The following is a 144179-nucleotide window of genomic DNA, read 5'->3' as shown; positions in this document are numbered from 1 at the left end:
TCATGTTCAATTTGGTTTAAAAATGACATTATTAAGTTGATGAAGGTAGGGTGGGAATTACTTCATTCATGCAATATAGGCTTCAGAAAAAAAATCTCATTGTTCATATTTTTGACAATAGAATCATGCAAACATCAATCATGGAGACGTTTTCATGGAATGCCGGCATACTGGTACTTTAAAAGCTTCTCACGCCCAGATCATTTGTTACGAGAAGGTGCTATGGACTGAATTGTTTCCACTTGCCCAAACTCAAGTGTCGAAGCTACAACTGCCGATGGGACTGTTTTTAGAGATAGGGGAAACTAATTCAGATTAAATAAGGTCATAAGGGTAGGGCCCTGGTCTGATAGGGTGAGTGTCTTTGTAAGAAGAAGAAAAGAGACCAGAACTCTCTCCCACCTTCTCACGCACTCAGGGAAGGCTGTATGAGGACATGGCATGAAGACGGCATTCTTCAAGCCGAGAAGAGAGCTCTGAACAAAAACTGAATCATGCCGGCACCTTGATCTTGTACTTCCAGGCTCCAGAACTGTGAGAAAATGAATTCGTGTTAAGTCCTCTGTCTGTGGTGTTTTGTGGTGGCAGCCCACGCCAGCTAAGACAGATGGCATTTCAATAAATAAGAATTTCCAGTTTAAGGCTAGTCTGTAATCGATCTAATGATTCAGAAAACTACCTCCTTCATAGGGCTGTTCTGCCCAAGTATACCGTGCTGTATTGTTAACATATATCTATTTCTACTTACATCCTTTTTAGTTCTGAACAGAACATAAGAAGCTAGTCTTTTCACGTGCAGAAAATAGAAAACCCTTTTTTTAAAAAAAATAAGGAATAATTTGTAGAACTAAAGGATCAGGTTCCATAGGTTGATCTTAGAATTCCGGGCACTTTGGGGAGGGGGGTGGGGGTGGAAATCCTTTCATTTAGCGGTTTCTGCATCACTTATCTGGACCAGATCTCCGGAGTGTCATCGGCAGAGCTCTCCAGAGCATAAATCACACCAAACGGGTAGTAAAAAATGATAGAAGGCATTAGGCTGATCTGTGCCATTCTTCTTTTGGACACTTCACTGTGGTATCTGCACTGGGATGGCTGTACGTTGGAGTCCTGGTCGACCCAGCAGTGCTTTGTGCCTACATCTCTGGGTGTGCAAAAGGGCACATCAGACCCCCCCCCCCCCCCCGAGAAGGCAGACAACGCGGTCAATGGGGCGCAATGGAAGAATGAGCCTTGGCTCCTCTCCGTGTGAGCCCCTCCAAAGTACTGCTTGAGCATCTTCAAGGCTGGGGCATTGGTTCCCCACAGAGAGCGTGCAAGAGAGTCAAGGCACAAGCGTCAGTGCCTGTTACCACTAGTCTCGGAAGTCACACGCTGTCGCTGTCACCTACCTGATTGGACCATGGAGCATCCCTGAGTCACACTAGAGTATAAATGTCAGGAAGTGTCGGTCATCAGGGTCCGTACTGGAGCCCGGCTCGCCCTCATGGTACAACCTTATGCTACTTTCTACTGGGGTCTCGCTGGAGCTGCCCTACTATTTCCCTCCGCCTCCTGCCCGGGGGAATCTCTTTAGGCTGCGGCAGGGCAAGTAGGGAAGTCCCGCGTTTCCTGCTCTTTCTATTACACCGTGTTTCTATGACACAACTGTCTATTGCACCAGAATACTGACTCGTAAGCACTCCAGATTCCTCTGAGGCATTGGTTTTCAATGTTGGCTGTTATTTAGAATCACCTGAGGAGCGTATGCATGCGTGTGTGTGTTTTATATATACATTTTATAATGTATACATATTTTATACTCTCTATATTTTATATTTGCATATTCCATCCATAATATACAGTAAAACCTTGGTGTGTGAGCGTAATTCGTTCCGGAAACATGCTTGCCATCTGAAGCCCTCATATAGCAAGGGGAATTTCAAGAACCATTGGCTCAGTTGTGATCACGTGATGTTCAGCGTCTCGTACTACTCGCATTGCAGGACATCGCTCGCTCATCAAGTTAAAATTTACTAGAAATATTTGCTCGTCTTGCAAAACCCTTGCAGAACAAGTTCCTCACCATCCAAGGTTTTACTGTGTATATAAGATACACACACATAATATTCTAACATCAATTTTACCCCATCAGAAATGAATGCTTCAACTCCACCCCTTTCCTATAGGTTCTCTTTTTAAATGTTTATTTATTTTGAGAGAGAGAAAGAGAGAGGGAGGGAGAGAGAGGGATCAAGCATGAATGGGGGAGGGGCACAGAGAGGGAGAGAGAAAATCCCAAGCAGTCTCCATGCTATCGGCACGGAGCCCAACGTGGGGCTCGATCTGACCTACCCTGAGATCATGACCTGAGCTGAAATCAAGAGTCGGTTGCTTAACCGACTGAGTCACCCAGGAAGCACCCCCCCACCCCATTCCTATAGGTTCTGATTTAATTGGTTTGGAAAGGATCCAGATCCAGTCAACAGTAATTTTTTAAAGTGTGCCTCAAGGATCTTCACACGCAGGTTAAAAACCACTGCTGATATTTTTCTAACACAAAATGCAGAGACTGGCCCAGGTGAAGGACACAAAAATCTTTGCATTTACTGCTCAAGTTCAGCCTCTGCCCTCCATCCAAAGAAGGAAAAGACAGTCAGAGTAAATATTGCAGATGGCCAGAACTTTGAGAACCCTTAGACATCACAGCCCAACCAAAGTTTGTATATCACCGCAGAGGAGGCAGATGTCACTCACCTGGTGACATACGTAGTTAGTGGCAGGGCCATGATTTGATCCCAGGACTCCCGCCTTCCTGTTCACAGACCCTTCCTCTATCTCAAAGCCTCCTGGAAAACCCCGAGGGCTACTTTTGAAGAATCCACATGAGTCTCCACTCTTAGATTACTTCAGTGTTGGCTCAACCTGTAAGCAAAAGACTTTCACGGTTCTTATTATTTCTCTCTGCCCAGTTACCAAGAGCCAATTGGCGAGAAACGAAAACATCGTAAACTTGGGGGTGGGCCAGGGTCGGGGCAGGTGCTGAAGAAACTGAGAGGCATAAAAAAAATATTAACCCAGGATGACATTGCCTTCACCTCCAGGCTTGAGCCTGATCAGTGTAAATTTGGAAAGGGCCTCTGGTTCCTTGCAGGCGTTCTGTGTTAGCTCACACTGGTTTCCTCTGCTCCCCCTTCCTTCAGGCACAGGTAACTGAGATCCATGAATACCACTGATTACTGCCTCACTTGCTTTGTCTTTCCTTCCGGCAAAAGCATTTATTTAGACCAGAGGTTTCAACTTGGCAGCCTGTGGGCTGGATGAGGCCTGGAGATGGGGTCATATGTATATTTCTTTTAAAGTTTCAATTGAAGAAAAGGAAAAAAACAAAAACTAAAACCACCAGAGCCTCTAGCTCTCTTGAGGAATCAGGATAAACAACAATCTTGGGTTTGCGTTTCAGTTTGGCAACATCTTATCATTTCCTTCTCCCTTCTAGGGCTTTCATTCATTTACATGGCTGCCTGTTCTCTGTGGGCAATTGATTGGGGGGCCCTTACTTAAACAATGACATGACTTAGGTCATAATAGTTTCTGCTTACAAACACAATATGCCCTGAAACTTAAAACAAACTTTAAAATTATATATATGTGTGTGTATGTGTGTGTATGCATACATATATACATACAGTCAAACCTTGGTTTGCGAGCATAATTCGTTCTGGAAACATGCTTGTAATCCAAAGCACTTGTCTATCAAAGCGCATTTCCCCAGAAGAACTGATGGAAACTCAGATGATTTGTTCCATAACCCAAGTGTTCATATAAAAATGATTACACTATGAATATAATATGTAATATAATATGAATATAATATATATGTAATATGAAATAATAAAGAAAATACATACTATAAAGGAAAATAAACAAATTCACCTGCACTTACTTTCAAAACCTTCGTGGCTGGTATGAGGGAGACGAGAGAGAGGAGGGTTACTGCGTAGGACGACTTTCACTATCACTAACGGAAGTTGACTACAGTACGGTATTAATGAACTCTTGTCTTATACTGTATTTAGTGTAACTGGCCATAAAGCAGCAGAGGAAAGGGTCTCTATCTGCAGGCAGCCCGACCTAGAGTGGAGCACAGCATTCCTAGGCTCGCTCTTGGATGGAAAAGCAAAGGACTGTCCAGGGGGTGCTGTGAAGTGACAAAAAATACACTCATGCCAGTTGTGGGCACCTTCCAATGTTCTGAAAAATCACTGATTTCTGCCAAACACCTCAGCCTGAGATGGAGCATCCGAGCATGGGAGATGATCACCCACAATCCCAGGGAGAGAAAGAGAGAGAGAAGAACCATTGGCTCAGTTGTGATCACGTGACATTCAGCATCACATACTAGGATTGCGAGACATGGCTCGTTTATCAAGTTAAAATTTATTAGCCATGTGTGCTTGTCTTGTGGAACACTCACAGGGCAAGTTACTTGCGATCCAAGGTTTTACTGTATGTATGTATGTGTGTATATATACATACGTACACGCACACGCACATACGCATATATATGCATATATGCATATGCATGTATATATGCACACATGCACACACACACATGCACATACATACCACCGGTTAGATCCTTTTAGCTCCCTTTCAATTGCATTTGGGCATCACAGATCCTGGAGCATTTCCGCCTCTAGTCAGTTGCTAGTCAGTTTCAGCCTCTAGTCAGTGGAATACAGGTATTCAATACCTCTTGGGCATCTCCCTGCTACTTTTTCTGAGCCCTAAATACCTTCAGGGGGATTTAAGAGGACGTTGGCATAACCTTCACTCTAAAGGAGCCCGTGGCTCCGTGAATGTCACACTCAGCCTCTATTTGAATCAGGATTTAGCTTTGACATTTACCACCGATTTCCGGGAGGGATTGAGAAGACTCTTCAAGGGGGTCTGTGTCCTAGTGCCATCTCAACCTCACTTGTCCCCCCTTCCTCCTCTCTGCTCAGTAAGCTTCGCCGAGAAGACGGTCCACCTTGGGTAAAACAACTCCAACCAAAGTGAAGATCTCACTCTTTCACCACAATGTAAAACAATACACATGCCTTTACAGCCCTTTATTTGGATGGTTCTGAAATTTCACGATTATTAGAAAACAAACAAATATAGGTTTCTTTTAAGAGAAAACAAAAGTGACCTAATGGTTTTATATGCACTCTCGCTCTGGAGGGGAAACACATTGTTGGAGAGTTTTTCCTTTTTTTGAGCTCATTCCAGGGATTCAAGGAACGAGGCTGGATTTTGCGGCCGTATTTCATGAAGTGTCATTCTTCCTCTGCCAGAGCAAACTAATGGATGGCTGGGAGGAAAGATACAATTTGGAGGCAATTAATTCTGCTTCAAGTCCCAATCCACCCAACGCTAAATAGCACTTGAATCCTGATTCAAGATTTAGAGCCCAGCAGCCTGTGGAAGTCAGCCGGGGCTGAGCAGCTTCCTGGCTCCCTTCTGCAAGGGGCCAGCCCTTTGTTTCACTTCCTCTTGGCCCTGTGCTTGCGGGCAATTAGATCAGTGATGGGACTGGTCCTTGTTCAGTTTTCTGGGGCCTCAGGCTGCTTTCTGCCCTGATTTACGGCATGAGGGGGAGCCCCGGGTAAGCTGGTACTTGCTACTTTGCCCGATGCGTCCCGGCCACAGCAGGACCCGTGCTGCCATCTGCTTGCGACACTGTGACAAAAAAAAAAACAAAAAACAAAAAACAAAAAACCAACAACAACACCCGAGGTGGGAGCCTGGTGTTGTCTCCCTCAGTGATGCTGCCTGATCTGCTCGGCACTGAAAACGGAATAAGTGAGCCAGAGGTGCTTCATGCAAATCTGGAATCGTCCTCACCGGGAGGCATGGCCAGCGGCTGTTCCACAGATCGGCTGCCCGGCTTGCAAAAACCTCACTTTCCGTTTATGATTTATAAACACAGGGGGAAGTGGCTGTTAAGCAAATACTGCTAAGAGATCAGCCCTTCAGCCCACCCTCTCCTTTTTTCTTCTATCAGGAGAAAAGCGGCTGCAGGTTGCCCTCTGGGAGCAGCAGAGTTTGCTGACAAGAAAGCAACCCCGGGTCAACGGGCCTCACTTTCCATCAGCACCTTCTAAAACACTTGGCTCAGCAAACCTCTGCTGGTTCTGCCTTCCTGGTCTCACGTCAGGCTTGGCCATTTCCTAGCCGCCCAGGGCCACTGAGTCAGCATCTCGCTGCCTCCGGGTTCTCATTCTCACGCTTGGGAGGCTGTGAGCATTTTGATGAAAAGGCTTTAAGTTTATTTACTTATTTGAGAGAGAGAGAGAGAGAGAGAGAGGCAGAGAATCCCACGCAGGCTCCATGCTGTCAGCACAGAACCTGATGTGGGGCTCGAACTCACGAGCCATGAGATCATGGCCTGAGCCAAACTCAAGAGTCAGATGCTTAACCAACCGAGCCACCCAGCCGCTCCTTGATGGAAACGATTAAACGGGACCTGGTGCCTCGTAAACCCTCAGTAAATGTTAATTATCATTACCGTTGTGGTGTTTCAACTCCCACCACAGCTAGTGAGCCAAACGAGAAGCAGGGAATCGAGCAAATACAGGGGGCACAGCCCTGCCTTGGGGCGTAAATCCTGACATGCTTGCTTTCCAGCCTCCGAACCGAGATCAGTGTGAGCTGGGCGGTCTTCACCTTGCAGGGCTGATGGCCGACTCTAGTGCTGGACTTGGTACCTAGGCTTACCTGTATTAACTCTTCCCAGGTGCCACACATCTCTGGGTGGCTTGCAACTACGTGTGTCATTATCTCCATTTCACTAATGAGTCACCTAAGACTGAGTAACTTCCCCTGTGCCCATGGCTAAGGGCCAGGATTCCAAGGCTGATAGACCGGTCCCCAGTGCCTGCTCTTGACTACATCTGTAGCCACGTCTCAGAACTGTATGGCCCCGGGACCAGAGATGGTCTGATTTGACCTTCTGGAGCTCCCAGCACCCAACTCCCTCATTTTGCAAACGAGGTAAGTGAAGGCGGAGTGGAGATCCTCAGATAAGGCAGTGCAATAGGGCAGCCTGGAGTCAGAGAGATTGCGAGTCCCAGGCTGCGTCACTAAGCGGCTCATGTGGCCTTTCGAGGTCGCATCTTGGCATGATCCCACACCCTGGTGTCCAACCAAGTGCCTGCTTCACAAGGCTATGGGCGGGACCGCCTGGGATGACAGGCGTGGGCGCGGTGAGCGCCCTCTGAACGGCGCGGTGGGATGGCTGTTGGGGGCCGACCCAGTGGCTGCCCCCAGCTCCAGGATTCGTCCCACTGCCGCCTGAAGAACCTCAGAAGCCCAGAAACAAAAATGAAACCAGAGCCATCCTACACGGCTCCCAAAAATTCCGAGCCATGGGTCGCGGGAAGAGAAGCACCACCAGTAGGAACAACCCTCTCCTGCGGGAAGAGAGCCCAGTCCTAAGTCCAAGTCCTGCCCCCTCGCCACCTGTCGTGCCTGCGATTGGCAGTCAGAGAAGTCAGTGAAGTTCCGGGTATTCACTGACCTGCCTTTCCCAGATCCAGGGCTCAGGCTAAATTGGTCCTGTTAATTACCAGATGTCCATTCTCTAAAAGCTCAGTCCATCTCAGAGTTCATTGCCAGATGCCTTGCTGGAGATACACAGACACGCCAAGGGAATTTAGAGAGAAATGGGGAAGCTGGCAGGCCTAGGATGATCACTCATGGCAGAGGGTGGGGAAGTTCAAGCCCAGGGATGGGGGAATTCAGAGAACGGTGTGGTTAACACGGTTAGGGGAAGGGGGACTGACCTCCATGGGATCTCATGTACTTCTGAAACCATTCCCGAAGGGATAAATACAGTCCAATTAATTTCACAGATGGAGCTTAAACGATTAAAGTCATATACGCAAAAGGGTCAGGGCTAGAAATGGAACCTGAGTTTCTTTTTTTTTTTTTTTTTTTTTTTTTTTTTAATTTTTTTTCAACGTTTATTTATTTTTGGGACAGAGAGAGACACAGAGCATGAACGGGGGAGGGGCAGAGAGAGAGGGAGACACAGAATCGGAAACAGGCTCCGAGCCATCAGCCCAGAGCCTGACGCGGGGCTCGAACTCACGGACCGCGAGATCGTGACCTGGCTGAAGTCGGACGCTTAACCGACTGCGCCACCCAGGCGCCCCGGAACCTGAGTTTCTACTGAAGCGAAAATCCAAAACCCTTGCTACTGTTTTCACATTGCTGCTGAACATTTATAAAGCACCAACTTGTACCAGGTACTCTGTGATGCATGTTGCACACATTACCGTATTTACTCCTCAGTCTTTTTGCAATAAATGTTATTAGTCCCGACTTCTTGTGAAAGGAGGCTTCTTCAGTAGATTACCCAAGATCATGCAATAAAGTAAAAGGGCAAGACTTGAACCTGACTTTGTGTAGCTCTAAACCTAGGCTCCTTTCATTGAACCCTGATTGTTCTGTTCCTATAATTTTTTAACAGAACATTTCCAAATCTGATCAGGGATTTCCTGATGCATTGCTATCTATGCAAATTAGCACGTTCCTCACAGTCCTTACCAGACTTTTCCTCCTTGGGGACCAAATACTCCCTCTCTCAGCCTGTACAGATGCCTAATCCCATCACTTCCTGGGATGGAAGACTTCTAGGTCAAGTAGCTCAGCAATGGCGATGCTGTGACCTTTGCATGCCTTTCCCGTCAGCACCCCCTCCAGCCCCACGTGAGACTAACCTCCCCTCCACCTGTGTCCTACATCCCCATTAACTAACAGATCCCTGACTTTCCAAGGCAACTCATCACTTCCCACATCCTATCTCAGATTCAGGAACTCCCCTGAACTTTATCTCTGTCTCCCATCTCTCCTTTGACCTTGAGATCCATATATATAACTTCCTACTAGAGCAGCACAGGAGATAAATCTGGACCAAAAAAAAAAAAAAAAGTACAGAGCCCTAGCTGAAACATGGAGAATGTTAGTGGAGACGGAAAGACTTAACTGGCCTAGCGATTTTCCGCTGAGGTTAGAGAAAGGTGACAAAAGATTGTGCCTTCTCCTCCTGGGTCTGCGAAGAAGCCTCTGAGCTTTTTCTCTAAAGGCAGACAACATTTATTTGTCAAAGGAGACGTTTTTCATACAAAATCCATGGGATTTTCCATCCTGGGAAAACGCCACGATCCCGGATCCCGGGTGGCTGGCCACCCTCTCTTGCGGAGATGAGAATAAACAAGGATCTGGTTGTAAGATGAACGTAAAACCCAAAAGCCATTTGCCTCCATTTCCTTCTCTTTGGAATGAGGAGAACACCAGAACGCCTTGGAAGGTGTTTTAAAGGCGCAGATGACTGAGCCCACGCCGCAGCTCTGATTCAGGAGGTCAGGGTAGCAAGTTGTCATACGATGCTGCTGCTGCTGGTCTGGGCATCATCCTCTGAGAACGGCCGCTCTCCGGTTTACAGAACTTCCCTGCAGAAAAATACAGGATTCCTCCAACTGTGATTACACCGGAACCATCTTGCCACTAAGCCTGACCTTGTACATGCCCACTGAGCCATTTTATTCTTGCTAAAGTCTTTATTGTTCAGAGACAGAGAGCGAGAGGTAGACCAGCAACATGGCCACCATTGATTAATGAGTCCCCTGCCGCCCTTGTGGGAGACTCAGGCATGCAGCTTTTGCCCTCAGAGCCCTGCATTTTGGGGGGGGGGGAGGGAGGAGGAAGAAATAAGAGGTCTCTTTAGAAAGGCTTGAGGGTGAAGGCTGGAGGGGCTGGGCAAGGCTACAGCTCACTGGAGAAATACCAACCTGACCCTCTCCAAACCCGAGACAAAACCTTTTCTTGAGTGATTAGCCCCGGAGAAAGGTGATTTGTTAAAGCCCTGGGTTCACTGCTTTTGTGTCCTGGGCCTAGGACATCTGGCAGGAGCCAGAGAGCTCTCTGATACCGGGCTTGAGCCCCATTCTCATCCACTGGACTGTGCATCATTGAAACACTGGCTACTCATTCTCATGGTAATCCGTGAACTCGGAGAGCAGATGTGAAACATTTCGTTCTGTTCCTGCTCACTTGTAAAGAACTAATGCCACTTTTTTTAAAGGGAAGGGCCGAATTGGGCTGGGAGAGGGGTGAAGGTGAAAGGGGAGAGAGAAAGGAGGGGAATGGGGTGAATTCCAGAAGGACAGAAAAGTTTTCTTTAATGACGTTCTCTCCTGGGGGGGGGGGGGGCCCAGCCTCTGCAGTTTACATGAACCTGGGGGCCAGATCAATATCAGACAGGAAGTGCAAATTCCTACTAAAATAGTAGGTACCTCCAACTTGCAAAGCGGACAACGTTTACGGCGTACAAAGGCAGAAAGATCTCGAAGGTTCTCCCCAGTGAGCCCTGCCCAAAAGCTTTATCTTCTGGGGGCATGGAGACTTCGTTGCAGTCCCCAAAGATTTGCTTGACGAATTATTGGCACTCTTCAATTATTTTATATTCAGAGTGCCATCGGAGGACGGAGGTAAGTTTAAAGTGGAAGCTGGTAGCTGTTCCAAGGAATATATCGATACTTCGATGCGTATTTCCTTTCCTCTACTGATGGAAAAAAATAGATATAGATTTAGAGAGAGAGGCACAGATAAATAACTTCTTAAGCTGTCGGGCATTTAATACCGTTATTCCTGTGCGCTTTGTTTGACCAGAGTGCCTGTATTATTGATTAAATTGTAAATCTGTTAATGACAACATTGATTCAGTGGAATATCTAGATTTGTTTCCTACACTGTCATCAGAAAAATTCTCAGGGAGAAAGACTTATGATACATTTGCTGATGGCAGACTGTCCCTCCCGCCCAGGATTTGTGGCCTGTTTAATGCATGCCACAGACACAGGTTGACGTCTGCAGAACATGCCAACTCGGAATTGTTTACAGCGCTCACCCCAATGTCCTCTGTGCACCACTGGCCTGCATTACTCACTGGAACAGATCCGCTGTGTCAGTACCCCCTTGCATGCTAAGTGGCCGGACCTCCTTCCACCCTGGCACCCTGGCACCTTTCTAGAAGTCCCTTAAATCAGGTGGTCCAAACATGCCCTGGGGATAAAAGGAACCCGGAGTGCTTGTTAAAGACCCTCCAGGGTCCTCTGATAGAGGTTATGGCTCCGTAGATGTGGGCGAGCTGGGGTTCTACTGGCTCACCAGTGTCCCAGGGGAGTCTGATCAACAGAAGATTCTGTGGCCTACCGCCCACACTCTTGTACTGCATTTGTGAAAGCCTCTGGCACGAGCAGGGGTCTAACATACAACCCAGGTTGCCCACTTCTCTCATGAAGTCTTTGCAGCGCAGATGCTCTGGGGGATCGCCTTTGACCTTGGATACCATGGGATGCCTCCGCTGACTGTAGGGCTGTGGCCTGAAATTCTTGGCTACTTGTCTCCACGTTGAAGAGGAGAGACACAGGGACGTTTGGTGATTACGTCTGGTCTTGGAATCTGAAGATTTGCTTTTGTTTGCTTTGCTTCGTTCAGCTCACGAAAGGCCTCAGGTGTTTTAAGTTGATTCTGTTCTGGTTGTGTCTGTTCTAGAGAAGACCTCAAGAACGCTAAAGGTTTATGTAATAAATCCTGAACTTGTTTTTTTCTCCGTGTCTATTGTCTTCTTTCTCATATTTTATTTTATTTTTTATTTTTATTTTTTTATTTTCATTTTTGAAAATTTATTGTCAAGTTAGCTAACACATAGCGGATACAGTGTGCTCTTGGTTTGGGGGGCAGATTCCCGTGATTCATCACTTACATACGACACCCAGTGCTCATCCCAACAAGTGCCCTCCTCCATGTCCATCATCCAATTCCCACTCCCCACCCCCCCACCAACCCTCGGTTTGTTTTCCACCTTCAAGAGTCTCTTACAGTTTTCTCCCTCTCTGTTTGTAACTATCTTTCCCCTCGCCTTCCCCCGCGGTCCTGTTAAGTTTCCCGAGTTCCACATATGAGTGAAAACGTATGATATCTGTCTTTCTCTGACCGACTTATTTCGCTTAGCATAATACCCTCCAGTTCCATCCACGTTGTTGCAAATGGCAGGGTTTCATTCTTTCTCATTGCCAAGTAGTATTCCATTGTAGATATAAACCACATCTTCTTTATCCATTCATCAGTTGATGGACATTTGGGCTGTTTCCATGATTTGGCTATTTTTGAAAGCGCTGCTATAAACATTGGGGTACATGTGCCCCTGTGAATCAGCACTCCTGTATCCTTTGGATAAATTCCTAGTAGCCTTATTGCTGGGTCGTAGGGTAGTTCTATTTTCCAGAGAGGCTGTGCCACTTTGCATTCTTACCTTCTTTCTCGTTTTTAAAATTACCTTTTTTTTTTTTTCTTCTTGCCACCCTGGCCTAGCTTCTTTTTTTTTTTTTAAGTTAATTTTTTATTTTGAGAGAGAGAGCATGAGCAGGGAAGAGGCAGAGAGAGGGAGAGAGAGAATCCAAGGCAGGCTCTGGACTGTCAGCGCTGAACCCGATGTGGGGCTCGACCTCACAAACCGTGAGATCACGACCTGAGTAGAAATCAGGAGTCAGATGCTTAACTGACTGCGCCACCCAGGCGCCCCACGAAATAGCTTCTTTAGGGGCGCCTGGGTGGCGCAGTCGGTTAAGCGTCCGACTTCAGCCAGGTCACAATCTCATGGTCCGTGAGTTTGAGCCCCGCGTCAGGCTCTGGGCTGATGGCTCGGAGCCTGGAGCCTGTTTCCGATTCTGTGTCTCCCTCTCTCTCTGCCCCTCCCCCGTTCATGCTCTGTCTCTGTCTGTCCCATAAATAAATAAAAACGTTGAAAAAAAAATTAAAAAAAAAAAAAAAGAAATAGCTTCTTTACTCTCGATTTTGTAATTCGATCTTCTTGAGAGTAAATTTTGTTTTTAAGGCTTCTAATGAATTTTAGACATTTTTTTTTTAAATCACATCTGGGAAGAAATGTCCCTAGGAGAGCAACTTGGGATCCTGGTGAAAGGGCTGTTTTTAGTTTCACCACCTGGAGAGACCCTGAAAAGGGGGCAATTGGATCACAATATGACGCTGATATTGGAATCACCACCTCATGACTGCTCTGTCCCCAATTGGGCCTGTGCATCCCTCCCTATTGTCCATATCTGTAAACTAGACACACACACACACACACACACACACACACACACACACACCTTCCAAATCTCCAAAATCTAGCCCTACCTCTGGAACAGGTGCATGTTACTTCTCAGAGGGCTGTTGGGCTCATCCAAATGAGAGGATATAATCAGGCACCTGTTTGGGGGAACCCCAAGCATCCATACATCGATAAGGAGGCTCCCTCTCCATCCTGAATTCAAAGAAGATCTCAGAAAAGGGTGTCCACAGGGGCATCTGGGTGACTTAGTCGGTTAAGCATCCCACTCTCGGTCCAACTCTCAGGTCATGATCTCACGATTTGTGGGATCGAGCCCCATGTCAGGCTCCATGCTGACAACACGGAGCCTGCTTGGGATTCTCTCTCTCCCTTTCTCTCTGCCCCTCCCCTGCTTTCTCTCTCTCTCTCTCTGTCTCAAAATAAATAAATAAATAAATACTTAAAAAAAAAAAAGGTGTCCACAAACTTTACCCATTGATATACTCAACTCAGCCAAGATACCCTGTGCCACACCCATTAAAAAAGTTGTCATTTCTTCCTGGACCCTATTTGTCAATGATCTCTACCCATATTTACTCCTACCTGGAGGCCATTACTTATGTCATTTCCCTTGCTTGGAAGGCCTCTCTTTTTCTTTCCACCTATCCAAACCCCAAGCATTAAAAAAAATCTATTCAGCCTTCTGCTTCTTCCAACCATCAGAAAGTTCCTTCTTCTCTGAATTCCTAATCCTGCATTATTTTTATCACATAGCCTTCATTTAATTATAAGTCATTTGTATCGTACAATGTCAGTTCCAGTATATGTTTTCATTAGATTCATGAACACTGAAAATTCCATTTTGACACCTCTTTGTCCAAATTCTATTTCTTCAATGGGCATGTATTTTCTTCCTTTTGTTGTTCTGTATTTTTTTCAGTAACCTCTACACCCAGCACGGGGCTCGAACTCACAACACCTAGAGCAAGAGTCGCACGCTCAACCAACTGACCCAGCCAGGCACCCTCTTACTTTTATGGTAAACGAGCTTTTCAAGTGGCTGTCTTCGGTCCCTAACTACATTGCAAATTAGTACATCAGGCAGCGAAACTTACCAAACACCCGCCATGTGCTTGCGGTTAGCAAGACAGATTCATTTTCACTGCCATGGAGCTCACAGTCTTCCAGTTTTCTCCAACGAAAAACCATTATTTCCTCCAAGGGACTTGCACGCTTTAAAGCCTTTCATTCCTGTTGCTAAGATAGCTTTGAAACAGGATATAAAACACACATGCCGTAAGTTTGGCTACCGGGTTTTGCCATTGCTGTGTCTAAAGAGTTAAGTGCGGTGAGATGATGGTAATTACAAGATGTAGCATTTATTGAGCACTTTCTATGAGTCAGGTGCTTTATGAAGCTCTTTACAGGTATGAGCTCATTTACTGCTCACAATGACTCACTCAGCTCTTAACACACGGACACATCAAGAGTTCTCATTCTTTCCTTGCCTCTAGACAGATATTTTAGAACTTCAGAGCTTTGATAGGGTTCCCCAGTAAAATGGTTTGATTATTTTCCTCATTATAAGAATGTGCTCTCACTCATCTTTTAGGGGTTCAGGGCATTGATTTAAAAGAAATATCTTTTGGGCGCCTGAATCGTGAAGCATCTGCCTTCCACTCCAGCCATGAACTCACGGTTCATGAGTTCAAGTCCCACATTGGGTGAGCCCCACTTCTCTCCCTCTGCCTCTCTCTCTTTCTCTCTCTCTGCCCCTTCCTCACTAGTGCCCAATAAATAAATAAATAAATAAATAAATAAATACTTTTCCCCTCCAAGGAAATATCAAAAATGTCATCTCAAAGAACAAAAAGGTGTCTACGTTCCAAAAATACTTCGGGGGGAAAGAAAGTAAAGAGATTTTCCAGTTTGGCTGTATTGCAATTTCTCCCATTTTTTCCCTTCCTCGTTTAGAAGAGGGGCATACACAAGTCAGTGTAGGGTCAATGGCAGGAAGGAGAAAAAAGAGGAAAGAAGGGGTGAAGAGCTCAGTGAGTTGCATTCCCTCCAACGTGAATGGTTACTTCCACTTTGCAGGCGTGTAGAGGGCAGTGCAATGTCATGCAGTGTTTAGGGGCATGGACCCCAGACCCAGACCGTGGGGTTCAAATCCTGACCACTTCCACATCATTTAACCACATCAAATACCTCGGTTATCCCATCTCAACACGGACGATCATTATTTCATCAAATACCTCAGTTATCCCTACTCAACATGGGAACGATCATTATTTCACAGCGTTGAAATCAAATGAAAATCAAAATAGTTGCTATGTGTGAAGACTCTAGAACAGCCCTATAGAAATGTTAGTTACTCTTTCCTATAATCCCTCAGTTTCTCATCTGTAAAATGGGGATGTTGGATTCAATCTGATAGCTCCAAGTTTATTTCTACCATGGGCATATGATGAGAAATTCACCTGTACACAAGTTCCAAGGAATAACAAAAAAAAATGTTTGTTTATTCATTTTGGGAGAAAGAGAAGACTGGGGGGAGAGGGGAAGGAAGAGAGGGAGAGGGAGAGTCCCAAGCAGGCTCCAAGCTGTCAGCCTAGAGCTTGACGCAGGACTTGATCTCATGAACCATGAGATCATGACCTGAGCGAAAATCGAGAGTCGGAAGCTTAACCGACAGAGCCACCCAGATGCTCCTGTCCCAAGCACTTTTAAAAAATGATAACTTTACTGAATTAAGAGTGTCTACAGTTGGTGATCGAGTATTAGATACGGCTCAACCATGATTCAAGTGCACAGGAAGCTATACTTTGTATCTATTTTCCTTCTGTTGGCAATCCTTCATTGTGTCAGTTTGGTGATGTAAATTGAATGGAGTTCTACTTCAGCAGCTTACAATTGTTTGAGGAATGACATTGCACTTCAGTTATAACTACTACTTGATCCAAGTACGCGAGACATACACCTGGCAAGGCTAGTTATGCAGCAGGAGCCGTGGGCTGGTGGCACACGTTTGCTGCCCTGTGAAGTCGCGTGCGGTAGCCAAACAGATAGAGGCCATTTGCTAATGAGACTTCTGGGGCACACCTTTGGCCCTCAGACCACTGCAAGTGCAGTAGAGGGGAAAGAGAACAGGCAGAAAGATCTGGAATGCATTCCACCCTACCTCGGTTCCACTTTCTGAGCCTGGTCTAGCGTTTCTAAGATCCTGTAGCTGTAAGGTTGAGCGTTGCTACAGGTAGAGAATCTCACATACAACTAATACCCACTGCATGTTCAGTAAGGTAGTACCAGTATGTGTTACAGTTAAGTGTAATTGTGAATAGATGTTAACAACACACAAGGCAGTAATCTCGTAGCCTTGAGGTTGAGAGTTCTACAACCTGAGGTATGTATCCAGATCCGCCATTTTCTAGGTCGGTGACTTTGGACAGGTTATGCTAGATAGCTGACCCTCGGTATTCTCATCTGAAAACTGGGTGTGATACCTGGAGGGGTGATGGTGACACAAAGTAGGAAATAATTTACGTAACCTGGTTGACTGAATGTGTGACGTAATAAATGCTCAGTAGAAGGAGATGGCCTTTCTTGACTCTTCTTCCATTGACCTTTCCCCTCCAACCTCTGCAAATCACACATCTATATTATTTGTATTCATAGCCCTCATTCAGTGTTGGAACTTACTGATTTCTTGTCTTTGTTTCTATCTTTCGTCATACCGCCTCTTGGGTGAGGGTCAGAATTGCCCTCCTTATTCAATACTACTCCACCTTTGGGACCACACGCATGGAAGGCACATGATAAATGTTCGCTAAATCAATAAAATAAAAACAAATAATAATAATAGCAACTGTTGTGGTTGATATGGAGACACAGGACTAAAGGACTCCCTCGGATTTTCATATATTTTAGATGTTTTTTTGTATTAAAATAATTTTTTGACATTTCCACAAGGCTTATCATCCCGAGTATCTCACACTCTAGCACAATGCTGACATGCCCTTTTGGCTAAAACTCAACAATTCATAACGTATGCATTCTTCTGGAAGTGGGACTTTTTAACACAAAATGTGTCTTAAACATCTGTTCTTATTCTCTGTACTTTAATAATAATGATCTGTTTTTCATAACTGAGTGTTCATGACAAAGGGATTCATGTAGGGGGACTTAATCATGGTCATAGGTAGATTTTGGATCAAATAGAAAGACGTAGCTTTGCTTCAAGAGTTTCTTGGATCCACTGTTATCCATACCAAGAAATTTAAGTGGAACTCTTCCTTAAAAGTCTCCTGCCTTCTGACTTCAGCAGACTCACTACAAGGCAGAGGACCATAAGTAGAAGAAAATGTACAAAGAAATGGAAGACATTTCAGGTTTAAAGTTATTCCCTGGGGGAGAAAATACTATTCGGCATTGGATAGTGTCAATTCAGTGACAGTTTGTTTCACTGACCCTGTTTTGGTCTTATTATGCCCCAAATTTCTATAATCTCATATTAAGTTTGATTAACAGCCCAATTGGAACCAGTTTACCCAATTGATCCTCCTTTTATTTTCTAAATGTTTTAAAGTTTATTTATTTACTTTTAGAGAGAGAGAGTACAATGGAGGGGTAGGGAGAGAGAGAGAGATTCCCAAGCATGCTCCGCACTGTAGCTCAGAGCCCGATGTGAGGCTTGAATTCACAAACCATGAGATCATGACCTGACACGAAATCAAGATTCAGCGGCTTGCGGGGCGCCTGGGTGGCGCAGTCGGTTAAGCGTCCGACTTCAGCCAGGTCACGATCTCGCGGTCCGTGAGTTCGAGCCCCGTGTCGGGCTCTGGGCTGATGGCTCAGAGCCTGGAGCCTGTTTCCGATTCTCTGTCTCCCTCTCTCTCTGACCCTCCCCCGTTCATGCTCTGTCTCTCCCTGTCCCAAAAATAAATAAACGTTGAAAAAAAAAAAATTAAAAAAAAAAAAAAAAGATTCAGCGGCTTAACTGACTGAGCCACCTAGCTCCGCCCGCCCCCCACCCCAATGATCCTTCTTAAAACAAGTTCTTCCTCCACATTATCATTTTCCTCCAACCCTACTGGCTGTTTCTTCTCACATTTCTTTTCTGACCACCTCCCCCCTTTTTCCAGTCTTTATTGGGACGCACTACATGGAACGTCTAACGTCTCAGAGCTTGGGTTTCTTCATTTTTTAATTTACGTTCTTCCCTTGGGCCATGATTGAACATACTTCCGTGGTTTTAAGTACATTCAACGAGCTGGTGGCTTCCATATTTATATGTTTGGTTCCAACTTCTCCATTGAGCTCCAGATTTGTATCTGTTTGACATCTCCATGTGGATGTCCAATGAGCATCTCAAACTTCGCGAGACCAAAACTCTACTCTTGATTCCTGCTTCTAAGCCATTATCTAATCTGTGTCCCCCCATTTATGTAAGTGTAATAATCATTCTCTGAGTTGCTTGGGCCAAAGACCTAGAAGCCAGTCTTGATTCTTCTCTTTCCCTTATGCTCCACATCTAATCCATCAGCGGATCCCATTGACTCTGCCTCTAAAGTGCATTTCAATATCTTATTGGTACCTTCACCAGTAACACCCAACTCCACAGAAGATGATTTCTGTACTGGAAAACTGTGATCGTCTCCTCTTTGGTATTCTTGTGCTTTCTCTTGTCCCCTTGGACCTTGCTCACCATGCATCACTAGAGTAATCTTTTAGATATGAAAATAGTACTGTATTACTTTTACTGAAACTCCCTCAATGGTTTTCCTACCGCAACTAGAATGACCTCCATACTCTTTTTCCCTGTCTTAAGAGACGCTAAATGATCTAACCCATACCTCTTCGATGTCGTAAGTGTTCAATGAATAAGTGGTTAGATAAATAAATAAATGAACAAATAAAGGCAACAGAATTTATGGTTCTAAGTGTGGGCTCTGGTATTAGATTACCTGTGGTCATATTTCAGATCCACCAACTAATAGTTATGGGATCTGTCAGGTTTAACTCTCTAAGGACTGTTTTGATTTTAAGAGATAGAAAATGACCTCGGGGCACCTGGGTGGTTCAGTTGGCTAAGTGTCCGACTCTTGATTTCAGCTCAGGTCACGATCTCACGGTTCGTGAGTTTGAGCCCCGGGTTGGGCTCTGCGCTGGCAGTGTGGAGCCCGCTTGGGATTATCTGTCTCCCTCTCCCTCTGCCTCTGCCTCTCCCTCTCTCAAAAATAAATAAACATTAAAAAAAAAAAAAAGGCAAAGAAAATCACCTCACCTAGCTGAAATCCAAAAAGAGAATGTATCAGCTTATTAAATCAAGAAATTCTAGGGGCGCCTGGGTGGCGCAGTCGGTTAAGCGTCCGACTTCAGCCAGGTCACGATCTCGCGGTCCGTGAGTTCGAGCCCCGCGTCGGGCTCTGGGCTGATGGCTCAGAGCCTGGAGCCTGTTTCCGATTTTGTGTCTCCCTCTCTCTCTGCCCCTCGCCCGTTCATGCTCTGTCTCTCCCTGTCCCAAAAATAAATAAACGTTGAAAAAAAAAATTTAAAAAACAAAATAAAAAAAAAAATCAAGAAATTCTAGTTCTTTTGGCTTCAGGTATATTTGGCTATAGGTGCTCAGACGCGATCACTAAGAATTTGCCTCTTATTCTCCGTAAACCACCACAGGCACCTTGTGATTGTGTTCAAACTGAGGCAAACTCTATCCACAATGGGGCAAAGATATCTCTGTTTTCATTTCGTCATGTAGCTGAAGATCCCACAGGAAAGAACATTTATTATTTTCTGAGCGTTTTAGCAAAAGTCCCAAGAAAAGCTCTAATTGGGTCTGGGTCATTTGCTTTGTCCTCAATCAATGACTCTGGCCACGGAATGACTCATACCAGCTCATGTGCCCCCCCCCCCTCAAAGTCAGGGTGCACCCATGCTTCCTAAACCACATGGGCTAAGGATAAGGGAGTACCAGTTCCCCAGAGACACGTTTTGGGTCCTTCACACCTAAAACAAAGCAAGAGTTCCTACCACATATGTGACACGTGGTAGGACTTAGGTAGGACACCTAACACAATGCCCAGCATATAGCCAGGAACCCATCAGATGCAAATAGCACACAGAAATGCTTTGGGATGTGGGCAAAGATCTACTGAGATAAGAAGTCATAACCCCCAAAACTTGTACCACTGAGCAAGAAGGAAGGAAAATGAATAAAATATGATCGTTGCCTGCTCAGGATTCTAGAATGCCACGACAAACACGCATCTGAGGAAAGAAGAAAGGAAATAATAAAGTTAGGAGCAAAAATCAATGAATCAGGTATGTGCAGCACAAGGGCCTTACATAAGAATTAGAATTATAGGGGCGCCTGGGTGGCGCAGTCGGTTAGGCGTCCGACTTCAGCCAGGTCACGATCTCGCGGTCCGTGAGTTCGAGCCCCGCGTCAGGCTCTGGGCTGATGGCTCGGAGCCTGGAGCCTGTTTCCGACTCTGTGTCTCCCTCTCTCTCTGCCCCTCCCCCGTTCGTGCTCTGTCTCTCTGTCCCAAAAATAAATAAACGTTGAAAAAAAAAAAAAAAAGAATTAGAATTATAAAGAGATGTCCTGTTTTTAAAAAATATCTTTAAAAAAAAAATTTTTTTTTTAATGTTTATTTATTTTTTGAGACAGAGAGAGACAGAGCATGAACGGGGGAGGGTCAGAGAGAGGGAGACACAGAATCTGAAACAGGCTCCAGGCTCCGAGCTGTCAGCACAGAGCCTGACGCGGGGCTCGAACTCACGGACCGCGAGATCATGACCTGAGCCGAAGTCGGCCGCTTAATCGACTGAGCCACCCAGGCGCCCCCAAAAATATCTTTGAATACATACACAATCTGAATGACTTGACAAACAGAATCACTTTTAGCATACTTATCATGTTTATTGCACAAATAGTATACAAATGAAGCATGAATAGATTATCACAAAAAGCAATTAAAGATAGCAAGAAAAAGAATGCCTCTTTTTCACATTTCTTTGCTTGCATTGTTTTTAAAAATAACCACTCAAGACTTGGGGATTCATTCTTTCCCCCCCATTGGTGCCTTTACATATGTATGTATTTGTGCCTTCTGTGTTATATGGAAAAATCCACATGTGAGTTAATATTATCCATACTGCTCCGAAACGTACTTTTTCGCTTAAGCAAATGAGTTGATGATAAATCTGGTGTTGACATATGGGTCTATCTCATCCAATTTTACAGCCTCAGAGTGCCCCTCAGGAAGGCTTGCCTTTTAAATTACTTAGCCACTTCTCTGTTGATGGACATTTAGGATGTTAACAATTTTGTTATTACAAACAACATGGAAACTGAGCATCTCTGTGTATGCAGCTTTGGATACAAGTGCAAGCATTTATTTAGCATAAATTCCTGGAAGGATTTATCATTTCTATTTTGATAGATGGTGGCAACTTGCCTTCATAAAAGTCAACACCAATAAACTTTCCGTATAGCTGTTTTAGATTTTCTCTGTTCTGCTCATCTCGACAACATTTTCTATCACCGATGTTTTTACTCTGCTAATTGGATGAGGCCACCCCGTAATTCATTCCATGCATTTCCTCATTGATCAGGAGAGTCAAAAAGATAAATCTGCCCCCGCAGTTTTATTCCCTCCTGATTTGGGAATATTAGTAAAAGTTCTCAGGATTGTGTCCGTTCACTGGAACGGTCTCTGGGGGTTGAAAGGCAGCTATAGGGCAGAATCAAGCCTTATCCCCCTGCCCTGCTCTGATTGAATCAGGATTCCTCCATCTTTCTTTCTTTTTTTAAAATTTAATTGATGAATTTTGAAATGCGGAAGAGGTATGTTGTTTCTTCATTGTTACTCATCTCTTTAGGTATTGGGAAAGAGACTCTCTGTGAAGACGTTTCCATTTTAAGGCAGAAATTGAGTTGCTTTTTTTCTATGAATGCAATATTCTCTTGATCCTTACCGGTAATCTTCATTTTGCTTTTCGAAAAGGGTTTTTAGAGTTGTCTCCTGTGTTAACCATTTTTCCTCCAATATTGTTTCTTCTTTTCTTTAAGTTTATTTATTTCTTTTGAGAGAGAGAGAGAGAGAGCACGTGCGCGAGCGAGCAGGAGTGGGGGAGGAGCAGAGAGAGAGGGAGAAAGAGAATCCCAAGGAGGCTCTACACTGTCAGCACAGAACCCAGCGCGGGGCTCACAAAGACCAAACCGTAAGATCGTGACCTGAGCAGAAATCAAGAGTGGGACGCTTAACTGACTGAGCCATCCAGGCGCCCCTGTTTCTCCTTTGAGTGCAACTAGGTATCGATCTGTCTTGGTTCAAATCAGGTTAAACCAAATGTCATTACTGATACTTGCTGTGGTGTAACCTACAAAAAGGGCAGTTTCGTATCTGGCAAAGCTTTAAGAATCTCTTGTTTTTCCACCTCCGCTTTTCTCTGTAGTGTGGCCACTGATGGGGGGTTAGGTGCTGTTGCCAGGTGAGGTGGGCTGACCCCTTTGTGAACCGGAGCCTCTGAGGGTTTCCCACCGCTGGGCCACACAGCAAGTGGCTGTGGGTGGAAGGGGAGGAGGGAGAGGGTTGAGCGTCATTTCCCATTTCATCATCCTGAGGAGCTGCCCTTCGCTTTTTGAGCCCACGTGTCGACCGTGACATTGGGACCACATGGGACCACTCTCATCTCTGAATCAGTGTCTCCTACAGTATTTTGGACAGCACTCGGCTCCATATAACTAATCTGTTTTTCTATTCTGCTTGCCTGCATTCTGCAACATTTCTGGTCTCCTTGTTACATTATTCCCCCCCCCCCCCCCCCCCCGCCTTACGGTAATTGATTCACTTTGAGTGGGTGAAAAAACGGATGGGTGTCCTCTTTGCCATCTGGACCTCATTCCTTGCGAATGACTTTAAGGAATCATTACTGATTCCAAAAAAGGCTAGAAGTTCTTAATATAACAACAGCGAAAACATTTTTCATTGTCTCTATTAGGGCCCCAGATCTGAATTGCTGTGTGGATAATTTTGATATTACTCTCAAGAAATAGTTAACCCATCGGTTATGTTTGCTCTTGGAGAGCCCTCAAAAGTACAGAAAGTTTTCATGTCATTTTAGAAAGCCAGCTTAATCATACTAAAACACCTGACAAAAATTGAACACAGCAAAAGGTGGCCTTTTAAATGACTGTAGATGTAAGCAAATAAAACCTTAGCAGAAAACATACAATAGCAAAATAACATAATAACAATACCACATTACCAAAGAAGTGAATGTGAGTGCATTAAAGTGCGTTAACGTGATTACCATAAAATAATGCATAAAGCATTAAAGTGATGCACTGTAAAATGTTACTAGATCACAAAAAAAAAAAAAACAAATACACAAAACAACCCCCCCAAACCTCAAGTATCTAAGCATCTGTAAAAGGTCCTACACAAAATCCAAACCATTTAGGGGTGCCTGGGTGGCTCAGTCAGTTAAGGGTTCATGATCTCACAGTTTGTGAGTTTGAGCCCCACATCGGGCTCTCTGCTGTCAGCCTTCTGTCCCCCTCTCTCTCAGCCCCTCCCCTGCTTGTGCACGTGCCTTCTCCCTCTCTCTCTCCCTCTCAAAAACAAACATTAAAAAAATTAAAAAAAAATTTTATCAATGAGAAATTAGGTAACTGTCTACTGGAACATTAAAAGTAATAGGCGTGGCCAAAAAAGGTGCCAGTTCCTAAAAATATATGGAAAAGCTCATAGCCTGCTTAGATTCAGGGGGAAAAATCATGAAGATATCACGGGGGAAAGATTCATTCACAGAGCAATCATTTATCTAAATGGTTTAGGAACAACCACAGCAAAAAAAAAAAAAAAAAAAGCAGGAATTGTACGAAGGCAATGAAAAATTTTCCCACGTCATACAATATAATAAGGCATTCCATGTTCTTTGAAGGGGTGATAATGTATTATATTATAAATATGTGAATTCCCTCCCCCGCAACAATCCATAAGAGTAATGAAAGTCCAATAAAAATGTAAACAGCATGTTTTGACGGTGACTGACCTAATAAGCCTAAAATCTGGGGGAGAATAACCATGTGAGAATAACCAAGACGTTTTGAAATGATAGCATTTGGAGTCTTTGAGTGAAAGCATGTAATAAATACTATGACGACAACGTGAGGTTCTGATGACAATGACCGATCGATGGACCAAAATAAGACGTCCCAAGAGAGATTCAAGTATGTATCAATTTAAATACAAGATAAATGTGTGGATTCACATCAGCGAGAAAAGAATAGGTATTAGGAAAACTAGTTCATCATTTGGAAAGAAAAAAAGTTAGATGGTTCCTTCATTACAAACAGAGAAATTGATCAGGTAAGAAGCTCACTGGGAGGATCTCTTGCTTGGTCACTCTCCCTAGTTGTACTCTTGCTCCCTGTTTATAAAGGAGAACAAAGAGACCTAATCATATCCAAGCAAAGAAGGAGCCGTTCTTAAACTCACTAGATAACCGTGTTGAAAAACATTATTTTGTCCTGTGTAATGGGTCTTGAAAAGTCACATTCGTACGTAGCGATGTGAGTTTTTCTAAGTCCTTTACAAGACTGCACCTGTGTCAGAGGTCAAGCTGTAAAAAGCATAGAGGTGACCTTGGGCGTCCAGTGTTTCGTTAGTAAAAATAAGCAGTTTCTTTGCAGCCTCAGCTAATATTATTTCAACAGTTAAAGGGCAGAATGCTAAAGAGAAGAGACGATCAGATGGATAAAATGGTCCTCTACCCGCAGAGAAGTGACATTTGCAAAATCGGTCTGTTTCTCTCTCTCTTTCTCTTCCTCTCTCTACTGCCTCTCTTTCTTTCTCCTTCTCTCTTTCTCTATCTCTCCCCTTTCTTTCCTGGAAAGCCTGCAAGAATTATGGAGGCAATCAGGGATGTAAGAGAATCAACTTCCGGTCTTTCCCAGGAAATGAGAATAAGAAGGAGCAGAAGCTTCCAGAGCAGAAATCTCCTGGGAGTTCTACCACCTGAGGACATTTCTGGGACACCTACAGGTATGAACAAGATACAGCAACGTGCTTCTGAGCTGCACAACTCAGGGCACGCTGCCTAGTCTTTGGGCCTCAACTTCTCCATCTGTCAAATAGGGGTAATAAAACCTACTCTCAGGGGTCCACGTGAGGATCGAGTGAGAGCCTGGTTGAAACGCACTTAACGCTGGGTGGGAGCTCATCAGTGTTAGCTGTTATTATTAAACTAACCGCATTGACACATTTGTTGTGCTTTGAATTGTGTCCTCCCAAAAGGTGTATGTTCGATTCCTAGTCCTTAATACCTGTGAACGTGATCTCGTTTAAAAATACGGTCTTCACGGCTGCAATTAACATTTACGTTAAAACGAAGTCATGCTGGATTAAGGTGGGCTCCCAGACTGATCACTGGCCTCCTGATAAGAAGAAACAGAGACGGACACACTGAGGGGAGATGACCTTGGGATATGATAGAGACAGAAACTGGAGCTAAGCATCTACGCGCCAAGAAACTCCAAGAATTAGTGCAACCACCAGAAGCCGGAAAGAGGCAAGGAAGGATCGATCCTTCCCTAGGGCTGACGGAGGGAGTATGGCTCTGCAGACACCTTGTTTCAGACTTTCCGTCTCCAGAACTACGAGAAAGTAATTTTCTGTCGTCTAAAACCACCCCGTTGGTGGTAAATCGTTATGGCGGCCTTGGAAAAATAATACAGCGCGGACTAACGAATCTTGCACTTTTAGGTGCTTAATGATATGACCGAAAAAACTATATTATTACGCAGAACATAATAGGCGGAACTAAAAAGAAAAATAAAAACCATCTACAGAAAGATGTGCCATCCATGGGTGTTTGAAGGCACGCCTTCTAGGTTCTCATGAGAAAACCAAGCATAAGCGTCTATGCCTACGTCAGGGAGTGCCACAGACACAAAAATGTCTGGCTGCGAGATCGGGTGGGCAAAAAAGGACTCTCTTGCTTGCGTCTTTGAAAACTGAACTGCGTTTCCATTCAAATGCCCATCTTCCTAAGCGGTAGAGATGTAATCTCAGAACATTCTGGGTCATCTCAGGGGCACTCCCTGATCCTCTCCCCCCTGTACCCTTATCCTGTACCTCTGCTCCCACCCAGTATCTCCTGGTTGGTCTTAGAGAGTGCCAAGACATCACAGGGAATCTGGGCTTTGGCCATTGTTACCCAGCCACGGGGCAAATGATGAGCTGCCCTTTTGCCCTACCCATCTTCCGTCACTAGTCCGTGACTGTCACAGTTGTGTGTGTGTGTGTTTGTTTTTAAATTTATTGATTTATTTTTGAGAGAGACAGAGACAGCGTGAGCAGGGGAGGGACAGAGAGAGAATCCCAAGCGGGCTCTGAGCCATCAGCACAGAGCCCGACGTGGGGCTCGAACTCACAAAACCGTGAGATCATGACCTGAGCTGAGATCAAGAGTCAGTCACTTATGGCCACCTGGGAGGCTCCATCACTTAAGCGTGGACTTCAGCTCAGGTCATGATCTCACGGTTCATGAGATCGAGCCCCACGTTGGGCTCTGCGCTAACAGCTCGGAGCCTGGGGCTTGCTTCAGAATGTGTGTCTCCCTCTCTCTCTCTGCCCCTCCCCCACTCATGCTCTGTATCTCTCTATCTCTCAAGAACAAATAAACATTAAAAAAAAATTTAAAACCAAAAGAAGAGTCAGATTCTGAACCCACTGAGCCACCCAGGCGCCCCTGTTTTTCTTTTTTTTTAAACCGTTGTGTTTTATGCCTTGTTCCAGATTGCCAGGCTTCTCCAGATGTCACTCCCTTATCTTGCCCCTGCTCCCTCTCTGTTATTTTCAGACCCTTCTCCATGCCTCCAGAGCTTTGAGGGACCCCTAAAGAGGTGTTGTGGGTCCTTTGTGCTAAGGAGCACCACAGCCCTTCTTTTCTGCTCTTGGAGACTTGCCCCTTCCCTGAACCCTCCTTGGGGACTGAGGTACAAGCCTCCTTTGCTCTGAGATTCCCTCAGGTTTAGTCTACGTCTCTCCTCCAGCTCCTGACGAACATATGCCTTGGAGTAGAAGTGACAGGAGATTGGCTTCTGCTCAGAAAGCATCAGCATATCACTCTTTCCCCTTCCCTCTGATTTATCCCCCTCTCTTACAACACAAAGAAAAAAAATTTAATCTCTCATAGAGGTGGGGACCCAAGGAAACTCCCCCAGAGTCCCCTTACGTTTCAGATTTATTATTTACATCCTACATCCTTTAAAGTTCACTTAAAAGATTAACGTAATTTTTATCTACTATGAAAAGTGTAGGATATATTTAAAATAAGAGAAAGTAGCTAAATTACATTAAAACAAACAAACAAAGCTGTGGACTGTCTTCTATGTTCAGAAAAGAAGCAGAACAGGGGCACCTGGGTGGCTCAGTCGGGTAAGCGTCTGACTTCGGCTCAGGTCATGATCTCACAGCTCTTGAGTTCGAGCCCCGCGTCAGGCTCTGTGCTGACAGCTCAGAGCCTGGAGCCTGCTTCTGCGTCTCCCTTTCTCTCTGCCTCTCCCCCACTCAACACTCTGTCTGTCTGTCTCTCTCTCAAAAATAAATAAACATTAAAAAAAATTTTAAAAAAAGCAGAACATGACCCTCGATGAATCGACTTTTATCTCTCCTTTACTTATCTAAACAGGACCCGTTTTTCAACGAACAGTTGTTTCTTCTGATGTTCTTTTATTATCATTATTATTGCACCCAAGAGATTTTGAAAGCTGAGATGGTTAGTCTCCTGAAAAAAAAAAAAAAAGGTCTCCACACTTTTGCATGCTAATTCAGTTTTTGATAGGGTGTCTTTCAAAACCTGCACCCCTTCCTTTCATATGTGAAATAATTGACCCAGACCAGAGGCAGGAAGCATGAGGAAATCTTTATGCAATTATCAATCTTTCCAATGATTTTTGGCCAAATCAATAATTCATGAAAATTGCCATTTGTCAAGTCCTTAGTTAAAACCCTATCCCTTGGGGGCGGTGGGCCTCTGGGGAAATAACAGAACAAAGAAAACCCCAGATACTTGGTGACTTGTCCTCCACCTGGTCTCAGAGTAAACCAAGCCCTTGCTGTATGCAGCTGAGGCCCCGGAACGTTCACAAAACACGTGTCCTCTGGGGTTCCTGACAATAACAAGTCCTGTACAGTTTAGGATTATGTTTCTTGACCCGTGTTCCTCAGAACAGTGACCGTTACTAGCTAGGGCACGGGTAAAGAGAGCCCGTGGTCCAAAAGGCTTGAAAACATCGGATCAAGCAAATTTCCTTTCTGTCTTCTTTACTGAAAAGTCGTTTCAGAGACTAGATTATGCTACTACTGAACAGGAATGCTCGAGACTTCTTACTATTGCCTTGCCCTAATTTTTATTTGTTTCCCAATCTGGAACAACCACCCCTCGCTCATCCCCATCTGCAAAAAATCGTACTCCTTCTTCAACAAGGTCTTTCTAAATTCCACTTACTTCGGAAATTCCTGGTCACCTCTCCATTGGATCTGAATTCTCAGTAACTCACAGCTCGATAATAATAAATTGTTCGCCATCAAGTCACTTGCGATCGAGGAAGCAATTTTTACCCTGGCGTGAGATTAGCGAGAACCATAGAGGATTTGGATAAAGGTCAGCAGAGTCCCTGCGGCCTCGTTGCAAGCCTGCCTCCACGTCTGGGGGGAACTGACTCGACACCAAGATGCTACCTTCAGTTCTGAATGGCACTTGACCCTCCTTCCATGTGGAGTGGGTCCCGACTTCTGCTATTCCTTCCTCTGTTGTATCGACTCTATCGAGTTCCTTGCTCTGGGAGATATTTTAGATTTTCTCTTCCTGTTTGTACCCTCTACAGACATTGCAGTTTGGGATACTACGATTCTATGGCTGGCATCTAACTATAGCCTCTTTACCAGGTTGTCGGCTGCAAGCTTTTCTCACTTGTCCCGAATTCGGTTCTCAGCGTCTTCTTCTAAAATGCTACCTTTATTATGCCTGGGGCTGAGGACCAGAAATTGGGCATTTGCGTTTGAGGTCTGAAGATCCTGGACCTCCTTGTTGCCTCTTTGTTTTTGTCTGTGCGGATTTATAAATAAGTCCAAGTCTGTGGGACCACGTAGGTCTATACCCCAAGCAAGGATGTACCAACCTTCTATTCTCTTCATGTTGTTGTGATTGAAGGAAGTTCTGAGAAGCAAAAGGTTTCCATTCATGAATGATAAAGCTTTTACAAACTGTATGGGAATGTTGCACATGTAGAATTCAAAGCAACAGGTATATCTGTTGTGTAAGAGTCGTCAGTTGGATTTCAAGGGCTAACGTTCTTATATGATGGTAAAAAAAAGAAAATTAGCAATGTGTTAAACCTCTCATCAGGTAAATACAATTTATTTTATGTTTAAAAATTTTTTTAATGTTTATTTTTGAAAGAGAGAGAGAGAGCATAAGCAGGGGAGGGCCAGGGAGAGAGGGAGACACAGAATCTGAAACAGGCTCCAGGCTCCGAGCTGTCAGCACAGAGCCCGACACGGGGCTCAAACCCACGAACTGTGAATCATGACCTGAGCCGAAGTCGGACGCTTAACTGATGAACCACCCAGGTGCCTCAATACAGAGATAACTTAAAATGTCAAAATGAGGGTCACCCCAGTGGCTCAGTCGGTTAAGCATCTGACTCTCGGTTTTGGCTCAGGTCATGATCTCACGGTTTCGTGAGTTCGAGTCCCGCACTGGGCTCTGTGCTGGCATCATGGAGCCTGCTTGGGATTCTCTCTCTCCCTCTTTCTCTGCTCCCACCCCGCTCACGCCATCTCCGTCTCTCTCAAAATAAATAAATAGACCTTAAAAATAAAATGTCGGAATTAGTTTACTGTGTTTGGGCTACACTTTCTGGAGTCAGGCTAGGTAGGTGGTGAGCGGTTCAGGCCTGGCTGGTGGATGCGCACAAAAGGGCAGGTACGATCAGTCAGGTGCATGGGGTAACACCTGGTCGGTCTCAATGGTGAGCACGCCCCATATAGGCTGGGGTCATTAATAACATCACTGGTGGGACGGTCTGGTCGGCTGGCGAGAGAGTCTGTGTGGTGGAATACGAAACCAGATCTGATGACACAGAGACAGGCATGCTTTCCTAAATCTCAAAGAACGTTGGAAAGAGCAGATTTTACTCCGCGGTGGAGATGAATCAGGGTCTCAGAGCAAGTTTCCTGGAATCGCTCTCTCTCCCTGGCTCACCTTCGTATTCCTGTGTTGACTTCAACCTCAGGCATGTTCCCCCTCAGTGAGGAAATGTAACCGCCTGGAAACCTAGGGCAAGGGCATGGATCCTCCAGCAGTCACCCCGCCCGGCAAAGCCCTGTCGTTGAAGGATTCTGCGTCTTGCTTATTTCCCCGAAGTCTGGCAAAGCAGATGCTACAGACTGGCAGATAGATTACTCTGACATCGAAAGCCAAGGGTGAGTTTAGCTGTACTGAGATTTCACGGCATGAGCGTAAGAAGGAGTTTTTGCCTAGAGGAAGCCTTGGGAGCTGTTTTTAGAAAAAAGGGCAGACAGACATTATAGACATCCATTGCAACAGCCACCCATCTCTGGTCTGAATTGTCAACACTTGGGGCAGAAAGCACCTCTTCCCAGGACCCCACACAGGTCATAAGCAAACTTCATCCTGGAGGCATTCAGCGCCCGTATGAGTGCCGTTGACAATGATCAAGGTGTTTCATCCCCAAAACACTGTGCTGCCATCGGGCAGGAAGCTGTCACAAGGAATTGTACCCCTGCAGTGATTACCATGTGGACGTGTCTCCTGGCATTCATGAAGGAAGGGACAGCCTGTACGTCGAAAGTCTGGCCCACGGTAGATATTCCTTTGGTCCTTGCCTCCCGCCTTCTGATGAACAAGGGCTTTTTCGAGGCTGTTTCTGACCGAAGTTGATCTTTTTGGGTCTTTAGGAAAATTCCTAGATGCAAAATGTCTGATGCAGGTCTTGAGAGGGAGAGAGTTGATGATAACAGAAGCGTTAGGTGAGAACATCAAGAAAAAAACGAAAATGGCATCTTATCTGGTAACTTCGTTCTCAGAAATAGGGAGTCCCCTAAAGAAAAGACAGGGGTACGTGGTTAAATAGAGACTAAAGCGGGGCGCCTGGGTGGCGCAGTCGGTTAAGCGTCCGACTTCAGCCAGGTCACGATCTCGCGGTCCGTGAGTTCGAGCCCCGCGTCGGGCTCTGGGCTGATGGCTCAGAGCCTGGAGCCTGTTTCCGATTCTGTGTCTCCCTCTCTCTCTGCCCCTCCCCCGTTCATGCTCTGTCTCTCTCTGTCCCAAAAATAAATAAACGTTGAAAAAAAAAAATTAAAAAATAAATAAATAAATAGAGACTAAAGCAATACAGGAGCCTAAGGCAAGTTCTGAGGCTACTAAAATCACACTCCGGCTTCTAGAAAACTTCCTTAAGTTCATGGATTAGGGGCGCCTGGGTGGCTCAGTCGGTTAAGCAGTTGAGTGTCTGACTTCGGCTCAGGTCACCATCTCACAGTTTGTGAGTTCGAGCCCCGCGCCGGGCTCTGTGCTGACAGCTTAGAGCCTGGAGCCTGCTTCCGGTTCTGTGTTCTGTGTCTCCCTCTCTTTCTCTGCCCCTCCCCTTCTCATGCTCTCTCTCAAAAAAGAAATAAACATTAAAAATAAGTTAGTTGATTAAGAGAAACACTTTCATGGGGGCTAAAACAAGTATAAATAAAGATTTGGTCACAGTTACGTATTCAACATTTATTGGCTGCCCGTTGTGACCGCCACACTGGGAATTTCCCCTGTGATCCAACCTATCAGGCCCCTGCCCCCATTCAATTCCTCAGGACCCACTTCAAAATCCACCCTCCCCCTAATTTGTAGCTGATTATTTATTGCCACAATGGCTCTGTGCTAACAGGAATCGGTCACTGAGCTGGAATCCCGCCCTCCAGTCTTGACGCTGCTGAGAAATCCTTCTCTTGGAGAAATCTTCCTTAAAAAGCCAAGCATTTGCCCGTTGATCTCCACAGATGTCCGATAAAAGTACAAACTCTCAAGAAAAATCACACGAGACCCTTGGGATCTGGCTCCTGGCTTTCATCTCTGTCGTCATTTCTTGTGTTCCTTCTAGCTCCCCTCCAGTGACTTCCCCAGGCCAAGCCCATGCTTCATTCAGGCTGAAACACGAGCAGTTTACAACACACAGTGCCCTCTCTTGACTCAGCCTTTTTGTGAGGTGCTCTCTGACGGGAATGCCCAGGTCCATTCTTCCCTGGGTCCTTTAGCTCGTCAACACGTCTTTACTGGACATCTCCTTGCACCAAGTGATATGCTAGATGTCCACGGGCACTACTGAGCGATGGCCTTGGGCTCTTCGGAGTGCTTATAGTCTAAGGGGGGGGGGGGGGCAGAGCATAAGCTCATACCTTTAATGTTACAAACCCTCATAGAGTCTGTAAGGAAGATAGCTGGGGACTCCAGAGAATCTGTGCCAGGAGACTTGATCAAAATAGGGGTGGGGGAGGGACACAGAAGGCATCCTTAAGATGTGTTCCAGCTGATAGCTGAAGGGTGAAGGGGATGCGTATTATAGGTAGAGACACCAGGGATGCTGAGACAGGAAGGCGAACGCATAGCCAAGAACTGAAAATGAATCTGGTGAACGTGTAGCAAAATATCTGCTACTTCAGTAGAACACAATGCAAATTTGCATGCTCAAGAGTGTGTGCGTGTCTCGTCTCATTAAGATTATAAGCTCCTAAGGCTAACGTTTCCCCATTTGCAGGACAGACTCTGCTCTGCCAGATCCATGTTACCCCCTGTTCCAGCCCCAGGAGGAGATGACTTTCATCTGTTGTATCAATGGGCTCCTGAACTCTCTGGCTTCCATGTTGGTGTGGCCAGTGGGGTTGGAAAGACCTGGAAGGAGGGCCGGGAGCGTAGGACGGACGGTAAAGGAATGGGGCAATGGAGCGCTATATGCATGTTTTCTGGGGTAAGGGAGGTAACACAGGTCCAGTGAAGCATGCAGGTTCTTTGAGCAGGACCATTTGTGGGTTCATACACATCAATTGGGCTCATTACTACAGATGTCCAAAGGATGCTCTCTGTATTCTCCACACTGCTAGAAAGTCTTAGTATTTTTAAAGAATTATCTAGCTCTATCATCTATCTGTCATCTATATCTACCTACCATCTATCTATTACCTATATATATATATATATATCTTTATCTATCATCTATCTCATCTATCTTTTTATCTATCTGTCTCATATATACCTACGTCCACCTGTCTATATGTATTTATGTATACTTATGTATATAACATTCTATATCTTATATATACTTATGTATATATATAGCACATATATATATACAAGTTATATATATATGTTATATATATATACTATGATTAGTATATATAAGCATATAGAACTATAAGCTATATATATACTACTGTAAGTAGTATATATATACTATAAGTTATATATATATACTACTTATATATATAACTTACATATACTTATGTATATAACATTATACAGAAATATATATAATGTATAATATATATAAATAACTGGCCAGTATATTAATCATGGTCATTTCTGGGCCAAAAAAAATTTGAAATTTTGGGTATGATTTGTTTTATTCTTTATGCTTTATTGTGTTTTCCATTTTTTAAAGTTTCTTTTTATGTATTTTGAGAGAAAGAGAGAGGGAGAGAGCACATGCGGGGGAGGGGCAGAGAGAGAGGGAGAGAGAGAGAGAATCCCAAGTAGGCCCGGCACTGTCAGCACAGAGTCCTGTGCCGGGCTCAAACTCATGAACTATGAGATCATGAGCCGAAATCAAGAATGGGACGCTTAACTGACTGGGCCACCCAGGCGCCCCTGGGTGCTGCATTTTTAAAAATAGCTTAAAGGATTGCTTTTGGGGCAGGTAGGAGAAAGTCATTCTTAAAGGGATTCCTCACCCTAAAATGTAAATCCACTGTGGGTGCCACGTGAGAGAAGGTAAGCAAGTGCCTCTACAGCAGAGTGAACGGGTTTTTGAGATCCAGGGCTGGGAAAGGTCTGAGGGTAAAGACACCAGACGAGGACGCCAGAGGAGGAGTGAGTGCTCACTAGGGAAAATGAAAGAAGCTGGAAGTCGCCAAACATCAACCTCATCTATGTCACTCCCCCTCCCCCACCAGTAGGAGACCAGATTCTATGACAGCAGACCCTTTCCCTGGCACAACCTGATCATTTTCAAGGAGTGGCTATGTGCTCTGCCATGGAAGGACAGGGGAAAGGGAGAAACAAGAAGAAATTGCAACTAAGTCCATTGTACTTGTTTTCATGGCCATTTTTTCTCTCTCAAAGAGTCCCGATAATGATTAGCTGCAATTGCTTTCCATTCTAACAAATGCATCTGAGTGGATCAAAGAAAAAGCATTTTCTAAGGAGTTGTGGAGTGGGACTCTCACAAATGTTATCCAGAAACTTTAATCAGGTTTCTGCATGTTTTTCCCCCCCCATGAGACAAAATGCCACAGTCTTCCCTCCTGCTGTTTTGTCAAAGATCTTTCTTTCCCCAACTGTTTCCCTGAGCTATTCATTGCCTTAGGTGGTCTGGGTCCCAGCAATGAAGCTTGCTTCCTCTGTGAAGGGTTTCCTCCAAAGGACTTTTTCCTTCCAGATTTTTTTATTTCTAATGTACAGAGCTGCCCTAGGTATTGTGAGTGATCCTGAAACTATGTCTCCTAAGTAGGGGAGGTCTTCAATATCCACATAAAGAAAATACCTATGTTTGAAATGTGAAAGCAGAAATGCACGACATTGTAACCTGTTGGAGCCAGAAGGGAATTTGGAGACCATCATTTCCCCAAGGAGGAAACCAAGGCCTGTTTGTCAGCATTTGTGAGACAGCATATGCTTTCAGACTAACTTTAAAATGGTGTTTGATTTTTTAAAATCTTCCCCCCACCCCGCAAATCGGACTGAAACGTCTAGAGAAAAAGTTCAAAATATATTACAGCTCAAAATAGTATTAAAACTGAACTGGTTTGTCGATATCCAATTTTAGGACACAAGGAGACCTCAGACCTTGGTGTTCGTCCTTGTAAAAGTTCATTGCTTTAAGGCATCAGAAGCTAATAAGCTCTTGGCTCGTTTGTAGAATAGGTTGGGATTGGTACTTCTCAACACAAAAACGTGTCTAGCAAGCCACAAGTACCCCCCAAACTCCACCCAAGCATAGAGTTAGAATCACCAGCTCTTCTTTGGAAGGTCTAGGCGGTCTTCGCTGACTTGCACTTCCAGGGTCAAATAGAGCACGCAGCGCAGGAAGGCGGTCAAGAGGAAGGCTGGAAAGTCCCAGCAGTGGGCAGCAGAATTCCCTGGAAGGCACAGGACGCCGTGCCTGCTGCGGGGCCAGGTTAGCAGGCCCAGAGAGCTGCCTCTGTAATTTACACGGGCTGGTGCCCAGCTGCCAGGCTACCGCCCACACTGCCGGGCGTCCCGCTGAGACCAGGAAGCTAGGAAATCAGCAACAAATCAGAATGGAATAAAAAAAAACCACCCCTACCTCATGCAGATTCCACGGGCCACCTCCCTCCATTACACAGCAAGGTGATTTGTATCCCTTCCTGACCTACTCTCAGCGGAACGCGCGAAGAGGATATAGGGTCAGGGGAGGCAAGAGAAAGAGGAAACCGCTGTTTATGGAAGGCAACTGAACTCCTTTACCGAAACGCGTGCGCACACGCGCGCGCGCGCGCACACACACACACACACGCACACGCAGCAATGCAAACAACATAAAAAAAATTCCTTCGTCAAAAGCTGGGCATATGGATTTGGAATCGGAGCTGATTTTTTTTTTTTTTTTTTTTTTATAAACCTCTTCATTTCTCTCCTTGATTCTACTGGCTCATTTCCCAAGAGGTGGTTCCTTTCTCGGTCCTGGGGAACTCTCGATCATCCTAGACGAACACAAGCCAAAAACAACCAAAAGCAAAGACGAAATACCGCCCTCGGGAGAAAAGGCTTCGCTCGCCCTTGGCCCGCGGCGGACCAACTCTTGTAGGTGCAAGTCAAGTAGGAGCTGCTGGGAGGAATTCGGGTCGCCCGAGACAAACGGGGGCGTGGCGAGCAGCGCGGTACGCGCAACTGAAGCCAACAAAACTTCTAGAGGGCCGGGGAGGTGGCAGGGGGCGGGGCGGGGTAGGGGAGAATGTAGGGACACAGGCGGGAGCGGGGACTCGGAGGAGGTCAGTGCTGCGATGGGCTGAGCCGAGTCTGAGAGGTGGCTCGCCGGGTGGAAGTCAGGCCCCCGGGGATCCGGCCGGTCCTAGCTGTCAGTCAGACTCCCCCGGAGCCCCCAGCTCGCCGGAAAGGGGGCGAGGCTGCGGCGGTGCGGGGAGGGGAGGGAGGGCGGAGTGGGGAAGGGGCGTCGCCCCGATCGCCCCCGCCCTCTCCAATGTCATTGGGCCAACGCTGCGGGGTCCGCGCCACCTTTTCTCCATCCCACCGGGTCCGCCCGGCTGCGCTCGTCAGGCGGCTGGTGCGGCCCGGGACGTTGACGTCACCGCCAAGTTTGCTGCCCTCGGCGCCCCACGTGTGGCGGCGGCGGCGACCGCCCGGAGGCGGCGGGGGAGCGTCTGCGAGCGCTGTGGCCGCGGCCGCTGACAGGTCCTGCGCCGCCGGGCTCCGGCACGCCGCACCCAGGTGGGGACCGAGAGCAGTTTGGAGCAGCCGGGAGCGCACAGAAAGGGGCGCACGGCTTGGCGCGGGCCTCGGGCTCCCGCTCGGGCAGCGGGACTCGGCGGGACCTCGCAGCGGGGCGCTGAGGGCGCGCCCCGGCGGCCACGGTCACGAAGGAAGAGGCACTGTCGCACGCTGTCGTCTGCAGCGCACGGAGCTCCGCGGCCCCGGGGCCTGGAGTCTCTTCCCCGCGACCGAGCGAGGGATGCGCGATCGCTGAGCAGGGATCCAGGCCGGGAGGCCGCTCGGGCCCGGGGCTGAGACGCGCGCCTTCGCCGCCGCCAGGACTCCCCATTCCGGTCACTGTCGCAGAGCGCGTCCCCAAGGCTCAGGACTCGGGGGAGTCTGAGACGATGGTTTCTTAAGCACCGCACCACGTCCCCCTCCCGCCCCCTCGACCGGAGGCAGGGATCCCGCGCCGGGCGCCCGCGGCTACGTCTCCGCGGGGCAGCGCGCACGGCCGCAGGGACGCACGGGCGATGCGGGCCCCCCCGCACGAGGTCGCGGCCCCCGGCGGAGTCCCGGCCTAGCATGGCCCGCGCGCGGCCCGACGTCGCCTCCGGCTAGGATGGCCCCTCCGGGCCCGGCCGGCGCCCACCCCACCCCGGCCGAGCCGCTGTCCCGCAGCATCTTCCGGAAGTTCTTGCTGATGCTCTGCTCCCTGCTCACGTCCCTTTACGTCTTCTACTGTCTGGCCGAGCGCTGCCAGACCCTGGCGGGCCCCGTGGTGCGGCCGTCGGGCGGCGGCGAGGAGGCGGGGGCCCCGGGGCGCGGCGCCCTGGCCGGAGGCCCGAGGGAGCTGGCGGTGTGGCCCGCGGCGGCGCAGAGGAAGCGGTTCCTGCAGCGGCAGCAGCGGCGGAGGCGCCGGCCGCCCGCGCCACGCGACGACGGCGAGGAGGCGGCCTGGGAAGAGGAGCCCCCCGGCCTGGCCGGAGGTCCCGGCGGCTCCGGGGCCGGGAGCAGCGCGGCCGAGGCCCCGCCGGGGACCCTGGCCCTGCTGCTGGACGAGGGCAGCAAGCAGCTGCCGCAGGCCATCATCATCGGCGTGAAGAAGGGCGGCACGCGGGCGCTGCTCGAGTTCCTGCGCGTGCACCCCGACGTGCGCGCCGTGGGCGCCGAGCCCCACTTCTTCGACCGCAGCTACGACAAGGGCCTCGCCTGGTACCGGTGAGCTGGCTCCGGGTGCCGCCGGGGTGGGGGGTAGGGGGCAGCCGGGGCTTCGGGTGGGCGAGGTGGGGGGGGGGAACCCCCTACTCACCTCCCTCCCCATTTTCTGCAGAAGGCAGAGGGTCATCAGTAATTCTTGGGTTCGGGGGTCTCGTTCGCCACCGTGCCTTCTGTTTGCAGGGAGGTAGGTGTTGAAGGGGGCGGTGGGAGGGACATTTTGGCCTTGATGACTTTTTCTTTAGTTTTTGGGATTTCCTTTCCCTCAAACAGCCAATCTTCCTCCTCTGTTTCTTCTGCTCAGCGAAAGTATCCCTGTTGTGGGCTAAAGGGGGGGGGGGGGGTACTTAAGTTAGAAACCTGTTCACCGATTAGTAGGCAACGTGGTTTACTCCATGCCTTTCCCAAGAAAGCGTGTTTTTATTTCTTCTCTGCCGAACAAACCCCCGTGGCTCACGCTTGGTCTTTGCCATCAGGCATTCATTTCCCTTGACCCTTTGCCAGATCACTGTCCTAGGTGGTAAGTAATCTGGAGACTTAGTAAAAGTGTCAAGAACCAGAAGCTAAGGCAGTCGGGAAATCGATGTCTATGTACGGTCAGGCAGCGTGCTTTAAGGAAAGGCTTCCTGGATAATAACTTTTGTTTGGAGTGAGGAATGAGTTTTGGAAAGTGTTTTCTATATTTAAAGGGGAAAAAAAGTACCTTGTGTCTTCGGCCTGGCTGAAACTTTTCTAGAGATCTTCAAGCACTTCTCTTTACAAATGAGGTAGCCAATTTTTTTTTTTTTTTTAAGAAGAAAGACGGGGGTGGGGGGGGTGGGGGGGTGGGAATGACACTGGTCACATTGTGAACAACTCTCCTAATAAAGTTTAGGAAACAGGTCTGATTCAGATCTTAATCTTAAATTTGCCAGTCTTCTCAAATTTAGACCACCTTTAATAAAGGAATCAGCCAAACTCCAGTAAATCCAAGTGTCACCTGCATTTTGTTTGCCATAAAATATTGGCGTGTTCTTTTTTCTCGGAGAACAAGGAAAAATCGTGTGGCCAGAATTTTCATTTTTTAAAGTGTAATCTATTTCATTAAGTATGCATTCTTTTTGTTATTTTAAGTGAAACAACATTACAAAAGTTATAACACAATTCAGATATATTTCAGAAGTCCACTAAGTAAATAATTCATCTCCAAAACAAAAATGAACATGATCTGACAAGTTTATTTACTTGAGGGGTCATGCATACCCCTCGGATTGATTTCGGGAGCCGAATTTACAGTAATCCAACTCATGAGAAAACATTTGGTCTTAAAAGTCAAGTTCAAACATTAAACACTTTTAAAACAGTAACTTTCCATTTGTTGGAAAGAAAAACAAACAACCTTCCCTTAATATAGAATATATATCATTTAAAATCATCAGCCACTTAAAAAATCCCCTTGTGTTTCTGACATTTATGTTGTATCCTCTGGGAAGTTCTTATAAAAATGACCTGTTGAATCTGGAAACAACAGGTCCTTCTTTTTAGCACAAAGACTTCTCTGTTTTTTCCATCAAGGACACAAGAAAGAAGTGATTAAAGACCCCTAAAACTCTTATCTGTAGCAGTTTGCATTGAATCGGGCCTTGCACGGTGCTGTAAGTGAACACATTTCAAGCCAACTTCGCGGAACGCCTAAGACAACTTTTGACTCTGAGGTGCCATTAAATATGGTGAAATATGTAGTCCTAAAAACCCTTTATTTTCGTATTGCTGTGTAGCCTTTGTTTCCACAAAGTAGGATGGTTTCTTCTTCCAGAAGTGAGTCCTTGAGGGCACAGTGTCTCTACAGACCTGGATCTTACTTTACGTGAATCTTTCTAAGCTCATGTAAGAGAAGGAAGGTTTCAAGGTAACTAGAAACACAAGTATTAACAAAAGAAAGAGCCGTAAGTTTTTAGGTCACTCTCTCTTTTGGAAACTAGATGCACGCTGTAAAGTAAATCTCTCCTTGGATTGTTTATTTCAGCAGAAGAGTGCTGTAAAGCAATTTACGGTGGTTACAAAAATACAGTAGACTTCATGGTTTGGTGAATTTAATTTTCTAAGTGTTGGAGTAATGTCTTTGTTTTACCATTCGCAATGGTGTTTTATTGGATGCATAAATTTAAGTTTAACTCAATTACGTATAAAAATCTTATTAAAAAAAAAACCCTCCACCTATGGAGCCAGGATCATGCGATTAGTTAATGAAATTTTGCCACAGTTCTCTTTGATCTTGTCTCTGAACTTGCGAGTCTGATGTTCATGAGAAAGATTGAAGACAAATATATGTATATGTATATATACATTCTCTTACGCAGAATGCTACTTACCTATATTAAGTACATGTTACGGCTTTGTGTTTAGCCCATATTTACAGTTAGGGATTCGGTGAGACCTTCCGGAGTCAGCCCCAAATTTGTAATATGGGATTTCTATCACATACTTCTGTCTCCCCCCACCGCCCCACCTCACTTCCTCCCCACACGTGAACAGAAGGAAAACTCCAGTGTTTGCGCCCTGAAGTGAATTATGGAAGAAAAAAAAACCCTGTCAGATATTTTTTTAGATGCTCGTTGACATGGGACAATCTTGTAAACCCAGCCTTGTTTTTTTTTGCCTGGTGAAATCTCTCAGTAGGCCATAATAGTTCGTTGTGGCAGCGCCCCCTACCGTCGTGACAGAAGGAGAAGTGTGTTCCTGTTAGGAAGTTGGAAAAAAACACTATGGACAATGAGTTTGAGAATTAAAACCACCCCAGCCAGGATGTCTCGGTAAATTTCTCTCACTGAGAGAAAACATAAAGTACTTTGTAAATTGCATCCCGAGAATAGTATAATCTGTTTCTTCGTGGGAACAGATTTGTAGTGATGGCAAGAAAATGAAATTTTACTGCAAATCTCTAAAAAAGTGGCTTCAGTGGAGTGTTCTAGGGATGAAACTCCACCCTGATGGGGTTTAAAACAACATTCCGCATTACTTAATTTAGCAGACATAATATCAGGACAACAAATGTCTGTGGCTTACGTGTCATGGGAAAGCAATCCTTTGCAACGAACAGTCTGCGTTTCCATTATAGGGGTGGCGGGTTCGTAAATGAAAGTAGGGAACTGTTTTATTAGCTTTAAAACTTTGGGAGTTTAAGAGCAGGTGAGCTTGGAATGGAATAAAGAGGACCCCCTCTCTCCCTGTGTATTTCTGCACCAACAAGATGCGGTTTGTGTGTGTGTGTGTGTGTGTGTGTGTAAGATAATAGATACGTATTTATAAAGTATTTAAAGGATGTAGTGTTTAAAGGACTGCGAACGTACGTATACGTAACACTTCAGTTTCTGTTTGGACGTACCTAATCTCTTATAGCATATTTCTTTCCTACGCTGTGATGTGTTTTTTTAGTAGTACTGGATAATTTGAGTGAAGAAGAATATCACTAAAATATTGTACTCTTACAGGATCCAGGAAGATCAAAGATCACTCAGCTTGTAGTTTAGTAGAAATGAGTTCTTCCCCCCTCCCGTCCCCCACTCCCCACCACAGCTTCGTCAAAATTTCAAGTGTTCTGGCCTCTAATGATCAGTGCCTTGTTTTTCAAGTCCCCCGAAGAGGCAGACAGAACAGAGGAACTTTCGGTTCCTATCAGGGGAAACCGGCATTTCTCAGCAGCTGGGAGCAGCTGCAGAGTACCTCCCTGTGCCATTTCCCCCCTCCCGAGCCACACACCCCTTCTGCATGAAGGGGTGGGAATGAAACTCGAGCCAAGGGAGCTGCGAAGTCTGTGGCCACCCATGCAAGGTCATGTGGACTGAAGTCCAGAGAGGCTCTTCTGTCCTTAGATCGGAGTGAAGAGCGCTGAGAAGGGGTGTGGGGTAGGAGGAAAGCGGGAAGACGTTGCTTTGGACCGCGAGCTGAGGGTGCACGTGTACAGGGGGGAGGATGTAATTTCTCTGGCGCATGTAGTTCCCGGGGGCTGAGAAGCCAGTGTTGTCATTTGTTAGCCGAATGTCTGTACTCTGGGCTTAGCATCCCAGTAGACTGCCCCAGCAGTACCAGACAGACAGCCTAGTTCGTGTGTGTGTGTGTGTGTGTGTGTGTGTGTGTCCACGCGTACGTGCAAAAGCAGACACCTAGTAGGTAGGGAAGGTGATGAAATTGGTAACAGACAAGTTGTTAATTGGGGGAGGAGCTTCTGGACAAGATCAGACAGCCAGCATATGGAACAGCCTCTTGATGATTGAGTCCAGGCATGAAAAACAACAGCAACAAAAAACACTTAGGTGGTGTAGCCCAGAACTGGAATACTTTGAGGGCGCGAATACTCGTTTAGAACAATGAGATTTATCACGTACGGATGCGTTTTGTGGATACATTCGATGTGAGATGCATAACTCTCTTGGATTGAAAACTCCTCCTTGATATGATCTGCTCTCCACTTAAAAAGAAAGCCCTGGGCCAAAATATTTGTCTCTTCTACGTAAGTCTGTTGATCGGCCCGGGAAAGAATAGATGCCAGGTCTGTATTTTGGAGGGGTCATGGGAATAAAACAATAAGCCTGTGCAGTTAACGACATCAGGGGCCGACCTTCCACAGACCAGATGCTCACATTGTGAGGAGACTGTCACAGAGTTGCTACAGTATTAACAACGAAGGGCCTCACATCTCTAAGGGATGCATTCGAACAACTGTAAATCGCAATTACCATGGATCAGATTGCCGGGCCCCGTTGGGAACTTCACACACGTAACGCTTTCCCTTGGGGGAGGGGACATCCTCTTCCACCCAAGTAATGGTAACTTGGCTGATAGAGAGCGTCCTCTCTTGGTACGTTTCCCGGTGATGTCCGCCTCCACGCTTTTGGAAAATTGGTTTCTGCCGAGGGGATGAGTTAACAGTGGTGAAAACGAGGTTTATCATTAAATCTGTGCCTTTAATATGTAATGGGAGTCATACTGTAACTACGGGCACGTAGAAGGCACATCTTAAAATGTTTGATAGCACATTCGCTAACTGGACACAGTTGAACCCTCTCTGGGGGGGGTGGGGGATAGTGGTCCAGTTGGTAGATAAACTGATGTGAAACCAGAGCTTAGAAGTTGAGGAAGTGCTGCGTTCAGTGCCCTCTGAAACCTCTCCCCAGTTGCTCGCTTCTGCTCCTGCGGTCGTGAGTACCATGGCCGTGACCGTTAACACGCGCCCTGTGATCACTTGAGGACCGTATTCCAAAAGTTCAGATTTGACCTGTTTCAGAACCCGTCAGGTGACCGTGCGTGTCAGAAAAGAGGAAGCGTTCATTACGAGTGAAATTTAGTGCTTGCCATTAGGCGCGGGACCCCCTTGCACAGCCGAAAAAGAAAATCAGTGGAGAGCAGCCCACGTTGAAGGTGACATCTGGTGCCACCTAGTGGGAGGGAGAGTCTGCAAGGGACCCAAGCCGCTGAACTTGGGGAGAAAAACCTCCCTTACCAGAGAGTAAAGTGCAGTCTTAATTAGGGGAAAGGGGGGCGGGTCACCTTTAGGTAGCATCTTACAGCAAGGATGGTCTGTTGGGCGTGGCTGAACAGTGTTTTTTTGCCTGTCTGCCTGAGCTCGCTCCTTTTCAGGCAGGGGGTTGATCCTTTGGAGAGGAATCAAAGAGACTTGCCTTCACAATAAACCTGAGAAACAAGATATAAGTGATTAGGAGATTTATATTGGAAACGTGCATGAGTGAAACGGGATGCCTGGTGCCCCAGATTAGTTTGGTTAGTGTGTTTTTTTCCCCCTCCCTTTCTGTAAGCCAGCTTCAAATGAAAATACTTCCAGATGATTTTAGTTCTACAGCAGTGATGCAGGCGTATTCCTTCCCCTGAGCCGTCCAGGAACAGGCACCGCACAGAAGCCTGTTTCACCCCGATTCCACAGACACACCGTGAAGATCCTGCCCATGAGGGACAGTTGCACGGGAAGATGATTTCAGGGTCCCAACGGGAGAGCCCTTCCTGTGACTGCAGCCCAGTGCCTGGGGAGGATGGAAGGGGGGGAGAGGGGTGGCGGTCAGGTGAAAGTAAGGCAGGGGGGAGGGGAAAAATAGGAACATTAGAGCGGAGAGATCGGCAGACCCCAAGTGTAGCCAGGCGATAATGTTAACACTGCCTTGTATCACGTGGAGATCACACACCCCCTGGTATGTGGCAGCAAGGGGGGCACCTCACCTGTGGGGGTATTCTTCCCCCAAATCCCTAATCCCAGTCTAATGAGAAAACATTGGACCAACCCAAATGGCAGGGTAGCTACAAAGTAAATCCCTGACCACTGGTATTTTTTTTTTAATTTTTTTAACGTTTATTTATTATTGAGAGACAGAGAGACACAGACCGTGGGCAGAGGAGGGGCAGAGAGAGAGGGAGACACAGAATCTGAAGCAGGCTCCAGGCTGTGAGCTGTCAGCACAGAGCCAGACCTGGAACTCGAACTCGCAAACCGCGAGATCATGACCTGAGCCGCGAAGTGGGACACTTAAGTGACTGAGCCACCCGGGGGCCCCAAAGGTATTCTTAAAAAAATAATCAAGATCATGGGGTGCCTGGAAGGCTCAGGCAGTTAAGCATCATGACTCTCGATTTCGGCTCAGGTCACGATCTCACGGTTTGTGGGTTCGAGCCCCGTGTCGGGCTCTGTGCTGACCGTGCGGAGCCCGCTTGTGATTCTCTCCCTCTCCTTCTCTCTACCCCTGCCCTGCTCATGCTTTTTCTTTATCTGTTTCTCAAAACAAATAAAGTCAAGATGGTGAAAACCAAAGACCGGTAAACTGTCACAGATCGGAGACCAATCACCAGTGAGTAAAAACAGCGCGGGACCTGATTAGATCCTGTTGGAAGAAGGACGTTGGTGGAAAAGCTGGTGAAACGGGTATTGCGCGTGTTTGGGTTTCGTTCGTGGAATTAGACCAAGGCTAATTTCTAGTTTTGATCACCGTCGTAGAGTCATGTGAGATGATCACCTTGGGATGTGGGTGGAGGGGTATCTGAGGCTTGGCGGTGCCATTATTTGGGAGCAGTTTTAACATCCCAAATTACTCTAAAACCGAAGGATGCCCGACAGCATCCAGGGATAAAGGCTTCTACTCCGTCGCACGCCAGCTTCCTTTTGTGCCTTCTTCCTCCTTTCCTTCCGAAGGCCCCCGGCACAGCCCTGCCAGCTTCTCCCCTGCCCTGCCAGCACCTGTTGCTCCCAGACGTGCTGATCTTTCTCTCGGCTTATTCCGTATTAAAATTGGCTCACGGCTCTCCTCCTACCCTCTTGTCCCTGAAACAGACACAGAGACGGTTTTGTTTTTCTTTCTTTCTCTCTCTCTCTTTTTCTCTAATGCCTGGCACATGTAAAGTGAAGAAGGCGTGAAAAGTCACCCGCCCTGACCGGATCCTCGTGCCGGAGAGCAGAAACTTTGATGTGAAGGACAAGGTTTTTGAGAACACAAAGAACTGAAGGAGGGGTCAGAGGAAAATCAGTCTGGGGCATCTGGGTTTCTTTTTTTTTTTTTTTTTGCTACAATGTAGGAAGAGCGGTTGTGGGGGGTTAGAAAGCTGGTTATGGGGTGGACCCATGGCACCGTGGCTCGTGGCTCGAGGTGACAGCACAGCCCCATTTTCTTGACCAGCTTCCCTATTCTATCTGCTTGCTTGACCTGGTGCTTTCCGCCTTTGATTTAGACACTGGCTTTGGTGAGTGGCTTATGAGACGAGCCACTGGGAGCAAAACAGACATGGAGTGACCACAGAGTTCATGGACGAGGAAGGATCGGAGAAAATCCAACTTCTAGAGTGCTGGAGAACCCGGACCAGGGTGTCCTGGGTGGTTCTTCCCGCCGGGGCTGCTGAGTCCGGTGCCACTGTCCGTTTGGACTCCCATGTCCAGCCCAGGTGACAGGCTGGCATCTTCCGCTTCTGTTTTTAAACACACAGTTGTGCGTCTGAGATTCTGGTTTGACACAGTAATGAAAATCTCCTTCGAAACGTTTCCTTTGATATTTTTAACGACTGTAAAAATAGTTTTATCCACGTTATGTTTTGACTTAAGCAAAACAAAACAGCCTCGACTGCATCTCAAGAACTTAGTGTTTCCTTTTAATCATCCCTCACTTTATCGGATCAGTTTTACGAGCCTGTTTTGTGCAAAGGACAGGCTACTCATGCTGATGTAGATAAAATAATTTTTGTGGTTTAATTCCTTACTTGTTTGGCTTTTTTCCATCTCAGTTGCATATGCTTTTCTTTATGCATCTTGAACTTTGAAAAAAATTTTTTTAACGTGTATTCATCTTTTTTGAGAGACAGAGACAGAGTGTGAGTCGGGGAGGGGCAGAGAGAGACAGACAGAGGCAGAGACAGAATCTGAAGCAGGCTCCAGGCTCTAAGCTGTCAGCACAGACCCTGACGAGGGGCTCAAACTCACAAACTGAGAGATCATGACCTGAGCCGAAGTCGGCTGCTTAACCCAGGTGCCCCATCTTGAAACTTTTTAAAAATTTTTTAAATAGCAAAATATTTGAACCCTGATGAAATATATCATTTTAGTCTCTCTGTCATTTATTTCTGCTCTGATCTTTGTTACTCTCTTTCTTCTACTAACTTTGGGCTTAGGTGGGTTTTTTCTAGTTCCTTGAGATGTCAAGTTAGGTTGCTCATTTGAGAGCTTTCTTTTTTTTCCAGGGTAGTTAGGCGTTTGTGGCTATAAACGTCCCTCTTAAATCTGTTTCAGGAGCACGTTGTTCAATCTCCACATATTTGTGAGGTTACCAGTTTGCCTCTTGTTATTACCTGCTGGTTTCATGTGATTTGGTCGGGAAAGATACTCGATAGGGTTTCAGTCTTCCTAAATTTGTTGATACTTGTTCTGTGGAGCGGCAGGTGATCTGTCCTGGAGAATGTTCTACGTGTCCTAGAGATGAAATGTGTGTTTCTGGTGCTGTTGGGTAGAATGGTCTGCGTGTATCTGTGAGGTCCATCTGGTCTAAAGTGTCGCTCAAGTCAGTGTTTGTTCCCTCTGTGATTTTCTGTCTGGATGATATGTTGCTAAAAAAAATTTTCAAATATTTATTCACTTTTTGAGAGACAGTGTGAGAGGGGGGGTAGGACAGAGAGAGAGAGGGAGACACAGAATCTGAAGCAGGCTCCAGGCTCCGAGCTCTCAGCACAGAGCCCGATGGGGGCTCCAACTCACAAACCTCAAGATCATGACCTGAGCCGAGGTCGGACGCTTAACCGACTGAGCCACCCGAGCTCCCCATGGATGATCTATCATTTTAGACGAAAGGTAACCATAGCCACTTGGGGTGCGGCTTCACCCTGTTGCTGAATGGTTTGCTGTGTGTAGTTTGAATATTTTATTAATGTGGTGACTAATATTGGGGAGATCATGTCACTGTTTGCTTTTTAGAGATCAGGAAACAGAGACCCAGGAAAGGTGAAGTAACTTGCCCAAGGTCTTTTAGCCAAGTGAATGGTAGACCAGTGCTGGATCCGGGTCTGTCTACCTTCCGCGTATCACTGCTTTGCCACCGGGGTAATCTGTCACATTCTCAGGATTGCTCTGTGTGGTTCCTGCCCAGACAGCAAGCCATCAGTGGCTCACAGCTTGTGGGTCAAGGCTGCTCCAAACTGGACGATGTAGGGGCACCTGGGTGGCTCGGGTGGTGAAGGGTCCGACTCGATTTCAGCCCAGGTCATGATCTCACAGTTCGTGAGTTTGAGCCCTGCATTGGGCTCTGTGCTGACAGTGCAGAGTCTGCTTGGGATACTCTCTCTCCCTCTCTCTCTGCCCCTACCTTTCTCTCTCTCTCTTTCAAAAAGATTAAAAAAAAAAAAAAAAGACTGGGCAATGTATCAGCATAGTTGAAAAAGTAAAATTTTAAGGGTAATTATATATCCTTGTGAGTGTTAGCCTATATAGAATAACTTAAAACCACTTGTGTTTTTTCTCGGCTTCTCTTTCTCCCTCTCTCTTTTTAAAAAGTAATTTGATCACAGAATTCATCTTATTGAGCATATATGAAGTCCTGGGGCACCGGGGTGTTTCATTCGGTTAAGCGTCCAACTCTTGATTTTGGCTCAGGTCACGATCTCCCGGTTCACGAGTTCCAGCCCCGTGTTGGGTTCTGCGTTGACAGCTCAGAGCCTGGCACCTGCTTTGGATTCTGTGTCTCCTCTCTCTCTCTCTCTCAAAAATAAACGTTAAAACAAAACAAAACAAAAAACATCCTGGGCCATTCAGTGGATTTTTCTCCCCATCCGCTAAAAACGACCAGTATCTCTGTCAAAACAACTCTTAACCATTACGTGGCCCCAATGAGCCAGTTTCCTCCTACGCTGCTGTGTGGGAAAGCCAAAATACTGTCGGAAACACAGTCAGAAGGCTTCTCCCTGCTCCTAGAAATTGGGGCCAGCCAAGCTGGTGGCTGTGCCCAGTTGCTGGCGTTACCAAGCGGTGCCTTGCCCTGTTTCCCTGCCGGCACCCCCCTCCCCCGGACGTGGCTGTGTCACTGCCGAAGCCCAGCTCTCTCACTCTTCTGTGCGTGCGTCTTTTGATTGACCTTCCTTTTTTAATTCATTGAGGTATGCTAGTCCTCCCAGTCAGGGCACAGCCCAGTTGTTACCCCACAGCACTGCCCTGTCCGTCTTCGTTATCGTTGTTATCAATAACCGTCATCTAATTGCTTTTCTGGCAGCTGGTCGTTATCAGTCCCCAAGCCCTTTCCTGTAGTGGTCAGGTCATTCATTGCTGCGTAAGACATGGTGGCTGATTCACATTTCCATTGGTTCGAGCCAGATAGGATCATAAACTCTGAAGGATGCTGGCGTTCGATGGTATCCGAGAGATTAAGATGGTCTTTGGTTTATGGAGAAAGCGAGGTGCCTCGCTCAAGGTTCAGCTAAATAGGAACCCAGGGGTTCTAATTCCCAGGGTAGAATTCTGCAGAATAAAATTACAGACCCCAAATGATAAAAATTCCACTTGGGAAGTTTTGCAACAATGACAGAAAATATTAAAATTTTCCAGAGAATGGAACAAGTCACAGATTTTTTTTTTTTTTCCTCCTCCCAGAATGGGTGAATTAAAGCATCGAATTCACCTGAGTCAGCGGTCAGGACATCTTTAAATGTCTGCTTTTCATCTCAGATGTCTTCCCCCATATTTTGATGCATATGGATTAGGGGACCCAGCTAGCACGACTGGCCTGTGGGTTCTCGTCAGTAACTTGTGTTTTATGGATGTTGCCTGCTTGTAGAAGATTAGTGGGGGAAATCCAAGTACAGACAGGTAAAAGTTTGCTTTCTTTCTTTTCTTTTTTCTCTTCTCTTCTCTTCTCTTCTCTTCTCTTCTCTTCTCTTCTCTTCTCTAGTTTGCTTTTTCTCTCCTGAGTGCTCAGAGTAGGAAGTAATCAATCAGATTATGGGAATAAAATTCTTTTTCCCTGTTTCAGCATTTTTACTTGGAGTAGATCTCTCCTTTCAATAAGAAATAACAAAAGTACCAAGCTGGGTAGGACAGAGTCAAAAACGGTGTGTTTGGTGCTGTCGTAAATCTTTATAGATTCTCACAAAGTTCAGGTGTTTATAAAGAGAGAACTGGATTAAGCAGTTAACTAAAGTGACATCCTTGGAGCTAAACATTGGGCTTCCTCACCTTTCCAGACCGAGGCCACGTTTGCTGTATTGATGGTTTGAAAAGCTCTGGCTGTAGGATGATGCTGCAGAGATGAAGTTACTTCGTTTCCCCAGCAAAGCTTTTCAGTAAACAAAATCTGGCGTCTGTTTTTTTTGATTTTTTTTTTTTTTTTTAATTTCCTGGCGGACGCTAATTATTCCTGTAGTTTCTTTCATCAAATGCTGTGGTTGCTTTTTTTTTTTTTTTTTTTAAGAAATAAAAGCTACTTGTTTTTCTTTCTAATGAGCTCTCACTCTTTCTTCTTAGTGTGGGAGGATTTGGGATTACAGAAGTATCTGTTAAAAAAGCCCTACCCCCAACCCAGCGGGTCTACTAGAATGCCCTGGGAGGGTTTAATGATGGAAACAAAACAAATTGGATCTGTTTTATATTTATCTTGGGGGGGAAGTCATGGGGAGCTAATGCCTGTGATGGGGTGGTGGAAATTCTTGGGATTTTCAGGTGCATTTGCCCTGTGGCAAAGGGTGGTGAGTTGCGTTGAAATAAGCATTGAAGAAATTACTTCCCAGCTCTAGCTCATTGTTATTACCAAGTAAGAAAGTAGACTCATTATGGCCATGCCCTCGGATGTTTCAAAAGAATCTTGGACTCTTGATTAAAAAAAAAAAAAAACAAAACTGGGAAATAATTTAATCATAATGAAAAACCCGAAGCAATGCTAAAAACAAAATTCTGCGTGGGTGAAGCAACTCAGTCTCATCTGAAGGTGAAACGTAGCCTCTGGTCTGTGGTGAAGGCCAGAGTATTTGTTAACAGTGGCCCCCGACGTAAAAAAATAATTGAAAAATTCTGACGAGTGTGAACTGAAGTCCTGTTTGAAAAGTCCAAAAAGAATGTGTTTTCGGCGTTCCTCGAGAAACTAAATGGGAGTGTTCCAGGCTGCAGATTCATCATCTCTGTGTTTTTCAACCTTGTATCTCCAGGGCCAGAAGCTCTCCTTCTGCCTAAGACATTCTTTATTGGTTTATTTTTTTTTTTTAATTTTTTTAATTTTAATGTTTATTTATTTATTTATTATTTTTTTTTTCAACGTTTATTTATTTTTGGGACAGAGAGAGACAGAGCATGAACGAGGGAGGGGCAGAGAGAGAGGGAGACACAGAATCGGAAACAGGCTCCAGGCTCCGAGCCATCAGCCCAGAGCCTGACGCGGGGCTCGAACTCACGGACCGCGAGATCGTGACCTGGCTGAAGTCGGACGCTTAACCGACTGCGCCACCCAGGCGCCCCAATGTTTATTTATTTTTGACAGAGAGAGAGAGAGACACGGAGCATGAGCGGGGGAGGGGCAGAGAGAGAGGGAGACCCAGAATCCGAAGCAGGCTCCAGGCTCCAAGCTGTCAGCACAGAGCCCGACGCGGGGCTCGAACTCACAGACCACGAGATCATGACCTGAGCTGAAGTTGGACGCTCAACCGACTGAGCCACCCAGGCGCCCCTCTTTATTGGTGTAAAGAAAAACTGACCCTTAGGCCAGAGGTCAGCCTTTCAGCCCCCCCCCCCCACCCCCAGAAAAGGCCAGGTAGTAAATATTTTAGGCTTTCTAGGCTCTCAGGTCTCAACTATTCAGTGCTGCTTCTGTAACAGAAAAGCAGCTTTAGCCAATATGTAAATGAATGGGCAGGGCCGTGTGCCAATAAAACTTTATTTAGCAAAATAGGCTTTTGGCCCCCTGGCTATGGATTGAAGACTTCTAGGGGAAGCTGAGGGCTTCAAACAAGCCGATTTCCCTTTCTTTACTTATCTTGCTCTCAGGTGAGTACCCCCACCCAACATTCATTGCGGGCGTCTTGAACACATGATGCAGAAGTGAACTTGCACTTGAGATACGACTCAGATAGAGGACCTCCTTGTGGTTGTGTAACAACAGAATAGTTCACCCCACCCCAGAGCAGCATGGCAGCGACCTGTGGGAACTTTTTGAAATCTGCGGATTTGTTCGGGATGGTGGCATTTCATGTCAAGAGGATTATACGCTCAACTACACGCATTCTATTTTGGAGCAGATTCCCTATGAAAACAAATCAAAGCAGCCTTTGGGCATCTTAATAATCCATTTTGAGATTTCCTTGACTTTGTACTTGAGTGCATGATTGGTTTATAGATTTTCCCTTGCACCTCCATTTTCTCTTTTGTGTTATGCCTGGGCATTCTATGAAGCATTTGAAAGGAGTCATGGGGGACACAAGGAGGTCATACTTATCCCCTGATGGATCACCATTATGAGGAACAATCCCACTATGTGGTTTAATTCAACATTGCCTTTGTAGAAGGGGGGTGAGACATCATGTTGGGAAGCAAGCATGGGGAAAGAGTTTTGAGGGTTAGTAAGTGGCATGTTTGAGGGGTTTTCTTCTAGATCAGCACTGTCCAATTGAAATATAATGGAAACCACATATGTCATTTTAAATTTCCTAGTGGCCACCTTATAAAAAGTAAGACCGAAGGGACGAAATTAATTCCAATAACTATTTAGATTGAAAGGTGGTACGTGTGAAATACAGTGATTTCAACAGATAATCAAAAACACATTCTTGAGGAGACGTTTTGCATTTTTCATGCAGCATCTTCCAAATCTACACGTTTTATGCTTGCAGTGCATCTCCATTCTGACTAGCCACATGTCATACAGTTTGAATGGCCCCGTGAGGCCAGTGGCCACCATATTGGACGGCATAGCTCTGGAAGCCGGGCCGGGGTGGGGGGAGAGGGCAGTGAAGGCTTTCAGCAGAGGACTGATCCTACAGACAGCCTTTGGTTCTGCTGTGGACACCTAATCCCAGGTGGCATAAGAGGACTAGAACAGGTAGACCGAGCTTCGTGCCTGTCTCAGAGTCTAGAAAATGGATGAAGGAGGCTTGAACTGGAGCACAGCAGTGGGCGTGGGTAAGTGGGAGAAGGATTTGCTAGAAGTTTTGGTAGTAGGAATTATAAAACTTCCCGTGGAATTCTAGGCATGAGGGAGGCAGGAGAAATTGGAGAATCTTTGAAGATTGCTAGCTCAGGTTTATTTATGAATAACTGTGACTGTGGTAGGGAGCACGGAAACAACAGGCACCATCGAGAGCAAACAACTTAGACGTGTCTTAGGCGTGAAATGGAAAGGGCTTTTGGGGTAAGCTGGAGCTCGTGAGTGAGGTCAGGCTTGGGAGCACGTAAGGCATGATTGTTGAGATTTTGCCCGCTGTCACAAAGCTGAGACGTGACAGTGTAGCAGACGCAAGGAAGGGGGGAGAAGAGAGCAGGACCAGGAAAACACGTTTATATTTTTGCCCCAAAGGAATATAGTTTCTATAGTTTATGTCATGCACGTAGAAGTGTTTAGAGGGAACAGGACTCATGTTTATAATTTATTTTGGAACACGGTAAAAAAGAGAGGATGAACTGGATGGAGGGATGGATAGGTAATGTGGTAATACAAATATAGATTCTTTAAAAAAAATTTTTTTTTAATCTTTACTTTTGAGAGAGAGAGAGAGAGAGACAGAGCACAATCGGAGGAGGGGCAGAGAGAGAGAGGGAGACACAGAATCCCAAGAAGGCTCCGGGCTCTGAGCTGTCAGCACAGAGCCCCGTGTAGAGCTTGAACTCGTGAACCGATCGTGTCCTGAGTGGAAGTCAGACACTTAACCGACTGAACCATCCAGGCGCCCCTAGATTCTTTTTTTAATTTAAATTCAGTTTAGTTAACATACAGTGCAGTATTGGTTTTAGGAGTAGAATTTGGTGATTCATCATTTACAAATAACACCCAAAGCTCATCCCAGCAGGTGCCCTCCTTAACGCCCATTACCCATTTAGCCCATCCCTCCCCCCAGTACCCCTCCAGTATGCCTCAGTCTGTTCTCCATACTCAAGAGTCTCTTATGACTTTTAAGGAAAATACAGATTGAGCATTTAGCTCGTGGGCAAAGGGTGTTTCTTTTTTGTACAATTCCTTCCAGTTTTTGCTGTGTTGAAAATTTTTATAATAAAATGTTGGCGGCAGAGGGGAAGAGTTTTAAGGTCAGTGTTACCAAGTGTTGTATAAAAAAACTAGGGGGCACCTGGGTGCCTCAGTCCATTAAGTGTCCGACTTCAGCTCAGGTCATGATCTCACGGTTTGTGAGTTCGAGCCCCGCGTCGGGCTCTGTGCTGACAGCTCGGAGCCTGGAGTTTCGGATTCTGTGTCTCCCTCTCTCTCTGACCCTCCCCCGTTCATGCTCTGTCTCTCTCTATCTCAAAAATAAATAAAAACGTTAAAAAAAAATTAGAAATACACAGGGAATGTAAATGAACGTCCCCCGTGTGTCTGTCTCCCGCTTCTTGCCTGGACCGGGGTCAGCCAGTGGGGTCTTCAAACATGCTTTATGACCATTATAGTGGGTCATCCATGTAGATAAAACTGCCCTGTGTGAAAGGAGGGCTTAAAACGTGTTTAGTGGGCTTTTATCTGGGTTATTGCATTTGTACAACCTGCTTTCTGCACCAATGTGATTAGTAATGTGCAGTGACTTGATCGAGAAGTTTTTTTTTTGTTTTTGTTTTTTTTTTTTAGTCAGAGGGCTTTAGCTAGGACTTTTTTTTTTTTTTTACTGGATGCTTAAGGCTTTCAGCATTAATTATCGAACACAAGTAGTGTCTGCTGTGCCTGTTTTCTTGAAAACTTTAGCCAATTTTCAAGGCAACGCTGCACCAGCCTATCCTAAATTCCCCTGCAAGTGCGCAAAGAAAAATTAACTTGCCTTAAGAGTGTTTATCTTTTGGGGCACCTGGGGGGGCTCAGTCGGTTGTGCATCCAACTTCGCCTCAGGTCATGATCTCTCGCGGTGCATGAGTTCAGGCCCCCCATCGGGCTCGCTGCTGTCAACTCAGAGCCCATCAGAGCCCACTTTGGATCCTCTGCCTCTCTCTCTGTGCCCCTCCCTGGTTGCACTCTCTCGATAATAAATAAACCTTAAAAAAAGAAGAGCATTTATCTTTTGAACACTCGCTTGGAAGTTCCATGAGAGAAGGCAGAAATTTAACTGCATTGTGTTTTCTTCTTCTGTCATCAGTGCTGAAATTTTTTTTCTTAAGTTTCAACCATAAAATATTCTTTCATCAGTGACCTCTCATTTCTTCACTATGAACACCAAGGATCAGACATTCCTTATTCTGCTATCCTTTCCTCTCTCCCTAGAGGGGAGAGGGTACAGAGCCCAGAAGAGAAAACGATGAAAAGAGCTAGGGGGCTCGAGTCGAAACAAAGACCTGCATGAAATCTTTACACGTCTAATATCCTGATTGAGATAAAGCCAGGCACCATATGTGGCCTCTGCGTGTATGGGACAGAACATGACAGCGTTTCTTTGGATGTCCAGACACCCTGCATAATGACAGCAGAGGAGAACGTAGAGAGCCAGAAGGGAAAATGAAAGAAAAAGCAGCACTGGACAGATGCTTTGGAGGGCCACCAGCCACCGGGCGAAGGGACCGCCACCAAGGGGAGCGGGATGTAAAAGCAGACACAGGCCTTGTGCATGGCCAACCTTGGCATTTCCAGCAGCAGCCTCTGGAGACGCTTTGGCATCCTGAAATTCTCAGCTGCAGAAATGTCGTTCCTGCCCCTCTGTGTCTGTGTCCCCGATCACACGCTTTTTCCCTGCAGCCATGGGTTTCCAGTAAATTTCCCGAGACCCTCAATGTATTGCCTTTTCAATTTCCACCATAATTTTTTCCCCTCGCTCTTTTTTGAAAAGAAACGTGTCCCCCTGTTTCTGGATGCCGAATGGCTGTGCTGTCTTTCGTAGGAATTTAAATCATCCGCTTCTACAAAAATTAGCAAATGGCAGAATCTCACGAACTGTGCGGTCTCTTTACACGTTATCAGAGCACGTGCCCGGGGTCACTCTACGTGGAGATGCTAGCTTAAAAAAGTAAGGCGTTCAGAAACATGGCTGGTATCTCAGATACTGTTTCTGATAATAGATGATTGATTTCTCAGGGGGAGGAAGCATGAAAATTGTTAATCAAATGATATATTGTGGGAGCAGTGCTCTGTAAGTGTAAAAGATGATTGTTAGAAAATGCTTAGAAATCCATGGGACGTTGAAGCTTCCGCGTGTAACCCCTTGATTGTGTAGCAAACTACCTCAAATGGATAAATTATAGTTTGGCTCTGTTTTCACAAGCATGTTTCACCTGCATGTATAAGAAAATCAAATAGGAAGGCCTGGCTGGCTCAGTCGGTTAAGCATCTGACTTTTGAGTTCGGCTCAGGTCCCGATCTCACAGTTTGTGGGTTCGAGCCCCGCATCTGGCTCTGTTCTGGCAGCACAGAGCCTGCTTGGGATTCTTTCACTCCCTCTGCCTCTCTCTCTCTGCCCCTCCCCTGCTCAAGCTCTTTCTCTCTCTCTCAAAATGAATAAACATTAAAAAATTAAAAAAAAAAACCAAATAAGTAATAGTTCATTTAGACAACTCTATTTTTTTTCAACGTTTATTTTATTTTATTTTATTTTTTATTTTTGGGACAGAGAGAGACAGAGCATGAACGGGGGAGGGGCAGAGAGAGAGGGAGACACAGAATCGGAAACAGGCTCCAGGCTCTGAGCCATCAGCCCAGAGGCCTGACGCGGGGCTCGAACTCACGGACCGCGAGATCGTGACCTGGCTGAAGTCGGACGCTTAACCGACTGCGCCACCCAGGCGCCCCTTAGACAACTCTATTAGTATATTGGCTTGAACATGTGAATTATGTATACCCGTTATCATAATATGCCAGCATCATTTGAAAGGTTTGGGTGAAATCATTGCCCTTCAAAACAGGAAGTTCTTAAAAATTGGAAAGTAATCAGATGTGTAAGCAATTTCAGTATATTGATCTGGACATCTGACTTCTATATGCTTATCAGAATTTTGTAGAATATGTTAGCTTAGTGGTGAAGGCTTGGGCAACATCATTTTCCTTGAAAACAGAAAGTTCTTTTTCTTTCTCCCCAAGGCCTCTAAAAATCTGAACTATTGAACTCAGATCTGAGTAATGATGTACTATACTTTGCCAAATGAGTCGCTTCCCCTTTTGTAACATCCATCAGAAAAAAAGGAAGTGTCCAGTCAGACAAACTGTTTCCCAGGAAAGGCCTTTTTGTGTATTTGCTGAAGTCAAGGTAATTTTAAAATCAGAGGAAAACTTGATATTGTTCTTTGGTGACATTCAGGAAGTGAAAAGGATTGAGTCTGTGGATTCTCTTCTATCGGCACAGAGATGGTAAGACAGCAGTCGAAGGAAAGAAGTGTCTTCCATAATCAGAAGAAAGTAATTTGGACTATTTCACGGCATATGTTCATATAAAAATGACAGAGATAAGACATGTTTCCCATGTTTGCGGTTAAGATGCTCCCCCAACAAAACACAAAATGTATTCTAAATGTTATTTTGGGGGCTTTTTTTTTTGTTTGCAAAATGTGAAATATTTAGGCTCAGAATGGCGTGATTGGATTTACTGTTATTATATTCAGTTCCTGTTTGGAATTTATGGAGCCTGTACTAAATCTCAGCCCTTTGGGACATGAACTCCTTTACTCTTCATCCAAAAATAAATACCTTGTTACATTAAGAGAAAAACAGCACCCTCTCAAAAAATCTCATCATTAGCATTGGGAATGACCTCTGGGTCATCTAGTCCACTTCTTATCTGATAGACGGAAGTTTCTCAAAACAGCTTCATAGCTATTCTAATCATCAAGTAATGCTTTTGAGAGATGTCTCCAAAACACTGACCTAACACAACTTCTTTGCAGAGCGAACTATTAAGTCATCTGTTGCTGCTTTTACCTACTGGGTGCCAGGCAGACTCACATCTATTTATGCTTCGTTCCTGGGACTCGGTGTTCTGAGACCCTGTGGAGTGTGTAGACGAATGTATTACAAATGTTTCATTAGCTCCTATTAAAGCTTATTTACTTGTTAGAAAGAGAATACAGCCAGTTGAAAGCACGAATGTGTCCCAACGGAATTAATGTATTAAGATGACGGTCAGTTAAGCATCTGACCATTTACAAAACAGGGGCACCTGGATGGCTTAGTAAACTAAGCGTCACTTCCCTGGGTGGCTCAGTCTGTAAAGCGTCCTACTTTAGCTCAGGTCACAATCTCACGGGTTCGTGAGTGGAGCCCCACATCGGGCTCTCTGCCGTCAGCATGGAGCCTGCTTCAGGTCCTCTGTCCCCCTGTCCCTCTGCCCTTCCCGTGCTTGCGTGCTCCCTCTCTCTCAAAAATAAACATTAAAAAAAAAAAAACCAAACCAAACCAAAACCAACCACTGTGGAGTTGAGAAGCCCAGGATCTAGTCCTGGCTTTGACATTGATGAGTGAACTTAAACTTGACTTCCCTGTGGCCGAATTCTTTCTTCTGCAGAATTACATCAAACGAAGGGATTTCTGTTCCCTTGGCCTAAAACTGTGCTGTTCTGCATGTATTCTGTACTGTGCTGTATGAATATAGGCTGAGGAAAGCTTCTGGGCTTTTCTGTCATGACCAATATTCTCAAGGTCCCATTCTTCCTTTCTTTTAGGAGGGGGCAGTGGGCTTTGTTCCCTAAAGGCTCTTCAGGGTGAAAGGCTGGGGGGAAGACAGGCTTCCCTATGGAAGCAGCTGGGAAGCAAGCCCATGGACCCATGTTGGAGACAGAGCCCGTAATAGCTCAGAGGATCGTGTCTAATCCAGACTAGGCAGGATCAGGATGAAGATACCTCAACTCCACTAAATGACAGCATGCTGGGTAGGCCATCCTACTAAACCCCCATGCCTGTTCTTGCAGGAATGGAATTTGGGAGGAGTGACACTCATCAGCTTAATGGCAAAGAAAGGAAGTAGAGTAGTTGCTTGTTCTCAGAATAACTAACCGAAGGTGACCATGTCCCTTGATCTCACAGGCTGCAGAGGTCTTCATTAAAATGGGTTCTGTGCGCTCTTAATGGTTTTTGGACACCCCCAACACTACTGTGGTGGTTTTGAAGACCGGGCCGCAGATTCTTTGATGGTCCTTCCCTCAAGAGGTGGAGCTTAATCCTTCTCCTTTGAGTGTGGGCTGAGCCCAGTGACTGGCTTATGACAACAAATTCAATATGGCCGAAGCGATAGAATGCTGTTTCTCAGGGTTCATTTATTAAGAGATTGTGCTTTCCAGGTTGGGTGTGCCCTTTTTCTGGGATTACTTGACATGAGGAAGTCGGCCGCCACGTTTGGTAGAGAGGCCCGTACGGTGAGGAACTGAAGCCTCCTGCCACAGCCACATTAGTGGCTTGAAAGTGGGTCCTTCACCATGGTCAAGCCTCCATGTGACTGCAGCCCCTGCTGACAACTCGACTGCAATCTTAAGAGATAACCCTGAGCCTGACAAGCTGTCTTGGACCTGTGAGAGGTAATCAATGTCTGCTGTTTTCAGTCACTAAGTTCTAGAGTTATCTGCTCCATGGCCGTTCCTAACACAACGTAGCACCATTTGTGAAGCTCTTCCTTCCCAAATCTAAGTGGGCGTTAGAATTTCCTAGAGACAGCCATGAAAGCACAGATTCTTTTGATGAAAGACGTTGAAGAAGACACAAATAAGTGGGAAGATGGTCTATGTTCATGCATCAGAAGAACTGATATCGTTAAAATGTCTCTATTACCCCAAGCAATCTACAGATTCAGTCCAACTCCTATCAGATATCAATGGCAATTTCCACAGAAATAGAAGAAAGTTCTAAAATGTGTATATAGCCATAAAAGGCCCTGTACTGTGGAAGCAATGTTGAGAAAGAAAAACAAAGCTGGAGGCATCATGCTGTCGGACTTCAAATGATATTACAAAGCTATAGGAATCAAAACAGTATGGTACTGGCATAAAAACAGACACCTTGATCGATGGCAGCATAGAGAGCCCAGAAATAAACCCATGCATAGATGTTCAATTAATTTATGACAGAGGAGCCAAGAAATCACAGTGTCCTCAATAAATGGTGATGGGAAAACTGGACCTCTCTCTTCTGCATTATACTAAAAGTAACTCACGATGGATTAAAGGCTCGAACGTAAGACCTGAAATCCTAAAATGCCTAGAAGAAGACATAGACAGTAGGCTCCTTGACATCAGTCTTAGAGATAATTTTGACAACCAAAAGCAAAGGCAATAAAACAAAAATAAATAATTGGGACTACACCAAACTAAAAAGCTTTTGCACAGCCGAGGAAACCATCAACAAAATGAACAGACCCACTGAATAAGGGAAGATATTTGGAAATCCTATGTGTGAGAAGTGGCTAGTATCCAAGATACATAAAGATCTCATAACAGCTCAGTAGCAACAAAAACACACAATTTGATTAAGAAATGGGCAGAGGATCTGAATAAACATTCTTTGTAAAGAAGACCTATAGACGGCCATCAGGTATGTGGAAAATTGCCCAACATCACTCGTTGTCAGGGAAGTTATAAACTGAAACCACAATGAGCTGTCACCCCACACCTGTTAGAATGGCTGTTGTCAAAAACACAAGACATAACAAGTGTTGGTGAGGATGTGGAAAAAAGAGAACCCTTGTGCATGGTTGCTAGGAACGTAATTTTGTGCAACCACCCTGGGAAACCATATGGAGGCTCTTTAAAGAGTTAAAGATAGAACCACCCTTATAATCCAGAGATCCCACTTCTGGGTATTTATCCAAAGAAAACAGAAACACCAATTTCAAGAGCTATATGTATCAGCCATTAAAAAAAAAAAAAAAGTGACATCTCGTCATTTGTGACAACATCATGGATCTTGAGAGCAGAATGCTGAGTTGATGGAAGTCAGAAAACGATAAATACCGTATGGTCTCACCTCTGTGTAGAATCTACAAATAGAAAAAGAACCAAGATGATAAGATACAGAGAGCAGACTGGTGGTGGCCAGAGGGCGGGGGTGGGCAGAATGGGTGAAGTTACAAACCTTAATTTATAGTAAGTCAGTCATGAGAATGTAGTATATACAGGGGGGGAAGGGCTGAGAGAGAGGGAGAGAGAGAGCATCTCAAGCAGGCTCTGCACTGTCAGCACAGAACACGATGTCAGGCTTGAACTCACACGCTGTGAGATCATGACCTGAGCCGAAACCAAGAGTCGGACGGTCAACCGGGTGAGCTACCCAGGCGCCCCAGCTAAGAAAGAGTAAATCTTAACAGTTCTCATCGAGAGATAATTCTGTAACTCTGCGCGATGAAGGACGTTAACTAGATTTACAGCGGTGATCGTTTTGCCATACGTACAAATATCAAATCATCATGGAGTACAGCGGAAGCTAACACAGTGTTGGATGTCAAATATATCTCAATAACCACAACCTCCCCCCCGCCCCCACCCCAACACACACATACGGACTCCTGGCCCCAGCTCCTGAGAATCTGATTGAGGAGGCTTAGTGTGGGGCCTCAGGCTTTGCATTTCTAACAAGTTCTTGTTTAAACGATGGTCAGGGACCGTCTGTTAAGCGCAAAAGCCTTTATCTCCTTCCTGGAAGACATTGCTGTGATCATCTCATTCACAGCAGAGCAGAGCTTCTCCATGGCACTGTTCTGGGGAATTTTTCCAGCCTTCCTAATCTACCTGAGGCTTGCTATTCGGCATTGAAGCTGTGAATGAAGGTTAATACTTACAGTGAAGCCTTCTGCGGCTTCTCAATCTGCTGGTGTGTTGGTGGCCATTCCAATAATGAGTCAACCTTCCCACTCACTCTTTACCAGTACAGTTTCTCTCTTATCTTGGCAGACTCTTTGCCAACCCTTGGCATGGTCTTGCACTGTCTGGGAATCGCTGAGACAAATGCAAAAGAACTAAAATCTCGGAACATCCATAGAATAAGCTGTAAGCTACAATGGAAGGGAGTTGAAGGGTAAAAATGGTTTTCCTGCTTTTTGTTCTCCCAACACGAGTCACCTAATTAGGGGAGAGAGGGAGAGAGAGGGAGAGCGAGAGCGAGTGCAAGAACTCCCCGATTGGAGCTAGGAATCCACTGGATCCAGACTCCTTTGTGCGCCTCTGTGGTTCCGTCTTTATCTAAGCAATGCGGTTCTGTTTACATTGTCTCATGAATTTGGCAAAGGGGGAAATCAGGATGAAGGCTGGGAATTGCATTCCTTTCTGACCTCGAGCCTCATTACCCGACTTTTTTGATACTTTCTACCCCTTCGTGCAGGAGTTTGCAGTTTAGTGGAGAAATCGGGAAAGAATCGTGGTAGAGGGTGGGAGGCACAATGCCCCGTGAGGGGGGGAACAGGTGGCAAATATCAGAGAATTTCGAGCTAAGAGAGCAGGAGAGATCTTTGTGTGGCAGGGCATTGGAGTAAAGCCTCCTGGATCATTAAAAATGGGTAGGGGGCACCTGGGTGGCTCAGTCGGTTGAACATCTGACTTTGGCTCAGGTCACGATCTCACGGTTCATGAGTTCAAGCCCTGTGTCAGGCTGTCTCATGTCAGGTGAGAATCCAAATCTCCCTCTATCTGTGCCCCTCCCCCACTCATGCTCTTTCTCCCTCAAAAATAAATAAACTTTAACAAACGGATAGAAATTAGATACACAAGGAAACATCGGGGAAAATTCCAGGTAGGGGCAATGGCAAAGTGGGAAGGGGGATTATACTTGGGGGCTGTCGTAGTGGGGAAGCAAGAGAATTCATTTAATTGGGCGCGATGTTTTGGCGACAAAGGGGATTATGAGACAAGATGAGAAAGAAAAGTTAGAACCTCGTGGTGGGCGATCTTGAAAGTCCCTTGAAAAGTTTGGAAATTCTTTCCCACGGAAGTAGGGAAAGTTTCAGAGCAGGGTGATGACGGGTGCCCTTCAGTGTTTTCGGAAGACTGTTACGGCACTGAAGATAGATTGAATTAACTGAGGGGGTGCTGGGTGTGGGCTGGAGCATAGTGGGGGGTGAGAACTCCCACCAGGCCACCATTTCTGTCATTTGAGCGAGAGGCGGTGAAGAGACAGTCTCGTATCAGGAAGACACCTGCAGGGGCCGAATCATCACATATGTCGGTGTCTGATTGGTTTGGGAGAATAACAAGGAATTAAAAGTGACCCTTTTTGGGGCTCCTGGGTGGCGTGGTCGGTTAAGCATCTGACTCTTGATCTCAGCTCAGGGCCTGATCTCCCAGTTCGTGGGTTCAAGCCTAAATCGGGCTCCACACTGATGGCGCGGAACCTGCTTGGGATTCTGTCTCTCCCTCTCTCTGCCCCTTCCCCGCTTGGGTTTTCTCTCTTAAAATAAGTAAATAAGCTTAAAGTGAGTGTTCTTAGATGTTCATCATGATTGTATGGCAACAGGGGAAGGTAAGCGAGCATGGGTAAAAGGTTGTGGTTCTGGATTCTCAGAGAGGTCGGGAGGTTAGTTCCAGGTGGAACCGTCATCAGCCGGAGGAGTGACGCTGCAAGGCCGACTTGGAGTGATGTTTTGGAGCACATCACAGGGGACAAACCGGGGATGGATTGCACTTACAAGAGATGGGGAGCAGGAGGCCTTGGAAGAAGCCTTCATCGGGGTCATTGGGCCACAGAAGGGTATTTGAAATGCATCCAAGAGGGGTCAGATGAAATGAAGGGTCACTGCCATGCCGCGGAGGCCAGGACGGTGTTCATCTTCCGTGCAGACAGGCAGGAGGCTTGGAGAACCCAGAATGGGGAGAATCGAGTAGGTTTGGCGGTTAGGAGGCCAGGGTGAGCAGTCTGATGGGCATTCGATATCTTGACCGAAATCCAGATGTAAGCAGGAAAACGCCAATGGAATGGGTTGTTCTGCTTCTCCAGGATCTCCTGAACTCCAGGCCCACACATAAAAATCGCTTCCTGCCCACTGGGATTGAGCTATTTAAATAAGCGTGATCATAGGGTTGGGAAACGGGTCATCACTTTCCTGCAATTCAATACATAACCTTTCAATTTACTCTTTTCGTGTCTCCTGTATCCTTAATAGGATGGTTAGTTCCTTGAGTGTGTGTTTTGCTGAATTAAAAAAAAAAAAAAAATTCCTGTGGTTTCTGGCCCAGTGCCCCACACCTGGTAGAAACTCAGACACTTAGCTCTTGAATTCCCCATCTCCTTGTTCTTGCAAAATAAGAGAGTGGGGTCTGAATGTCAGGCAGGTGGAATGACCTTAGGCAGATGAGTGTCACCTCAATCGCCTCTGGGCAGCCCAGACGTTCCCCTCTAGGGAGCCCAGCCTTTATGAACAGAAGTTCAAGAACAACCACTTTAGCTGTGCACCCGGTGTCAACCACGGAATCAAATCAAATCACTCCCGTCCCCTTGGCTAGCTCGTAGGTTGCGCTCAGCATCCCAGCTTCTTTAAAACCTCCACTTAAAGTTTCAAAACGTAGTGTTCTAGTCCCTCCCGATTAAGGTCCCACAAGAAGGAAGTCCAACTGTTCATCCCCTAGGAAGAAAAGTATACAGCAATGCTGCATGTTCTAGATCACAGAGGATTTGTCTTATGCTCCTGAACTTGCTGTGTGACGGCTTGATTTGGGACAAGTGGTTCCCCTTTTTAGGACTCACTTTTGTCCTCCCCAAAATGGGTTCGGCTCAATGCTTTTTGATCATGTTTGGTCATCTCTAGAGAAGTGTTCCCAAGCAATTCGTGGAGGTAAGAAGGAGACAGTGAGGGGGCGAGGTGAACAAAGACGAAGAGACATGGAAAAAAAGTCTAACCAGCAGCATTTTGTTACTTAGGAAAGCATTTTCTGGGGAGGCGGTCTCTCTTTAGTTTTCTTCTTTAAAATAGCATTTTCTTACAAAGAAAAATTAGATATGTAGCAAAGCGGAAAGAATTGTACAGGGCACGCGCATCCACTCACCGCCTACGTTCTACTTAACATTTGACTGCACTTGTGTTGTCGCATACTTTTCCATCTCTTTATCCTCTGTCCAGTGTGAATTCTCTTCCATTTTCATAGCCCTCAGGGCATGAGGAATCTCCCAAGGCAACACAGGGCCATGGGAAGGGTAGGAAAAGTTGCCAGTTAACCTCTGAGACAAATTGGAGTTGGCCAATTGGTCACCAGCGCCATCTTGGATGTCCTGTGCGGGAGATTGTCGTCCTTCAGTCTACAGAGGCCAGCATTTACTAAAGTAATGTGTCAACTGTATAACATAAAATACGAACATAAGGACACGGAGGCCTTTTTTTATGAAACACAAGATTTGTTGTTTTAAATGACTGAAGTTCATCAAAGCAGCCTTGCTATCACACAGAGTATGGGCGGGGGCGGGGGTGGGGGGGGAGAGGGATTTTTTTCTTCTCACAACTGTCCAGCTCACAAGAAAACTGGCTTAATTGCCTCTTGGTAGGCACGTGCTGATTAGACTCGTCATCGGCACTTCTCAAGTCACCACCTGTCCTCCTCTCTCCCTGTAGTTCTGGCAGTGGCTCCCCATTCACCACCCAGGAGTTTGTGTGGGCTGAAGTAGCAAATGTGAGCTCCCTGGGTCTGCAGTCAGTGAAGAAAAGCTTTAATAACCACAGACGCCTCCTGTCTCTCTGATACTGAGCAACGGACTGTCAAATGCCTGGATCTCAGTTTCCTTCTCTGTAAAATATGGCCAGGAATTTTTACCTTGCTCTAGTTTGAGGGTTGTTGTGATTGAAGAGAGAGAGAGTGAGAGAAAGGAAGGAAGGAAGGAAGGAAAGAAGGAAGGAAGGAAGGAAGGAAGGAAGGAAGGAAGGAAAAAGGAAGAAAGAAAGGGAAAAAGAAAGAAAGGAGAAGAGATAGAAAGGGAGGAAAGAAGAAAAGGAGGGAGAAGGGAAGGAAGAAAGGAAGAGGAAGTTTAGGAACCTAAAACTCCTATAAATACATGAAAAATTTCAACTATTGAAATAAAAATCGTAAGGCAAAAAAATGACTAGAAGGAAATACATTAAGAGGCTAGCATGCTAGAATTATCGATGAGGGATTATTTCCTCTTCTTATTTCCAGAGTTATTTATCAGGTGCTACTATCTTTATTATTATTTTTTTTAAATGCAGGGGCACCTGGGTGGCTCGGTCCGTTGAGTGTCCAACTTTGGCTCAGGTCATGATCTCTCAGTTTGTGAGTTTGAGCCCCACATCGGGCTCTGTGCCGACAGCTCAGAGCCTGGAGCCTGCTTCGGATTCTGTGTCTGCCTCTCTCTCTGCCCCTCCCTGCTCATGCTGTGTCTTTCTCTGTCTCAGAAATAAAGAAAACATTTTAAAAAATGCATTAGGACTAAGCATCTTTTCTTACCATTTGGGGACAAAAGGCAAGACATGATCTCTGTAGTAGATAGCTGAAGAAGAAAACAACCAGTCATTTGGGAGAGAAATTGAAATATTATAGAGATGACCTTTCTTTGCCTAATACGAACATTGACTCCTGATTTATGCTTTCCATATCCTAAGAACATTCCTTTACTTGCACCCCTGCAAAGGGGAGAGGCCTGGGATCTCTCAAATGTGTTGAGAATATTTGAAAGTCAAAACTTCTAGCAGATTTTACCACTTTTGAGCTAGAAGACGACTTTGTGAGGTGGGGTTAGCTGTTGGTTAACCTGCTAACTGCTGTCTGTGCTACTTTCCAAGCTGGATTAGTGGTGACTCCCAGAATAGAATTTCCAGTCTACCCATCTAGGACACAGTTTATGTGAGCAGGAAGGTGGGAGGAATGTGGAACGGCTACAGATCCATTTGAGATTTGTAGAGCACAGAATGTGAACCCCCGGAAGGTCACAGGGGAGGCATCATTGAGATTCTTCGCGTGTGCGATTCAGAAGTTCCCATTTTTACCCTTTTCCCCCTGCCCTCGTTTCCAAGGGATTGAATTTACATCAGAATTTGATTTCCAGTCTGGTCTTCCGCACTAAAGTTTTCAGAAGCCGATAGTTGTGAAAAATGAGAGCCTTAAAAATCGTTAATGGTTACATAGAGAGGTAGAGATTGCAGGAGCTGGCAAGGCACAGCTTGGGAACGTGAGCAGTGAATCATCTGATTCATTCTGGTATCATCTCGGGGCATCGGGCTTTGTGCCCCCGACGGCATTCCATAGCGGTCTCCACCGGAGGGCTCGTGTTGTCGCGGACGTCTGCTGTGTGAGGGCCCTGCGTGTAGGTGCTGGGTGCTCGTTAGCCTCTCGGCTCCTGAGATGCTGTACAAATATAACCTCGTTATTAAAGCCTTTCATTATCTCAGAAACACTTCCAGCGAGGAGATGGATGGAGCTGGGGAAAGATGAGATCTCCTTCCTGCCTCCCTCCAACGATGAACAATAAACACATAGGAATGTTGCATAAAAATCTAACAACCACCACAGTAAAAACAAGTACACCCAGTCAAAGTTTAAAGAAAGGAAATCCTGCCAGAACAGTAAGGAGACCCCGAGGCCGCAGGAACCCACAGAGGAGAAGCAGGAAAAAGGACCCGCAGGTGGAAAGGCTGGGGTTCTGGGATTTGGCCTGGGTTTGCCGGGAGATCCAGATTTTGCCCCCGACATAAAACCAAAATGCTTTGACAAACTCCGTGCTCTTTGACCTCAATGGCTCGCCTCCCAGCTCAGAACAAAAAGTGCTGAGGAAGCTTTCCCTCTCTCTAGGATTTTGGACACAAGAAGATATTTACCCCCAGGGAATTCAAACCACGGCTATAGGAGTTGTATGTTTGCATGTGGTCTGAATTTATATTTCCTGTGAAGTGTGAGAAGTCCAAGCTGAGAAATGAACATAAGAACCTGCCTTGAACACCCCGTATCTTAGGCAGAAGAAAACCTGAAACTACCCTGGGTGATTTTCTTTGTTCTTCTTCTTCTTCTTTTTTTAAAATTTTTATTTATTTATTTTGAAAGAGAGAGAGAGCGGGGGAGGGGCAGAGAGAAAGGGAGAGAGAGAATCCCAAGCAGTTTCTGGGGCTGTCATCACAGAGCCCGATGTGGGACTCAAAGCCACGAACCATGAGGTCACGATCGGAGCCGAAATCAAGAGGTGGATGCTCAACCGAGTCACCCGGGTGCCCCTGGGTGAATTTCGTAACTTGGTTCCCTTGCTTTTCACCACTTCCCCAGAATGAACAACCACGACTGAGGACAAGTGCACCATTACCAATGTCAGTTACTTCAGGACAGACATCAACCACGAGGGAGGGGCTATTGGCCTTGTAAACCTCAAGGGAGACTTCATATAATACATCCCAAAGATACAGAAATGCTGATCTCAAATGAGTAAAGAAGTCAAATGAAATGTAAAATCCAGGATGAAGACTCATGCCCGCACAAAGAAGATTTGAAAAAGAACCAGAGAGAATGTGAAATAAAAAGTAGACTTGAGATTAGCAACTCTGTGGATGAGATAACCCTCGGAGTGAAACAGGAAAACGCAGTCATAAATAAAGGATCACCCTGATAAGTTTCCAAACAGCAGAGCAAGAGAGCTGAAAAATAGGAATAACTAAAAGATTTGATAAAATTATCAAAGAGGTAATGAGATAGAAACTAAGATCAGGCAGTTTAGAGGCACAGAGAATAGACCACATAGGTCTAAGATCTGTTTAGTAAGACTTCCCTAGGACAGAGCAGGGAGAACGTGGACAGTGAACTAACTACACACAGGCTTTGAATGAAACCACTACTCGATGACGTACTTTAGCAAGAAAGACGGACTCCGTGAAGAAAGCGTGGTGTAATTAAAGCAGTGTTGAGGCAAGAAATTGTTAAACTAGGAGGTCTAAATGAGCAATGAATATAAAATGAACAGAAGGAATAAAGAAGTGAAGTGGGGCGGGGAAGAGGGGACAGTGTCAAGGCATTTTAAAGTCTTTGTGTGGATGGCAAGAAGGATAGCGACATTAACTTTCGATGTTCTTAAGTCCTTTGTCATGCACAACATTTCAACTCAGCTGCTAAAAGAATAAAATGCAAGCTGGAGAGACTATAGAACAAAATACAAATAAATTTGCTCGATCCAATAGAAGTTAAGGAAGGAGCAAAGAAACAGACCTAGCAGGCGGAAAGCACCCAATAAGGTTGTAGAAAACAAGTTCAGATGCGTAACTTATCAAAATAAACGTAAATGGATTAAACTCAAATATGGAAAGATTCTTGGATTGAGTGATTTCCTCAGAAAAATAAATCTCTGTCAAAAAGCACCTGGGTCTTTAGAGAAGATCCTTACGCCCTGCAAACTTCCTCAGTGCATTCCGCTTCTGGTGTTTTCTACAGCAAGGGATAAAAATACATGTTGCAGTGCACGGGCGAATAAAATCGGCGTATAGAAAAAAAAAAAAAACCAAAAACACATGAACACATGTCCTGAGGTGTTGCTGATGGAAGAACTGACTGCTTTTCTTGGATTAACATTAAAAACTTTCTAAAACCAATTCTAAACTCTTAAACTTCCTACAGAGCAGTGGTAAGGCAGCTTTTCGGTCAGTGGGACGGGTCCAAGTGTTTCTTTGTGTAAAAGAAGATTGGACCATTCATTCGACAATAATTAATTAAGAAAAACCATAACCCTGGCCCCAATGCTAACAGTTGCAATTTCGTGATTTTTACGTTGCCCTCCAACAGTTCATGAAAAAGCATTTAAAAAGTTCGGAAACGTAGACTCAGGCAAGGAAGGAGTGCCAGCCATGTTCTCTAGGGAGAAATGTCCACCGCCAGAAAGGGGGAGAATAACAGCCTTCAGTTCAGCATCATGGACATATGTCTTGAGGGAAGGACATTTCCTCATGTTCTGCTAGGCTAAAAACCCTCTGGACTCCATCCACTTACTGATTCCTTAGAGGCAGAGAGTGTCAGAGCTGGAAAGAACCTTCTGAATTTCCAACCCGTCAAGCCACTATCAAGGTGAAGAAAACTTTACACCTCCACCCCCCCAGCCCCCGCATGGGATCAGGGGAATGGCTGGACATCTGATACTTTCATAGTTTGCCCAAATTCCTATTTCAAGATGAGGTACAAGGGGCTCCTGGGTGGCTCAGTCGGTTAATCGTCTGACTTTGGCTCAGATCATGATCTCACAGTTCGCGGGTTCGAGCCCCGCGTTGGGCTCTGTACTGACAGCTCAGAGCCTGGACCCTGCTTTGGATTCTGTGTCTCCCTCTCTCTCTGCCCCTCCCTGGCTCACACTGTTGTCTCTCTCTCTCTCTGTCTCAAAAATAAAGAAACATTTAAAAATAAATGACGTACGAAAATCCTACTCGGGTTTCGCTGGTTCCAGCCGACGCCAGGTCCTGTAATGAGGCTTAATGATTTAGTGAATCATGACATTGGTCTAACCAACACACAGATCCTTCAGTTTCCTGAAACAGCAGAGAACTCGCTGCCCTTTTCTGTGGCAGGCGCTGCCCTTGTCACCCCCCTGCTCAGAACACCCCTTGTAGTTTAATTTTACTCCCTTTTGGTACCACGGCCCCCCATGAAATGATGACCAATGACTCTGACCTGCCCCGGGATTCTGGTGGCATGTTGGAGAGGTTCCTAACTGACTTTCTTCCTTTCCCAATGGGATCCATCCCTGGAGGAGGTAGGGTCTGGAAGGTTGAGGAAATCGGTTCTCTTCCTCCCACCGTGCATCTGGAGCGCGCTCAGACCAGGTAACTATTTCCCACTTCTGAGCGCACCCCCGATCACTGGGATCTTGCTTAGGGCCCCTTTACCTCTGACGCTGACCCCTTTTCTCCAACAAAAATGAGCCCACAACAGCTGGCTGACTTAGCTTTTCAGGCTCTGTATCTGCGCCTGATACACAGTCTCCTTGCAGGCACCCGAAGTTAGACAAAAATCATCTTTTTATGAACTCAAATACTGTCCTGTCATAGTAAATATAAGATGGTTTACGGTCGCGGGGCACATCGATTGGCTTCATAAACCCTGACTCCGGGAGCTCAGCTGGGTGCCTTGATATTTGACTCTTTGGATGGAGTTTGGCCCAGTGGAAATGTTTGCCAGCCGTTTCCATCAATGTAGAAAAACAGGACTTACAGCCCATAAATTCTCTTGCCTGGCTGGGGGTGGGTGGGGGGGAGGGTTGGGGGAAGGGCCTGAAGACAGAGGATGTTAAAAGACTGCCATCAGGATAATGTTTCTTCGGTTTTTGAATCTGTCTTTCACGCTGGACATTTTTATAGGGCCATTCAATCCCAGGATGTAAGGGAGATCAGAGGGGGCGGGAGGGGGCCGCAATGTCAGGAATCGGATAGGGTTACCGGCCCGGCCCACTGTTTGTCCGTGTGTGCCCCGGCTGCCTCCCTGGTGACAGGATGTGAGGTGTCCACAGAAGGGTCTGGGTGTCCCCACGTCTTGCGGAGTTGGCTGTCTCAGACTCCTCTCCTGGCCTGTCTCGGGAGCCCAGGAAACTGCACGTCGCAGGGCTCGTCTTCCCTGGAGCCGGAGCCCAGGTTCTAGAAAAGACAGTGTGGCAGTTGTGATGGGCAGAAGGGAAAGAAGGGACCGAGTCGTACTGCCCTGTGTTCTCATTTTTAGGTATTTTAGCACCAACGCTCGGCTTTGCTTGAGGATTGAACTGTCCTTAAGGGACATTTCGGTGCCTACCAATTTCTCCTGTCGCTGAGCATCCTGGCCCAGTGACCACCCTTCACGGCCAAGGACTTAGCTGAGAAAGCCCTGCACGGACCAGCACACCTCGTCCTCCCTTTGCTTTTGGTTCCTCCCTTCCCCACCCCGGCGATGTGGGACCTTCCCGCTGGCAGAATGCACAGCTCTTTTTTGGTGGGACCCAAAGACCTGCCGTGTCCACCCTGCTAAGAGAATTCCCCGGTGTCTCCAGCCTGGTGGGAGGTCTGCGGTCAGCGCCTTTAGGAACGGTTCTGGCCCGGCAGCATCTCGGGGTGAATGCTTGCTAGGAGATCAGCAGCAGGGGAGAGAAAAATGCAGGGTACCATGATGTGCTGAGACCAGAGACGGTTGGAGGCGGACAGAAATGAACAGCTGCAGCCAGTGCCTGGGCTTCTGTTCCTTCAGGACATTGGGTCCCCGAGCTGGCTGCTTCTCAGAATCCCCTGGGGAGCTTGTAAATACTGATGCCTTGGCTTTCTCCCTGGGACTCCTGTTTAATTGGCCCAGGGTAGTCTCCCAGGCATCTGTGTGTCCTTTCAAAGGTCCCGGTCCTTTTTTTTTTTTCTTTTTAATTTTTTAATGTTTATCGTTGAGAGAGACAGAGCGTGAGCAGGGGAGGGGCAGAGCAAGAGGGAGACACAGAATCCGAAGCAGGTTCTACGCTCTGAGCTGTCGGCACAGACCCCGACCCGGGGCCCGAACCCACAAACCGTGAGATCATGACCTGAACCGACATCGGACGCCTAACTGACAGAGTCCCCCAGGCGCCCCTCGAGATGGTTCTAAAGGGCATGATGGATGGGCACCTCTGTGTAGACGGGTTATGAACAGAAATATGGGACATGGAAGCAGTTTGCGCCTGGCCTGGGGTGACTCTCGCACCCCCCATCCCCAAAGGCTGTGTGTTTTAGGGTTTTGGGCTTTGCTGGACAAGACTGCTGGAATTTTAAGTCTGAATTTTACTGATGTTTCCTCAGCCAGTAAACTTGAGGCGTGCCTCTTTAATTTCTCAAACGTTGGTGTCTTTGTCTTTAAAAAAAAAAAAAAAAAAATTTAAAAAGTTTCCAAAGTACCAAGTATTGTAGTTCAACGTGAAGTTCTTCCCCGGGACTTGTACTGCAGGTGTACTTTGAGCAAAACAGAATTCGAGCATTTAATTACTTAGAGATATTCATCTATGGTATTGAGTTATGGAGCTGTCTCGTTTTGTCCTGAAAGAGGTCAGCTCACTAGCGTGGGCAGAAGACACGGGGTATCCAGACTAACGAAAACCCTATATTCTAAACCAAACATCCAGACACGTGTTATGACGAAAAAGCAGAAGTCTCTCCAGGTTAAATATGCAGAGTGTGATCATGGTTTGGTTACCTAGGAGAATGTTTTCGTTCTTTTTTTTTTTTTTTTTTTTAAGTTTATTTTTGAAAGCGAGAGAGGGAGACAGAGAATCCCAAGCTGTGTTGACAGCGCAGAGCCCGACACGGGGCTCGAACTCGCAAACTGGAAGATCATGACTCTGCTGAATGAGCCACCCAGGCGCCCCAGAGAATGTTTTTGTTCTTAAGAGGTGTCCTTAGAAGTCTTTAGCGGGGAAATGTCACCAGGCCTCCAACCATCTCTGCTATGCCTCCGCGAAAAGAACAGATATTCCCACGCACGCCGAGGCCAGTGTGGCAGAACCAAAAAAAAAAAATCAACAACAGTTGGTGATTCTGGGCGAGGAGTATTACAGACACTCGCTCTGACGACTCTCCTACAACTTTGAAAGTTTTCAAAATGAAAATTTGGGGTCGATTAAGAAAGTTGGCATTCCAGTTCTAAAGCGACTCTTTGAAAAATGAATATTGCTGATTGCACAGTCCCAGCAAAAATCTGTCCTGTCGATCAGTCAATCAGTATCTTGTCATATTGTTCAGGAGTCTCCTGTTACTTTAAGGATAGTACGTTCCTACGTTCCGGGCCGAGAATTCGAGGAAGACCGTGCTAGCCGCTGTCAGCTCTTCACTGAGGCTGTCTGTTCATGGTTGGCTAATTTCTGTGATTCTATAAGAGGAAGAATGCTGGAAAGATGATAAATTACTTAAATCTATATATATATATATACATACACATATATAATATATATAATACATATATATTGTGTGTGTGTATATATTGTGTGTATATATGTATGCGTATACACACACATATATGTATATATATTCACATATACGTATATATATACATTTATATATATATATATACACATACACACACACACACACATACAGCCTGGGGGGTGCTTTTTTAGGTTTGCATCAAGGTACTATAGGGGTGACAGGTTTTAACTCTTTATTTTGTAATTTTTAAAAAGTTTTTAAAATTTTTATTCATTTTTGAGAGGCAGAGAGAGAGACAGAGTGCAAGCAGGGGTGGGACGGAGAGAGGAGACACAGAATCCGAAGCAGACTCCAGGCTCCGAGCTGTCTGCACAGAGCCCGACGCGGGGCTCGAAGCCACAGACCGTGAGATCGTGACCTGAGCTGAGGTCAAATGCTTAACCGACTAAGCCACCCAGGAGACCCTAGAGGTTTTAACTCGTCACCATTCCTTAGGGCATCTTCCCTTTAACTCTTCCTTTTCCGCTTCAGTAATTTATTCATTTTTGCTTGGTCAGCTTTGCCTTGAGTTTTACTTTTAAAAGCCGTTTGGTGCCACTTTGTTTTAATATATCTTTTCAGAGAAATGTATTCGTGCATTTTTTAAAAAATACATCTGCCAGTCTGATAGGATTACCTCACTTTCTTTCACTGATGTCACTGTAAGTGGTGTATTTGGACAAACGATCATCATTTTCTTATATGGACTATGATTTTTGCTAACTCTGTAAACGTAATCTGAATGGTATTCATTTTTCTTATCTGCTAATTTAATATTTTTTAAAATGGAAAATGCATTTCTTTTATCATCAGAGCACAGAGAGAAAGTATCTATTTACTCTCCCTCTATAAAATGAACTAATATTCCTGGGGCGCCTGGGTGGCTCAGTCGGTTGAGCGTCCGACTTCGGCTCAGGTCAAGATCTCACGGTCCGTGAGTTCGAGCCCTGCGTCAGGGTCTGTGCTGACCGCTCAGAGCCTGGAGCCTGTTTCAGATTCTGTGTCTCCCTCTCTCTCTGACCCTCCCCCATTCATGCTCTGTCTCTCTCTGTCTCAAAAATAAATAAACTTTAAAAAAAATAAAATGAACTAATATTCCTGCTTTTACCTCTTAGCACATTTTTTTCTACCTGGTCCCATTTCTTTTGTTGTGGTGATAATAATATCCATAACTAATACTAATTGAGAGTTAGTATTTCCGAACTGTGGGATAAGAGATTTGTAGTCTTTGTTTTACAGATCTGTTATAATTACCCTATGAAGTGGCATTATTCACCTTTACAGAAAGGGAGAAAGAGGCATTGCAACTTCTAGTCACACAGCCATTAAGGGCTCGAGTCAGGCTGTGAACCCGGTTCCGTGTTATTCCTGAGCTCAAATCTTTAACTGTATTATACCACCTGGCATTTTATTATTACTTTTCAATGCCGTTGCCATTTTTTCAAGAGCTGTTCCTGACGCTGGCATTCTGTATAAACATTTTTATGACAATGGTATGGACTTTTGGGTTTCGCTTCTTTGATAAGCCTTTTATTCTCTGCTCTCTCCGTTATGCCGTTATTTAAAAAGACACATGTATTTCTTCAAGCATACACACGATACAGATAATCTTTTGGGTATTAGACTTGATACTTTGCTTCAGACTGAGATGCAGATGGACAGAGACATTTTTAAGAGACATAAACTTTGTAGTTAAATGTAGGCCTCTTGTACCTTCTCCCCTCCCTCCTTTCTTGAGGAAACCACACTCCTCAATCTGTTTTTGAGTCCTTTGCTTGCATATTTTGATATTGTTATTACTTACGTATACTGTAAATAACAACAGCTGTTTTTTTATTTTAAAATTCGTATCACATATTTGGCATTTCGATTTTGATTAAAGGGCTGATTTCTGTCTTCGTTGTAGTGCTAGTTTTAAGTAATATTTTCAGCATTTCGCTATGAATCTTTGCACTTCAATTTTGTTCCTGTTTCTTTATTTTTGAGAGAGAAAGAAAGTGCAAGTGGGGGAGGGGCAGAGAGAGAGGAGAGAGTGAGAATCCCCAGGGGGCTCGGAGCTAGCAGCACAGAGCCCGATGTGGGGCTCAAACTCACAAACTGTGAGATCATGACCTGAGCTGAAGTCGGACACTTAACCGACTGAGCCACCCAGATGCTTCTGAACATCAATTTTTAAAAAAGTCTTCTCATAGTGAAGTCTTGGTGGAGTATAGCTTTCCTGAGTCACAGATCCTTCCTCCAGAAATTCTGCCTGATCGGAGGCCCCGGTCTCCCAGCACTTTAATGTTGGGACACCGGTGCCTTGGACAACTTCTTTGTGTCTTGCTGTCTGGTAACTTACGGGATTCTGTCTTTGTTCTTAAAATTCAAAACATTTGCCGGGCCACGTCCCACGATGGTCCCTTTTCGGTAAGTTTGCCTCGTCAGTGGTAAATCCCTTCTGCCTGCAGATTCCAGATTATGAGAGATTTTTCTGGAACATCGAGTCACCTGCATCCTCAGACTCTGTTCCCTTAGCTCTAATCTCTGTTCTCCTCCCTTCCTGTTCTGGTCTCCTGATGGCGTTTCTGAGCAGCCCAAAAGCACTTCAAGTTTGGCCTCCAATGGTTAACTTGTCAGCTGGTTCGGTTTCTTTTACTGATGTCTTTGACCTATCTGCTTTTCATTTCTGTCTCTCTATCCAGCAACTCCTTCTTTTTTCTTAAAAAAAGAGTTTATTCCTTTATTTTGAGAGAGGGAGAGAGAGCACGAGTGGGAGAGGGGCAGAGAGAGGGAGACACAGAATCCGAAGCAGGCTCCAAGCTCTGAGCTGTCAGCACAGAGCCCGACGCGGGGCTCGAACTCACGAACCTTGAGATCATGACCTGAGCTGAAATTAGATATTCAGCCCCCTCCAGCACCTCCTTCTTAGCCTGTTTTTAGTCTTCATGCTTTATGCCTGCTCTATTTTTAGAGTCCTTATTTCACTTTTGTGAGCATATGGGGTTTAATTCAGGTTTTGTTGTTCTGTGCTTTTTTTTTTTTTTTTTTTCCTCTCCGAAACATACCTTTGTTGTCTCTTTCTATTTAGGGCTCTGTTCCTTTCCTTTAATTCTGTGGCTTCCCTTTCTAGAACTGATGTCGGTTGTTATCTGTTGACTCATACTTGAATGCTCAAGGTTTTATTCAGCCCTTTAATTTGCTCAAAAGGACAGGGTGGGCGAGCCACCTCCGATAAACAGGATGTCCAGTTAATGAAACACATTCTGATGAAGTGCTTCGGCAGCAGCCGGGAGGGGAAAGAGGCCACAGGGCAGAGCACCCACCAAGAGAGCCTTTCTGGGCTGCCCCTCGGACCCCTGTTCACTCTTGCGGATCTGCTGGATAAGATGGCTTCCTTCTCCATGGGCGTCCCTTGCGAGTCTGTGCTTTTTGTCCGATTCGCTGGGCTGAGCCCTGCCTTCGGGTAGATGATGTGACTGTGTCTGATACTCCTGTGTGGCTGCCTTTTCTTCCAGGGAGAATTTCTGCTGCCCTGAGGATTTTCTGCGGGGTGCAAGCACCAATGAGTTTCTGAGTGGTTCTTTGTGGATCCTAGGACTTCTCCCTGCTCTCTGACCCCTCCCCAAATCGAGGGGGATTCCAGATGTTTCCAGATGTTCTTCTAGGATATTCCCTGCTTACCGCTCGTCACAGCACACTGCTGTTTAGGAAAGATACCGGGTACCATAGCCCTATGACCATCCCTTGGCTTGATTCTGTCTGTGTCCCCTCCGCAGAAGGACCTGGGCACTGAACGTGACTTTCAGTGCTGGAGGGAGGTTTCCCACACTTTGATCTTCCTTTGGTCGTTTTGCCTAAAATGGATGAAGGGTGTGAGAAGGAGGGGTGGTAACGAAGCCAGAGGTATCTTTGACCTTCGTGATTTGTTCCTGTCATTTATACTTCAGACAAAAACCTCTCCAGGGATGCCTGGGCATTCATCTCTGGGTTCAAGGTCTTCTGCCGTAATATAATACAGTCATATACACATTTCACTCTTCACGCATCTGGAACGAACTTCTGTGTGTGGCCAGAGGTACAGATGGAACTTTATTTCTTACTTCAAATAGTTACGTTGATCGTCCCACCTTTACTTTGTGTGTGTGTGTGGGGGGGGGGGGGTCGGGGGGGTTGGTCATGTCTTGTTTGGGTGTTAAGTCTTCTTTTTTTTTAAGTTTATTTATTGATTTTGAGAGAGACAGAGACAGTGTGAGTCGGGGACGGGCAGAGACAGAGGGAAAGAGAGAATCCCAAGCAGGCTCTGCACCACCAGTACAGAACCCTATGCGGGGCTCAAACCCACGAACCATGAAATCATGGAGTGTCAGCCCCTTCCCAACCTTCTAGGTCATGAGCTCCCAGCTGACCATCGGTTTGAATCCCCTGCTCTGTTTCACTTGTGTTCTTTCTCTGCCACCAAGTTGAAATCTACCTAAGGGATTTGGGTTTAGTATGACACTTTTTTTTTTTTAATGTTTAATTTATTTTTGAGAGAGAGAGAGAGACAGTGCAAGCAGGGGAGGGGCAGAGAGAGAGGGAGACACAGAATCCGAAGCAGGTTCCAGGCTCTGAGCCATCAGCACAGAGCCTGATGCGGGACTCGAACCCACGGACTGTGAGAATCACGTCCTGAGCCGAAGTCAGACGCTTCACCGACTAAACAAGGGTAGGGCTGGTGATGCTTTTCCATCCGCTTCTTCTCATTCCCACCCTGCAGGTAGCCCGTGGTCGGGTTTAGAAGGACAAGGATCTGGGGAAGGGGAGTGGCCGGACAGTGAGCTTCAGGCAGACAGAGGGCTCCGCAGAGAGGCATGATGGTTCAGTCTGTACTCGGGGAGCCCTAGGTGTTCCAGATCAGCAGAAACGTGGGTCTCAAGCTGGGGAGGGGTGCGCGATCACGCCGGAGAGGCAGGCGGTCTGGGGCTCTACTGGGGGACAACTGTGAATTCCAGACTGAAAGGTTCCATCACGATTTGCTAAGCAGCCGGGTGCCACTGAATGGCTTCAAGTGACACCATCCTTGGGGGACTTAGGGAGGACAAAGTTGACAGCACCTGGATGTAGGATGGAACAGAAAGGGGGCCGTGTGCCAGCAGGGAGATAACTTAGGAGGATATTGCCATAGTTGCGTTTCGAGATTATAAGGCAGTAAGGAAGTTGGATGGATGGCCAGGGAGGTGGGATCTGTTTTAATCTCAGGGGTGGCACTTTTATCCCACGCTGGCGGGGTTGGAAAATCTGGATGCGCTTCTCCTCTTCTCGCTTGGAAAACGCAACTTTGGCTCCTCTTGCGAAGGAAGGCTGAACGTGCTTCTAGCTAGGTTGGCCTCATAGGTCTGGGACTTGACAGTTCCTAAGCCACCAGCGCTTAGCAAGGAGTGCGGGTCAAGGCTGAGAACAAGTGTCCATCAGGGACCACATCGCGGTGACATCAGCACCACACGGGACCTCGTGCTGTGCACTAGTGGGTCCGGGAGCGGTGATGTCTGGGACAACTTTGTGGATTTGCCATTTCCCCTGGTAAGCACTTGGATTTCCCACTTTTATTTTTAATAAGCTGGATACATTATACAGTGCTCATTTGCTACTAAAATTGCAACCAGTAGAGCAGTGATCCGGCAATTTACTCTTTTGAGTGTTGTGGATTTCTCTGCTACTCGTCTGCCTTCGGCAGAAGGTTCTGAGCTCCCCAAACGGCTGGCTGGACAGTGCTGAGCCCCGTCCTGCCTGGAGCACAGGCTGGCCACTCAGCAGAAGCGCTCGGAAACCAGGCGAAACAAAGCAAAGCAAACTAACAAACAACCCCCCCCCCCAAATAAACCTACAGTCAAACGGATATGATGTCTTGTTTACGAGGCAGGAAATCCCCAACTCTGGTTAATTCTCCAAGGGTGTGGTTTTTCCTTTTGAACCCTGATGTTTTCTCACAGTGCCCAGGGCCCATCCTTGGGGGTGATCATGTCAATGGCCTCATTCCTGTATCTTGCTGTCTACTTTTCCTTGAGATTCTTGCCTAGACTTTTCAAAGGAAACTAATCAGATTGTCCGTTGCTCTAAAGTACCTATCCGTAGGGGCGCCTAGGTGGTCAGTTGAGTGTCTGACTCTTGGTTTCGGCTCAAGTCATGATCTTGTGGCTCAGGTCATGGGATTGAGCTCTGCGTCGGACTTTGCACTGGCAGCTTGGAGCCTGCTTGGGATTCTCTCCCTCTCTCTCTCTCTCTGCCCCTCCCTGCTCTCTTTCTCTCTCTCTCTCCCAAAATAAATATATAAAAACATTTAAAAAATCAAGTATCTATCTGTAAAGGGCATCAACATCAGAGAAAGAAAATTCCCTCTGGATATCATTTTAAGGGAAGTTTGATAAAGATGTGGGTAGGTAGGCTATGAGCCTACGAACAGTTTTCAAAGACAGTACTTGAAAGAAGAAGGGTAGAAAGTTAGGGATCAAGAGCTTATTTTATTTTATTTTATTTTTGAGGAATCCATCCTATTTCATATGTTTAGAACTCTAGGAGCATTGAGAATGGAGTAATTTAACGGGCCAAGGCACCTCAGAAGAAAAGTCTTTATTTTTCTTTTAAGTTTATTTATTTATTTGGAGAGAGACCGAGAGCAAGTGGGGGAGGGGCAGAGAGAGGGAGGACAGAGGATCTGAAGCAGGCTCCGTGCTGACAGCAGAGAGCCTGATGTGGGACTCGAACTCCCCAACTGGGAGATCATGACCTGAGCCAAAGTCGGATGCTCAACCGACTGAGCCACCCAGGCGCCCCAGAAGAAACGTCTTTAAGGCAGAGATTGCTTTGAATTGGAGCTTGATCTTGATTGGTGAGGCATCCTCATCTCAGAGACTTTTAGGGAGATGTGGACTACTGCTTAGAATTTTGGCCCACGGCGGGGAGGTGGTTCAGAAAGTAGTCTGATCCGGACAGGACCCTGCACCAAGCACAGTAGACAAGTTATCAGTGGCGTCCACTTAGAGATCGTTCTCACAGGGGGGTCTTTACTGGTGCTGGTGTAAAGCCGCCGGCACGGTGATGGCTTCTGGCAGCTTCCGCGTTAGCAGGTGCGGCGGCGGAGAACTTCTCCTTCCCGCAAGCAGGGGCTCTGCACGCACCGGGTCTGCGCAGGGGCTCTCCTCGGCCATCCTGGCTGCACCTGTTGTAGGTGGGGAGCAGTGTGTGTCCTGTCCTGGGACTCGAAGGGCCCCCTCCTCACTCTCCTGTCCCACCTGTACTCTCCCTACCAGCAAGAAGCCGGAGGAATGGGCCCCCGCCATATGACTCTGCGTTAAAAACAGTCTAATCGCTCCTTAACAGGGCTCTGGATTTGGTATGTGCCTTTGGGCCTCTAGAAAAATCTGGGCTTATTCTGTAGACTCTGCTCCATGGGAATTTAAAACAACAACAACAACAGAAACACGAATTTAAGTTAAACGTGATTACGGAAAGGGCAGGAACCCTTAGACCCTGGGAACCGGAAGTCCAAATGACACTGAAAGGCCACTTTCTGGGGCAGTCGATTGCAGTTCTCCTCCCTGCTCAAGGGGAAGGATTATGTGTGAGTCAGGAACCACCACGGAGAGAAGTAGTTGACTGGGTTTACTCAAGGTTCAAATGATTTGCTTGCTGTGGAAAAGGTAAGCCGTGGGAAGCCCTTCACCCCCCTCTGCTGTTGGAATAACCTCAAGTACAATGGCTGTTGACGAGGCTGGACGAGGAAAAGTTTTCTCTGTACCTTTCTTAGCCTTCAAAAGTCGCCCAGACCCGCCTCGAATGTTCCTAACCAATGCGCCACTGAAAAATCGCGAAGGTAGATTTTAACACTCTCCCTCGAGCCCCTTGGGAGGGAGACGTAGTTCTGGAGAAAAATACATTTCAGTACAGATGGGAACTTCTTCCATATTTACGAACAGAGGTGACAGGGCTGAAGCCAGACACCTAAGGGGAGGTAGAAAGAGCCCCCTCCCGCAGGGCACGCACAGATCCACGTTTGACGTTGCCCTTGAGAACGCTTTCTTGGGGAAGCTATATTGATCAGTGCTGCAGTCGTTATTTCGCCCTGTCATACCTGGCACTTAGGTTATAAGCACTGTGGTCAGCCGAGGGAAAATTAAAGTGTTCGAGAAGCAAATACAGCAATTGCCAGTCAGACAGCCATAAACTCAGGTCTAAATCAAATCAGTAAGTGCCCATCAGTTGAGATCTTTGTGCTTGGGGATTAGAAGGAGGAGGCAGACAGGATTCTTGACTTTTCACAAAGCATGTCGCTGCGTTGGACAGAGTAGACTCAGACCCGGAATGTTCAGTAGTAATTCTTGGGTTACATAAGGTACGGAAGGAAGCCATAAAAGAGAACAAGGAAATGACATAAGACAAGTAGATCGTTATGATGAAGTCTCGCGGAGGAGACGCTTGGACCTTCACCGAGGGGGGTTTGGTCGGATGAAGACGGTAAAGAAAAAAGAGCTAAGGAATGGAAGCCGTTCAAGTACCACGTAAAGATGGAAGAAAATGCAACTTATTCAAAAGAATGTTTTAGAAAATTCCTTTTTTCTCCCCCCAGAGAACGAGAGATCTATTTAAGCAGGAAGAACGGTTTGGAGCCTGAGAGGGAAGGACTCTGTTTTAGCAGATTCATAATGCGTGATAACATTTTAAAGCTCTGACAATAAATGAAACAAGCTTGTTTTCATTTAACCTTATGTTCCCCCAAATATATAGGACCGTGGACATTCTCATAGAATGTCTGTCAATATCCTGTGGGCATTTTGGGAAATGGTGTGTCTAGAGGAAAGGAAAGTTTTCAGACAATCAATAGGAAATGAATAAAAGGTCCTCCGAGAATCATTAACCATTAACAGCCCAGTTATATTTATTGGCAAGAATTTATGTTCAAGCATGTGGCTGGTTCGGTCGGTAGAGCGTATTGATTCTTGATCCTGAGGTCACGGGTTTGAGCCCCACATTGGATGGAGATTATGTAAAAAAATAAAAATAAAATCTTTTTTTTTTAAAGGATTTCGGGGCGCCTGGGTGGCGCAGTCGGTTAAGCGTCCGACTTCAGCCAGGTCACGATCTCGCGGCCCGTGAGTTTGAGCCCCGCGTCAGGCTCTGGGCTGATGGCTCGGAGCCTGGAGCCTGTTTCCGATTCTGTGTCTCCCTCTCTCTCTGCCCCTCCCCCGTTCATGCTCTGTCTCTCTCTGTCCCAAAAATAAATAAAAAACGTTGAAAAAAAAAAATTTAAAGGATTTGTTGGGACTTACGGTAGGCAGATTTTGTGACTTTTTGCAGTAAGTTTCCTAGAGGCTAGAATGGAAAAAGACCTGGCAAGAGAGTTCCAGCTATGACAACTGTAAATAGTGAAGTCTTTGTGGTGGTTGAGGGGATTTGTGTATGGTAGTGTTGATGAGTTCAACTACAGGGTCCCAACAGAGTGAGGAACGGTGCAGTTGGTTCATGGGGGAGGGATCAGTGTCAGGTCAGTTTCCCTGAGGTCAGGGGATTGTTGAGTGGTGGTGAGCAAACAATACAGCAAGAGAAAATATCCCCATAAGAGGCATCTGAGAGCTCAGAGACTGATTGGTGCTGTACCATTAACTAAGCTTGTGCCTTTGTTGATGGGTGGCAGGTGTGGAATGGAGGCTATCAGCGAAGTCTTAGAAGATGGTAGAACCAAGGTCAAGGTGATGGATGGTTCCATTAACCCTGAATACTATCTAGGATGTTAAGAAACATGGTGGTTATAGGCTACGGATTGAAAATATGCATCCCCCTCAAGTTCATATGTGATGATATTTGGAGGTGGGGCCTTTGGAACGTGATTAGGTTTAGACGAGGCCATGATGGGCGAACACCCAGGTTGGCATTAGTGTCCTTATGAGAAGAGGAAGACAGAACCCTCTCTCCCTGTGCCACGTGAGGACCCAGTAAGAAGGTGGATATCTGCAAATCAGGAAGAAGAGCTCTCACTCAGCACGAGACCTGCCAGCGCCTTGATTTTGGACCTTCCAGCCTCCAGCACTGTGAGAAATAAAAGTCTGTTGCCTAGGCCACCTAGTCTGTAGACTTTTGTTAACAGCAGCCTGACGCTGGATAATACATAAAAATAGTACAGCTGCGAAGTCATTTAAAGACCGTGGAAATGACTCTCGGAAAGCATCAGAGTATGAACATGAGACGTGGACTTGTTAGTGTAATTAAATAATGGGGACTTGAAAAGGCACGACATATAGTGTTAGATGCTGAGGGGAGAAATGGAGATTTTTCATGGTACGTGTATTTTCATCCATTTAACACCTATTTACTGAACATCTACTGGATGGCAGGGTGCTGTGAAAGGTTGGTCTCGTAGAGAATTGGTGTGAAAGGATTGGTAGAAGTTAAGTAGAGAAATACATATGCATAATCCCACCCTCAGGCAACCTCCGAAATGGCAAGTGATTGGAGTTAAGGATTCATCTGATACTTTCTGAGTTACTGTGTTTCATGCCCTGGGTGACGCAGACACGAGGAAGACAGCGTATCCCTTCCGTGGAAGAGAGGACTTCTCCATGATCTCGCGGGAGATGCAATTCCGCCTCAGATCCGGGATCAACCGTATTCCGTGTCCCAAGCCCACTTGGGTCATTTCAGAGATCACAGGACTACCTCCTCCAGGGCCAGTGGACTGTTCTGGAAACTATAAAACCTCCTCCCTGCAGAGAGATGCTTAGCTCCCAAGCATAGGTAGGGAGAAGGGAGAAAAGGTTTCTCAGATGGTGAAGGCAAACCAATGGAAGAGAAAATTCGAGACGTGAAAGCTCCGCCATGAGGACAAGCAGAGCCTAGGACGAGTTATTCGGGGCAGCGCTCTCTGGAGCGCGCCGAGCAATCGATGTCTCCATTCGTTGTGCACGGTCCCCTCGCACGCTGCTTTCATTATTTGAACACTATCTGCTGTCATTAAGATATCAACGCTATTTAGGTGTATCTGCATTGGCAGTTTCATTCTGTCTGGGTAAGGCTCGGTGTTTATTCATGGGGATCTTGGGGAATTGTCAGGCACCAGCCTGGAGATAAAGGCGAGGCGCCTGAAGAATGCTAATCCTCTTCAGCTCGCCACTTGACAAACCCACACGCCACTTATTACCCAACTGATTGTTTCGATCATTAACAACACATACATCAGCCTCCTTCGCCCGAGAGTGCCGCACGCATCCGTCTTCCCGTAAGCAGTCTTGTGACAAGGGTGCCGAGAATTGATGTTCCGGGGGCATCGCCCAGTGTGGGTCAGCCATGGGATGCGGCAGGCCGGCCACCCCGTCAGCGTCACCGTGTCATTAATCAGATGGGGACAATAACCCACGGAGTGGGCACCACGTTCGTAAACAATAGCCAATCAGGGTGCCTTTGTGTTGCCCTGGGCAGCGGCTGCCTGGCTGTTTTGGAGGAGGCCGCTCTCCAGATCCCCGTGGAAAACGTGACTCTCTGCTTATCCCATCGCTGCCCGTTGGTAATAATTAACTCTTCTTCCAAGGAGCGGGGGCCCGGGGAGAGGATCCAGGGCTGTGGAGGGTGCCATCTGCCCCTCACGGGTCACCTGAGTCAGAGCCTCCCAGCATCACTTCACAGCAGCACGAGCCAAACAGAACAAATAAAGAGGAGGGGGCCGGGCCAGACGTTGCAAAGGATGAGCGGGAGCAGGGGGACACAGAAGTGCTCCCAGGCAGAGAGCCACTGCCCTGGAAGGGAGAGGCAGGACAGACGGCGTTGCCCACGATCGAGAGGTCGTCCTAGTCTGGTTCTAGACCCTTCTGATGAAGGATGGGTGGTTTCTGCATCCACAGCTGGTTTGGGGTGATCTCTCACCCATTTCGGGGAAGAACCCCCCGTCCAATTTCACCGAGGCTTTTTTGTTGTTCTTCTGAAGGACCACCGATTTTCAGAGTTTGGCTTTTAAGGAGTTTCGACGATTACCTTTTTCTTTATTTCTTCATTTTGGATAATTTTTTTAAAGTTTTAGTTTTATTTTGAGAGAGAGAGAGAGAGCGAGAGCAGGGGAGGGGCAGAGAGAGGGGAGAGACAGAAGACCCACGTGGGGCTCAGACGCATGAACTGTGAGATCATGGCCTGAGCCAAAATCAAGAGTCGGACGTGTAACCGACAGCCACTGGGGGCCCCGAAATCCTCTTTTTAATAATTGAGCCAAAATCTTTTTATAAGTTTATTTGTTTATTTATTTTTTTGAGAGAGAACGAGCTGAGGAGGGGCAGAGAGAGAGGAAGGGTCACAGGATCCAAAGCAGGCTCTGTGCTGACAGCAGACAACCTGACTCGGGGCTTGAACTCACGAACCATGAGATCATGACCTGAGCTGAAGTCAGATGCTTAATTGACTGAGCCACCCAGGTGCCCTGAGCCAAAAATCTTTATCTTTGTCATTTTCCGCCTATTCTAGATTTCCTCCTAGGTACACGTGGAAAAAATCTGATTCTGGTAGCCCGCCAGAGGTTTAAAGACAGACATAGGAGTCTGGAATCTTCTTTCCTTCAGGCTAATTTCAGGTATGGAGGTATGTGGTGGTGTCTCTGTCTTCTACGGTTGCCGTAACAAAGTACCAGAGACTGGGTGACTTAAACTACAGAGATTTGTTGTCTCTTAGTCTGGAGGCTAGAAGTCCAAGGTCAAGATGTTAGCCGGGCTGGTTTCTCCTGACGCCTCTCTCCTTGCCTTCTTGTGTCCTCACATGGCCTTGGCTTTGTGCACATGCGCCCTGGTGTCTCTCTCTCTTCTTTTTTTTTTAATATATATATTTTTAATGTTTATTTATTTTTGAGAGACAGAGAAAGAGTGTGAGCAGGGGAGTGGCAGAGAGAGACCCAGACACAAAATCCGAAGCAGGCCCCAGGCTCTGAGCCGTCAGCACAGAGCCCTACGTGGGGCTTGAACCCACAAACCATGAGATCATGAACGGAGCCAAGGTTGGACGCTTAACTGACTGAGCCACCGAGGCGTCCCTCTCTCTCTCTTCTTATTAGAAGAGTCTCTAAGTCTTATTAGACAAAAGCTCACCCCTAGGACCTCACTTAGCTGTAAACACGTCCTTAAAGGCCCTATCTCTGAATATAGTCGCGTTGGGGGTTGAGGGTTCAACACATGAATTTGGGTGGGGGGGGGGCATGACTCAGTCCATAAAGGTACAGTTAAGTCAAGGCATCCGTTTCTTCAGCCTGTGTTGTCACCTGTACAGGAAACGGAAAGCCAGCACCATTCACAGGTAGAGAAGGCCCCGAGGTGCATCTCTGTTATTTGAGTAGATTTGAGTGGCCTTCAGGGGCTGTGTCCACTGTGTGCATTCTGTGTCAGTGGCCAACAGATGGCTATCTGGCCATGGCACTCAAAAACTCAAGCTAGATCAGCATTGAGGATGATCAAACCCATTGCAAGGTCACCCCCAAGGCAAGGGGTACGATTCCACGAAGGAGAGAGAGCTCTCCAGGAACCCGAGTCTCTCAGAGCAGCACAGGATGTAAAATCGGAAGGCTCCCCCCACCCCTCTCAAATCTCAAAGACCCTGGACTCAGATCTTGTTTTCTTACAGTCTGTTTTTGGGAAAGTGGTGAGGGTAATTACAGAAACTGACCCTTCCATTCCCAACGTGTATCCCAAGAGTGAGTGAGACAGTGATGAATTACCCGCGATGAGGTTAGAATAATTTAATAAGAAAAGAGGTGGAAATGGGGCCTTTAATTCCTAACCTTTTGAGCTGTGGCTAAAATCCATTAATAGAACATGGATTAGGAAGCCCAAAGTCAGATTACTCAGCATCACCGACCAGTGAATCACTCTGGCACTGGGGTCAAAATTAACATCCGAAAATTCTTTAAAACTTTAGGGCTGAGATTTCTTTTTTTCCTGGCTTGACTTCTTCTGTAGTCTTTTTAGCCAGGGAGATAGAAATGTGTGGCATCCATTCAAAGCTCATTCAAACCACAGGGTAGAACTATAAAGGTGGCCTTTGGGATATGTAGGGTCAGTCTGAATAGTTTCTATCATAGTTTTCAGGAAAAAAAAATTCTTTTACAACATCAGTAGGGAGAATTCTATCACAGTATACAAGTAGACTTAGCAGGATTTACAAATCCACATGTGTTCCCTTAAGCAGTAGTTTTCAGATATTTGATGACCTTGGAAGTCTTGGTTCAAATGAAATTTTACACTGAAGTGAAATGAAACATAATTGATAGATACAAGGAAAGTGGATTTGTTTAGATCGGGGTATGGGGTCTCAGAGACCCCAGTGTTCCTGTGTCACCCTTTTGGGTAACCCTTAAATGCCAGATCTTCGAAGACGATAGGTTGAATACTTATTCTCTTAGAGATTATTACTCTGCAGTGAATGTCTCCCGGTGAACCACAGAACATGTGTGAACGACAGTCGATCATTAAATAGTAAGTCACACCTCTCCTTAAGTTTTGCAAAAATATTTTGAAAGCGATGCGGTCTTCCAACATAAACGCAGAAACGAAAGGAGGTGAATTTTCCTCACAGCGGGAACATTTAAAACTCGGACTGTTTAAAACAAACTGCTCAAAAAAAAGGGGGGGGGGTTTGAACATGGAGGAGACCTTGTATATTGACATCAAATGAGATCATTACGTAAAACTATTTTTTGTAACATCTAGAACGTTTTGCAAGAGTAAGTGTTGATGGTGATGTTTCCCTCCTTTCCTTTAACTGGAACTTTAATATTCCTTTGATGTTTAGCCCCCGACCCCCTTAAATGGAGCTCAGAAAAGGGGAAAATATCTTGCCCAGGGTCAAGCAGCTAGTCAGTGACACAGGGGACACTAGAACATAGATTGTTGCTTGAGGACGTTTTGATCAAGTCACAAAAGCCTACTGGTCAGAGGCCAGTCAGAAAGGACAATACTTTCTCTCCTATAAAAAGTGTGTTTCATCTCTCCCTGAGGTGAATCCCAAGGAACTGTTTGTTGTTGGTACACAAAAGACAAGGCCATCAGACTGGACCTGTAAGTCTGAAGCCTGTTCATGGAGGGCATGGAAGCTGACTGACCTAAGCCCAAACTGGGGAGCACAGGGGCACCCTCCTTCTCTTTATAGCTCTTCAGTGATACATGTTGGAAAATGTAGAGTGGACTTTCATCTTATGTGGTTGCTGGTGAGTTTCTAAAATCAGTATAAAAGGCAAAGATCCTACAAAATCAAAATTATCTCTGAGAATCCTTTGGACTCATTTTTTAAAAACATTTTATTCATCGTCGGGAGACAGAAAGAGACCGAGTGTGAGCGGGGTGGGGGCAGAGAGAGAGAGAGGGAGACACAGAATCCGAAGCAGGCTCTAGGCTCTGAGCTGTCAGCACAGAGCCTGACGCGGGGCTTGGACTTCCGAACTGCGAGATCGTGACCTGAGCTGAAGTCGGACACCTAACCGACTGAGCCACCCAGGCATCACCCCACCCTTTTTAAACGTCCTTTCGACTCTTAGGAGCTCGAAGACCTATCATCTGTTATTTGTGTCTCTGAAAATTTGGCTGAGATGTTCCTTTTCCTGTGATGTTGGAAGCCAGGGTCTCTTTTGGACGGAACAAGGTAGCATAAATATGTTATGCGTTTTGTTCTCTGTGACCTTGATTGGTTGAGTATGTGGATGGGTTTGCACATGATCTGATTCCACCATACAGATGTCCTACTTTAGCCACAGGTTGACTCATGGAGATGGAACTACCTTGTGACTTAAATAAATTTGAAACTAGGACATAATACCAAATACAAGGAGAAAAGTGTTCTTGGGCGGTGTTTCTAACCTGTGGAGTGAAATTATGGAGAATCACCATGACCCCACCCCCACCCCCAAACCTGGCCGTTAGTACCCTCCTGTGAAGTAGGGTCTGGATTTAGAAGAACACTGACAATAGTTGTGGGATTACTCCAACAATGGCAATCCACATTTGGGCATTCCACATCTCCCATCAAGAGGTAGAATCCGGTTATTTCCTCCCCCTTGGATCTGGGTTGGTCTGTGACTTGCAGAGGCTGGTAGAATGAGGCAGAAGCAATGCTGGGTCAGTTCTAGGCTTAGCCATGTGGAGGCATGACGGCTTCTCTTGAGCCTTGGAGTGCTGAGCCACCATGTCAGAGGCCAGTCACCCCACTGGGGAGAGAGGTCAGCCAGCCCCCAGGTCTTTTGGCCTCCCAGCTGAGCACCTAGATACATGAGGGTAGCCATCTTGGTCATTCTGGCCCCCGCTGAGCTCCGGGATGAGTGAAGGTGAATGGGTATGACTGACATCACACGGAACGGAAGAACCACTTAGTCGAGCCCTTCCTAAAATACGGAAGCATGAACACATGAATGCTTTGTATAGTTTTAAGCATTAAGTTTTGAGCATGTTGCAAAGCAGCAGTAGGTGATCGAGACAGTTGGCCAGGAGATTTCTAATGGGTTTTGTTTTGTAGCCGCTTCACTGCTCTCTCTCTTTCTTCCAAATAGACTCTTCTTCCAATTCCTGTTGCAAAGGGACCTGGTGACAGGTGGCACACAGTTACTTTCTAAAGGATTCAAATCCTCAGGGAGAAGGAGTCAGCGATAAGGATCCGAAATGGGAAAACTAGACACTTGCAGGGTAAGGAAGGGTAAATGAATTTCTAGGAAAACAAAGGGCCACCATGAAAATGTCAAGAAACAACCTCAGCGGCTTGCAGGATGGTAAATGCAGCTCTCCTGGGTGACTCAGTGGGCCTTCTGAATGGCTGGGAGTAAGTCCATCATAGAGCCATTTCAGTCAACTAGAAAAGAAGTTTTTCCGGGGGTGGGGGGGAGGTGGAAACACCATCTGTAAACACAAAAGGAAGATTTTCGCAGGCAGTACCCACAGGGAGCTTGGTTCCGTGAAACACAGTTGCTAGATGTCTGAAGATTAAGTAGCGAGACGCATCACTTCTGTGGGATAGAGAAACACTATAAAATCACCGTGTCACTTAAAATACACAAACGTAGCACTTTATAGGCCAAATAGATAATTCTTGACAGAAAACGCCTTTTAAGACCTTGGCAGGGAGAAGCAGCGTCTCAAGAATGTTTATCGTGTTAGTCGAAAACCTCCGTTAAATTCAGCCCTGTTGTCACCTAAGGAAACACCAAAGCCCAGACTTTCGCTTTCCTGGAATATCGATGGCATGAAGTGGAGGCTGATAAAATAAATAATTGTCATCACGTTTGGTACCTTGGAATGACCTTCTACCTGTGCAATATAGGAAAATGCTTCCCCCCCCACCTGCCCTTTTCATCCCTATCCTGTGCATGAGGTATCTCTCCCCTCAGTTGATAAGCATCTGGTGGAAATTTTCGAAGATTTTTTAGCGGGGCACGAGTTTGTCTTTAAGACTTGAAAGAAAATGGAAGAGAAGGATTCAATTACTCCTATGAGAAATGAACGTCCTACCCAAGGTTTGGCCACTGCTCGAATGCTTGTTTTAAAACTGAATTATAGGCGTAATACATTTGCCAGAGACACGGGCATTAATTTTTCCCAACCCATTCAAGACTGGGAGGACAGAACAGGAGGGCGCAGAGAGAAAATAAGATAATCAGAGTTTCACGTTGATTTATTCATCCTTGTGCAAAGTTAAGGGGCACGTGAGGGATACTGTTCCAGACCCCGCAGAAGGAAGGACGCTGGGGCAGCCTGCCAAACAGAAAGTCTCATTGTTGTTCTTAGATGATCTGAGATTGCTTTGTTTCTCTAGCTGCTTTATAAAAATACATATGCATAAAATACGCCCCATGACACAGAAGGAGTGAGCGGGGGCTGGGCTGTTTATCCGGGAAACGACTGTATTCCTAACCTGCCTGTCTGTCGGCTCATTCCTTTCATAAAAATAAAGTGGGTCGGTGCAGAGCCGAACTGAGGCTGTCATTCCTGTGTGTTTGAATCGGGTCGTGCAAGAGAGATCGACACACGGCCCGCCCTGGGCCAGACGGATGGGCTGTGGGTGAAAAGTTGATGCTGCACAGAAGTCTGTGTATGCGACCTGTCTGTCTCGCGGACCTGACGTCGATCGCTCAGTATGGGTGGGAGAGAAGCACTCCTCCAGGAATCCGTGGATTCTTCCATCCGTCAGCGATCAGGCTTATCGTGTGGGAGGCAGAGCTCACAGTGCAAGTGTAAGGCTCCTGGTTACAGGGCTGAATATCGTGGCTTTGAGAGTAGGACACAGAACAAAGGCTGAAGCTCTCCGAAGCGTGGCTCCTGGGAGATCACATTGGTGTCATGCCTCAAAAGCCCATCCTGGCTCTAGGACTTTGTGACAAGAAGCTTCTCATCTGGAGTCGTCAGTTTCCATTGTATGAAAAGAAACCGATCGGGGCTGGGGACGGTATTGGAACATTGGTGAAGGCGGTTAGCCGTATTGTTAAGTTGGATCTTCTCTCCATCATAGAATCCAGGTCTTCATTCCAAAGAACCTCCTGGCATGCCGTTCTTCAAACCATGTATCTGATGTATCTGTGCAAAGAGACGTATCTATGGACCCTCTTGGGTCCCCAGGAGGTGGGGAACAGAGAGTGCATGGCTATTGTCTCGTGAGGCAAAGGAGAACTTAGTTGAAAAACAACAGAGCCAGGGGTGCCCGAGTGGCTCGGTTGGTTAAGCGCCCTACTTTTGATTTCGGTTCAGGTCATGATCTCACGGTTGGTGAGATCGAGCCTCGCATCAGGCTCTGTGCTGACAGCACGGAGCCTTCTTGGGATTCTCTCTCTCTCTCTCTCTCTCTCTCTCTTTCTCCCTCTGTCCCTCCCCCACTCTCGCTTGCTCTGTCTCTCTTTCAAAAGTAAATAAGTAAACATTTAAAATTATAAAAAAATTTTTTAATGTTAATTTCTGAGACAGAGAGACAGAGCACGAGTCGGGGAGGGTCAGAGAGAGAGGGAGACACAGAGTCCGAAGCAGGCGCCAGGCTCTTGAGCTGTCAGCACAGAGCCCAACGTGGGGCTCGAACTCACAAACCGCGAGATCATGACCTGAGCCCAAGTCGGTCGCTCAACCGACTGAGCCACCCAGGTGCCCCTAAAAAAAAATTTTTTTAAAGAACATATCTTCTCATATCCATAAAATAAAATCAAGTCTATTCAGTTGCCTTAAAAACTACTCCTCGCCTTTCTTCTAAGGCAACGTAAACCACTTTTTGCCCCCAAACAAAATTAAAAAAATAATAACATAAGCTCATTTATCTTAGAACTGGCTTTGCAGGCAATGTTGGCAGGTCTATCTGTTTGAAAAGAGACCTTGAAACCCTAGTGCCTTCTTTAAAGCTTAGGTCTTGAGGCTGACCCTCGGGGAGATGATAGATGAGATTCGGATGGAGCATCACGTTTTTCTTGCTCTCGCCATAAAAGGATCATGAAACGTGAACGTAGAGATTTGGCCTGTGACTTCTGAGAAACATCACTCTCTGTCCAGCAGCTGCAAAGTGAGTGACTTTCTGTGGTCCTCCGGGTCACTTAGGAAAGGTTCTGGAGTCGCCACAAAAACATGCTGATTTTCCAGTTTTCGGGTCTTGAAGAGAGAATGTAATACAATTCTGCAGATCTCTTCTCTCCCCCCTCACCCCTTTCTTGCCCCAGAGAACAGTGGGTCACTAAATCCCCCTCATTAGCATAAAGATGGCAATTTGACATCAGCTGGCTGTTTTGTAGGAACAGATGTGTTTCCGACCTATGGATGTTTTCCTTCTTTTGGAAGAGAGGAAGCCCCAGTTGGGGGGAGCCCGAGTCCTGCAGTACCTGGGGTCCACTTTTACAGGGTTTTAATTTCTTCTTTTCTCTTCAACCGCCTAATGAATAAAGTTGACCTTTGTTACTCCCCGGTTTCTATTTGTGAATTCGCCCACTTGTTACAATTTGTTTGCAGCCCCCAGATTAACACCTGCAGTGCTTTGGTGGCCATTTTTGGACATGCTCAGAGCAACAAGATACTTCAGTCACCCTGGACATGTGTTCCGAGTTGAAGTCAAACAAAGCAGTGCTTTGCCTTCTTGTTTTACGTCTCAGATTGTCAAGAAGTGTCCTTTTCGTGGTCTGTAGGATGCCATGTTTTTTTATATTCTTTGAGTTTCTTTAGTGCCCCCCCCAAGATACTGCCAAAGTGCTGCCTTGTGTTTCTAAGTAAAGGAAGGCTGTGATGTTCCCCGTGGAGAAAATACGTGTGTTAGATAAGCCTTGTTCAGGCAAGAGTTACAGTGCGGTTGGCTGTGAGCTCGAGGTTAATGCATCAGTAGTCTCTATTAAATAAGGAGGTTTTAAACAGAAACACATAGAAAAACAAGATTTTGTATTAATTTGTTGACAGCAGTGTCACCAGAGGCTCATGGGAAGCTAACCCTACATTTCCCCTGAGATTCATCGGTTCGGTATTCACTAATTCAGCATTCCCGGGACTTTATGGACCGTAACGACCTCGGATAATGAGAACAGACTTTAGAGGTGTGGAGAGCCCACCCTGTTCAAGAGCCCTGAAGTGAAATAGAATGTATCCTGTTCTCAAGAAGTGTGTTTAAAGGCAGTAGTAACCATTTTGAGCATTACTCACTCCAAGCACCTGAATACAGTACCTGCCTTAACTTATCTCAGTGATAACGTTAAGTTGGGCATTAAACTATTTATAGGAACAAAGATTCAAGTTGGCACAGCTACTAATGGAATAGCTAGGATTTGGACCTGATTCGATTCATGGGCTCTCCAATTCATTGTCCCATGCTCTTCTGTCTAGCTAGCCAAGGAAAAGGCCACTCACCTGCTGTCACTCTTGGACCTAGAAAAAGAAGGGCCCAAAATGGGTATTTCTGGTTGGTTTTCGTAAAAAACACCCCCAAGTTCGTCCTAATTTTTCTCTCCGGGCTGCTTTGGGATACCTGTAAAGCTGTTCTGAGAGAAGCTTTTCTAGAATTTACCACCCTTCATTTGTCCCTTTTCTTCTGATTGGTTGCACTACATATAAGACAAGAATTTTAAACAAGAAAAGAACTTTATAAGCTAGTCTGTGATCCTTGATCATAGTAAATAGCATTTAATGTTTTTTGTTCATTTGTTTTGGTTATTGCTGTCTCATCTGATCAATTTACAGGTCACATCTAAAGCATTAGGGAGTTGTTTTTATGAAAGTAACATCTGTTTATTGAGATACAGTTTCTTCCTATTATTTATTATTTTGAATTAACCGATTTGCAATGGATGTCACCAACCTCAAAGGACAGATACAGGGGGATTTCCTGTGGACTTAATAAAAAGTTTAGTAGTTTTTCAGATTATGACTTATTTTTTTTTTCTTGTTCTTACTGTTGTCGTCTTTCCTTGAAAAGTCTGGGGACTCTCTTTAAAGTAGGGTCTGTGTTTCAGACCTTTCCCCTCCAAACAGGACTTAGGACAGTGACAACTTTTCAATGTTCCTCAAAGTTGCTGTAAGGACAGAGTGGAATCATTTATAAAAATCACCTTCAGTGGGTCCTAGAGCTGGACTCCTTAAATGTTTGTTCCTTTTCTATTCCCCTTAGTTAAAAAAAAAAAATGTTTATTTATTTGTTTTGAGAGAGAGCGTGCGAGCACAGGGGAAGGGCAGAGAGACCTTAGCAGTTTATTTCTCTTTAGCATTTATAAAGTCATTTACAAGGCCAGTGTATAAATCAGAAAGCCTAACTTGTACAGCTATTACCACACATAATAACTTTGTACATGTAGATTTCTCTATAGTTTACAGAGCCCCCTTCTCACTCTCAGACATATTTCATTCAATTTAATCCTTACAGCATCCCTGAGAAAAGGACAGAACAGATGCCATTGTCTTTTTTAAGGTAAGATGGTGAGGCCGGGGTCTACAGAGGATGAGGTTATTCGGGATAAGATTGAAGATGTCACTGAAAATAACTTGATAGAATTCTTCCATTTTCAAGAATTCTTCCATTTTTGGGGCGCCTGGGTGGCGCAGTCGGTTAAGCGTCCGACTTCAGCCAGGTCACGATCTCGTGGTCCGTGAGTTCGAGCCCCACGTCGGGCTCTGGGCTGGTGGCTCGGAGCCTGGAGCCTGTTTCCGATTCTGTGTCTCCCTCTCTCTCTGCCCCTCCCCCGTTCATGCTCTGTCTCTCTCTGTCCCAAAAATAAATAAAAAAAAAAAAAAGAATTCTTCCATTTTCGTTATGAGTCCAAGTACATATGTCACCAAATTGTTTACCAGCTGCAGATGCTTCTTGGAAATCACCAGAACCGGACTGCAGAATGCTACTGTTCGATGTTCTTATCTTGCACTGCCCAGATGTCCCACATTTCACACTTTTATTGGAGGATGCCAGAGAAAATGGTTGCCTTTTTCCATCTTGGGTATCCTTTCTCCGGATACCAGAGAATTTCTTAACCCTCTTCTAAACTCTGAACATCCAGATCCCTTTTCTTTGTGGGTCTCTCCTTCACTTTCCTTCTCCATCTTTTTTTAACGCTTATGTAGTTTCTGAGAGAGAGAGACAGAGTGTGAGCAGGGGAGGGCAGAGAGAGGGAGACACAGAATCCGAAGCAGGCTCCAGGCCCCGAGCTGTCGGCACGGAGCCCGACGCAGGGCTCGAACCCACAAACCGCGAGATCATGACCTGAGCTGAAGTCGGATCCTCAAGCGACTGAGCCACCTGGGCGCCCCATACTTTTCCACGTTCTTTCTGACACCTCGGGCTTTGGGTTCTCCTGGAAAGCTCAATTTGCCCATCTCATGGTCTCCATTTCTTTGGTCCCAGGTGTTCAGCTTCCTTCTTCTGGAACTTACTTCTGGCCCCTGACAGCCTGAAGACCATTCATTGGCCCGCTTGAAATCTGAACTTCCCAGGGGCCCATTCCTGGTCTCCCCCGGTCCCTCTGCTGACTAGGAGAACCTACCATGGCCTTCTCCCTGTTCCGTGACAACCAGGTCTTCTGTAAATGAACGCGTGTGCAGGGATCACTCATGAGTGCAAGCGAGAGCCCTCTGCCTGCGTCTGCGGGAGACCACGTTCCCTACCCTGGGCTTCACAGTGGTGGCCGGAGAAGTCACTCACTGGTGAACTGTGTCCATGGCGTCTCCACTTGGGCGGGGGCCGTTTCGGCTGGTCTGGCTCCCTGTGCCTGCAAAGAGGCTTGATTTGGAACTCTTAATTACAGCCGCTCATTCAGGCCTCGCCTTCTGATCATTCGTCTTTTAAGTGTTCAGCTTCTGAATCCCATTTGGTTCCTTGTCCCCCCTCCTGGCCCTCCCCACCTCCCCTTGATGTGGCCAGAATAGTTAACTCAGACAATTAGTAAATGCTGAATCATTGAGTCAGTGAATAGAGCAAGGGTCTGTGTGAGATATACAACTTCCTGAGTGGGTTTAATGGAAGTCTAAAGAGATTTTTCACAGATTCATGGGTTTTCAAAGGAGAAATTTGCATATTAATAAGAAGCTGTTCAGACTGATTCGCTTAATGTGTTTGGAGTAAGTATAATTAAATGTCAAGGGAGATAGATCATGAAGTAATGAAGCTGAAGCCAATTTATCAAAAATAAGGTCTAGGGAGAGACATTTCAAATAATAAACAGTTCTCTAACCTTCCTTTTTAAGGTGATTTGCTTAGTCTGGGCCAAGATTTACATGTTTTCTGAGGCTCGTGCAAACAAAGATTCTGGGAACGGGGTGGGGGGTGGGGAAGGAGAATGGACATTTTTCCTATTCAAGTTTATAACATTCAAGGAGGTCTTTCCTGACCGAAACACTTTTAAAAGGGACAAAACCTGTTTAGTTTTGCTCTCTTGGATATTGAGATGTGGTTAGGATCAGCACCCCCCCGCCCCCATTCTACCCCCATGCACACAGCTGCCATTTGCAAAATCCTGCTCCTAGGACCGGAAACGACATTGGTGGAGGGTGGCTGGTCACTCAGGAATCGCACCTATAGCAAAAACTGATGGAGCGTTGAAAACCAACGCTGGGTTCTGGGTTTTGAATCCTGAGCTATTTACTCACGAGCTATTTACTAAGGAGCTGGCCATTCCTTGAACAAACTCAACCCAAGCTTTGCTTTGAATTCACTTAGGAAAGAAGTCATGATGCAGTTACACAGGCATCTTTGTATGCTTTACTCCCTAAGTGTTTGATTGAATTAATCAAGACATTCAGGCTCGTGCAGTAGACGGAGTCTCTTGAACTCTGCACGACACTAAAGTGACCTCAGGAGAAGTTGCTTAACAGGGTCAAATGGAAATAAATTCTAGTGTTTGATGCTGTTTCTCAGAGTGGGGAAGCCAGGGGATTCATTCCTGGGCAGACTGAGGTGAGCAGGACCCTCACTGAGGTCTCCAGGAAAGAGAGAGGAGGATGAGTCAATGCTGTAAAACCACTGTGTGGAAGGAAGAGAGGAAATGCCTCCCTCCTACCCTCTTGTTACAGTGACAACATGGAAAGCCACATTTCAAAACAGAGATAGGAAAATTAATAAATAAATAATAAAAATAAAAACAGAGATAGGGACGCCTGGGTAGCTCAGTGGGTTAAGCATCCGGCTTCGGCTCAGGTCGTGATCTCACAGTTCATGGATTCAAGCCTAGTGTCGGGCTCCGTGCTGATAGCTCGGAGCCTGGAGCCTGCTTTGAATTCTGTGTCTGCCTCTCTCTGCCCCTCCCCCGCTGTGCTCTCTCTCTCTCTCTCTCTCTCTCTTTCTCTCTCAAAAATAAATAAACATTAAATAAAATAAAACCTCAGAGATTACAAAGTGTTTCCGCTTGCGATGACTGTGGGTTGTACTGACTGGGGCCAGTGGGAGGGTTAGGAAGATGCCCTGATTCAGGGATCTAAGCTTTTTGAAGGATCGTTTAATTTTGGATGGTGACAAATTCCCCCATGTTCCACAGAGTGAACTGAGGATCTATTTTGTCCTACATCTGAACAGATCGTGGCACATGGTGTTTTTTAAAAGTTAGTTAATGTGACCCACTGCCTTTGGACTCTGCCCATCGTGGGTTTAAGTCCCAACACCCTTTGTGATCCCTTGGGTGACTTTGGACAAGTCACTTAGCCTCTGGAAAAGTAGAAATCATAATGTCTGCCTTGTTTGGCTTTGGTCAGGAGTAGAGATGTGTATGTGAACTACCTTACTGTGATCATTGTGGTTGTATCCTTTCTCCCATGACCCCATGAAGCCTTCATTTTTGGACCCATCCTTTGTGAGCATCCTTCACACTTTGAGTGACTAAACTTTGAGTGCCTAGTCCAATGACTAGAGACATTGGACCCTCTACTCTCTACTTATTTTCAAAGTTAAAATAAAAATAATAGTGTAGGTGGAATTGTGTATATGCAACCAAGAGAATTCCTTGGGAACTTTGTTTTCTATCTCTTCGGAGATTAAAAGAAAAGCATTTCAGGGGTGCCTGGGTGGCGCAGTCGGTTAAGCGTCTGACTTCAGCCAGGTCACAATCTCGCGGTCCGTGAGTTCGAGCCCCGCATCAGGCTCTGGGCTGATGGCTCAGAGCCTGGAGCCTGTTTCCGATTCTGTGTCTCCCTCTCTCTCTGCTCCTCCCCCGTTCATGCTCTGTCTCTCTCTGTCCCAAAAATAAATAAACGTTGAAAAAAAAAAAAAAAAGAAAAGCATTTCTTTCCTGGCGATCTAGCCTCTCATCATGTCTCTTTTCCTAATGACTGATGTATGTTCCTCTGCGTGTGTGTGTATGTGTGTGTGTAGATGGATAGAGTACAGTTGTGGTTTTAAATGTTTGTGCCACTGGGACTCAGTCTTAAAATTAAGAACAAAAACAAACACCGTGTTGCCAACTCTTACTATATAATAGAATACGTGCTAGTTGATTGAGGGAGGGGTGTGTCAGGAACCCACCGGCTTACCCTCTTGCTTGGTCAGGTCTCCCTAAACCCTTTCCAGGGGACCTTTAGGGCTGTATTCAGCCTGGTTTGAATGCATAACTCACCGGCTCACATTTTCTCTAGCATGTGTTGGTCATATTTGTCATCATGGTCTTAGTAATGTGCAATTTTTATCACATCACTGCAACTTGAAACAAACACAAGAGTATCGTGCTGCCGTCATAAATGTTCTTTCATTTCGCACAACGGGAAATTCTTTCCGTAGATGGTTGTTCGGCGACTCAGCAAAACGTAGGCCTGGAACTTCTCATTCATACCTTCCAAGTGTGCTTCCCGGCTGTTAAGCATTTCTTTTTCGACCACAGGAACAGTACGTCGAATATTCCCCAGTCCCGCCATTCACTGGACCTTCCATGTCATGACCAGTTGGAAGGACTGTCCTCGTATCTAGCTGGAGACAAATCTCTTTAACTTCATCCTTGAGTCCAGAGGCAAGTTCAAGAAAATAAGTTCAGTTCTGGAGCACCTGAGTGGCTCAGTCAGTTAAGCGTCTGACTCTTGATTTCAGCTCAGGTCATGATCCCACGGTTCATGAGTTCAAGCCCCGCATCAGGCTCTGAGCTGACAGTGTGGGGCCTGCTTGGGATTTTCTCTCTCTCCTTCTCTGTCTGCCCCTCTCCAATTCGTGCTGTCTCCCCCTTCTCTCTCTCTCAAAATAAACAAATAAACTTTAAGAAAAAGAATAAGTTCAGTTCTTTTATTTACTGCTAGCCCATTTTGATACGAAATGCTTTTGAAATCCTCAAAGTCAGCTTGCAAAATGTATTCCTTATAATGTTACTTCTATAGTGTTTTATGGTATCATGAAGGAAGAAGGATTTATGGTCAAATATGAATAGGAAATGAATTCTTTCTGGGGTAGATTTTTTTGATAGTGGACTTTTAATAGTTGTATGTGTAAGGTTCACTGTGGCCGACCAAATGGGATTTGTCGTCGGCACTGTTTTCCAAGGACAGTGACGGTGCAAAAGCATTTGTCATGAACATCTGTCTGGACGGTGTGTTCCTTGGAACACGGTTTGGGAAAGGCTACTTTTTTTTTTTTTTTTAATTAAAGCAAAAATTGTGATTGATAAAATGAAAACTTCGTGAGGATAGACGAACTTCGTTGTTAGACTTTGATTGTGGCCTTTGGGAGGTTAACTGAGGACCCATATAGGCAGGTCCTTTTCTTCTCCGGAATAAGTAGACCGAGAGGAATGTTGACTGTCAGTTTCGTTCCTGAAAACATGGGCCTAGAGTCTGAATTTTACATGATAGGTTGGTGTTATGATATGATTGATTTTTTTTTTTGTACATGGGACAAGCAGTTTATTTTCTCCCTAACAAATAACAGGTGCTATTGGTTCAAGGAAACCACCTACATAGAGATAAAATATCTTTCTCTAGGGCTGTCAAAAGTACTATGCTATGGAATCTTCCATATTTTATTGCTTTGGGTGCCTCGTTACTCTCCCAGGGTTACCATTTCCCTATATCAGAAGTCTACAAACCAATAGGACTGTGTATATATATAAGGCATTTGTGACAGCTGTATATCTTGGACCCCATATTTTCCAGCTTTATCTCCCTGCCCGCCCCCACCACTGCATATACTTCATTCCCAGGCGCTATCCATTGTCCACATCCACAGCTATTACGTCCTTGTTCCTTTGTGCGCGTGTCCATCCCCGTGATTGAGATGCCTGTTTTCTTTATTCTGTCCATCCAACCCCCACTCATTCTTTTTATTTTCAAAAATTTTTAAAAAAAATTTTAATGTTTATTATTTTTGGAGAGAGACACAGAAGGGGGAGGGGCAGAGAGAAAGGAAGACACAGAATCGGAAGTGGGCTCCAGGCTCTGAGCTGTCAGCACAGAGCTGGACGTGGGGCTCCAGCTCACAGACGGTGAGATCATGACCTGAGTTGGATGCTTAACCGACGGAGCCACCCAGGCATCCCCCCTCCACCAACTCATCCTTCAAAGATACATTCACATGCCACTTTCTTCACAACTTGGCTGGCCCCAGTGTGGTTCCGGTGGCCGGACTTCCTTTCCAGAGCTGTAGGCCATTTCGTTTGTAATTCATGCTTTGTCACCATTTGAACTCTCCAGAAAGCAGATCCTTAGAAGGGGTTAGGAGTATAAATGATGTCTTGGAGATAGCCACCTGCACAGGAACAGGGAAGTAAGCTGGATTGGACAGAGCCAGTGTAGAGTAAAGATTGCTCATCGAAGAAGGTCCCAATTCCCGCAGACGGGGCTCAGCTCCTGTGCCACCGAGATTGACCCCATGGAAGGACTCCCAACAGCTGGAAGCTGTCAGCTGATGGCACTTCCCACAGCTGGGCTATGATACGAGTCCTTTTCGTGAAGAAGGATCAGAGTAGCTCATCTCGTGTCTTCTCTCTTTTTGCTGCCTCTCGGAGTTTTTATTCCATGACCCACATACCCCACGTGTGAGAACTCGAAGGGGCTTTTGTTATCATGCAGGTGAGCCTCCACGTTTTACAGACAAGGACACGGCAGCATTTTTCACCCGCACTGGATTATGACTTCCTTCTTTGTATGATCCATACTGACTTGAGTCCCAAATCAGAATCTAGTGGGTCAGTCTAGCTGTTTTCATTCCAATGACATCTGTGTATCCATTTATCTGTACCCAGCAAGCACTCTCTTCCTGGGGGCCAAAAGATACTGTATCCATCCTGTTGATGGATTTTGGGTAGAAAATGAGGCAAATATTAGTGATATCTATAATAGGCTATCATAGTTCAATGACACATCAAAAAAACCCAGCCCTGACACTTTAAATAGTAGGCTTTTATGACTTGCAGTCCCCAAACAATTATGGATAATGAAGGGACCTGGAACCCAACAACAGCAGATCAGCTGCGGCCATAGTTGGGAATTGGAACCGATTTTTGTTTGTAGAAGGAGGAAAATCAATAAGCAGAATGGGTCTGAATCACAGCAGAGTGTCTGTTTTCCTTTCTGTTTATCCATCGCTCTTTCTAGAAACCATAGTGGCTCCAAGGCTGTCTTAGATGCACTTTTCAAAGCTCTGCTGTCTTTTCACTGGCTCTTGGTGCTCTTTGAGGGCGTGGTGGTGGAGAAGGGGGGGGCCCCACTCTCCCACAGGGGTCTGCCCCCCTCTACTGGTGACCAGTAATGCCTTAATTACCCAACCCAAAGCAGGTGATGTCTGTCTTCTTGGTCCTGAGGGCTCTTGATGGCTCAACTCCCTAAAAGGGAACACTTTCCACATCAATAATTAAACAGAGCAATTAGGGGAATTTAAAAAGTATAATTAGACAGAATCAACTCTGGGTCCCTTGAGCATTCTATGTCTTTTTCTTTGTCATGCCCCATTCCCTCCCTCCCCTTCCCTTAAAGTGTCATTTTGTGGACATAGGACGCCTCTATTCTGTCTGTGTTTTTAAAGCCCAGGCAGAAGAGGGGGGGAAAAATCAACTGAAAGGGATAAATGTGAGGAGCGGAAGCTTGAGTGCAGACGCAGACTGCCGGGTTCCAGTTGTTGGGATTTGGTATTTTCTCCTGGCCGGCCACAGCTCTTGGGGCTGAGGCGTAGAAAGGGGGCAGGGTGTTTCAGGCTGGCACATCCAGATGTGCAGGAAGTCTCTGGAAATGGGGCTCCTTATCCCCAGAATAGTGCCGCGCTTGTCTCAATGGGGCCGCATTTACTACAGAAATTCCCTCAGGGGGCGCCTGGGTGGCTCAGTCGGTGAAGCATCCGACTTTGGCTCAGGTCATGATCTCATGGTTCGGAAGTTCGAGCCCCGTGTCGGGCTCTGTGCTGACAGCTCGGAGCCTGGAGTCTGCTTCCGATTCTGTGTCTCCCTCTCTCTCTGCTCCTCTCTCTCTCTCTCTCTCTCTCTCTCTCTCTCTCAAAAATAAACATTAAAAAAAATCACAGGCCAGACCAGAGAATATGGTAGAATGGTAATATGCTAATATGAATGTAAGTTTCCCCTTCTCCCAAATCCCCAATGAAATGGCCAAAGAAATAATGGTAATGAGGAACAAACAGTATCTGTAATGAAACAAAAGCAAGGCGCCATCAATCTACCAAAAAAATTCGTAAACCTCTCTAAGATACAACGCAGGGGAATTTGGATTAGGGAAAGGGCAGGCAGGCCAGGAGCCAGGGCAGAGAACAGAAGGACCCACTTGGAAGCCTGTACCCTCAGATACTGGGACCTTGGGGAGAGTAGGCTGTAGTGCAGTGACCCAAGGGCAGACACAGGTGTACCGTGGGGAGACCCCAAGGGCCCAGGTTGATGGGGCAGCGTTCACCCCTGCAGACAACCACGTGGGTCCTGCTGCCCTGATCCCGCCCCCTCCAGCGGCAGGTGGGGGCTCAGCACAGCTCATGCCTGGTGTCCCCTCCCTGGACCCAGCAGCTTCTGTGCTCACACCCCTCCTTCTCCATATATATATGTGACTTAAAAAAAATTTTTTTTAACGTTTATCTTTGAGAATCAGAGACAGAGCGTGAGCAGGGGAGGAACAGAGAAGAGAGGGAGACACAATTCGAAGCAGGCTCCAGGCTCTGAGCTGACAGCACAGAGCCCGATGCGGGGCTCGAACCCATGGACCGCGAGATCATGACCTGAGCCGAAGTCGGACGCTCAACTGACTGAGCCACCCAGGCGCCCCATTTGACTTTTAATTAGACCAAGTAAAGCCCAGATAATAAGGTAACAATTCTCTTTTCCCTTCCTCTGGCCCTGGAAGATTTCAGCAGGAACTCAGAAAAACAAAAGCCATCCCTGCCCTAACTGTGAACAAATACGGATTCACCTCTGACACCCTGTAAGGGCAACGGCAAGGGCACATGATCAAACATAAGGCTTAGTCCTTTCAGAGAATATAACCGACTGGAAGAATCCCCCAGGATCTAGAGTTTCAGTGTGAAATAAGAGAAAACTTGGAAAAATCTCTCATTCATTTCCCAACAAGATTTAAGTTTTCAGTTCAAAAGGCTAACCAAATACCATGCAGAAGTAATGAACACGGCCCTCCATGTATCCTGATTCCACAGAGAAAAGTTTCTCAAAGGATGAAGGGGGAAAAACAAAAAATCTTAATCATCTAGATGACAAGCACAGGTTCCCCTAAAAGAAGAAAAATGATGTTTCTCTGAGATGTCTTTCTCAAAATATCGTCTTTCAAAAAGCAGTAGCCTGATACTACAGACTTTTGAGGGAGAAAAAGACATGGTTAATGTAAAGACAGTTTACGATAAAAACGAGTTAACTGGATGGAGTTCTTTGGTAGAAAAGGGAATTAGTAGGGGCGCCTGGGTGGCTCAGTCGGTTAAGCATCTCACTAGAGCTCAGGTCATGATCTCATGGTTCATGAGTTCGAGCCCCATGTCGGGCTCTGAGCTGACAGCTCAGAGCCTGGAGCCTGCTTGGGATTCTGTGTGTCCCTCCCTCTCTGCCCCTCCCCTGCTCAATCTCGCTCTGTTTCTCAAAAATGAGTCAACGTTAACAATTTTAAAAAGAAAAGGGAGTTAGTAATCTGTGATTACTCTTGTTTTCAAGAGATTTAAAAAAACAATATGGAGTAGTGTTTACAAATAGAAGAAGGGCCAAAGCTGACTTAGGTGTGTGGGCATGTGCATGCCCACACACATGTGGACACACATACGCATGTGCACGCACATACGCACACACATACACACACACTCAAAGGAAAAAAAGAAAGGAAATTAAGCTAGCTGGCATGACAGAATTGGCATCAATATAAAATTCAAGATCTACTGTATCAATATAAAATGAGATCTACTGTTAATAATCAAGATGGGGCACCCGGGTGGCTCAGTCTGTTAAGCGTCGGACTTCAGCTCAGGTCATGACCTCATGGTCTGTGAGTTCGAGCCCTGTGTCAGGCTCTGTGCTGACAGCTCAGAGCCTGGAGCCGGCTTCAGATTCCGTGTCTCCCTCTCTCTCTCCCCTCCCCCACTCGTGCTCTCCCTCTCTCTCTCTCTCTCTCTCTCTCAAAAATAAAGGTTAGGGGCGCCTGGGTGGCACAGTCGGTTAAGCGTCCGACTTCAGCCAGGTCACGATCTAGCGGTCCGTGAGTTCGAGCCCCGCGTCAGGCTCTGGGCTGATGGCTCGGAGCCTGGAGCCTGTTTCCGATTCTGTGTCTCCCTCTCTCTCTGCCCCTCCCCCGTTCATGCTCTGTCTCTCTCTGTCCCAAAAATAAATAAACGTTAAAAAAAATAAATAAATAAAGTTTAAAAAAATTTTTTAAACAATAATCAAGAGTACAACCTGTAGCTTAATTTTCGTGAACCTTTATGTACCAGATGGCTTAACCATGTAGCGCCAAGATATATGAAAGCTGTTAGAAATGCAAATACATTTTACATTTTGTGGGTTTTTTTTTTTTACTTTTTATTTTGAAATAATTATAGATTTGCAGGATTGCAAATAAGTGGACAGAAAGTTCCTGTGTACCCTTCACCCACTTCCCTCAATAGAAACATCTTGTGTCACTATAGTACAATATCCTAACCAGGAAATTAGCACTGATATAATTCACAGAACAAGCAGAAATTGCTTAAAATACCACAATAGCAGTAAAATATTCCAACACATCCATTTGAATCTTTGCCAGAGCAGTTGGGAAAGTATGCATAAAAAACATGGGAGTCTCCAAATACTCCAAGATACTTAAAAAAATAAGTATCAGAAGGCTACCTAATCCTACAAACAGAAAACAGGTGGTCTTTTCAAAAGTCTGTGAAACATTTACAGAAATGTTTATATACTTGGCCATAAAAAGCATAGTAAGTTCCCCGAAAGTTTAAATAATATGAAACTCACACTTTGACCACAAGTAAAAAATAATAATAACAAGGACAAATGAAAGTAATGACAAGATTAAAACCTCTTTTCTTTAAATCCTTGAATTCAAGAGGAAATCAAATCTTCGGTTACAGGTCAGTTAGAGAAAAGCCAGATGATCAACTAAATAGCTGTCATGCCTCTGTAGTCAGTGACGTAAGTGGAATGAATTCACGTTTATATATTTTAACATCACTCTAGAAAAGAATGGAAATGAGCCGAGTCAATGTTGAAATCCAAAAACTAAGAAAGAAGCAAAATAGAGTAAACCGATGAGAATAGCTATGGCCAGAAATATCGAAGACCATGGAAAACACACACTATATAACTTTAAGATAATGAATTTGAAACAGACTAGAAATACATTCTCTATCAAAAAGGTACCCATCACCAAAACTGCAGGAAGCAGAGACGACATCAGCTGTTGAAAGAGAATCCAAATTAAATTGAAAACGACTGAAGAAGAGCAGGCAAAACTAAGGGAGAGAAAACTGTTAGGAGTTTCTCCCTATAAAACTAACCCACATCTCTTATCTGAAGCCTAAGAGACCCTGCCCTGCCACAGGGGCAGGAGAGGAGTGAGAGAGAGAGAATCCCAAGGAGGCTCCACACTGTCAGCTCAGAGCCCAATGTGGGGCTTGAACCCATGAACCATGAGATCATGACCTAAACCAAAACCAAGAGTCGGATGCTTGACGGTCGAGCCACCGAGGCTCCCCCAGGACCACTTTTTAAAAATCCACCCACTGGTTTTGTTCCCCACCATCACCACCCTCTTCCTTCGCTGTCTTTTCTTTCTGATTTTACCCCAAGTCCAGGCTTTGTCGTTACCAATTGTTAAGTCGTTTGTCTCAAGGAACCCATCCTTTTCCTTCTCAAGAAAATAATGGGACTGGCCTCATTCTTGGCCTTTTTCTTATTATTTCACCCACTTTCTATACAACTACATGACCAGATCTTGAAATCACTTTTTTTCCCCCAGAAAGGATCGCACGTAAGAAGAGAATGGACAAAACTTGGCTTGATCTTTTTGCTTGATCCCAGAGTCTTACATGCTGGACCCTTGAGATCGAGTTCCTCCGCTGTCCTTTATGAACTTCCTGGCTGGTATAACTTCTCCCTTTTGATATTCCTTCTGCCTCTGATTCCTATCTTCCCCCATTTATTTCATTTCCAAACACTCAACATTTATAGCTCATTCCAGATACCCATTTCAGCTTAAAAACTCGCTCTACCAATACCTACAAAATCGCACTTCATTGTTCTGTGGTAATATGGCACAAACCAGGAGCGTCCTCTTCTGAACTCACTTTGTGTATGTGTGTGTGTGTGTGTGTGTACATGAGTGGCCTATGAAACTTGAAATAGCTTTGGTGTTGTTAAACATTATTTGACCATTATATTCTTGTTCTAGTTTTTATGGATTTGTGTCGGATGGTCTTAACTGAGCAAATACCATTTCTTGTACGACTCCAATATTCACCAATGAACTCTGCATGATCTGTCCACAAAGTGAGATGTTCACAGACATTATTTAATAGATTTTATCCTGAAATAGACGATAAATCCTCACATGGCAAGATCTGGCTTCACACATTGTCCTTCAGCACAGAGTGAAGACTCGCTAATTTGCTAGATGACCCGTGATGTTCTGTTTTGGTAGTTTTGTGTATCTATGGTACAGATACATTACCATAATTGCCTTAACTTGATAGAAGACAAAATTTCATTAGTTTTGGTAGAAAACTATATTATATTAAAAACAACCCCAGGGGCGCCTGGGTGGTGCAGTCGGTTAAGCGTCCGACTTCAGCCAGGTCACGATCTCGCGGTCCATGAGTTCGAGCCCCGCATCGGGCTCTGGGCTGATGGCTCAGAGCCTGGAGCCTGTTTCCGATTCTGTGTCTCCCTCTTTCTCTGCCCCTCCCCCGTTCATGCTCTGTCTCTCTCTGTCCCAAAAATAAATAAACGTTCAAAAAAAGAAAATTAAAAAAAAAATAAAAACAACCCCAAAAAGCATGCCATAAATCACTGAGAAAAAAATTAGACATTTCTAAGTGGGAAATTTAGCAGTAACACAGATAAATACTTTTTTGAAAGGTGATGTACTCTACCAGTATTATTCATACTTTTAAAATTCACATTATTTATATGCATAATCATACAAGTAAACAAGTGTGAAATATATGTTCATGAAAGAATACTTTCCCTTAGTTGATTCTGATAATTTCTATCCTTATTTTATTCAATTTTTTTAAAAAATTTTCTTAATGTTTATTTTAGAGAGAAAGAAGGAGAGAACGAGGGGGGGGGCAGAGAGGGAGAGAGAGAGAGAATCCCAAGCAGGCTCTGCATTGTCAGCACAGAGCCCTATGCGGGGCTCGAACTCATGAACTGCAAGGTTGTGTCCTGAGTGGAAGTCTGACGCTCAACTGGCTGAGCCACCCGGGCGCCCCTATTTTATTCTATTTTTTTTTTATTATTTATTTATTTATTAAAAACGGCCGAGCTGATGGCCTCCAAGGCCCCTTCCAGCTGCACCTTCTTTTTTTTTTTTTTTTTAATTTTTTTTTTCAACGTTTATTTTTATTTTTGGGACAGAGAGAGACAGAGCATGAACGGGGGAGGGGCAGAGAGAGAGGGAGACACAGAATCGGAAACAGGCTCCAGGCTCTGAGCCATCAGCCCAGAACCCGACGCGGGGCTCGAACTCCCGGACCGCGAGATCGTGACCTGGCTGAAGTCGGACGCTTAACCGACTGCGCCACCCAGGCGCCCCTATTCTATTTTTTTTTTTTTTTAATGCAGGTGACAATCTTGTAAAGCACTGACTCTGAATAAGGGGTGATTTTGCTTCCCAGGTGACATTGGGCCGTGTCTGGAGACATGTGTGGTTGTTGTCATGCTCTGGGGGCGGGGGGAGCGTGTTACTGGCATCTGGTGGGTGGGGATCGGGGACGCTGCTCAAACCCCACGTTCCATGGGACAGCTCCACAACAGAGAATTATCCATCCTAAAGTGTCCGTAGCGTTTAGGTTGAGAAACCCTGATCGAAAACCCACCAATCTAGAAACACCTCTGTGCTCGCGTTTCCAAGAGAGGGGGAACGTTGCCTATAATAATAATATGCCAGGGGTCTTTCCAGAGGGATAATAACAGCTTTTGTCTTCATGGGGACCCCACAAAGCAGACCCGTTTTGCCTCATTCGAGCGCCCGGTGTATGCTCTTCTTTGCGTTTACGTCAACTTGTGAGACTTAGGTCTTCAAAGTACGGGGCACTTTGAGGTTAAAACGTTAATGAGTGTGTCTCCAAGTGCCCATGAAAGCTGATTCAGCGCTCAGGGCAATTAGCAGTGTTGGGTCAGAACTAATGAGCTCTGGGTGGAGTGGTTGGTATTTGAGCTTAGTGGGGCATGAACACCCAGCAGCGGTCCACTTTTTCCTGACCTGCTTGCGCCTCTGTTTCTTCAAAACCCAGTAGTGAGAAAATGGCTGACATGGCAGTTTACTCCCCATCAGGCTAATTACTTCTTTTCCCAAGATCAAGACTAGAGTTTGGAAAGGGCTGGAGACATCTGGAAGCAGAGAACATCCTGACTGCTGGGGCGGGGACGCTGAGGCGGTTTTGTACCCTTCGGAAGAAATGGGCGTTTAGCAAAGAATCGGAAGGCGAGACGCCACTCGAGGCGGAAGGACTTTTAACGTGATCTGGAGAACAACATGGCCAAGAAGCAGGTTGTGGGTACAACTCAGTAATGTGGGTTTGGGGACTGTGCCACCACAGACAGCTGCTGCTGGGGAGGAGGAAGGGACGGCAGTGGCCCTGGGGACGTTCATCAGAGCTCGCGTGAGCCACTGAGAATCTGGGAGGAAGCATATGAAGTTGCTTTTATTTAAAAGGGTTGAGGGGCTACCCGGGTGGCTCAGTCGGTTGAGCATCCAACTTCAGCCTAAGTCATGATCTTGCCGTTCGGGAGTTCGAGCCCCGCGTCGGGCTCTGTGCTGGTGGCTCCGAGCCTGGAGTCTGCTTCGGAGTCTTGTGTTTTCCTCTCTCTCTGCCCCTTCCCCACTCATGCTCTGTCTCTGTCTCTCTCAAAAATAAATAAACATTAAAAAAAATTTTTTAGACTAGAAAATAAAAGGTTTGAGGCTGTCTCTGCAAGCTCTCAACAAACTCAACATGTAGGGATGTTATTCTAGTTTTTCTGGGAATAAGCGATTTATCTGAGTGGAAATGTTTTGCACATTCTTTAGCATTTTTAGCTCTACAGATTGCTATGGGTTGCTTCTACAGACATGCACTGGTTGGGGAATGTTGGACAGGCTGTTCTGACATGGAGGATAGGGTCCTGGATTTTTGTCCCTATTTGATTCGTATGATGTTGGACAAATTATTTTATGTCTCTTAAGTAGGCACTTGTAAATAAACATTTATATTTACATTTAAATGTAAGTGTATGGTTGGTCTGGTATGATTCATAAAGGTGTGTTTTCCCTTGACTGTACGATGGATTTAAGAGGACTGGGTAATCATGGAACTTCCCTGACTCTAGCCGATCTTTTCTATCTCCCCAAGTGGACATTTGGAAAGTAAAGCATACCAGAAAGGGAAATTAATAACGAGTCAAGGAGCGCCTGGGTGGCTCAGTCGGTTGAGCTTCCCACTCTTGATTTTGGCTCAGGTTATGATCCCAAGGATCCTGGGACTGAGCCCCATGTCGGGCTCCATGCTGAGTGTGGAGCCTGTCCCCCTTCCCCCCCCACTCTCTCTCTCTCTCTCTCTGCCCCTCCCCCCACTCGTACTTCCTAATAATAATAATAATAATAATAATAATAAAGTGAAAATCTTTTGGTTATAAGAGATAGGGAGAGGGTCCATAGCAATAGTTCATCAGTTCATTATTGATCCTTTGCCAGACTTCTCACTATTTTTAACGTGGAAGTAGGGAGATGATGGCAAATGATTGAATTTGATTTTCATAACAGGAGAACTTTGGCTATTTCCATTAAATGGATGAGGACACATAGACAAAGAGAAATTTTGATATTGTGGGTCATCCACCTATGAGGAAATGGGACCAAATAACCTCCTACCTCTCAGTTCTGTGCTTCTCACCAAGGGATGCTTCCCTGATATTTTGGGTTTCTACAGTTATTTTAAATGCCCTGCAGGCAGTTAACAGCACTTGTTGAAGCTTAATGTGGGGAGGGCAGTCCAACCAAATCAATAGTAGTTTGTAATTACTGTCTTTTTTCTAGACTTGGTGAAGGTTAAGCATTAACCGCATCTTCTCCTGGATGGTTGGTATGAATGAGTGAAATAACTGTACGCATCAGTATCCAGCCACCTGATCTCATTTTATTTTAATCACCTAGTCCACAAACTAGATCAACCTCAAGGGGTTTAAGAGATCAGGTGGCTGTCCCTGGGGCTAGAAATACACACACAACCGCCATCGTCGTCATCATCCTCATCATCGCCATGCTAAGTACTTTTCAGAGTATTTGCTCATTGGTACATCGTTTCAGGTAGCTTGAACAGTTTCCGTCATGGCTTCTATCATTCAGAGTAGACACCATGATTATCTCAGTGACCACCCCACCCCCCGCAGGAACCCCTTGCATCTTTACAGAAGAAAAATGGGCTAAAAAAAGAGCGGTTACGTGGCTCATTCACCGATGTTCTATTAGTGTCCAGACCAGAACAAAAGCTGGCTGTTCTAACACTTTTGCACATAGAGTCGGTGCTGTAACCATTTAGACTTACCCTTCAGGCGGCAGGCAGCTGCCAGAATCAGGATCTATTTTCTTATCTACTCTATTTTTGACATTTAAAGAACGGGGTAGAGAAGGACAAGGAATCAAATCAGAAGCAGCAACCCCGTTTCTTAGAGAGTACAGCAATGCTTTCAGTGTTTGACCGCCCATTCCATTCCCTGGAGGTAACCACTATTAATAGTCGGGTGTGCATCTGTCCAGATATTTGGTAAGCCTGTGTTATATACAAATACAGCGTATTAGTTATCTATGGCTGAAATAATATTCCATGGCATTACCACAAAACCTCAGAGACATACAGTTCTTTATTTTACAAGGCTGCTGGGTTCCACGCTTGGTTTGCGATCTGAGCCAGCCTTGTTCATGTGTCTGTGGTCAGCCGTGATTCAGCCAGATGGCTCTCTGATCTTGTCTGGGTCTCTGCTCACATGTCTGGGAATCAGCTGGCTGAAGGCTGATCTAGGGTGGTCTTTGCTCGAATAACTTGGGTGACTCAACTCTGTCCTCCTTGTCTGTCATCCTCCAGAAGCCTGGTCCAGACATGTCCTCACAGTAGTGGCCATGTGCAAGAGCACGAGTGGGATGGACAAGAGGCTTTTCAAGCCTCTCCTTGAAATAACTATACCCTTGCTAATGTCCACCGGCCAGAGCAAGTCACGTGACTGAACTCAGTACCAAGGAATGGGAAAAGAGACTCCACTCAGGATTCAAAAAAGCTGCAAAATCCATGGCCAAAGGCAAGGATGGAGACAGGTGCAAAAAATCGGGGCCATCAGCACTACCCACCTAATGATCACTGAACGTCTTGTAACACACAAGCATTGTTTTTTTTTTATATTGTAGGCTTTTAAAAATATGAGATAACATCCTATCACTTCGTGGTTTACGCTAGTTTGAAGACCTTACTTAACTTCAAACAGATTTGAAAAGATCTTAATTTGAAAATATGTAATTCGATCTCTTTGACACTGAAAATATTCCATTATAGGAGCGTACCAGAAGTTTTTATCCGGTCTCTTAATGATGGACATTTAAGTCGTTTCCTGTTTTGGAGACCATTTTGACAGTGCTGTAGTGTGCACCTGATTGCATAAATGCTTGTGTATTTATACTGGTATTTCTGGAAATTGAACCTGTATATTCAGGACTTAGGGATCCGTCGTACCTCATCCTCCCGCAAGACTCAGCCACTGTCTCTTAACACCTCTGTGTTCTCAGACGCTATTTCTTCTGGAATGCTCATGCTTCTCTGATTTGACTTTGATAAACACTAGCAAAATCCACGGTAAAGAGAATGTACACAATTGAAGATGGGCTCCCAGCCTCCGTATCACACTCACTCTGCAATAACCTCAAGTTCCCAGTGTGTGCCATTGACGTGTTCTGGAAGCTACTTAGAGCTCAGTTGTCATCAGCACTCTGGTCTCCACCCAAGCACCACTGTATTTGTGAAGCTGCTTCTCCACAGTCCTTAAGCAGGTCAGGCGCTCCTTCTCCAAACATAATGAACACTCCCATCCTGTTACTTCTCCCACTGAAATACATTTGTTGTTACGCCTTTCTCTTTGAGAGGAGGATCATTGCCCTTTTGTCCGTGAAGTTCCATGTTCCAGTAGGGTCCTTGGCCAAAGGAGGCAGTCACTAAATGTTTGCTGAATAAAAATCATGGGGCGCCTGGGTGGCTCAGTCATTTGAGCCTCTGATTCTTGGTTTTGGCTCAGGTCATGATTTTACAGGTTCATGAGTTTGAGTCCTGTGTCAGGCTATCTATGCTGACGGCCTGGATCCCGCTTAGGATTCTCTCTCTCTCTCTCTCTCTCTCTCTGCCCCTCTTGCACACTCTCTCTCTCTCAAAATAAATGAATAAACAAGAAAAATCTTACGCTTGTAAGATGCAGATGTAAGATACACTTGTCATGTTTTCACCGTATAAGAGTAATTCAGTATTTATTCGTTCATTCGTTCAAACATACTTGTTGAATTTGTACAGTGAGTTGGATATGTTCGAAATGAGAGAATGGGGAGAGAACAGGCATGTGCCTTCTTGAAATGGAATGGTGTTTTTTAGAGAGTGATGAAATTTCAGTCTTTTTTCCCAGAAAAATGCACATATGCTCACCCTCACGTTTTTACATACACACACGTGGGCTCACTACCTCTCGATTCTTACTCTCAGAATTTAGGTTAAAAACTTACTGCCTTTGGGGCGACTGGGTGGCACAGTCGGTTAAGCGTCCGACTTCAGCCAGGTCACAATCTCGCGGTCCGTGAGTTTGAGCCCCGCGTCGGGCTCTGGGCTGATGGCTCAGAGCCTGGAGCCTGTTTCCGATTCTGTGTCTCCCTCTGTCTCTGCCCCTCCCCCGTTCATGCTCTGTCTCTCTCTGTCCCAAAAATAAATAAACGTTGAAAACAAAACAAAACAAAACAGAACAAAACAAAAAAAACTTACTGCCTTCAGTTCGTAGGAGCATGGCCCCATGTCAGACTTGACTACACCAGAGGCAGATCTGGGTACTTGAGGTTAGATCATCATTATGACCGACTTGCCCATCCGTCATAGTTCTTAATTCTTACCTCGTAACAAGTGTGCAAGTGGCCAGAATATGGATTCTGTCATATCCATATCTTAATCTATATTTTATTTTATTTTATTTTATTTTTCTTAATCTATATTTTAGATATCTAGTCTACCCCTAAAATATTTTTGACACTCATGTATTCTTGTAGGCTATTGATAATGAGATAGATGCAAATGGAAACATCCGTCACAAATATGCCGTGTGACCTGTTTGACGTTACATAACCATAATTCTGTGTAAACAAAAATATGTTCAATTTATTGGAAGAAAGAGTTTCAACGAAAATTGCCACGTAGGACATAGGACTTCTGCATCTTAATAAACATTTTAAGGTATATTTAGATAAAATGAAAAGTCAATAACCCATTCAAAATAGTAGCAAAAATAAAAGCTATTTAGGAATAATGGCAACAAGAAATACACACAACCTGCCTAGAAAAAACTTCACTGGGGACTTGTGACCAAAGAGTTCATAAACATGGCACCAAAAGCATAATCCAGGAAGTAAATGGATAAATTGAACTTCATCAGTATTAAAACTTTTGCTCAGCCAAAGACACTGCTAAAAGAAAGACAGGTACTATGTAGTATCACTTTTATGAGGACCTAAAAAGAAAAGTCAAAGTGAAACAGAGAATAGAAAAGTGGTTACCAGGGGTGCCTGGGTGGCTCAGTTGGTTAAGTGTCCAACTTTGGCTCAGGTCATGACCTTGCACTTCATGAGTTTGAGTCCCACGCCGGGCTCTGTGCTGACAGCTCAGAGCCTGGAGCTTGCTTTGGATTCTAGGTCTCCCTCTCTCTCTGCCCCTTCTTCCCCAAAACTAAACATGAAGAACAAAAAAAACTGGGGTGCCTGGGTGGCTCAGTTGGTTAAGTGTCCAACTTTGGCTCAGGTCATGATCTCACAGCTCGTGAGTTCGAGCCCCACGTCGGGCTCTGTGCTGACAGCTCAGAGCCTGGAACCTGCTTCAGATTCTGTGTCTCCCTCTCTGTCTTCCCCTCCTCCTCTCATACTCTGTCTCTCCCTCTCTCTCAAAAATAAATAGACCATTAAAATCAGATTTAAAACAAAAAGAAACGTGGTTACTGAAGGCTCGGGGTTGGGGAGGTAGGGACAGGCTGGTAAAAGGGCACAAACTCATTTACACGATGAGTAAACCCTGAGGATCTAACATAAAACATGGTGACTGTAGTTGGGAACACAGTTGCATAATCGAAATTTGCTAAGGGAGTAGCATTTAAGTGTTCTCCCCCAAAATAAAAAAGAACGGAAAAAAAAAAGTTCAAAATTTAATCATCACAAAATAGTCAAGCAGTCATGAAAAAAAAAATGAGAAGACCAACCACAGACTGGGAAAACATTTCAGAATCCCGTATCTAAACAAGGACGTCTAGGTAGAATTTATAAAGAATTTTACAGGGCGCCTGGCCAGCACAGTCTGCAGAGCATGTGGTCCTTGATCTTGGGGTCCTGAGTGGAGCCCCAAGTTGCCAGTAGAGTTTACTTAAAAAATAAATAAATGTACAGCTTAAAAAATTTTTTAAAAGAATATATAAAGAACTTTCAAAACTCAGAAGTAAAAAAAAACATAAATAAACAACCCAATTTAAAAAATGGGCCAAAAACTTCAACAGACATTTCCCCAAAGAGGCAGTTGAGCAAATGAAAAGATGTTCAGTCCCATTAGCCGTTAGGAAAAATGTAAATGAAAACCACGATGAGATACCACTGCATAACTGTTAGAAAGACCAAACACACACACACACACACACACACACACACACACACCCCAAAGAAACAAAACAAAAACAAAACACAACCTTCACAGAGTATCAAGTGTTGACAAGGGCTGAAACAATTGGAATTCTCATACATTGCTTTGGAAATGTGAATAGTATCGCTACTCTTTCAAATAATTTGGCAGGGCGCATGGGTGGCTCAGTAGGTTGAGCGGCTGACTCCTGATTCTGGCTCAGGTCATGATCCCAGGGCTGTGGGATCAAAGCCCCACATCGGGTTCTGCACTAAGCACGTAGCCTGTTTAGGATTCTCTCTCTCTCTCTCTCTCTCTCTCTCTGTTGCCCACACTCTCTCTTTCTCTCTCTCTCTCCAAAATAAAAAATAATAATTTGGCAGTTTCTTGGTAAGTTAAATATATAACTTATTGAACGACCCGGAAACCAGACAACTTGCTAGTTATCTGAGAGAGAAAAAAAATCGGTTCACACAAACCTACACCAGATGGTTTATAGCAGTTCTATTCATGATGGCTGAAAACTGGACCCGACGTGACTGTCCTCAACATGTGAATGAATAAGAAAAAAGCTGTGGTATGTCCATACAGTGGAATACTACTCAACATTGAAAAAGAACAAGCTCTTGATGCATGCAGCCGCTTGAATGGATCTCAGAGGCACTATGCTGACTGAAAGAAGCCAGGCTCAAAAGGTTATATGACAAAAATTTCCATTTATCTGATAATTCTCAGAAAGTCAAAATTACAGTGATGGAAAGCAGATCAACATTTGCTGGGGGTTAGGGATGAAGGAGAGGGTAAGACTACCAAGCGAGAGCACAACATCAGAGTGATAGATGTGTTTTATACGCTGACTTGAGGTCGTGGTCACACAGATCTAGATACCTATCGAATTTCATAGAACCGTGCTCCCAAAAAAAGCCAGTTTTGCCGTGTGTTCATTTAAATACGAAATAAAAGAAAAGTTTTATTAGGAACGTAAAAGAAAATCTGTATGAATGAAAGCCATCTCATCTTTGTAGATTGACGGATTCGATACAGTGAGCTGTCGTTTCTTCCTAAATTAGTCCGTGCATGTAATGGTGTTGTTGGTGCCAGTGGAAGTGAAGAGGGGAAGAGGAGTTGATGCACATATTTTATAATTCTTTCTTTTGGAAGAAAACCCATTTAATACATAAAAAGAAAACATTTTCAAGAATAGAAGGCAGAAGCCATGTCATTTTAGATTTAAGACATATCCTGAAGTTATAATAATTTTAAAAGTGTCCTCCTAGTGCCAACATAAACATAGAATAGCAGAACTTAACGCACATGACAGTGACATGGGATTTCAAATATGGAGTAAGTGTCAGTCCTGGATGAAAAGTCAGTTATCTGTCATTTAAAAAAAATTAGAATTCAATCTCAGCAGTCACTGAAAATGAATTTCAGAGTAAAATTAAAATCAGAGGTGAATGTCTATTTCATGTTAGCAGCAGCACAACCCTACGTAGAAAACATCATAAAAGAAAAACAAGGGTCATAAAGAAAAGACCTGGAAGATGTAAAGACGTTTAAAAGTTTTTGTAAATACCAGAGCTCCTGGGTGGCTCAGTTGGTTAAGGGTCCAACTTCGACTCAGGTCATGATCTCACAGTTTGTGGGTTCGAGCCCCACATTGGGCTCTGTGCTGACAGCTCAGAGCCTGGAGCCTGCTTCAGATTCTGTGTCTCCCTCTCTCTCTGTCCCTCCCCTGCTCCTGCTCTGTTCTCTCTGTCTTAAAAATAAATAAACATTTGAAAAAATTAAAAATTTCTGTAAATACCAGGGCGCCTGGGTGGCTCACTCGGTTAAGGGTCCAGCTTCGACTCCAGTCATGATCTCACAGTTGATGGGTTCGAGCCCCGCATCGGGCTCTGTGCTGACAGCTCAGAGCCTGGAGCCTGCTTCGGATTCTGTGTCTCCCTCCCTCTCTGTCCCTCCCCTGCTCCTGCTCTGTTCTCTCTGTCTTAAAAATAAATAAACATTTAAAAAAATTAAAAATTTCTGTAAATACCAGGGCGCCTGGGTGGCTCAGTGGGTTAAGCACCAACTCTTGATTTTGGCTCAAGTCATGATCTCCTGGTTGACAGGCTGTGTGCTGATGGCAAGGAGCCTGCTTGGGATTCTCTCTCTCTCTCTCTCTCTCTCTCTCTCTCTGTGCCCCTCCCCCCTCAAATTAAATAAATAAATACTAAAAAATTGTAAATACCATAAACAAAGAGATTAAAAATGACAAATCAGAACATTTGCTACATATATACAAAAACATGTAAGTGTATATAAACACATACATAAAAATGTATAAGTATTGTCAACATAAGGAAAATGCTTAAAATCTAAGGAAGAAAGCATCCCAGCAAAAGAAATACATAACCAGGAAATGTCTTAAAAAATCATATAACTAATAAACATCTGGAAAAATGCTCACTAGTTTAAAATGTAAGTATTAAAATATTGAAACATCATTTTCCTATGTTTATCAGCAGTAATTGTGCAATACCAAAATGCATAGTATTAATTAGGCCATGAAAAACATGTACCTTAATCTACTCAAGTAGAAATAAGATATTCAAAAAATACATTAAAATTCAAGGACAAAGTGTAAATACCTTCATAGAAGACAAGTTTGCAACACGATTTAAAAACTTTCAAAACATACCTACCTTGGGCACTTGGGTGGCTCAGTCGGTTGAGTGTCCAACTCTTGACTTTCGCTCAGGTCATGATCCCAGGGTCGTAGTATGGAGCCCTACATCGGGCTCCCGGGCTCCAACCTGAGTGTGGAGTCTATTTGAGACTCTCTCTCTCTCTCTTTCTGCCCCTCTCCCCTGCTCGCACACTCGCCCGCTCTCTCAAAAAAAGAAATAAAAATAAATAACAAACAAAATACACATGCTTTCCTTTCCAGGTCAAGAAAATAATAAAACATTAGAATCTTTACCTATGGAAACAACCTAAGTGCCCAACGATAAGGGATTCAGCAAACACTTTATGGCGATTCGTACAATGGGATACTGCACAGTCATTTAAAATGAAGTTGATGCGTAGTTCATACCAGGAGTGATGTTTTCTGTTTATCCCTAGTGCTTTTAAAAAGCTGTGTAGAATGGCATATGCACAAAATGATTTCATTTTGCAAATCAGTTATGAAGAAATGCATAGTCTAGACGGATATATTTTAAAATGCTGCATCTGAGTGATGGGTGGTGGGTACTTCTCCTTTTTAGGATTGTATGCTTCTCTGATTTTTTTTCCTATTTCTATGGTGTAGCTTTTTGACATGTGCAAGTTTTATTTCATTTTTTATATTAAAAATATACTCATGGCTTTAAACGTAAAGCATCCTTCCTCCAACCTCCTGCCTGTTGTGATCCTTCCCACCCCAGCCCGGTGTTTCCCTATGGCCCCCTTCCCAAGGGTCTGTCTATAAATAGGGGTTCCAGATTTCTCTCACTGTTGCCAGAATTCTATGCCCTAAGGTCTGTCACAGTTCTGTTGGTCAGAAGCCGGAAGATCTCCTTCTCTTTACTGGCATTTGTCTGATGTAGGAGACCAAAGAAAACAAAACCCTCCACGTATTCCAAAATTCCATGAAAGAGTCCTATCACTCACTCATGGAAAGGTGTTTTGGCCCCAGAACTCTGTAGAACATTCCTTGGAATATTAGTAGGTGGAAATCGCGATAATTATTAAAAATCTGTAAGTCTGCCAATGTTCTGGAGACAAAAGACAACGTACCCCTTCCGTTGTCTTTGTTTCTTATTTGTTAAACTTCAGATTTCAATAGTTACTATTGTATTGTTCTCCCTTTTCCACTATTGACCTGCTATTCTAATTAGTAAAGATTTCAGAGTAGGGGCGCCTCGGTGGCTCAGTCGCTGAAGCACCTGAGTCTTGGTTTTGGCTCAGTTCGTGAGTTCAAGCCCCGCATCAGGCTCTGTGTTGACAGCAGGGGGACCTGCTTGGGATTCTCTCTCTCTCCCTCTCTCCCTGCCCCTCCCCTGCTTGTGCTCGCTTGCTCGCTCTCTCAAAATAAATAAATAAAACTTAAAAATGTTAAAACAACGTACATTTGGAATGCAGGTGTTTTCTGGATGGTCTCACCCTAGATCCTGTGACTTTTTCTTCCCCTGTGCAATCACTCAGATATTGTGAGAGCATGTCTGTGACATCTCTCATTTGGAAAGTCCAGCTCCTGAGGGCCCTCGGGCTTGATTGGAACCAGAGCCTCCTTTGTGTGCCTGCTTCTTTTTTAGGATGACATTTCTAAGCCCCGTGACTTCCCTCAGCCCCGACATCCACGCCGTCCGGTCCCTGAACACGAACGCAAGTGGAGGTCCCGTATCCCATCGGTCTGAATGCTTAAAAAGTCCTAAATCAAGCTAATAAACTGTTCAATGACATATATTCTCTTCTCTATTTAGGGATATTCCTTCCTAACAACGGAACAGAAAAGTATGTTGAAATCTTTTTTTTTTTTTTTTTTTTTACATGTCTGAAAGTATTGGTCAAATGCCAGAGATAACTAGATGTCATTCTGTTGCTCAGCTGGGTATTCTGTTGATGGGTCAGCAAAGCTTAGACGAGTCGTAAAATTAGGACACACACAAATCATGAGCTCGTCTATACTTCGGCAGTATCTTCCGTTTTTTATGCTTAATTTCAGGCAGATGCTAATTCTGTTACTAAGTTTGTCCTATTGACAAAAACTGTCCAAAGTAGGGATTGGCAAACGTGTGTTTTTGAAAGGGCCCAGATAGTATATTATTTTATTTTAAATGTTTTAAATTTATTTATTTTGGAGAGACAGAGGCAGAGTGTGAGCAGGGGAGGGGCTGAGAGAGAGAGAGAGAGAGACAGAGTCCAAAGCAGGCTCCAGGCTCTGAGCTGTCAGCGCAGAGCCCAACGTGGGGCTCGAACTCACAAACCGAGAGATCATGACCTGAGCCAACCAGGTGCCCCTAAGATAGGATTTTAGACTTGATGGGCATATGGGCTCTGTCACAGCTGTTCCCAGCTCTGCTGTCATATGCAAAATGGTCATGGCTGTGTTTCCGTAAGACTTTACCATAAAAACAGCCGAATTTGACCAGTGGGCCATAGTTTGGCAACCCTTTGAGAGATTTTGAAAGAGCAAATGTACACATTTGGACATCTTTTGATTGAAACCGTAAATTAGAGTTGATGTAAAAATTAAAATGATTTTCCTTAGTTTTCATAAGTGACTTTTCTTCTAGAGGATTCTAAGTTAGCTATCAAAATCCAAAGGTAAAATACCGGTTATAATGAGTACATATCAAAATTTGAAAGAAAAAAATCCTAAAGTTCCTTTTTTAATTAAAAAAACTTATTTATTTTTGAGAGAGACAGCATGAGCGGAGGAGGGGCAGAGAGGGAATCCCAAGCAGGTCCCGTGCTGTCAGCGCAGAGCCTGACGTGGGACTTGAACTCATGAAGCCGTGAGATCACAACCTGAGCCGAAACCAGGAGTCAGACGCTTAACCGACTGAGCCACCCAGGCGCCCTGATGTTTTGTTTTTAATTTACAGCCAAGTTAGTTACCTTACAGTGCAATAATGATTTCAGGAGTTAGAATCCATTGGTTCATCCCCTATGCGTAACACCCAGTGCTCATCCCAACAAACGTCTTCCTTAACGCTTCATTTTTAAAAATGGGGATTGCACATTATGAAACATTTTCATAAAATTAAAACCGTTCCAAAGCCTGGCTTTCAGCATCCACCGGGCTGCCCAGGCAAAGACTTCCGTGTCCTGCTTTGCCTGTTTCCCCTGGACCCTACGTATTCACGAGGTTTTGAGTAGCACCATTCGCTTTGTGATGCGGAACGTCCCTCCACCTCCCAGTGCACCTGTTGTGAGCACAGGGCTGGCCTGTGAGCACCTCTGGGGCTGTGAATTGGAAGAAGAGGTGAAGCCAGGAGATGAACGCTCAGCATCACTAGCCGAGCTGGTGCAACTGCTACTTTCGTACCCAGTAGGTACTGCGTGCTCTCTGATCAGCACTATTCGATAAGCGACTTGTCTCTTCTCGCCGCGAACTGCTTCCCTCCCTCAGACCTTCCCGGAACCAGATCTGTGTCCACTTTCGTGTCCGCGTCAGCAGAAGCCCAGACCCGTGTCAGTTGTCGGCATTCAGCCGTTTGCTTTGAAGCCACGGGGGGAGATTTCTGGAAGCTTCTTCTGGGACCTGAGCAGCGTTAGTCATGAGTCGTGATGTCTATGGTAATAGGTTGTGTCGATAGGCTAATAAATGTGTATGTGTGCAGCGAGGACTTTCTGAATTTGGGGCGAGGGGAGGGCTCTGAGCAGGGCTGTTTCTTGTTGAAGGGCACCGCTGATGCCGTTCCCCGGGGTCCCTGGAGGAGCGATGATGGCTTTCCCCTTCAGAATGGCGTGTGGGACAGCCACATCGACCGACTGTGTCTAATGGACACTCGTTGATGGCTTTCCCAAAGTTTATTTTGTCTGCGTGCTTCGTTTCAAGATGATGTCATGACTTTGGAGGTTTTCTTTATAGCATACGGGTGACATTCTGTGCGTGGGACAGACTGTGTATCCTTTTCTACTGTTCAAAACCAAGAGGTGGTGGGGGGGGTCACCTGCTGGCAATTTTAGTAAGAACCTCCAGGCAGTCCTAATCCCCCAGATCATGCAAAACCGCAGCGTCGCTTTTCCTGTTGGAAACTTAAAAGACACATTGAGAGGCGCCTGGGTGGCTCAGTTGGTTAAGTGTCCAACTTTGGCTCAGGTCATGATCTCGCGGTTCGTGAGTTCGAGCCCCACGTCGGGCTCTGTGCTGACAGCTCGGAGCCTGCAGCCTGCTTCGGATTCTCTGTCTGGCTCTCCCTGCCCCTCCCCTGCTTGTGCTCTGTCTCTGTCCCTGAAATAAATAAACTTTAAAAAAAAAAAATTGAAGAGAGACACATTGACTTAGCACCTACTCTGTGTCCGGATTGTAACAAACAGAAGGGAAAAAATAAAGCAACGGAAAGAAGCAAACATTGCACAAATGTAACAAAGGACCTTCCTTCTGGTTTCTCTGCATCCTGCCCTCCGCACCTCTCTGTTACCTTTCCCACTGTCCTTAGATTGTCCATTTCCAGGCAAGGAAAACACGTTTCTTTCCTTATCTCCAGCAGCACATATGCAAAGAGCTGATAATTCCAGGCTATGAGAGAGCTCTGCATCGAAGCAGCTGTCCACAGTAGCACACAGCTGATAGCACAGCTCTCAAACGGATCATTTATAAAACTCCTGTCAAGGCCAAGACAAGCCTTGATGGGGCTTTGTGGGGGCAGCCGCCACAGAGCCGGGAGACGTGCCCACCCTCGGCCCCCACTTCAGTTAGCAACCCCATATTCCCCTTCTAGATTGTTGATCTCCTAACGCCGGGTAAACTACCAGATAGGACCAAGAAAAACCAATTCTTGTAATCAGGGCTCACGTTCAATGTCACTTTCTGCCTCAGAAGCACTGTAAGGGAATTTTCCCTCTACGGGGGGGATTTTATCTTCCAGGGACTTGAAACGTAAAGGTGGTCGAGCCCTGTGCGTAGGGTATTTCTAGGATTAGAGAAGAATGTCCTATTACAGAAAGAGAGGGAACCGGAGGGGCTCAGTGGACCAGAGTCTAAGCTAAGCTTTGTCTCTCCCTTCAGCTGACTTCTCAGACCTTTCTGCGCCTGAAATGACGGGGCTGGATCAGCGGGAGTTCTGAGATCCTTCCTATTCTAATACTCAGCACTAGCCTTTTCTAGAACATTCTTGACTTCTTTGTTCTCACTTTCTCCATCTCTTCTTTGTCTCCCTATAGGCAGTCTCCTTCTCTTCCAACCTCTTTCTCTCTCTCTCTCTCTCTCTCTCTCTCTCTCACACACACACACACACACACACACACACTTCTAAGGGTCTATAAATAACAACCTTGAGATACTCACTAATTTAATTATACTTTACCTTTGCTATTTATAGTCCTTTATTGTAACTAAATGTAGAATCATTCTTTAAGACTTATTTCTACTCTGATTTTATTTTATTTCATTTTATGTTTATTTTTGAGAGAGACAGAGACAGAGCACGAGCAGAGGAAGGGGAGAGAGAGAGGGAGACACAGAATCCAAAGCCGGCTCCAGGCCCTGAGCTGTCAGCACAGAGCCTGATGTGAGGCTCTCAGAGCCTGATGACCCAGGAACCGTGAGATCGTGACCTGAGCCAAAGTTGGATGCTCAATGGACTGAGCCCCGCAGGTGACCCTGGATATTCTTCGATATCTTCATACAACATTGGGACAAGTGTGTCAGTTCCCAAGAGCCAGACGCCTTTTAAGAACAGAATTGGGGACCCATGGATACAGAGTTAAAAATGATATTTTAAATCTTACAAATGCCTAAATTCCCCAGTGAAGTAAACTTGGAAGGAGAAAATCAGGGGGTTGAGGCAACGAGCCTTGTAAAAAAAGTGGTCTATTTCTGCATTTCCTAAGAGTCGATGAATAAGATAATTTGTGTCATTGCTTGGGAAACCCATGGTCCTACACAGACATAAAGGATTAGTGCTTGAATTTATGATCTAGGATGACTCCGGCTCCTTCCCTTTCAGGATTATCCTCCTCTCTGACCTGGATACAGATGTATTTTCTGCCATTTCATGAAGCCCTCCCCCCCGCTCCTCCCCAATTATCAACCAAGAAGCGCATTGAATTTTCTCTCTTCCCCTGGAGTGCCAAGGAACATAACGTGTATTTTGTTTGCTTGGTTTTTATTTTTTTAATATATATATATTTTTTTTTAGAGAGAGAGAGAGCAAGCATGAGCAGGTCAGGGGCAGAGAGAAAGGACAGAGGATACCAAGCAGGCTCCCTGCTGACAGCACAGAACCTGGTGTGGGGCTTGAACTCACAAACCATGAGGTCTTGACCTGTGTCAAACTCACTGAGCCACCCAGGTGCCCCTGTTTGGTCGTTTTTTTTTTTTTTTTTTTTTTTTTTTTTTTATGTTTATTTATTTTTGAAGGAGAGAGAGAGACAGAGCATGAGTGGGGGAGGGGCAGAGAGAGGGAGAGAGAGAGACCGAATCAGAAGCAGGTTCCAGGCTCCGAGCTGTTGGCACAGAGCCCGACTCGGGGCTCGAACTCATGAGCTGTGAGATCACGACCTGAGCCGAAGTCGGATGCACAACTGGACTGACTCACGCAGGTGCCCCAGTCGGTTCTTTTTTTTTTTTTTAATTTTTTTTTTTCAACGTTTATTTATTTTTGGGACAGAGAGAGACAGAGCATGAACGGGGGAGGGGCAGAGAGAGAGGGAGACACAGAATCGGAAACAGGCTCCAGGCTCCGAGCCATCAGCCCAGAGCCTGACGCGGGGCTCGAACTCACGGACCGCGAGATCGTGACCTGGCTGAAGTCGGACGCTTAACCGACTGCGCCACCCAGGCGCCCCCAGTCGGTTCTTTTAAATGAGCTTTCTCCCTTTGTCATCAAGCCTGGGGAGAGTGAAGAACCCTTTCTCTTTTTTTACTTGGTCGTTCACAGTTTTAGAAGGAATCTGCTATCAGTGGCCCTAGGAAGTATGCCAGGTTTTTAGCATTGATGTTGACGTACCTCGACCACAGTTTGGTTACTAGAATCGCACGTCTAGGGGCGCCTGGGGTGGCTCAGTCGGTTGAGCGTCCGACTTCGTCTCAGGTCATGATCTCGCGGTCCGTGAGTTCGAGCCCCGCGTCGGGCTCTGTGCTGACAGCTCAGAGCCTGCAGCCTGCTTTCAGATTCTGTCTCTCTCTCTCTCTCTCTCTCTCTCTCTCCCCCTCCCCTGCTCATGGTCTGTCTCTCCCCAAAAATAAATAAACATTAAAAAAAAAAAAGAATCCCATATCTTGATTCGGTCAGTGTGGGAGCCGATTCAAAAACATAAGTCTTCCTCTCCCACAGAAGCCAACTCAAACAACAGCTAAAGGGAGTTTTATTTCCAGCCTTACAAGTCACGTTTGGAGGGGGGTCCGACATCACAGCAGCAGGAAAAGAAATACTGATGTGTTGGGACCTTGGCCCGAGGGATGGCAGGCTGACAGCGCTGGGAGCTTTCCTGCTCCAGGCTCACGGCATCGGGGACCCCTGGGAACCACCTTCACGCCAAGGCCATGCAAAGAGCATGTGTTTCCCAGAATTTTCTGCTGCCAGAGGCTTCCAAAAGCAGACACACCGGTTGTACAGAGTAAGAAAATGCGTGGTGAGCGTGAGCGCCAGGGCCAGATTTATTGACTCCTCAAGGTAAATCACCTGTGTGTTACAGCTCAGGGACTTTCCTTTCGGAAGAAAGCCTTTGGAAACCACGTTCTAGCTCTTCCTGCCTGTTTGCACGATTCCAAGCAGAAACATTTTCGCGGTGTGATGAGTAGGGAAGAAACGTCAGGCATGCTGATACGTTTTGACAGAATATCGAAGGTGGCCAGTTACGGCAACCGTTAAGAGTCCTGCTAAGGCTGCTGGCATGCCTGGGGAGGTTCAAAGATTTTCATGTTCTGTCTCTTTTCACTCATCACCGTGTGTCTTTGGACAAGTCCCATTCCCTCTCTGAACCCATCTCCAACTGGGAAATGATATCAACAATTCTAGCTCTTCGCTGCTGTCGGGAGATGCGAGAAACACACATCAGATCGGGGTCTGCCTATGTTAAATGCTTAGTAAGTGTTCATTGGCTTCTGTCTTCAGATACCTCCTTTTGAATTTTTGGCTGCCCTGTGTCTGTTATTTTTCACAAAGCCCTATCTGTGAATCTTCGTCTCCTAGCCGGTCTAGCAGTGACCTGTTGTTTTGATGTCGAGGCCCAGAGAACTGATGTGATTTGCTCAAGGTCGCACATTTTAGGAACAGCAAAATCAAGGTGGATTCGCTTTCCTAGTCCCAGTTTTGAGTTTCCTATTAAACTATGTTGTCCTCGTGGAGGTAGGTGATCCATCCAGGCCATATTTTATTGTAAAATCAATAATGCTTTGTCCTCATTAGAATTCTTAGGCAGAAATCCTAACCTTTAAAAATTAGCCTCAACTCTACTGAAAGAAAAACATATTCTTTTCCTTTTTTGGGGAAAAGGGAGCCCACTTCTTTCTTCAAAATAACTTTTTTTGGCGGGGGGGGGTGTTGATTTGTTTCAGTAAATTTCCTGGCATTTTCCATGTGTAAGCCTTTGGGATCTTCTTTGAAAACTGCTTTGTTCCCATCGTAATTCAGCTTTTCAGCCTCATCAAAAGACCTCTTCCTTTCCCGCATAAGCCTCCCCCCAACCCCCCCTGCAGTCCAGGTCTTTAGCTCATGTTAGCAGAGCCTCCTACCCCAACTAACCACCTACTTTGTTTCTTCGTCCATCCCAGCGTGCAGACACATTTCTTCATCTGCATTCAGTTCAGAGTTTGGGGCTCCCAGGGTCTTCACAGATACCCTCTGGGCAGGTGTCTCACGATCCCACGTTCTCCACCTGTCAGATTTGCCCATCCAAGCCATCTTCAGTGTATTCTCATCCCGTTCCTTCTGTCTGCTGACTTCCTCTTATCCGATGCAGTGGACATGAGCTTGCACTAGGCATTGGGGCACCCATCCGTCACCTTCCGTACTGCCTATGGGAACTTGTGTCTGCCACTTAGGCTCTCTGAATCTCAGCCTGCTCGTCAGAAAAACTGGGGAGCACGATGCTGTCTTATCGCTCCTGGATCCGGGTAAAGCTTAAAGCAATTGCTAAACTGTTTTTGCAAACATAATGCATTCTTTATCATCTCTGTACCCCTGTTGACGCTCTAGAGACACATCCGCTGTGATGCCTGATGCTGTGAACACTGCCGTGCTTACAGAGCCATGAGAATCAGTGGCCCGGGTGTGGGACAGAGGTTAGGTGGCTCCTGTTCTGATCACTGATCTGGGCAAGGGTGGGGGGAGAGGTCATTGAGAGGACCACTGATTTCCCGTGTATGGGAGCTGAGCTCCTTTTCCTTTATGATCTGAATTTCCACCAGTTGGAGATGTGGTTGGTTTAGCAAATGCACTGTTTTGAATGGCATGTTTTTCTTGGAGAATTAGGGAGAATTGGTCCATTTATTTTTTTATAAGTGTTGGAAACGTTTTACTGCAGTGTAACCGAATCCAGAAAAGGACACAAATCCTGCATTATGGAGGGGGGGTTACTTCCATCTCTCCAGAGGCACCTTGTGCCCCGTTCCAGTCTCTCACTCCCCCAAGGGCATCCACTGTCCTGACGTCTAACACTGTACATGGATTTTGCCTGTTTTTGAACTTTTTAGAAGAGAAATCATTCAGTATAGATAATTTTGTGTCTGGCTTGTGTTTGTTAATAACATTGTGTTTTGGGGATTCATTTACAATTTACATCATCAAAAATGACACACACACACACATATATATACACACATGTATATGCGTATGCGTACATGAATTTACATATATGTATACATACATATATACATATATATGCTTCTATTTTTGATGGATATTTGGGGAGCTTGTCTTTGGGGCTCTTGTGATTAACTGTGAATGTTCATGATCATGTCTTTTGATGAACATATGTATGATTTCTAATTTTTTTTAAATGTTTATTCACCTTTGAGAGAGAGAGAGACAGAGCATGAGTAGGGGAGGGGCAGAGAGAGAGGGAGGCACAGAATCTGAGGCAGGCTCTGGGCTCTGACCTGACAGCACAGAACCCAATGCAGGGCTTGAACTCACGAACTGTGAGATCATGACCAGAGCCAAAGTTGGACACTCAACCGACTGAGCCACCCAGCCACCTATGCATACATAGGCTATTCCATGCATATGGTCCTGGGAGTACAATTGCTGGGCCATAGGGTATGCATATGTTCTTCTTTGGTGAATAGTTCCAAATAGTTTCCTAAAGTCTTTGTGCCAGTTTATACTCAGACCAACAGGGAGCCAGTTGTTGCACATCTTTGCCCATATTTGGAATTCTCTGTGGTTTTTATTCTAGCCATCCACGTTGGGTGTGTGTTACTGTGTTTTAATATGCATTTCCTTGATAACTAATGAAGTGCAGTACCTTTTCATATGTTTATTGACGATTTGGGTACTTTAATTTTTGTATCCGTGCCTGTTCAAGACATTTGCCCATTTTTCTTTTATGATGTCTAGTTTTTTTTTAACTCGTTGATGTGTAGGAACTCTTCATGTATTACGGATATGAATCTTTTGTCAGGTAAATGTATTTTAAATATCTTCTTTTAACACCTGTCTCCTTACTCTCTTAATGGAACCGTTTGATGAACAGGAGTTCCTATTTTTAATATAGTCCAATTCATCATTCTTTGTGGTTATTCTTTTAAGACACTTCAGAAATACTTGCCCCCCTCAATCATTAAGATGCTCTCCTAGGTTTCCTTACAAAAGTTTTTATTATTTTTGTCATTCGTGTTTATGTGTACCAGCCATCTGGAGTTGACTTCTCTCTGTGGGGAGAGACCAAGATTTATTCTTCCATGTGAATAACTGGTTAACCAAACTAAAAATACAATGAGGGAGGGTCATTTTTTAAGGAAGAAGTGCCTCTGGAGAGGGCCAGCAGCAGTTCCAGCAGGAAGGCAATATGAAGTCAGTGTGAATTCAGAGGAAATGACCCAAATGAATACAAAGGGTGAAGCACATGATGAGGTCGGTTCTCTTTTATACTTTCTTGAATGTATTACACGCGCGATGAATATGTGTTGTTGAGTGCCATCAAGGGCTACCTCTTGGTGGTGCCCTTGACCGTGCCAGGTGATGGTGGTGCACACAGCACTAGAGTGGCGGGTGGCCTTGTCTCTGGGACTGTCACTGGACATGGAGGCAGATCTGTCTGTTCAGCAGTGTGGCAGAAGGAAAAGTCTTCTGGGTCACCTGAGTACTCCTATCACAAAGTACTCAGTTGACTTAGGGCTTAGGTAAAAAAGAACAGACTATTTAGCAGGTGTATTATGGTTCCTACTTGGCCATTTCCTGTACCACAGACATCTGGAAAACTGCTCAAATATAACTGGAGGCCCATAGAGATTGATCCCAGTGAGACTGATCAGATCCAAAATGAAATCCTAGGGCATCTGGGTAGCACAACATCCCGAGGCACATGGAAGTGTTCCCAAACAGTTTCCTTCTGGGGACAGGTGTGCCACATGGCATGGGAAGGAGTTGAAAAACTGAGCTCACCTCTCTTCCACCGGAACAGGCCAGTCCTTCCAAATAACTTGGCTTTGCCAGGCTGTAGCTTTCAAACCAGGCACTGTCCTTGTCTGAACATCATACATACAGGGCCTCTAGTGGACAGGTGTGCAGATGTCCCGGGAACATGTCAGAGGGTCTCTGATCTTCTCTGGACCCTTGTGATCTGGACTGGATGGGGTTTTCCTGGAAGCTGGAAATTCTAAACACCAGGTATCCCCTTCTTGAGAACAATTATTGGTATGTCCCTTGCTATAATGGTCGTGTCAATACTGCTTATGGTCCAGATTTCTGAGCCCTTTGGCTTGATTTTTTTGGGTGAGGTGAGTAAGCGGAGATTAGAGAGGTTGAATGACTCACTCACAGTCACCCAGCCAGCAGTGGGCAAGAAGCAGGCCAAAAACCTCATTTCTTAACCAGACAGCTCCAGATACGACATAAATTCTTATATTCCCCTTTGGTCTAGCAAGAGGAGAGCGAAAACCACAGCCTCTCTCAGTACCTTGTGCTGAATGCTTCATGATCTGCAAAACCAGAAAGGCTCTTCTGTCTGATTAAATTCTGTGGATGCAATTGGAGCCCTTGTCTTCTTGGTGCGTTGTGTTTTTTTCTTTAATGAATGACAACATGATACAATCGACAGAACGTAGTATTTGCCATCTTAACCACTCTTAAGTGACCAGTTTGGTAGGGTTGAGTGCATTTACATCGTGGAGCAATCATTCCCCAGAACTCTTTCCATCTCACAAAATTAAAACTATGTATGGTTAAACAGCCCTTCCCTCTGCCCCCACAGCCCGTGGGAACAACCATTCAATTTTCTGTTCCTATGAACGTGATGGCTCTAGAGACTTCACATACATAGAGTCACAGTCCTTCTGTGACTGGCTTATTTTTCAGACCATAATGTCGTCAAGGTTCGTCCTTTGTTGGAGCACATGTCAGACTCCTCTTGCTTTTTAAGGCTGAAGCATATTCCATTGTGCGTATGGAGCCTGTTTTGTGTATCCATTCATCCGCCGATGGTCACTTGGTTGCTTTCGCTTTTTGGCCGCTGTGATTCCTGTTGTGTCCCTGTTGGTGCCATCCACTTTGTAATAATCCTTCATTTGCTTATGAGATCCCCTCTTACCCTTGGCTTCCTCGGGGCCGGGGGGGAACAAGCTTATCTAATGTTTCCTCAAAATTCTAAGAAATTTTTTGAATGTTTTTTATTTGAGACCGGGAGAGACAGAGCATGAGCAGGGAGGGGGAGGCAGCGAGAGAGAGGGAGACACAGAATCGGAAGCAGGCTCCAGGCTCTGAGCTGTCGGCACAGAGCCCGACGCGGGGTCGAACCCACAAGCTGTGAGATCGTGACCTCAACGGACTGAGCCACCCAGGCGCCCCTCGAAATTCTGGGCTAAATTCCATTTCCCTATCTCCATACCTGCTACCACTGTCTCTAAATCTGTGTCGCTGTTGAGAGGTGAAGTTGGGATAGGGTACATAGCTGGGAATTGAGGCCTCGTAGGATGTACCCCTCCTATCTACCAATTGAATTTCTCACTCCCCACCCCTACTCATTCTGTTTTTAGGGAACCTTCACGCGTCTTACTGCACACACCTTTCTTCTCCTTTAGCCTGTCTGGTGTTTCTTCAAAACTTTCATGATACCGGGATGGCTTTCTCCCTGCCCATTCGGGGCCCAAGTCCTGGCACGGCGTAGGGTCCCGGTCTATGCCTCACTCAATAAGGAAGGTTGGTTTGCAGGTTGTCCTCAACAGTTTGAAATAAGATATTGCAAATCACACGTGCATTTCCTTTCCTGTGATAGATGAGCTCGAGTTTGAACGTGACAATTCAACTTGCAGTGTGGAAAGGAATAAAGAAATTAAAAAGGAGATTCCTCTTCAGCGAATCCTGTCGCGAGTCCTTTTACGGCGTCAGCTTGGTTAAGGATCTGCGTAGACGATGATTACTTGGTTTCTGAAGAAAGTAGCCTGCAGGCAGCTTCCAGTTAACTCGGACTCCCCATCCCCACCCGCCCTGTTAAAACCAGTCCGTTTCTTCATCCTGTGGATGACAGTAACGAATGTGTTTTTCTTCTGAAATCCCATTTGAGCTGTTTCCTCTTTTAAACGCCTATCTTGGATAGCTCTTTCCCCTTCTCTGTTGAGATCGTTTGAAATATGGTTTCTTTTTTCAGGGACATTAGCCGGGTTTCCTCTGGTGCAGCACAATCTGTAGCCATAATCTCTGCTGAAAGGCTGCTGGGGAATCTGTGTGTTCTCCAGAGACAGGAGGGGGGGGCGGATTGAGATCACCAACCAGTAGCTTCTGAGCGAACTCTGTTTTCTCTATTTTACTGGCCAAAAAAGGAGGTAGAGTAGTTTGAAAGTCCGAGATCATAGGAAAGGAGGCAAGAATGTGTACTTTTTTTTTTTTCATCAGCCAATCCTTTTTCTTATCACGTCACTGACATTGAATGTTTGCTTTTGCTACCCCAGACCTTTTCACACAGGTGATCAAATTTCCTTCACTGATTTATGCCAACAGTATCTGGATGGATCTCCTGGCTCATCTTGGAAAAGCGTAACCTAAGCTTCCAAAGGGGATTGGCCTAGCCAGTTTGTCAGATCTCTGTGGGGAGCGTCACCGTGACGAGTCCGTGAATGGAGGTCATACAGAGACACCAGTGCTGCATAAGGCAGTGACCGCAATCTGTGTCTTCCTCATGGCAACACTGAACTCTGGTCTTTGCTGAATCTTAACCCCGACCGGAAGGCGTATTTAAGGAGTGGGAGGTTCTTTTGCAGAAAGAATTGCAGATTTCTTAAAACAACAAAAAGCAACAGAAATCAGATATCTACTTATCAAGTCCTTCTCCAAGGAAGAAAGTGAAGATAAACTGACTGAAGTAGCCAAGACCGCAAGAATCTGAGAATACCCAGCATTACTAAACTAACCCAACGTCGGTGGCTTATTGCCACAAATATTGAGGAATCTGCCACGAGGAAGCAGAATTGTTGTTGTTTTTTTTAAGTTTTCATGTAAACTCCAGTTAGTTAACATACAGTGTGATAATGCTAGTTTCAGGTGTACAATATAGCGATTCAGGAATTCCATACATCACCGGGTGCTCATCGTAAGTGCCCTCCTTAATCCTCATCGCCCATTTTACCCATCCCCCCTCTCATTACCATCAATTTGTTTTCCACAGTTAAGAAGAGTCTGTTTCTTGGTTTGCTTCTCTCTCTCTCTCTCTCTCTTTTTTTTTTCCTTTTTTTCTCATTTGTTTTAGTTCTTAAATTCCACATATGAGTGAAATCATATGGTATTTGTCTTTCTCTGACTGGCTTATTTCACTTAGCATAATACTCTCCAGCTCCATCCATGTCATTGCAAATGGCAAGATTTTATTCTTTTTTGATGGCTGAGTAATATTCTGTTGTATATATACCACATCTTCTTTATCCATTCATCCATCGATGGACACTTGGGCTGTTTCCATAGTTTGCCTATTGTAGGTAGTGTTGCTATAAACATTGGGGTGCATGTATCCCTTTGAATTAGTATTCTTCTATTCTTTGGATAAATACCTAGTAGTGCAATTGCTGGGTCATGGGTAGCTCTATTTTTTGAGGAGCCTCCCTATTGTTTTCCAAAGTGGCTACACCAGTTTGCGTGCCCACCAATAGTGTGTGAGGATCCCCCTTTCTCCACATCCTTGCCAACAGCTGTTGGGGAACCAGAATGTTTATGAACCAGTTGATACGACATCTGAGACAGACTTTCGGGTAATTCATTTGTGGAGGGAGGGAGTAGAAATGGAGGGTGTTATGAATGACGTGAAATTAGCCACTTGTTTTTTGGGTTATTTTTTTGACGTTGGATGTAAGGTACGTGAGATTTGCATTACCTTTCTCTCTACTTCGGGGTGTGTTTGAAATTTTTCTTAATACAACATTAGCATTATTTTATTCCAGAGGCAAACTAGAAACACATAACCAAATTAAGGGGAAAATACAGTAAACCCACCTTTAGAAATAAAAGTAAAAAGCAATCGCAGATAATACCTGGATTAAAAAGGAAATAAAAAGTATAAAACACAATTAACATATTTATGAAAATGACAACAGTGTGTGAAAACGTGAAACTTGACCAAATTTCTACGTCAAGGGGAAATAATGGTCTCAAAATGATTTTATTACTGGAGAAGAGAGATTGAAAATAAATGAAGCATCCTGCGAAATGAATTTGAAGAACAACAGAGCAGAAAAAGAAAAAGACAAAAGGGAGCATTAAAAAAGCTAAAATGCAAATAAATGAATTTAAAAAGATAAACGAATCTAGAAAGCAGAAAGAAAGGCAGAAAACACGAAATTACGGGAGACTGTAAAATTACGGTCAAGACTGGGATGTAAGGCTGGGTGACTTAGAAACATCTTAATTGCCAAAATTGACACAAGACAGAGTATTTACAAAAAATAAGTAAGTAAAACTGAAAAGGTTTTTGAAAATTCTAGTTTCTGGGGCGCCTGGGTGGCTCAGTCGGTAAGTGTCCGACTTCGGCTCAGGTCATGATCTCGCGGTCCGTGGGTTCAAGCCCCGCGTCGGGCTCTGTGCTGACAGCTCAGAGCCTGGAGCCTGTTTCAGATTCTGTGTCTCCCTCTTTCTCTGACCCTCCCCTGTTCATGCTCTCTCTCTCTGTGTCTCAAAAATAAATAAACGTTAAAAAAAAAAGAAAATTCTAGTTTCTTTCCTATCCTGCCTCCCACAAGAACCAGTATTAGATGGCTTTGTAGGTAATGCCCCCCAAATTTATTTTATTATTTTTTTTTTTAATTTTTTTTTTTAACGTTTATTTATTTTTTTGGGACAGAGAGAGACAGAGCATGAATGGGGGAGGGGCAGAGAGAGAGGGAGACACAGAATCAGAAACAGACTCCAGGCTCTGAGCCATCAGCCCAGAGCCCGACGCGGGGCTCGAACTCACGGACCGCGAGATCGTGACCTGGCTGAAGCCGGACGCTTAACCGACTGCGCCACCCAGGCGCCCCAATGCCCCCCAAATTTAAAGAACAGAAAATTATTTTCTACTTAAACTTCTCTAGGATATGGAAAAGTACAAAACATTGCTCAACTCATTTGTGTAATATTTCATATTCTAACATTGATTAAGCTATTGATCAAGAGAAAAATGACCGGAACAGCTCATAATGAATATGAATGAAAATCCAAAAGAAAATAACGATGAGCCAAATCCAGGTCTATATTAAAAGAAAAATAGATCAGAAACGGTCTGTATTCCAGGAATAAAAGTGAATCCAGTGTAAGAACATACAGAAGTTCGATTCTTCTTATGACGGATCAAAGAACAAATTTAGTCATTGAAATAAATCTCCAAAATACATTTGTTCTAGTAATGATTTGTGCAACAGCTATTTCTTACAAAACTTGTAATTAGGGAGACAGTGTTTTTATATCAGATGGGGGGTTTAATGGTAAGTAGTACATTTAAAATGGAAGAATAAATAGGTTAACTCTCCTCACACTTTAAAAACATGTTTATTTGTTTATTTTTAATTTTTTTAACTTTTATTTATTTTCGAGAGACAGAGAGCAAGGAGGGGAGGGGCAGAGAGAGAGAGAGAGGGAGACACAGAATCCGAAGTAGGTTCCAGGCTCCGAGCTGTCAGCACAGAGCCCAACACGGGGCTCAAACTCATGAACTGTGAGATCATGACCTGAGCTGAAGTCAGACACGTAACTGACTGAGCCACCCAGGCGCCCCTGTTTATTTATTTATTTTGAGAGAGAGAGAGAAAGAATGAGTGGGGGAGGTGCAGAGAGGGGGGAGAGAGAGAGAGAGAGAGAGAGAGATTGAGGATCCCAAGCAGGCTCTGCACTGTCAGCTCGGCCTGGGGCTCGATCCCACAACCTGTGACACCATGACTTGAGTTGCAGTCAACAGTAGGATGCTTAATCGACTGAGCCACCAGGTGCCCCTCTCCTACTCACACTTTTTGACTGGTTCTGAAACCCATCAGTTCCCGGTAAGACCACGTGCTTGAACTGGATAGCAATGTCTGCTCCATCAAGACTCCAGTGGCATATTTTTCTTTCAGCGTGGCCAAGTGATGCTAACGTTCATCAGGAAAAGTGAGCAGACAAGAATCAAGAATGTTCTGAACAGAGAGCCAGAATTCACTTTGTTGTCGTGAAAATATGACATGATAATAATGCCATAATCGAGCCAATGGATGTAGACTGTTGGAGTGACACCTTTTCAAATTATTAGATTAAGTTTAATAAGTCTTGTCTGTTACAGGAACATTCAGAAATTCTAAAGGGAAGTATGCTGTGTACTATGCAGGGGCATTAGGTTAAATCTAATTGCTTTGTTTATAAGAAAACTACAGAAAGTGTTCAGGGTATTTTAATACCATCTCATAGTAGTCATGTGTTTATTATGTCTAATTTGCCTGAAGAATTTGATCAGGGTTATTTTCTTACAGCATCGTGGGCTAATAATAATAATAATAATAATAATAAGGGACATCTAGGTGGCTCAGTCCGTCAAGCGTCTGACTTCGGCACAGGTCATGATCTCCCAGTTCTGAGTTCAAGCCCCAAGTCGGGCTCTGTGCTGACAGCTAAGAGCCTGGAGCCTGCTTTGGACTCTTCCCCTGCTCATGCTCCCTCTCTCTCTCTCTCAATCTCTCTCTCAAAAATAAATAAACGTTAACTTTTTTTAATAATAATACTAAATTGCATAGCTCTTATTCTGTGCCACTCTTCTAAGGTATTGAGATATATTAACTCCCTTAAGCATCACTAACGCTGTATGAGATCCATAATGTTGTTGTTTCCCTCGAGGCACAGTATTCGATCAACCTCTCCATCTAGGAAGTGGGAGAGTCAGCCCTGAGCTCCGGCACCCTGGCTCCCGAGTCTACAGGACGCGTCCCTCCTCGGAATGCGCTCTCTCTGTACAGCTGGGGAGGTCGCTCCTTTTTTAGGCTCTCACGTGACCTTTTGCTTTCCCCAGGGACCTGATGCCGAGGACCCTGGACGGGCAGATCACCATGGAGAAGACGCCCAGCTACTTCGTGACCCGCGAGGCGCCCGCGCGCATCTCGGCCATGTCCAAGGACACCAAGCTCATCGTGGTGGTGCGCGACCCGGTGACCCGGGCCATCTCGGACTACACACAGACGCTGTCCAAGCGCCCCGACATCCCCACCTTCGAGAGCCTGACGTTCAAGAACCGCACGACGGGCCTCATCGACACGTCGTGGAGCGCCATCCAGATCGGCATCTACGCCAAGCACCTGGAGCACTGGCTGCGCCACTTTCCCATCGGCCAGATGCTCTTCGTGAGCGGGGAGCGGCTCATCAGCGACCCGGCCGGCGAGCTGGGCCGCGTGCAGGACTTCCTGGGCCTCAAGAGGATCATCACCGACAAGCACTTCTACTTCAACAAGACCAAGGGCTTCCCCTGTCTCAAGAAGGCCGAGGGCAGCAGCAAGCCCCACTGCCTGGGCAAGACCAAGGGCAGGACCCACCCGGAGATCGACCGCGAGGTGGTGCGCCTGCTGCGCGAGTTCTACCGGCCCTTCAACTTGAAGTTCTACCAGATGACCGGCCAGGACTTCGGCTGGGATGGATAACAGTATAATTTAAAAAGAAAAAGAAAAATATCAAAATATAATATATTTTTTTACCACTCGGTAGGGAAAAGGCAGTTTAATATTTGTGCTGAAAATATTTGTTTCCGTATTTTTTTTTCCCCCAGTGAATGTTAAAGAGAGTGTTCTGGCCTCCGCCCGCGTCTCGCCTTCCACGTGCGGACATTTGGACCAGCAAAAAAGGAAAACCTCACTGGTCTAAATACTTTCAGTTTTCTACTTTTATTTTATGTGTTCTATACACAGTTATAAACCATGAGCGTTGGTGGCCATTGAGGGAAATCCTGAGGGTAAATCGATCGATCTCGGTGTCTGTCTCTGCCTCTCTGTCTCTTGTCTGTCTTTCCACGGGTCCCAGATAAAATGATCTCTGCTTCTATTTCCTCCCTTGTCACTTTTTTTTTTTCTTGCACCACTTTTCAAAAAGCGTTTCCCAGTTAATAATACTCCCATATTTGTACACCGCTTCCCAGTTACCATAGAACTTTTGAATAAAGCACCTTTTCCCGTCCTTATCCAAAGGTGGGGTAAGCGCATAGCACATAAAGATTATGATTCCCTTTTTACAGAGAAGGCGACTGAGTCTCAGGGACGTTAAATGACTTCTCGTAAGGCCAGATGGTGGACCTTGGGCAAAACCCCATCTTCTAACTGTTCCCTACATCTTGCCACTTGTTCCAGAGAGAATTGGAAGTGAGGCATGTATCCTTTGAGAGGCGGTTAGCTAGTCTGAGGACGATCGGAGATGGGACAGCGAGGGTCTCCTGTCGCCTTCTGAAGTTCCAGGCTAGCTTTGTGACACGCTAAGTCACAAGGAGTCACCCGTGTTCGAGGACACCGCTCAGACGTGGGCATAACGTCTTTTAAGGGCCAGTCTCAGCTTGTTGAAGTACCCGGAGATCTAGAAATCTTGGTTTTGTTGAGGTTGAGAGAAATTACTGAATCTGTGTCTGGAGAACCAGACGGACACTCACACTAGGAACAGGAAAAAAATGGTAGGAGCATAAGTTACCTATGTGTGGTGTTCACTGTCCTTTTTTTTTTTTTTTTTAAAGAAAAACCCACTTCAGCAAGAGCTTATGAGTATGAACCTCCTTTTTTGTTACCTCTTTTTTTAACAAAGAAAACCTGCTTCTCTTTGTAATGTGTCATTTCTAATCTTGGAGCTAATACTAAGAAAAAAAAAATAAATGTCATTATTTTTCACGGGTCGGAGACTGTCACCGTCACTTTCTTTCTCCCCCTGCTTCCTGTTCATACCAGGGATAACCGAATATTCATTAATGTTTGGGAAATATTCTAAGAAACACAGATGTGGGTAAAATGGCAGTTTTTTTCTTCTCCCCATCTACTTCCTCCCCCTCCCTTTAAATAGCTCAAATAAATCAATAGTTTATTAAGAGTATTCCTTTCCTCTCTGAGTGGGCATTAACAAGATTAGCATTAATGGGAATTAAATTGGTTTAGAGAGAAGCACATATGCACGAAATATATAAAACATTTATAATTAGTCTGTCAGCAACCTTTTATTACAGTTGTAAACCCAAGAGGAAAATGTCTCCCATCTCATGGAAGTTTTCCGTATCTGCCAAAAATTTAAAGGACCAGACCCTACAGTCTCCTAAAATAATAATTCTTTTTCTTCTCCGGCGCGGTCAATCAAAAGAAACTAGAGTTGTCTGCAAATGTGCAGCCAAATGTGCCTCAACCATAGACGCTGCCTCAAGGGAAGTAAATCTTTCCGGAGAGACCTAACACGGGATTCAAATGAAGGGGAAAAAATTATTTAAGTTTCAAGGTGTTCCAACATTGCTCCAAACCCTTGAATTTTCTGTACGAATATACCACTTAGGAGAGTTAAGAAAACCCCAATTCCCCATCTCCTTTGCCCAGTTGATTGCCTTGCCTTCCGTGCCCTTAATTTTCCAATGCAGCACCCCTGGTTTTGTTATTCATAAATCCTCACTTTGAGAAACTAGATACTCATCTGAAACTCTCTGCATCTTTTCTCTTAACTCATTTTGTTCATGCCTCTGATTCCTTGGTAAGCATTTGCCTGGCATTGCGCAGATGTGCCTTGTGCAGGGAAACTAGCACATCTGACAGTTGTATTCCGCCATTTTCCTCTTGTTGTGTTAAGAAATAATAAAAGAACGGAATTGAGTTCAAAGCACCTCTTCTTGCATGTAGATTTTTTTTTGAAATTCATATTATTTAAAAAAAAAATGAATGACTCTAGAGCCCGCCAGAAGAGCTTTCTAACTTCTCAAGTTTCATAAGAGGGTCAGAAGTTATAGATCCCAGCCAAACAGATCTAGAGTCAGTGTACTGGAAGTTTCCTCCAGAGCAGAAATTGCACTTAACTCCTGCTGTGTGTGGACTTGGCTTCACATTTCTTTTGTCCATTTAGCTATATCAAATAGGGGGGGTTTAAGATTTTTTTAGAGAGAGAGTAAGTGGGGGAGGGGCAAAGGGAAGAGGGAGGGAAAGAATCCCAAACAGGCTATACTCTCCGTGCAGAGCTTGACACAGAGCTCCATCCCATGACCTTGAGATCATGACCGGAGCCAAAATCAAGACTCAGACACTCAACCTACTGAGCCACCTAAGCGCCCCAGGTTTTGTCCTTGCTGTGAACATCTTAGCCAAGCTTTCTCTTCAGTTGTCTGTTCCATAGCCATGCTGACCTCCTGCACGCTTCTTAGAGGTGGAGAATTCTGTCTCCAGAAGAGCATATAATTCTCTAGGTAACTTGGTAACTTTCAAGGGGAACTCATTTATTCTAACCACTGGACATTAATAAGCTCCTTCATTATTGCAGAGTATTAATCCCACTGTGATTTTATCTTCAAAGAGCTCCAAAGTCGGAACAAACCTCATGGATCCGGTCACCATTTGGCACTTAAATCCTTTCTATAACTGGTTACGTGGGGGTTTAAACCATTCCTGGGTCTGGACATTCTTCACTCTTGATTTTGCTGTTGTAGCAAAGAGGAATAATTTCTCCTAAACCCCTTCATCCGGTTCTGTCGGCCGAGATCTGCTCAATCTGTTCCACATGGAGATCTCTCCAATTCAATGTGTGAATACCTAAACATGTGTATTAGATAATAGCACGTTCCATTCGCGTGGCAGATTACCCTGTCAGAGGCATCCCCTTAAACCAACAGCAGCCCTCCGCTCTGTTGAATTGCACCTTACAGATAAGGAAAGGAACACTTAAGAGAACGAAAGACGCCTTTGCTTCCCAGGAAGGGTGTCTGGAGATACTTCTGTTGACTCAAAGGTGATGGAGTGTAGGGTGCTTCTAGTGGGCAGATCCCAGGGATGCTGCTCAAGACCGATGATGCACAGGTGAGCTCCTGCAACAACGAATCATCCTACCCCAAATCTCGGCAGTGCTGAGATTCCTGGTTTAAGAAGAAGTAAAGCATATCCAGCGAGTGCGGGTGTAAAAACCAGATTCTACTGAATGCTTGCCCAGTAATTTTTTCCCTTGTCACTCTAGGTTTTGCTCTTGAAAACCCTTCTTTCCCCAAGTCCGAGAGTGATCCCATCGTAGTAAGCAGATCTATGTTTCGTGTCACACTTTGCCAGGAGGAGCGCGAAAGAGAAACATCACTGAACTGAGTTTTTCCAGCTGAGGTCCAGGAGCTCCTAACAACAAACGGACAATGGCATTTCTGTGAAGTGGAATCCATCAACGTCGAGGGGGAAAAACAGCTTCCCAATAAAACGTGTCTGAAGGCTTTTTCACGTTCAAGTCTTGGGGTGTCTTATGTCTCCACGACAGCACCGTGACCATATTTCTTGTTACCTGACGTAACAAACGTGTCCAGAGACAGAAGTAAATGGCCCCACTTCTGGTAAACAGCTGAAATCAGACGGGGGTGCTAGGGTTTACAAAGGGCTCCAAACTGCTGAGCGATGGCAAAGGGAGGCAGATTCTTGACTGCCATGCTTTCCAGAAAGCCCAGAACTTTGTGTGTGATTTCCACAGAATCAGGGAAGAGAAGAGCTTAGGACTGTCACACATGGGGAAGTGTGGCCTATTTTCCTGTCCTCTCCTACAATTCCTGAAGAATGGGCCACTTCAAACCCAAACCTCAAGCCTTGTTGGGGAAACATCCACGTTATCGTAGCGTATCTGGTGCTTGACACATCAACGGGCAAGCAGATTTGCATTCAGCCTCTCAAGTGTATGGACGGAAAACGTGGATAGGGAAATTCCCAAACCCATTCGTCCCATCATGGAATGTTGGCATGGGAGACCCACCCTTTAAAGCCTGAAAATTTGGAGCAATTAATGGAGCCGAGCAACTTTATACCCAGAGTAACAAAATGATGGATTTTAGTTATGCCAGGAGGAAATAAAACTGAAAACAGAAATTGTTTCTAATGTATGGACCCATTGTGGGCTGTTAGGAAATGTGAGTATGTTTCAGGCTATCACCCTCATTTTCCCCTTCCGTTGAAGCTGTCAGTCGTGTTCCTTTAATAGTTATATGTTCAACAACTTCGTCTCCTCGAGTGTTACTATCAGAATAAAAGGTGACAATTAATAGGGGACATACCTTCTGCTGTCAGCCCTTTTCATCCCACTGTCCCTGGGTCTGATATCTTATGTGCGTCGGAAGGATCAGATAGGAGGAATGGTACCCTTTATTAGCTCTCCTGTTTGGATTTTTAGCGTGGTGCTAGCTGTTAACTCCTAAGAGGGCTTTTAGGTCACTGTCTGGTCCACACACGGACACACTACAGTCTCTGTGCTTCATGTTCCTTTTTTTTTTTTTTTTAATTTTTAAAGATGTTTATTCATTTTTTGAGAGAGAAAGGGAGAGAATGTGACTAGGGGAGGGTCAGAGAGAGAGGGAGACACAGAATCCAAAGCAGGCTCCAGGCTCTGAGGTGTCAGCACAGAGCCAGATGCGGGGCTCGAACCCATGAACCGTGAGATCACGACCTGAGCTGGAGTCGGACGCTTAACTGACTGAGCCACCCAGATGCCCCCACTTCTGTCTTGAAGTCCCTTTCTAGTAAGCCCAGAGTGTCTACTTCCATCCCTGGGGCTTTGTTTTCATTGCAAATAGGACTTGTCCCACCTATCCCACTCCATGCTACCTTCACTTTCTAGCGCCTTCTCTTCCTATGTGCTACCTGTGTCCTGTGATTCCCGGCATCCCCGCCTCTACCAGCCTACGCTCGTCCCTCTCTTCAAATGCACCATGCGCAATGGCGTCCACTTCCTACTTCCGATTCCTGGGGAAAACTGCTCTCGGCTTTGGCTTTGGGGAAGATAGTCTGAACGATGTAGACACCAGGAGGGACGAAACAGAAAATGCAAGGATGTGGGCACATTTTTTGACGGGAGACGGAGACGTTGTTGGAAGGACACATAACCAGGTTTCCAGTACCCCACCTCTCACCATAGACCTGAAGAATGGGGTCAACAACTTGGCATCCCACTTCTGAAGGGCTGTCTGCCTCTGGGCTGGGCAGTGGCATCCCCCCTCCCCCCCCCCCCCGCACCACCTGCTTTCCCAGAAAGTCTTCTCTAAGCTCCTATTTCTTTTTTTCGAGCCAGCAACAGCTGGTCAACCAGAGAGCAGTAGGAAGCGAGAAGACTTTCACTGCCATTTTTCAGCATGAACAAGAGTTCTTGATGGTCTCCCATCAACCGAGACCTTTAGAGGTCAAACGTATTCTTTTTAAGCAGGTTCACACACAGCACAGAGCTTAACACGGGGCCTGAACTCATAACCCTGAGATCAAGAACTGAGCTGAGATCAAGGTTGGATGCTCAACCAACCGAGC

The 144179-nt window shown here is 45.4% G+C and overlaps 1 protein-coding gene and 1 long non-coding RNA gene across 2 annotated transcripts; one reads left to right on the top strand and one right to left on the bottom strand.

The window, feature by feature from the left end:
• Positions 1-29168: 29168 nt before the first annotated feature.
• LOC147574047 (uncharacterized) lies at positions 29169-36393 on the bottom strand. The gene is made up of 2 exons (XR_015243855.1): positions 35769-36393; positions 29169-31286 (listed from the first exon to the last, which is right to left on the bottom strand). It is a non-coding gene; the product is annotated as an uncharacterized LOC147574047 (long non-coding RNA).
• Positions 36394-36455: 62 nt separating this feature from the next.
• HS3ST3A1 (heparan sulfate-glucosamine 3-sulfotransferase 3A1) lies at positions 36456-140538 on the top strand. Its single transcript, XM_086686069.1, has 2 exons — positions 36456-38113; positions 137726-140538. The coding sequence occupies exons 1-2, from the start codon at positions 37515-37517 to the stop codon at positions 138345-138347; spliced, it is 1221 nt and encodes a 406-aa protein (XP_086542195.1). The 5' UTR covers positions 36456-37514; the 3' UTR covers positions 138348-140538.
• The last annotated feature ends 3641 nt before the right edge of the window (positions 140539-144179 follow it).

Source organism: Puma concolor, chromosome E1, assembly GCF_028749965.1.
Source record: "Puma concolor isolate L17-30 chromosome E1, mPumCon1.1.hap2, whole genome shotgun sequence".
Classification (NCBI taxonomy): domain Eukaryota; kingdom Metazoa; phylum Chordata; class Mammalia; order Carnivora; family Felidae; genus Puma; species Puma concolor.
The sequence above is the reverse complement of the archived record's forward strand: the minus strand, read 5'-3'. Positions and strand labels throughout refer to the sequence as shown.

Excerpts from the sequence above, each read along its gene's own strand:
- HS3ST3A1 (XM_086686069.1), top strand. The coding sequence starts at position 37,515 with ATGGCCCCTCCGGGCCCGGCCGGCGCCCACCCCACCCCGGCCGAGCCG. Across the intron at positions 38,114-137,725 it reads AAGGGCCTCGCCTGGTACCG|GGACCTGATGCCGAGGACCC; the intron begins GTGAGCTGGCTC and ends TGCTTTCCCCAG.